Source organism: Homo sapiens, chromosome 8 (assembly GCF_000001405.40).
Source record: "Homo sapiens chromosome 8, GRCh38.p14 Primary Assembly".
Taxonomy (NCBI): domain Eukaryota; kingdom Metazoa; phylum Chordata; class Mammalia; order Primates; family Hominidae; genus Homo; species Homo sapiens.
Genome location: NC_000008.11, coordinates 82,104,488 through 82,248,666, shown reverse-complemented (window position 1 = coordinate 82,248,666; position 144,179 = coordinate 82,104,488). Strand labels below are relative to the sequence as shown.

Below are 144,179 nucleotides of genomic sequence, written 5' to 3'. Positions count from 1 at the left end.
ATAGCAACCTCATATCTCATAAATATACATACACACACACACATCTCACACATACATATGTGTATATATGCATGGAAAAGTATGTGACACACACACACATCTCATACATACATATGTGTGTATATGCATGGAAAAGTATATTTGGTGGGAGGTAATTGGGTTTGTATTTTTCAAAAGTAAAGACAAAAATAAACTGACATACAGTATAAGTGCATATATATGTATACATACATATGTACATATATGTATGTGTGTATACTTATTTTTTCAAAGAATTAACAGCAAGGCTTAAAAACAAGCAAATAAAAACCCAAATGAATAACTCTAATAGAGGCTTGGCTGCAGTAGATATGTTGCTTAGAGATTCTACCTGAGAGGCTTTGAATGTCTGCGACATGTCTTGACATTTGGAAAAACTTGTGGCTTTTCTGTACATGAAATCTGAAAAACATTCCTGGCAGGCAGGTAAATGAGAAAAACTGCTTGCCCCAAACCACCACTTAATGCAGGTGTAATAGTAATTAAAATATTTGAGATTATATTTACTTATTCACATAGTAAACTCTTGCAAACCTAATTTGTTTATGCAAAATGTAAAGTGGTTTAGCAATGAAAACTAACTGTGAGAGTTGTTATAGAAGTAAAAATATTTGATAAAGCCAAAGAGAGTAATGATTATAAGCCATATAATAGTAGTCCCTTGGTCAAATTACATGTTGCATTAGTGTTCACACATTTGAGTTTTTGAGAAGCCCTCAATATATGTTCCTTAATGTCAAAATATATTCCATTACCGACCTGCCTGAAAAAGAAGGCCACAGGTTTTGAGGCACAAGTTTTTGAGAATTTTACTTCTTCCACCATTCACCAGACATATGACCTTTATTAAATTACTTAACTTTCTTCATTTTCAACTTTCACATTTGTAAAAGAGTTAAGTCATGTATTTTTAGAATTGTATTATTATTAAATGAGGTAATATCTACAAAGGACGCAGCAATCCATACTGTTATTCCACCATCCCTATTCACACCACTTCCTACTGGGTACCCCAGTCTCTTGCAAAATTGCCTTCTTTTCTTGATTGTACTGCAATCAGAAATTTGGGTTTGGTGTATACTGCTCAGGTGATGGGTGCACCAAAATCTCACAAATCATCACTAAAGAACTTACTCATGTAACCAAATACCACCTGCTCCCCCAAAAACCTATGTAAATAAAAATTTTTTAAAAAGAAATTTATTTCTTCTAATGAAATTTCAAAATGTGTCCAGAACTATATTAGAGCTCTTACTCTATTTGCTTATGTGTATTGTTTCACATCATTCTAGATATGAATTAACCAAATCTAAATAAGCTTTTTCAAGCAATTAGATTACCATGTAATGGAAAAAGAAAAATAAGTCTCAGGTAAAAGTATTAGTATATTACATAAGAAAAAGTATTCAAAATTTGCTTCTAAGTACAGTAGAGCTAAAATTATAGTCTGATAGTCTCAGAAATGAGATCTTTTTGGTGAAGGATTATTGAGAAAATTAATATTTTGGATAACTATATTAGGGTCACAAAAGATGCATGATGTTTACACTCTGTTATAGTTTTAGATTAGAAAGGTAGAATCAAATAATTTATCATAATAATTTGAAATTCACTTCCCTGTGTAAAAGAGGCACAAAGACAGAACACTGAATAGTTTTACTTACCCTGAATGCCCAAGAAAATTTATCAGATGTGCCCAAGTTTAAGCAATGAGTGTAAAACTAGAATAGTATTTATGTCTTTGTAAAATAAGTAGAAATCTAATTTTGTTTTTTCACAGAATTTTTTTTGGAAAACTAATGCGAAGAATAAATAAAAATTGTCTTTGCATGTGAATGTCCGTTTATTTCTTCTTTACTTTTGAATAAGCTGTCAGCTGGAATTCTTTCAAAATAAATAGCAAATGGACCCCCAATACTAAGATAATAAGATAACTATCAAGCTTTCTAGGCAAATATATAATGCCATTTTTCTATAATAGAAGAGAGCTAAATAGCAACAGAATTAGATTTCTCTAGCAATATATGTCACTCAAATCCATTACTAATTTTGTACCTTACCCAGCACATAGGGGTGTAGTTAAGATTAGAGCCCACTGGATAATTTAAAATTCATAAAGTTTCTTGAGCTTCTCGGAGTAAAGGTGCTATATAAATATTAAGTAGCAATAATATGATAATGATGAAATTATTATTCTAATCTTCACCTTGCACATGGTGTAAGTAATTCTCAGCCACTTTATCACTTGCTATATGCACACACACACACACACAGCCAGGGAGGTATTTGGGGTTTGGAATTCCCTTTGAAATCTATGGGAGCTCCACAATCAATTCAGCTCGGCAGGGGAATGAAGGGTGTAAGGAAGAAGGAGAAATTGCACCATAACATTGAATAGAATAAAAGATGTATAAAGGAAAAACACAGTTCAATGATTTCAAAGTTAAGAAAAATGAGGCAAGATGGCTATTTTCGACTAAAAGTGATGTAATTCTAAATATTATTTTAAAGGAAAAAATAAGCTTAAAAAGAAGATATTAAAATTTAAAAACAAAAGCAATCGTGTACTGTCTTACATGAATTATTTTAAATAAGATCCAAATGTGTTCATTTGTTTCTTGCAAGATTCCAAATCTTATTTTGAACTTCAGAATATCTCTTCTGTATCACATTTTAAAATCCTCTTTGTGTCTGCTAAAATTGGTTGCTGTAATAGTCTTGAAAAGAAGGTAATTGATTGTATTTAAAGCAACAGTCTTCTGCATTACTGAGAAGTACATGAGCACCTGTGGCCAGGAAAATCATAAAAATGGATGCCTTCAGAAAAGATGTAAAAACGTGTTCTTCTTTATAATTAGAATAGTGAACAACACAATATGATCATGTTTAATATTGAAAACATGGGGCAAGATGCAGGGAAAGGTATATTTAAGAACTGCTATTGATACAGTTTAAAAGCTGTCTCTTCCCTAAATTTGTCCTCAGACCAGTACTTAGCCCAGAGATGGAAACCATATTTATAGAAACAATCTTCTTCAGATTCTTTAAGATAAGAGGGCACAAACCAATACCTACAATTTATAGTTTACTCAGCCAGCCTGTAACCATGGAAACAGATTGACCATTTACACAGAGCTAACCCTTGCGAATTTAACCCTGTCTCTTTGCCTTCAAAACTGCTAACAATGTAATCTGATTACTTTGTCTACGAATGCATTATCATTCAAACAACACCCAGCCAATCAAAAATGTATATTAAAAAGTTCTTGCTATATTAGAGTATAAAAAGGCTTAAGACATGTCTAACACAAAAGTTTAACAAAATCCTCCCATAATCTTTTTTGTTATTGGAATAAGAAAAAGATGCTGCATCAATAAGGCTCTTATGTGCCACCTGCCCATATTGTTTGTCACTTATATTCCACACTTTATTGTCCTATGTATCCTCAAACTTACAAACTCTGAATGTCATGCATATGTCCACTATGATATTGATATTTTAGTCTGTTTTGTGCCACTATAACAGAATACCCGAGACAGGGTAATTTATAAACACCACAAACTGATTTCTCATTTAATTTACTTCTCATTCTGGATGCTGAGAAGTTTAAGACTGAGGGACCAGGATCTTGTCAGGGCCTTCTTGCTGCATCATCTCATGGCAGAAGGCAGAAGGGCAAGAGAGGGTGAGAGAGGGAGCAAGGAGCCAAACTCATCTTTCAATAAAAAATCCACTCCTGCATTAATAAACTCATTCTCACAATAACAGCATTCATTCATTCATGGGAACACAGCCCTCTTCACCTTAACATTTCTGAAATGTCCAGTCTCCTAACACGTCAATATTGGGGATAAAGTTTCCAACACATGAACTTTGGTGGACACATCCAAATCATAACATTCTTCCCCTAGCTCCCCAAAGGTATGTCCTTCTCATATGCAAAATACATGCATTTCGTCCCAATAACCCTAAAGGCTTCATTCATTCCACCTTCAGTTCGAAAGTCCAAAGTCCAAAGTCTCATTTAAATCTGGGTCTCATTTAAATATGGGTGAAATTCAAGTCATGATTCATCCTGGGGCAAATTTCCCTCCAGCTGCATGCTTATAAAATTAGACAAGTTATCTGCTTTCAAATACAATGGTAGAACAGACATAGAATAAACACTCACATCCCAAAAGGGTGCAATTTAAAAAGAGAAAAAAGCAATTGGTCTCAAGTAAATCCAAAACCCAACAGGGAAAACAACATCAAATATTAAAAGCTGGAGAACAATCTTCCTTGACTTCATGTCCTATCTCCTGGACATACTAGGGTGTAAGTTCGGTCCCCAAGGCCCCAGAGAACCCTGCTCCTATGGCTTGCTGGGCTGAGCCCATGCCACAGCTCTCATGGGGTGGAGTATTGTGCCTGCAGCTCTCCCAGCCTGGTGTTGCACACTGGTATCTCTACAACTCTAGGGCTTACGTGGCAGCACCAACCCCACAGTTATCCTGGGCATTGCCATAGTGGGGACTCTCTACAGTAGCTCTGTTCTTAGGACAAGGATTCATGGGAATCCTGTCAGGGATGACTGCTTTTGCCCTCTGATGCAGCAGCATAGGCTATATCTCTGCCTGCTTGAGGCATGCCTGCGGTGGCCAAAGATCGCTGCACTGGAATGCAGGAAGCAGAATCCCAAGGCAGCCTTGACAGCAATCTCATAGAGGGTACCCTGAGCCCCTGAGCCTGTTCCCTAAAGCCATTCTTCTCTCCTAAATCTCTGGGCCTGTGATGGGAGGAGTACCCTCGAAGATTTCCCAGAGGTCTTCAGGATCATTCTCCCATTATCTTGACAAATAGTACCTGGTTTCCTTCTATCCATGCTAATCCATTTATTAAAGTATTACTTGGCAACACCCTTACACACTTTTTCATTCCTTACATTGTCAGGCTGCACATTTTTCAAATTTTTACACTGTTTCCCTTTTAATTACAAACTCTATGTCCAAATCATTTATCTCATCTCTCATTTGATTGCATGAAGTTAAAAGAAGCCATGCACCACCTCCTTCAACAATTTGCTTAAAATGTTTTATGCTAGATGTCCTAGTTTACCACTCCTAAATTCTGCCTTCCATGAAGCTCCTGAGCCTGGATATGATTCAGTCAAATTATTGGCTACTTTGTAACAAGGATGGCCTTTACTCCTGTGTTCAATAAAACATTCTCATTTCAATCTGAAACTTCATCAGAATAGTCTTTACTGTCCATACTTCTACAGACATTCTGATAGTGACCACTTCAGTAATCTCTAAGAACACCCATACATTCCCTATAGTTCTCCTCTTCTGAGCTTTCACCAGAATTGCTCTTAATGCTCTTTTAAAGCAATACAAGCTTTTTCTATTCTGCTCCTCCAAATAATTCCAGCCTCTGCCTATTACCCAGTTCTGAAGCTGCTCCCACATTTTCAGGTACTTGTTATAGTAACACCCCATGCTCCAGGACCCTTTTTCTGTCTTAGTCCATTTTGTGCTGCTCTAACAGTACACCTGACGCAAGGTGATTTATAATGAACAGAAATTTATTGGTCATGGTTCTAAAGATTGTAAAGTCTAAGATCGTTGAGGGGCCAGTATGTGGTGATGGCCTTCTTCCTGCTTCATCCAATGGCAAAAGGTGGGCAGGCACAAAAGCACAAGGAACAGCAAGAGGGGCACAAACTCATCTTTTTCTAAGGAACTCACTTCTGTGATAATGAACTCACTCACTCCTGTGACAGTGGCATTGATTCATTAATCAGATATTTAATGATTTAATGATTAACAGCATTAATCCAGGTGTTTAGGTTGACACCTCAACATCTCTTAAAGATCTCACCTCCCAGTACCTCCACACCGGGGATCAACTTTCCAACACATGAACTTGGAGGGGCGATGACTTCACATCATTTTCAATCTCCAGGTAAATAAATAAAGAACAATGACTATGGCCAATTCTTTGAGAAATGAAATACATCATAAGTATTTGGTCTTAAACAGTAACAATTATCTATTTTTATTTAATATTATCATTATAAATAACTGTAAGAATTACTGTTATTACTTTGGTATATCTTATAGGTTAAAATTAAATCACACATATATTATTGTTATTGAAAATTCTAACAGCCTCAGCAGAAAGACATCATCATTGTCATCTGAACAGAAGGAGCTGAGGCCAAGAGAGTTTAAATATCATGTTCAAAGTAAAAGTAAATAATGAAATAAGAAAAATATAAATAAAGTTATTTTTGACAGAGTTAGGATTCAAAGTGTGATCTTTTGACTCTAACTAAACCTGGTCCTTCACTCTGTACCTACAATTACTCCATTTTCAGCTAACATCCTAAGACTGACTAAACTTTACTAATCAACCATATTTATCAAAAATCACAATTGCTCTGTATATCTAATTTTCATCATAAACCATTTATTCTTTTTCTATGGCTTCTTGGTGATTATGACTTTTTAAATTATGACATAAGCTATGTAATCAAGTATCAAATATTGTAAAATAATAGTAATAAATGTTATCAAACTAACAACTTTGTCCCTTTTTGTTACAAATATTCTACTGAGAGAAAAAATATATATTTAAGAAAAATCCTTGAATCTTTCTGCCCATGCAGGCATAATTGACACAATGGAAAAATTAATTTTGTAATACTTCCATGAACTGTAAGAGGCGTGATTTTATTTTCACTACTTTAAAAGTTATAAAACATAGAAAGATAAATGAAGAATAATATTGTTTCAGTTTTTATTGGAAGAGATTAAAAATTAAATTGTACTCCATTTCTATTTTTCTGTTTGTAATGAAGATGGAATTCAGGACAGTATTGCCTGGGGCATTTAACAAATACAGCAAAAATAAAACCTCTTTAGTATTCCCTTTTCTATAAATTTCTATAGGCAATGAATCAAAATTCTGAATTATCTTGGCATATTTCCCATAAAATTGGTCACCTTTTATGTTTCTCATCTGTTTGTATGCTATTATTGAATGGCAGAGACCATAAATTATTCAATATATATACAATCTTAGCACAGGGCATGGCACTTATTTGACATTCAATGAATAAATGTATGAACATTATAACTTGGTAATACATTATAGGTGTTAGCCAAGGCCAAAGATGCTCTTGAGGTAGGAGTTACCTTGACGTTTATAATCGATGATATATTTACATCATATATATGCATATGTTTAATGTGAAAAAAAATCCTTTGAAATAATTCATATAAATAAAATTGTATTGGAATACTGTTTTTCAGGCACTTTTTTTTATAAAGAAGTAAAGTAGAGAAATGTAAAGAATTTCGAAACCTTAAGGCATAACACTGCAAGTTACTTACAACTCTGATTTATATGAAGCCAGTGGTAAACTGATCCCACATGTGAAATGAGTCAAACTCTTTCTAAACATTAGAGTGTGTTAAAGGAAAGGGAAGCTTTACTAAATAGTTTATCCTGCTCTACAAGATTTAATTTTTCACACTGAGAAAAACTGATTCCCTCCAAGAAAGTGACTGACTTGTCCAGGCTCAGTATATTATCAGATGTGTTTGGGTTGGACTTAAGCCTATAAACATGGCTTAAGAATTTAACTCTACAGAAATTGCATCATATGTCTACTTGTATTTCCAGGCCCTCCTTATAGAAACCCTTTTAAAAAAAATCAACTTCTATTGCCTTATGTGTAAAGCTAAAACATATCTTTTTAAAAATCTTAAATAATTTGAATCATTTTAATTAGTTAAGAATAGACTTTATGAATTTTTATGTTTTAATATTGTATTTGTTTTCTATGGCTTCATAACAGATTACCATACACTTGGCACTTTAAACCCAATTTATTATTTCACTGCTGTGTAATTCAGAAGTTTGGATAGTCTTCTTAACTAGGTTCCCCACTTAGAGCCTCACGAGGCCAAAATCAAGGTGTAGGCTATGCTGGGAAAGAATCCACTTTCAGGCTCAGTCTAGTGTTAGCAGAATCCAATCCCATGTGGTTGAAGGACCAAGGTTCCAGTTTCTTTGCTGACTGTCAACCAATGCACCCTCTCAGTTTTTAGAGGGTGCCCTTCGACCCTTGGACTTGCCCCCTCCATCTCCAAAGCCAGTAAAGGAGCATTGATCCCTTCTCCAGGCATTGATCCCTTCTCCAGGCATTGATTCACTCAGGTGGAAAAACTTCTCTGCCTTTAAAGGTTTCATGTGATTAAATTAGGCCCAATAGGAAATATTCCCTTTTGCCACATAAAATTACATAATCATGGAAGTAACACCAGAGAATAAGGTCATGGGAGACATTTTAAAGTTCTTCTCACCACCAATATGCATTAAAATGCTAGTATTTAAAAGTGTAAGCAATAAAAAACCACTGTATTCATGTTAGTTTCAAATAACAATAAATTTAGTTTAAAAATAAAGCCCCAATGAATACAAGAAGCTATTAATAACAATTTTGGTTACTTGTAAAAGTTCAACATACAGCATATGACATACAGATGGTAATGGTTTCATATTAGAAGTATTTGAGGCATTAATCAAGATAGCTAATAACCTAAATAAATGACCTAAATTTTAAGTAGTAACATAAGGGAAAAAATATCGTAGGTAAAAACAGAAAAAGAAAATGGTTTTACCATATACGTTTTAAAACTTCTTTAAAAATATCAACTATGTTTAACAGTAATCATACTAAGGCAAATTAGTATTGAGATATAATTTATATGTAAGAAAATCTCAATAGATTATGTTTGAACTTTCTATAAAAGATGTCAGCATCAAAGTCTTTTCACCCATTTCTCTTATTATTCTCAAAAAATATCAATAAAATTTTAAAACAAATGCAGGCTGGTGCGGTGGCTTACGCCTGTAATCCCAGCACTTTGGGAGGCCGAGGCGGGTGGATCCCTTGAGGTCAAGAGTTCGAGACCAGCCTGGACAACAAGGTGAAACAAATTCCAGCTACTCAGGAGACTGGGACAGCAGAATCACTTGAACTTGGGAGGCAGAGGTTGCAGTGAGCCAAGATTGCGCCACTGCACTCTAGCCTGGGCAAGACAGCAAGACTCCATCTCAAAATAAATAAATAAATAAAATGCAAATAAAATAATTTAATTATGCAACAGATATTACCTGCAAATAAAATGTGTAATTTTCTACCACATGGAATGAAGTATGATATAAATCAAGTAGAACACCAATTCTCACATATATCAGCCAAGATGTTTGCCAAGATGTGTTATTCTCATGCATTATGACTAAACATAATTTACATAAATCTTAAGAAAACTCTAACAACGCCTCTTTTCTCCAAACAATGTGGCAAAAACTGTTGACAGGCCAGTGACTAAATCAGGGAAAATTCCAATCAGTCCTTGGGGAAAGTGGAGCAAGGGAAGATAAAACTCCAACATGCTGTTTTTCATTTTCTGTGACTCAACCTTCAATCATCAGAAATAGCAAGGACTTAAGGAGTAAAAGGGAGAGGAAAAGCCACAGTCACCACATAGTTGTTGACCAGAGTCAGTTCAGCAGAGATAAACAAGCAGAAAATCAATAGCCCAAAATGCTGGCAGCTGTGCTATAAAGTCAAGAGGCATCTCTGCTTGGATGCTAGTCCTTTACATTTTCTTTATTTTCTTGATGATTTGTGTTATTTCAGTCTCTGCTATAATATAACCAACTCATAGCTACCCTCCCTGACCAACTTATCACAATCAATACTCCTCATACACATGTACAAACATCTCATCACCTTTCATCCCTCTAATTGCTGTTTTTCATATAGCGCTAATTATATCCAAAATCATGTTTACCACCTTTTCTACTAGAAAGTTCCAATGTGAAAGGAGGAAATTTTCCTATATTTTTTAGTACTATATACTTAACATTTGGAATAATGCTCAGAATTTATTGGCATTCAATATATACTTAACCAGTGAATAAATGGATGAATGACAGAATCAGGAAGAGAAAAGAACAGAGACAGGAAGAGCCAGAGACAGAGAGACAGAGAAACAGAGTGAGACAGAGTGAGACAGAAGTAATACATATATTCTCACAGGCTGTGCTGAACATTTGACTTTCTTATGGGGAGGGATCCAAAAGGACTATAACTTTGGGGCAAATTTACATTTCTGTTATCAAAAATTTGAGGCTAAAAATAAAAAAAATTTAAAGATTTTTTGTATGCAAGGTATACAGTCATTTGTAATATTAGTCAATATGCTGTTTGGGAGTTATACAAAATCAAACTGTAAAGAAAGCACATGAAATTTAAGTCAAGAAAAGTGAAAAGTGGGTATTTTACAGATTACCTTAGAGATTAAATTTAAAAAGATGCATATATAGAATAACAGCAATAATAGTAAACAGGCAAGACAGAAGAAAGTGATGGGATCTTTAAAATAAAAATACAACATAAAAATAAGTTATATTAATAATGATATATTTAATAGTTGATACATATTAAATAATTAGGAAATATACATTATTATATAAAATTATAATAGATAATATCTATATTATGAATTGGAAGAACACAGTTGGAACACTCAAACCCAATTTCAAAACTTACTACAAAGCTACAGTAATCAAGGCAGTGTGGTACTGACATAAGACTAAAGGTTTAGACTAAATGTTCAGATCACTGGAATATAAATCGAAGCCTGGAAATAAATTCTTATATTTAGGGTCAACTGATTTTTTTTCTTTTTTTGAGACGGAGTCTCACTCTGATGCTCAAGCTGGAGTGCAGTGGCACAATCTCGACTCACTGCAACCTCCACCTCCCGAGGTTCAAGCAATTCTCTTGCCTCAGCCTCTTGAGTAGCTGGGATTACAGGCATGCACCACCACACTTGGCTCATTTTCAGTATTTTTAGTAGAAACAGGGTTTCACCATGTTGGCCACACTGGTCTCGAACTCCTGAGCTCAAGTGATCTGCTCACCTTGGCCTCCCAAAGTGCTGGGATTACAGGCATGAGCCACCACGCCCAGCCATCAATTGATTTTTGACAAGGATTTTTGTCAATTGATTTTTGAAAACCTGAATGTCTATCACCTTATGGATCGATGAATAAAATGAGGTTTATTCATACAATAGACTATTATTTGGCAATAAAAAGGAATTAAGTGGTGATATATACTATAAGGTAGATGAGCCACAAAACCATTACACTAAGTGAGAGAAGCCAGACATAGAAGACCAGATATTGTATGCTTTTATATACATAAAATGTCCTGAATAGGAAAAACTAGAGAAACATATTTATTCCATCTATTTATTGGAAGGAAAAAGGTCAGCCAGATGGGATTAAGAAACAAAATCGATTTTTTAAGCAGTATTTTAAAACTGCATCTGAAAGAAAATAGCTCAGAAACATTGTAACAGATTACTTACAATGGTACATTACAGAGAAACAAAAAGCAGAGCTCATGATATCAATGCCATACAGTGATGAACTCATGGAAGGAAGCATTAAGAAAACAAGACTCTCTTTCTTATATGTGAAATGTTTCAAATATATTAAGAAATCATATAGTGTAGTGTGAACAGCTGTGTGCCCTCTACTCAACTTCTGAAAAATCTTAATTTTATGCCACATTGCTTCAACTTTTCCTTCATTTCTTCTCTGCTTCCTTCTTTTCTTCCTTTTTTCCTTTCTTCTTTCTTTTTATATTGTTTGGTATTAAACTCTGTGTTCTCTCTGATTCTTGTTCTCTGTCTCTCTTGTTTACCTTTCTAGTTACCTTCACTCTAGAGAAAACTTTGTGCACAAGATCATATTGCAACAGTGTTCATAGCCATGTTATTTATAAAAGGAAAAAAATTATAAACAATCTACGTTTCTATCAATACAAAAATAAGTTGAGGAATAGTCTTCCAACTCAATATGTTATAGAAGTTATTAATAAAAATGAATGAACTAAGGCTACTTACATCTATCATCTTAAGTACATATGTATATGATATAAAGTGAAAAGAAAAACAGATTAAATATTCAAAAAACTGCAAAATATTATATAATGTTCATAAATTCATAAACATATAATATAGAAACAAATAAAATATGAAGTCATGTGATATTTGTTGATATGCAGAATATTTAAATTTTAATGTAGTCAATTCATCCGTTGGTTGTTTTATGGGTTTTTTTAATTATCCTCGTCACATACTAAATCATGAATATGACAGCTAATATTTCCTTCTAAAACTTTTGAAAATTTTGCTTTTTACATTAAGATCTTTTAATCATCTAGAATTTATCTTTGTGTATGCTGTAATTGGAATCTAAATTTTTTATAGTCAATTGTCCTAAAACCACTTATTGCCTCCTTTCTTTACTGTTGTACAATATTAAATTTGTCATATATCAAGTTTCCATATATTCACAGCCTATTTTTTCACACTGATTTATTTTTATTTCTCTCCACTCTAATGCTACCCAGTTTTAAATTCATAGATCTACGATAGACTTATATGTGATAAGGTAAGTCCTCCAATTCTGCAAAAATGTCTTAGCTCACCTTGGCTCTTAGATCTTACGATTTCTAAAGATGGCATATTCTTAATTTTTTTCGTATTTTATTTTCTATTCTTAAATATTATTCTACAATGTTCTCCAGGTGCATATTGCCATCTTTTATGTTTATTCTTAGATACCTATTCATACTTTACTTGGGAGTATGTAAAGCCATTGTAAAAGTGCCAGGCAAACACTAAGCACTCAGAAGCTGTTAACTACTATTATTCAGGTGTTTTGTTAAAATAATATTCTCTATTAGTTTTTAAAATAATATTCTCTATTAGTTTTTAATGTTTTGTAGAGATGCTCTTGAGCCTTTGCATGTTTTTATATCAAAGACAACTTGCTTAATTTTCTTATTTGTTCCAGTGACGTTTTGTGGATTTTCTTGGATTTGCTTCTAGTTTTAATACATATTTTATCACTTGATGAATCTGCCCTTCAATTTCTAGTTTCCTAAGAGATATATCTTAATAACTGTTAAATTTTTCAAATATTTTATCTGCATATTTGTTTTTAATATATTGATATTATTCCACCCCTAGTTGGGTTTCCCAGGATTTAGATTCTGAGATAGAAATTAACACATAGGAAGTTGACCAAGGGTCAATTCTTGGAATAATTACCCACAGAAGGAAAGAAAAAGAAGTAAGATGAGCACAAGGAGAAACTGGATTACAATCTCAAGGGAAGCCTCAGCCAATACCACAAGGAGTTCAAAAGCTGAAATGATATGGTCTATTAAACATTTTCTGAGTTGGTGGGAGGCAGTCAGGCCCTTAAACTTCCATATGAAAATCACTGGATGCAAGTTATGTAAAACAGGGGGCTTGAACTTGGACAAGGGGTCTCTCTTCATTCAGTCATTTCTCGAAAATGACAGATAGCTGAGGGCTATTGCTAGCAGTATTCCCAGGCACTAGGAAACTAGTTCTTGAATCTAGAAAGAGTATCCATTGGCATAAGACAGTATCAATGAAATATACACCACAACAATAGATTTTGTAATGTTCCACTTCCTCACATTATTGCAGTAAACCAACTTTTATCACAAAACAACATAATTTTTATATACATTGATTAATTCAGTTTGCTAACATTTAATAATTTTTATCAACTGCTGAGTTCTGCTTGCTAATATTTTCTTTCGTATCTTTACACTTAAGTCCATAAAGCACATTGGTTTATACTTTTTATTCATTTACTCACAGAAGATTGATTGAGTGGTTACTATGCAGGATACACTCTTGGAGTGTTTAGGATATACGGCTTACGAATATAATTCCTTTGTTTTGTTTCATAGAAGCTAGGTATGAATTTTCCTCTTCAAACATCCACCACATACTTACTTTAAAGTTTTTATCAGATTATAGTAGAAAATGGTCTTAATCTAGGAAAATTGTTGCTTTTGTCTCTTTTAACATGTAATTAAGTAGGCTTTAAATTTTTAACCTAAGGTTCACATTGAATAAATAATTTTGTTGGTCTTAATAATATTGCATATGCTCTGTCTATATTTCTCTCCCACTCTGTCTCTCTATGTGTCACTCTCCTATGTCTAGCTCTTTTCTGGATGCCTCTAGCTAACCCTAACTCTCAAGAATATATCTTTACTCCCAATATATCAGAAGATATGGCAGATTCAGACCCAGAACCCACAGCAGATACCTTGACTGGGCTCTTGGAGATCAACATAACTCTAAAATGAACTGGGAGGAGGTTTTATTCAGCCATGTCTTGTGAGCAGGGTACCACACCTAAATCTCTGTTTTCAACCAATGAAATATTTTATTTGAAAACCCAATATTTATAAACCACTTCTAATGCTCTTTACTTACAGGAGTTAAACTCCTGGCTTCCACCATGCATTTATTAACTCAGAGCTCAGCTCTGCTCACACCATTCAAATTCTGATCTGTGAATACATGTACCTTATATTTAAATATTCCTATACAACTGCATTTGTTTTTATTTGTTCTTATTTTTCTGCTATTGGCATTTAGATTTAAATTTATCTAAACATTTGTTTCACCATTTTGTCCTAAAATATCTGTGAGGTGCATTAAATGATAAATAGTATAATACTGTCTTGACCATCACTACAACAAATAATAGCATCTGTAAACAAAATTACTTAGACAGAGAATATTTATCATTTTTATGTGTTGGGAACATTTCAAATACTCTTTTCTATCTACCTTGAAATACATAATACATTCCTGCTAATCATAATCACTGTACACTGCTGTTGAACATTAGAAAATTATTTTCTATTTAACTGTATGTTTCTAAGCACTAATCAACCTCTCATCGCTCCTTCCACCTACATACCTTCTCAGCGTTTGGTATCTATCAGTCTATTATCTACCTCCACGAGATCAAGTATTTTAGCTCCCACATAGGGGTGAGAGCATGCAGTCTTTGTCCTTTTGTGCCTGGCTTATTTCACTAACATAGTGACCTCCAGTTATACCCACATTGCCACAAATGATATGACTTCATTCCTTTTATGGCTGAGTGTATTCCATTGTGTATACATACAACATTTTATTTACTCATTCCTCCACTGATGGACACATAGGTTGACACCATACCTTTGCTACTGTGAATATTGCTGTGATAAACATGTAACTATAGGTATCTGTAAACTGAAAGTATCTGAGATAGGTCTCAAACAACTTAGAAAGTTTATTTTACCAAGGTTAAGAACATGCCTGTGGGTTGGCATGGTGGCTCATCCCTGTGATCCCAGCAGTTTTGGAGGCTGAGCACTTCGGGTGGATCACTTGAGGTCAGGAGTTCAAGACCAGCCTGGCCAACATGGTGAAACCTTGTCTCTACTAAAAATACAAAAAAATTAGCTAGTGGTGGTGGCACTTGCCTATAATCCCAGCTAATTGAGAGGCTGAGGCAGGAAAATTGCTTAAACCCAGGGGGTGGAAGTTGCAGTGAGCTGAGATCACGCTACTGCACTTCAGCCTGGGCGACAGAGTGCCCATACTCCATCAAAAAAAAAAAAAAAAAAAAAAAACCAGAAACATGCCTGTGACACAGCCTCAAGAAGTCCTGATGACATGTGCCCAAGGTGGTCAGGGTACAGCTGGGTTTTATACATTTTAGGGAGACATGAGACATCAGTCAACACATGTAAGATGTATATTTGTTTGGTCCAGAAAGGTGAGACAACTTGAAGCAGGGGCTTCCAGGTCATATGTAGATTTAAAGATTTTCTAGTTGGCAATTGGTTGAGAGAGGTATTATCAATAGAAAGAATGTCTGGGTTAAGATAAGGGGATGTGGAGATCAAGGTTTTATCATGCAAAGGAAGCCTCCAGGTAGCAGGCTTCAGAGAGAATAGATTATAAATGTCTCTTATCAGATTTTAAACATCTGTTCTATCAGTAATTCCAAAAGGGAGGAGAATATAATGAGACATCTCTGGGTCTCCCTTCCCATCATGGCCTGAACTAGTTTTTCAGGTTAATGTTGGAATGCCCTTGCTGAGAAGAGGGGTCCACTCAGATGGTTGGGGGAGGCTTAGAATTTTATTTTTGGTTTACAGTATCCCATTGATATGCCAACTTCTTCTTTCTCTTATAAATACACAGTAGTGGGATTGCTGAATCATACTGTAGTTCTATTTTTAGTTTTTGGACAAATCTCTCCACTGTTTTTCATAGTAGTTGTACTAATTTATATTCCCACCAACAGTGTATTAAAGTTCCCTTTCTCTGCATCCTTGTCAGCATCTATTTTTTAACTTTCTAATTATAATCAATCTAGCCACAACATCTGATTGTGGTTTGGATTTGCATTTCCCTGATGATTAGTGGTGTTGAGCATTTTTTATATACATGTTGGCTATGTGTATATCTTCTTTTGAGAAATGTCTATACATGTTCTTTGACCACTTCTTAATGGGATCATTTAATTTTTTATTGTTGAGTAGTTTTATTTATTTGTATATTCTGGATATTAGTCCTTTATAGGATAATTACTTTGCAAGCATTTTCTCTAATTCTACAGGTTGTCTCTTCATTCTGTTGATTGTTTCATTTTCTGTATAGAAGCTTTTTAGTTTAATTAGTTCCATTTGACTATTTTCACTTTTTGTGCCTGTGCTTTTGAGGTATTAGCAATAAAATCTATGTCTAGATGTCCTGTAATGTTTTCCCTAAGTGTCCTTTGAATAGCTTTATAGTTTTAGGTCTTACTTTTAAATCTTCAATCCATCTTGGTTGATTTTTGTACATGTTAAGAGACAGAGATCCAATTTCATTTTCTGCATATAAATATCAAAGTTTTTCAGCACCATTTATTGAAGAGGGTATCCTTTCCCAATGTATGTTCTTGGTGCCTTTATTGAAAACCAGTTGGCTGTTAAGTATGTGGATTTATTTCTGGGTTTTCTGTTCTCTTCCATTGGTCTATGTGTCTGTTTTTACACCAATTATATGCTGTTTGGGTTAGTATTGTATTGTAATATATTTTGAAGTCAGGTAGTGTGATAGTTTTATTCTTCTTGCTAAGATTTGCTTTGGCTATGTGAATTCCTTTTTTGGTTCCATACAAATTTTAGAATTTTTTTCTAATTCTGTAGGGAAAAATGATGTTGATATTTTGATAGGGATTGCATTAATTCCATAGATTGCTTTAGACAATGGATGTCTTTCCATTTGTTTGTGCCCTCAATTTTTTAAATAAGTGATTTGTAGTTTTCCTTGTAGAGGTCTTTTACATCCTTGGCTAAATTTATTCCTAGGTGTTCTTATTTTCAATGTAGCTATTCAAAATGAAATTGTCTTTTTCCTTCTCCTTCTTCTCCTTCTCCTTCTTCTTCTTCTTCTCCTTCTTCTTTTTTTAGATATAGGGTCTTGCTCTGCCACTCAGGCTAGAATGCAGTAGTGCAATCTGCAGCCTCAAACTTCTAGGCTCAAGCAATCCTCCCTCCTCAGCCTACTTAGTAGCTGGGACTACAGGTGCATACCACAACACCTGAGTCCTTTTTGATTTCTTACTAGATAGTTCATTCTAGATGTATAGAAGTGCTACTAATTTATGTATGTTTATTATTTATATGACAACTTTACTGAATCTACTTCTTATCTAAGAGTTTTTCATGGAATCTTTAGATTTTTCTAGATACAAGTTTGTATCATCTGAAATTTGACTTCCTCTTCTCCAATTTGAATACCTTTTATTTATTTCTCTTTCTTGATTGCTGTATTAGTCTGTTTCCACACTGCTGATAAAGAGATACCCAAGACTGGTCAATTTACAAAAGAAACAGGTTTAATGGACTTACAGTACCACGTGGCTGGGGAGGCCTCACAATCATGGCAGAAGGCAAAGAGAAGCAAGTCATGTCTTACATGGATGGCAGCAGGCAAAGAGAGAGTTTGTGCAGGGAAACTCCCCCTTATAGAACCATCAGATCTCATGAGACTTATTCACTATCATGAGAACGGCATGGGAAAGACCTGTCCCCATGATTCAATTACCTCACACTGGGTCCCTCCAACAACATGTGGGAATTCAAAATAAGATTTGGATGGAGACACAGCCAAACAATATCATTCCACCCCTGGCCCCTCCCACATCTCATGTCCTCACATTTCAAAACGAATCATGCCTTCCCAACAGTGCCCCCAAACTTTAACTCATTTCAGCATTAACTCAAAAGTCCACAGTCGAAAGTCTTATCTGAGACAAGGCAAGTCCCTTCTGCCTATGAGCCAGTAAAATCCAAAGCAAGTTAGTTACTTCCTAGATACAATGGGAGTATGGGTATTGGGTAATGCAGCTATTTCAAATGGGAGAAATTGGCCAAAACAAAGGGTCTACAGGCTCCATGCAAGTCGAAAACCCAGCAGGGCAGCCAAATATTAAAGCTTCAAAATGATCTCCTTTAACTCCATGTCTCACATCCAGGTCACACTGATGCCAGAGGTGGGTTCCCATGGTCTTGAGCAGCCCCATCCCTGTGGCTTTGCAGGGTAAAGCCTCCCTCCTGGCTGGCATTGAGTGTCTGCAGCTTTTCAAGGCAAACAGTGCAAGCTGTTGGTGGATCTATCATTCTGGGGTCTGGAGGACAGTGGCCTGCTTATCACAGAACCACTAGGGACTCTATGTGGGGGTTCCAACCCCACATTTCCCTTCTGCACCACCTTAGCAAAGGTTCTCCATGAGGGCCCCACCCCTGCAGCAAACTTTTGCCTGGACATGCAAGTGTTTCCATACATCTTCTGAAATCTAGGTGGAGGTTCCCAAACCCCAATTCTTGACTTCTCTGCACTCGCATGCTCAACACCACATGGAAGCTGCCAAGGCATGGGGCTTGTAAACTCTAAAGCCACAGGTGAGCTATACCTTGGCCCCTTTTAGCCATGTCTGGAGCGGCTGGTATGCAGGGCACCAAGTCCCTAGGCTACACACAGCTTGGAGACCCCAGGCTTGGCCCACAAAACCACTTTTCCCTCCTAAGCCTCTGGGCCTGTGATGGGAGGGGATGCCATGAAGACCTCTAACAGGTGCTGGAGACATTTTCCCCATTGTCTTGGGGATTAACATTCAGCTCCTTGTTACTTATGCAAATTTCTGCAGCTAGCTTGAATGTCTCCTCAGAAAATGGGATTTTATTTTCTATCACATTGTCAGGCTGCAAATTTTCCAAACTTTTATGCTCTGCTTCCCTTTTAAAACTGAATGCCTTTAACAGCACCCAAGTCACCTCTTGAATGCTTTGCTGCTTAAAAATTTCTTCCACCAGATACCCTAAATCATCACTCTCAAGTTCACAGTTCCACAAATCTCTAGGGCAGGTGCAAAATGCCACCAGTCTCTTTGGTAAAACATAACAAGAATCAACTCTGCTCCAGTTCCCACCAAGTTCCTCATCTCCATCTGAGAACACTTTAGCCTGAATTTAATTGTCTATATAATTATCTGCATTTTTGTCAAAGCCATTCAACAAGTCTCTAGGGAGTTCCAAACTTTCCCATGTTTTTCTGTCTTGTAAGACTTCCAAACTGTTCCAGCCTCTGCCTTTGACCCAGTTCATTTACAGGTGACTAGACATTTTTCTCTTGCTATTTTTAGAATTATATATTTGTCTTTCACTTTTGACATTTTGATTACAAGGTACTGTGGAGAAGATCTTTTTGCATTATATCTGGGGATTTTGAGCCTCATATATTGATGTCTAAATCTTTTGTTAGACTTTGAAAGTTTCATTTACTATTTTGTTAAATAGGTTATCTAACCCTTTTGTTTTATCTTTGCCTTCTGAGACTTCAAAATTTTAAATATTTGGTAATTTTATGGTGTCCCCATATGTCATGTAGGTTTTGAACACTGTTATTTATTCTGATTTTTTAAGTTTTGTCTGATTGGGTTATTTCTAAAGACCTGTCTTCAAGTTTTGAGATTTATTCTGCTTGATCTAGTTTATTGATGAAGCTTTCAAATGTATTTTGCATTTCATTCAATAAATTTTTCAGTTCCAGAATTTGTTTGGTTGTTTGTTTGTTTTAATGATCTTTATATTTTTGGTAAATTTCTCACTCATATCCTATATTGTTTTTTCTAAATTGTTCATACTGCTTACCAGTAGTCTCTTGTATCTCACTTGAGATTCTTTCAAATCAACATTTTGAATTCTTTTTCTGGGCTTTCATAAATCTGTCTTTTACTGGAATTGTTGTTAGAGAATTATTGTTGTCCTTCGGAAATGTCATGTTTCCTTGCTTTTTCATATTTCCTGCATCCTTACATTGTTTTTTGCATATCTTGTATAACATGTGCTTCTTCCTGTTCTTTTAATTTGTTTTTGTAAGGGAGGACGTTTCCCTGAAGATGTATCTATGGTGTTGGTTGGGTAGGGCACTTTGGCTTTGATTCCGGGTGTGTGCAATAGTGTAGTCATTATATGATTTATTGAGCTATAAATAGCATCAGTGGTATCTGTGCTTTCCTAAGTGGGTTAGGATGTGGTTTTTAGTGGAGGATGTGGTGACATTTTCCTGAGAACTAAGGTACCAGCTGGACTAGTCTTCAGGCCCTAGTGGTAGCAGTGATGGTCTGAGGTGCCTGTTCTTAGGCCCCAGGGTGATGTATGCTGAGCCCAGTGACAGCTGATCTAAGTGGACCAATTCTTGGTGCTTTCTTATTTGCCAGTAGCAGTGATGGTACACTGGGTGGGTGGGTGGGTTCTTGGGCCCCTGGGTAAGCAGTGTGGCAGAGGTGATGGCAGTTGCAGTGGCAGGATGAGTCTCTGGATCTCAAGCAGTATGTGCTGGTGTTTACAGTGGCTGCAATGGACTGGACAGGCCAGTCTCCAGGCCAATAGGTGGCATGTGCACATAGGTGCCAGCTGTGGTAGTAGCAGCAGAGTGGTTAGGCTCAACCTCAGGATCCCAGGAGTGCTCACATGCCAGTTGTAGTGGGCTACCTGGGCAATCTCCAGGTTCTAGACTATGTGCTTTGGCATGGTGAAGACAAAGCCAGGCTGGGGAGGCTTGCCTTTAAAGCACCCTGATGGTGTATGCAGGTTCCAGTTTTGTTAGGCAAGGGAGGTGTGATTTCCAGACACCTGGCAGAAAGCTCAGGCTCAGGTGGAGGATGGCAGTGGCCCTGCCACTGGGTAGGGCAGGGCTGATTTCAGTGGCACCAGCTTATTCTCCCCAAACCTGAAGTAGCCAGCACCTTGCTTGTGCCTTAGCCCCAGCACTGCTGTGTTCTTAAGCACTTTTTGTATAGTACCTCATTTAAGCCTCAAAACAACTCTATGCCATATATATTATTATTCTATCATTTTTAAGATAAAAAAGAAGCAAGAAACAGTGCAGTTAAGTAATATCTTTAAAGGACACGTAACTAGTAATTCCTGAAGCAAGGCATTACACCTTATTCAGAGCTTAGGCTCTTCATCATTAGATGCCCAGGAGACATTTGGCTAAAGATATCTAATCAGCAAATTTCCATGTTCTGGAAATGAAGACAGAGTTATATTACTGGTGATAATTACCCCACAGAAATGAATGATGTTACATAAGGTGTACAGCACAGTAAGCTGAGGTTAAACTCTCAAGGATACCAGATTTAAGTAGAGGTTAGCAAAAGAGAAAACCAGCAAAGGAGATGAGTAATCAGCCCAGAGATAGGACACCAAGCTTTTACGACTTCCAATAATCCAAAGTATCCAGAATTTAATACAAAATATTTTGTTTTGGGTTAGGGAGTACCATGATCTGAATGTCCTCCAAAATTCATGTGCTGAAACTTAATCACCAATGTGATCATATTAAGAGTGGGGCCTTAAAGAGGTTATTAAGTGATCTTTAAAAAGAGCTTGAGGAAACTAGCTAGCCTTCTTTTGCCCTTCAACCTCTTCCTCCATGTGTGAGGGTTCTTTCCCTTCCGAGAAGCAGTGTTCAAGACACTATCTTGGAAGTGGAGATTGGGCCTTTTTCAGACACTGAACCTGCTGGCATCTTGATATTGAACATCCTAGTTTCTAGAACTGTAAGAAATAAATTTCTATTGCTTATAAATGACCTAGTCTTTTATATTTTGTTGTAGCAGCATGAACACACCAAGACAAAAATATTATATGTTATTTTTAAAATTTTCTATTAGAATAAACAGATATTCTTTCTATGTTACTAAAATTCTATGACAATAAAATAGTATTGATTAAAGAAACCAAATATATCTAGTAAAGTTTAGAAAGTGGTGTTTTTCAAGTATCATTAGAATTAATTAAATTGGCCAAGATTTTTACTTCACATACAAAACAAATGTAAATGAATTAAATATCTTGAGATTCAAAAGTTCATCCAAAGCAAAAAAAAAAAAATCTTATACTAATTTTCCTAGTATGCTATGACCCATATATTTAGCTTCTAGCTAATTATATTAGAACAATATTTAATGACAAACTTAACTGATCTGAATCAACACTTAGTTTTGATTCTTAATGTGACACTATTTACATTCTTTCAAAAAATATATTTAAGTTAGAGTCTCAAACACTGGTCACATTATTTTTTTTTTTTTTTTTTTTTTTTTTTTTTTGAGACGGAGTCTCGCTCTGTTGCCCAGGCTGGAGTGCAGTGGCGGGATCTCGGCTCACTGCAAGCTCCGCCTCCCGGGTTCACGCCATTCTCCTGCCTCAGCCTCCCAAGTAGCTGGGACTACAGGCGCCCGCCACTACGCCCGGCTAATTTTTTGTATTTTTAGTAGAGACGGGGTTTCACCGTTTTAGCCGGGATGGTCTCGATCTCCTGACCTCGTGATCCGCCCGCCTCGGCCTCCCAAACATTATTTTTTATATATTGATTATAGATGGAAGACAGTATAACTTCCTTCAGAGCACTTACCAGCATTTGTGATTAAACAATTATACTTGGTTTTGAATTGATTGATACCTATCCTCTCTACTAATCAGTTAGGTCTATGAGTGCAAAGTATGAATCTGTTTTTACTCATCTTTGTATGCTCAGGCATACATAGCCCAGTGCCTGGCTCATATTAAGAACTCAATTACTATTTTCAAATAAATGAATCATTATAGACAGAGAATTTCGGTTTTTTATTTTGCGTTTTTGACACAGGGTCTCATTCTCTTGCCCAGGCTAAAGAGCAGTGGCATGATCTCAGCTCACTGCAACCTCGACCTCCTGGGTTCAAGTGACCTCAGCCTCTCAAGTAGTTGGGAGTACAGCCAAACACCACCACGACAGGAGAGTTTATTTTATTTTATTTTTTGTAGAGAAAAGGTCTCTCCATGTTGCTCAGGCTGGTGTTGAACTCCTGGGCTCAAGCAATCTGCCTGCCTTGGCCTTCAGAAGTGCTGGGATTACAGGTATGAGCCACTGTGCCCAGCCTAAATAGATAATTCTTAATGGTGATTTTTTTCAAACTATTTTACTGGGAAAAATTTAGCTGCAGCTGAACAAGGCACCTGTTTTCCCCCTCCCAGCACAGTTAGTTCAGATAAACTCCAAAATAAAGTGTAAAGAAACAAACATCAGAAGCACATTGATGGGGGGAAATTCCTGATTTGTCTCTAAAATGTTAAAATAATCAAGTAAAAATTTAAAAATGCATGTATTTGTCTGGTTGTTCAAACAATGCAATTCCTAGCAATTGGCTTGAGCAAATCACTAAAATGGCTGAACCAGTCAGTCATTTTGACATCGCAGCCATATACAGGAGTCTTGAGCTTCTGAACTTATTGCTGGCTTCTGACTAAAACTGGTGATTTATATTCAGAAATAAATTAAACCTCTTCCCTTCTTCCCACCCAGACCTGCTCATTCTCCTCTTCGCTCAGTAAAAACTTTTTCTTCCAGTCACTCAAGTCAGAATCCAAAAATATTCTCTTTTTTGTTCCACATTTAATTAGTTACTAAATCCTGTCAGTCACAACTTTTCAATGTCCCTATCAAATGTCAACTTGCTCATATTCCCTCTACCCTAGTTTATGCCATCATCTCTTCTCACCTAGACTAGTCAACAGATAACCTGTTCTGGCTACCTGTTCTCTTTAATTCTTGTTTCAGAGAATAATCTTTAGCTAAAAATTTAGAAACCTGGTTTCTGTAATTTGCTGTGCTATCAACTGGTATGAGTCTCTTTAATCACGCATTACATAGTAGGACTGGGTGCTCTCAAACGTGCTTTAAACTAATATTATTTTCTCCAGTTTAATCCTCCCTTCACATTTCCTCCAATTACATTCTCAAAACATAGATCAAATGTCAATTTCCCCCACAAATCCTTTCACAGGCCTTGATGTTGACAGAAAAAGGGTCCAAATTACTTGGAATGGTATTTAACACTAAACCATAACTCCTGAACCCAACCTACCTTTCCATCATTTTCTACCATTTTTTCCTTCTAAGCACTTTCAGTCCAGTAATCTCTGATTTGTTACTTACCCATATTTGCCCTACACTTTCCTACTTCCATAGGTAGAAACTCTCCCATATAATACCACCTTTCTGTATCTTACTGGTTCTCAAGAGCTATGGCATATGCCATTTCCTCCAGAATTCTTGATTCCTAGCTGCAGTTAGAATCTTCCTCCCTTTCATATCCATCAAGATTTGCTTAAATTTTTAATTATCTTTTACTTTAGTCTAGTCTTACTTTTACACATCATATCAGCTAAATCTTTATCTTAGAGCAGGGAAAATATCTAATTTATTTTCTATTTCTCACAACACATTACAATGAAAATAATCATCATGAGAAACACAGAAATAAATATTGCAACTTCTAATTTATTTACTTCCTCCTCCTTTCTCTTTTCTTTTTCCCCAAATTCCCTATTATCATTAATTTTAATTTTTTTTTTCTTTTTGAGACGGAGTCTAGCTCTTTCGCCCAGGCTGGACTGCAGTGGCGCTATCTCGGCTCACTGCAAGCTCCGCCTCCCGGGTTCACGCCATTCTCCCGCCTCAGCCTCCGGAATAGGTGGGACTACAGGCGCCCGCCACCGCGCCCAGCTATTTTTTTTTTTTTTGTATTTTTAGTAGAGACGGGGTTCCACCATGTTAGCCAGGATGGTCTCGATCTCCTGACCTCGTGATCCGCTCACCTCGGCCTCCCAAAGTGCTGGGATTACAGGCGTGAGCCACCGCGCCGGGCCTAATTTTTTAAATTATATTTTTAAAAATGAAAATTACTTGTGTAGTGCTTAAACTTCTCAGCATACTGTCATGCACAAAGTGCTGAAATTGTAAGTAATGAAGTCATTGATGTATTTTTACATAGTGAATTCATACATGCAACCATCAACCATAGCAAGAAATCAAATATTTTTGCATCCCAGAATTGTACTTTACATAACTTCCTAGGTATGATTCCCTGTTCCAAGTATCCCCTCCAACATAATTTAGACAACTACAGGTTACTTTTCTGTTAAATTTTATATAAATGAACTTACCTTCTGTGTAAACTCTTGTTTCTGTCTTCTTTTATTTAAAATCATATTAGTGAGATTCCTTCATGTTATTATGAATAGTAGTCATTCAATAATTTTCATATATATACATATGAAATATATACATACACAAATGCATGTATATTTGTGTGTGGGTGTGCACATAAGCACATATATATGTGTATATTTTGGTGCATTCATTTCTCTTTGGAAAATACCTAAGAGTGTAATTGTTAGGTGATAAGGCAAGTTGTTCAACTTTAGTAAACACTGTCAGATAGTTTTCAAAAGTGGTTGTACCAATTTACCAGCAGTAAACTAGGCTTCCACTTGATTTACAGTCTTGCCCAAAGTCTGTAGTGTCAGTCTTTTAAGTTTTAGATATTTTGCTTGATGGCAAAGGTTTTATATGTTTATTGGAAGTGTGCTGGTCTCCCTTGTGAAGCTCCTGTTGCTGTTTTATTGATTTTTAGATATTTTTTTAGATATTTCTGACACAAGTTCTTTGTCACTTATATGTAGTAAAAGTACTTTATTTTACTCTATGACTTGGTAAACAGAAATTATCAATTTCAATATAGTCTAGTTTATTAAACTTTTATTCTATGGATAATGCTTTTAATAGCCTGTTTGAGAAATCTTTGCAAACTTCCAGTATCATGAATATATTCACCTATCATCTAGACTTGTTGTTTTACATTTCATGTCTAGATATACAATTCACCTTTAATGATATTTTGAGTGAGATAAAAGTCAAGATTTGTTTCTTATCTAAATAGATAGTCGACCAACCCAACATTATGTCTTGAAAAGAACAAATTAAATTTTTTCTACTGATATTCTGCTGCATTGTCTTTGTCAGTATGCTTCCGTATTCTCTAGTTTATTCCACTAGTTAGTAATGGGAATGCTACAATATTGTGTATATTTTACCGTGGTGTTACAAAATATTTTGATACCTTGTTTTTGCTCTTTAAGAGTTTTTATTATACTTAGTCTAAAAGTCTTTGGTCCATACAAAATTTAAAAATCAGCTTTCAGTTTTCATGCATGCACATAAAAATGGTCCAGTATTAATTGAGATTGCATTGCATCTATAGATCTATCAGAGAATAATGGGCACTTTATAATATTAACTCTTTACAAAATAGGTAAAACTTTTAAATATATGAATTAAAGATAATAACATAAATGAACACAGCAGAAAGAAACAATAAAGAAGAATGAATTTGAGACCAAAATAAAGAGAAATGGTGTTGAGAAAAAATCAAAACATTATTATCAAAAGAACAAGAAGTTGTATCATGTGTATTTTCCATATGTCATCAGATACAATTCAGCATTCAGTTGGTTCTTTATTATGATAAACAGATAACTAGAAGAAATCTGAAGATTAAAAACTGCTATAGGGCAACAAAATTATTCATAACAATAAAGTATAATAATGTATACTAATTATAATTTAAAATGCTGTCTGTTTAAAGACAAGGCACCTAAAATGCTTACATATTAAAATGTGTTAGAAATTTTTTTAAGGAAGATTTGTTTCAGGATTGTTGACTGGCCAAGAAGATAATTTGAAATTATATAACATGTGGACCATATTTTTTATATTTGCTGATAATATAAAAAAAGTATTTTGCTTTAAGTTATCGTCCCAAGCAAAATGGCAGAAGTCCAACACCTAAATCAGTTAAAATTAAAAAGGTTTAATGCAACAAAGATTTTATGGGTACATTCTTATTATCACTATTTATGTTTTTTCTGCATCCTTTTCTCATGTAAAGCCTTCCAACTGGAACAATTGTGATAAAAGTTAGAAATTAATAATATCTGTAATAACTCCGTTCATCCTGAAGCATAAGGCATAATTAAAATACATCTCAACCCCAAGCTCTATGAAGTGAATTATCACATTAATGAAATGCCTAAGTAGTCCAAAAAGAGAACAAAGCATTCCAACAGAGCATTAATATGTATAGAATAAATATTAGTGAGGATATATTTTCTTCTAATGAAGTAGCTTTTTGGTATCATTAATATGTCAAGGAAGAAGACATTTTCGTTTCAATAATCAGTCATAGTATTTTGCAGATATTCCTTATATTGGAAGAGTAATGCTTATAAAATGATAAAACTAAAAATACTCCAAAACTGGAAGGAGAGTTATATTTTCTACTTACACACATATATATCTTTAAAAAATATATATGGCAAGAATAAATACGAATAAATACAGCAATAGAACACAGAAATCTACATTATTTTTTAGTGGAAGAGAGCTCTTAAAAATCTCTTATGGAACTTACCATATGGGAACCTGAGGAAAGAAAAAAACTCCATCTGAATATTCACTCATTATTAAGCAATCCATTGTTTATTCTCTGACTTCTTATTGTTTAGTTCACTGCTTTTTCAGAAAGTAGCCTGATATTGAAGCTTTGTGAAATACTATAAGATATACAATATATATGTCATGCATATATTTAGGAGTACCTAGAAGTAAAACTTAGACAAAAGCAGTTACATATATACATATACACGTTTCTTGTTAAAAATGCAAAATATAAATCAATTCAAAAACAAATAAAGATATACACGCAAACTTATGACAAACATATTAAGAAAGAAGGAACTGAACAAGAGACCAGTAATTCATTCTCTTTCATTACTGGATGAATGTCTCCAGGATGGAAAGGAGGTGACTTGATCAATTTCTAGGATGTAGAACAGCTGTAAAGAGTAGCAAGATTATAGCTCCCACCCTTACAATAAAAAATAGCCAAACAATCTGAAAATTAATTATTTTTCAAGCCCAGTGAAGAACTGAAGGCACAGACCAATAAACGTGCAAAAATTAGTGGAATGACTTGTACCTTCAGGGAGACAGAAGACATGAGCATTTGCTTTTCTGAAATAGATGCAGCTAGACACGAGTAAAGAGTTTAGCTTCAAGGGTTGACAAATTGGTGAAGGTCAAGTGTGGGCTGACAGAATATTATGAATAAACAGAGGAAGCCCACACACTCTTGCATTTTTTTTCCCTCAGAACCCACCTTGGTCAGTCATACAAAAGGAGAGAGGGAGCACTAAGAAAGTGAACGTTCTGGAGGAGACCTGAGGAGAGAAATAGCAGCTGCTATGGATGAAGCACACAACTTGCATGGATCCTGATATGGTTAGACTTTGTGTCCGCACCCAAATATCATCTTGAATTGTAATCCCCAGGTGTTTACAAAGAGACCTGGCAGGAGGTGATTGGATTATGGCAGTGGTTTCTCCCATGCTGTTCTCATGATAGTGAATTGTCACAAGATCTGATGGTTTTATAAATGGTAGTTTTTCCTGTGCTGACACACACTCTCTACATGCCTTTGCTTCTCCTTCACCTTCTGCTATGATTGTAAGTTTCCTGAGGCTTCCCCAGGAATGCAGAACTGAGTCCATTAAATCTCTTTTCTTTATAAATTACACAGTCTCAAGCAGTTCTTTATAACAGCTTGAGAAGGAATGAATACAGACCTTTTTCCCCTAATTCTACCATGGTAAAAACATCTTAATTTTGGGGGAAGGGGAGAGAGGCATAAACACTGTCATCTTAAGACACTAATTAAGATTCACTGCAGCTGAGAAAAATGAAAGAGGAAAAATAAATTTTAAAGCAGAAAGGAGGAGCAGAAAGACAGACAACATCCAGATCTACAGTCAGGGAATGATAGGAGAATGGAATGGAATGCCTAAGACTAAGGCTTAATGTGAACAACAGAGAAACCTCCCACCTGCTGCCCACCACTGCCAAGCTGGCAATTCTTGAGTAAAACCTAACAATGGATTCTTCTGGTAGAGGACTAGCCGAGGAACAACTCATGCAAAGAATTTTTTCTCTGAAGTACAGAGGAAAGGAGCAACCTAATGTTGTAGGTGGAACAGACATTGTTCCAACTTAATTACAAGGTATTCCTACACCAGCCCCACCTAAAATACATTTTATTACTACGGAGATGTGAAGGTCATGGTACACTGATGGTAACTATAGCAACAGCAAACTTCAACCCAAACCCACATCCCAACTAGATTAGCTCAAAGTCTCGAACTAAAGGCCTATATGATCTACAAGGTGTATTTACTTCCAGGCATAAAAATCACTTACTGCAGTCTCTGTTGTCCTACACAAAGAGTACAGCAGACTTTAACAAAATTGAGTCATACCAAAAAAGCAAGAAGAAACATATGCTCAAGAGACAAAGAAATAATCACAACCATAATCAGATATGACATAGAACTCACAACTGAAAGATAATTTAAAGTAACAATGATTATTATGTTAAAGGAGATATACATGTATGCGTAAATATATAAATAATTGTGTTTATAGTATATGCTTATATATACTATATAAATAAATATAATGAAATAATTATGATTACTATGTGAAGGAAATATATATGTAGAAAGATATAGATATACATTCATATATTTATATATATTTATACTATATATATTTATACTCTCTATATACCCTTATATACAGGTATGGATATGATCCCTATCTTTTATACATATATATAGTATAAAGATATATATCCTTATAATATAGGGATATATATGATTCCTATCATATATATCCCTACATATATGAATGTGTATCTATATCTTTATACATATACATCTCCTTTACATAATAATCATTATTTTATTATGATTATTAAAAGATAGTGATGTTACAATGCAAAATTACACAGGTAATTTAAATAAGGAAAAGTTACAATGCAAATTTACACAGGTAACTTCAACACAGATATGTAAACTATAAAAAAAGACCAAATCAAAATTTTAGAAATAAAAAAACACAAAACAGATTAAAAATGCCCTTTTCAGTACAGTACACACAACACAATTGAGGGAAAAAAATCATTAAAATTGAACTCAGGCCAACAGGTTACTCCAACTAAAACACAAAGGGAAAAAAAAAAGAGTGAAAAAAGTTAGAACAAAGCACCCAAGAGCTGAATAATGATCTATTATATATGTAATTGAAATCCCAGATGAAATGAAGTAGAATAAGGAGAAATACTGGAAAAAATAATGGCCTGTAGCTTCCATAAGTTAATGATAGACACTAACCCACAGAAATTCAGAGATCACCAAAGATAATATCCAAAATAAATAAGTAACCACACATGCAGGCATGTCATATTCAAACTTCTTAAAATGAAAAACAAAAAAAGAAATCTTGAAGGAAGCAAGAGAAAAAAAGATGTATTATATACAGAGGAAAAACATAATAATTACGACAATTTTTCATCAGAAATGATGTAGGCCCTGAAGAAATTGCAGTAACATCTTTAAAGTGCTGAAAGAAGACCTGCTAACCCAGAAGACATATCCAGTAAAAATATCGTTCACAATAAAGAAAAAACAAAACTTTCTCAGAATACAACAAAAACTAGGTAAATTTATTTCTAGCAAACCTCCTCTAAGAAATGTTTAGTTCATAGAACCACTTTTATTTCACCTCAACTCTACCTCCCATTTTAAAATTTACACTTTCTCATAGCTGCCTATTTATTATTTTCTTCATGTTGAAAATCTTGGCCGGGCACAGAGGCTCACACCTGTAATCCCAGCATTTTGGGAGGCTGAGGCGGGTGGATCACCTGAGGTCAGGAGTTCAAGACCAGCCTGCCCAACATGGCGAAACCCCGTCTCTACTAAAATACAAAAAATATTAGCCGGGCATGATGGTGGGCACCTATAATCCCAGCTACTCAGGAGGCTGAGGCAGAAGAATCGCTTGAATATGGGAGGCAAAGGTTGCAGTGAGCCAAGATCGCGCCATTGCACTCCAGTCTGGGCGACAAGAGTGAAACTCTGTCCCAAAAAAAAACAAACAAAAAAAAAAAAACAAAAGAAAAGAAAACAAAATCGCTTGACTTCACTTCTTAGGTACAGGAGATTTTTAAAAATCTCCTTCTTTCCTGAAAAGTTCATTACTTGTGCTCTATGTGTCATGACATACATCTTGATAATGTTTTCAGTGATACTTACCAAACGCTATATTGGTGTAATAATTGACTGACAAAGAAATATTCATGTATGAATTCCTCTTACTTAGTATTTATTGAGGAAAGGGCAACACCTTACGACACTGCCACTTCCTTTAATTAGCTGGAAAGTGGTTAAGAAAGCATTTGGATAGATTTTTGAGAAAAGGGCATCTAAAGGAAGATCTTATAGTTCATTAAATAGACCTTATGTTTGCCTGAAAATTATTTTTAAGAATTTTAATAAGGACTCTGAAAAAGTAAATATTTTTGATGAAAACTATGTACTTCAACCACTTTTAAAATTCAATTTCTAATGATTGCAGATAATATATATGTTCAGGGGGTTAACTGTCTTCTGAAAATATGCATATTTTTATTCTTTCACTTCACTATTTCATCTTGACAATGCATATATAATTCTAGCACATATCCTACAGTACATTATTGATTATTCTACATTCACTCTGGATCCTGCTTCTAGGATGCTTTCTTACATCTCGTATCCTGGAGGCCCTTCATAAGAAACATTTTTGTTGTCTAACCAACATATCTACAAAAGCCAATCTTCTTTCCTCAATATTTCACTTCTCAGGCCAATCTGCAGCTTGTCACCATCCTCCAGTGAAACTAATTTTGCTGAAGGCATTAAGCACTTTAATGATGCAAAATCTTGTATGGCATCTTAAAATCTTCATTGTATTAAATTGTATTTAAAGTAATGTAAGTTGTATTAAAGTACATTTTTAGCAGCATTCAAAATAATTTACTATTATTATTTTTACCTTTCATATTATCTCAAGTTCCTGCCACATTTAGTTCCCTGGCCACATTTTCTGCCTTTTTAAAATTGTCAACTCCATTTATCCCTGACTGCTACATATTAGAGTCCTCAGGTTTAGATTCTGGATTCTGTTACGGTTTCTATCTACACTGACTCCTAAAATGATGATTTCATCCAATCTATTACTCAAATGTTAAATATTATCTTTATACCAATGGCTGATAACTTACAACTTCAGTGAGGTATCTTTTTTGCATCCATTCTCAAACTGTCCATTTGATATTTTTCACTCAGCATTAAACAGTCACATAGGTAAATCAAACTTAATAATGACTTAATAATAGATTAATCATCTCTCCTTACCTAGACATCTGCAGTTCACTCAGTTTCTCTTATTTCAACAAAAAAGCATCAAGCCAGAAACTTGGAATCATTCATGAATTAGCTCCTATCTTCACGTGTCCTGGAGACTTTTCCTCCAAAATATGGCTTCACCCCCTTCCTTATCAATACCCAAGTTTAAACCACTCATACTTCTAATTGACCTTTGAGTAAGGACCAAAATATTTGTCAGCTTCCAATAACTACCAACGTCATCTTCCAATAACTACCAATGTCATCTCATGTCCCGCTCACAGTTTTCTCACTGCATTCTAAAAATGCTGGCACCATTTCAATCTCTTAATTCATCAAGTATGTTCTGAGCTCAGGATTTTGGCATATGCATTTTCTTTACCTAAAAAATGATTCCTCTATACTCTACATCCATCTAATTTCTACCTATTTTCTTGGTCTCGGAGAAATTGCACTTAAATATCATTTAATCGAAGTGATGTTCCTTATCCCCAAATGTATATTAGGTCCCCTAACTGACCTCTTTTAAAATTCCATTTTTAAAAATTTTAACTAATACTATAATATATAATGATGTATTTATTATTTGCGTTATTTATTCTAGTAGTCAAGCAAAGCAATATTCAGGAAAAGGCAACAGAATTTTAAGATGGAGAAAACAGAAAAAAAAAGTAAGAGTTTTCACTTTGAATGATAACAGGAAGCTATAAAACTGAGATTGGTAGGAAAAGATTAACCAAAGTTTTCATGAAGAATTCTGTAAATGCAGATAAAGTGAGTTTGTTTGTTTCTACAATACCATATACCCAAATACTTCACCTGCAGAATCAAAAGAAATACATAACTGGGAAATGGTTTAGAGTGTTTAAATAGTAACTTAATGAGTAACTTCAGAAATATTGTAACTTTGACATTAGCATCAAAATGCCCTCTTCTTTTCAAAAGATCCCACATACTTCCTTTAGAGACAAGACACAGGCTTGAATGAATCATTAATCTCACACAATATAGAAATAGTGATCTTGATCTCTTTTTTTAAAGTAGTAAATTTCTAGCAGATCTTTGCCTTGCTTTGCTTTCCTTTACTGTATTTACTACATATTTTAATTATCTGATAATTATAGCATATGTAGTGAAAGAGAGTAAAATGCTTGTGGTTTGCAAAACAAAAAAGACTAAACCAAAACTTGGAAAAATATAAAATCTTAAAAATTTCTACTTGTGTTATGATAATTATCTCCATGAAGTACAAAGAAACAAAAGAAAGACAACTAATATTCTATTGAAACACAAGTAACTCATACATTTTAAATACAAAGGCATGAGATAGAGTAGCCAAAAAACATCCAAAATAACGAGTCAAGATATTTTAACATGCATATATGTTAGAAAAAATATTCCCAGTGTTTTCAAAATTATTGGATGAAAACAATTGTATTGTCTTTCAGATAACTAAGAAATTGTTATAAGAAAGGCATGTTTTGGAGAAGTCTACTCTATTGTCCTAAAATATACATGTAGCCTTTCCTATATATCTAAACTTTCTTGAACCAGTTTAATTGTTATGGATTTAACATCTTGGTTTTCAGAAACACAAAGTCACAATTAGAACAAGAATTATTCAGGAAATTAAGACAGAAATATGCAAGAATAAACAAGTTCCCACCTTCTGTCATAGTTCAATAGATTATTAAATTATGTTTTAAAACATTGTTCTAACAGCTTTATAGCTTTATAGACCAAATATTGCTAAATGCAGTATTGTAAGAATTTGTAAGTAAGGATAGGTAGAGAACAGAAAAATGTCATGTTTATATTCAGACACTAGGAACCAACCAGGGACATTCAGGAGGAAGGTGGCAGTTCTCACAGTGCAACTGAGTTAACATTTTGCCTAAACAGCATTTCAGAGGCCTTTCTCACTTAATAAACTACCAAATTAGTGAAATAAGACACTATAACTGACTTGAGTATATACCTAAATATCCTAATAGTTTTTGTTTTTGTTGTATTTCCAGAGTTACCTGTGTTTGGGATAATATTGCATATTGAGGACTCCAAATTTCCTTGTCCTCCATTGACAGAAACAACTTCTGTCCTCTGATTTTTACCTGGGTGCTCACTAAGTCATCATCAACAGATCATACATGTGCATGAGTTTTTTCATGCCACTGCCTTGGCTGATATTTTACTATCTACCTTTTTGAAAATAAATGGGTGTGACTTAAGAACCACAGAGAACAAGCTGGATATTCCAAATTAATTCTTTAGCATTCTTGATTTTATATCTGAAATTTAACTGTTAAAACTTCGTCTATCGTAACTACTGTGTAACTTCTTCAATGGAGAAGTATTGCTTTAATTGATCATTACGTATATATACCTTCATGTGAATAGAAATTCAACTAAATATCTTGTTAACAAGTAGAGGAAATACAATAAAGATTATGGGTCCCAAGGGTTGGATAAAGGAGGGATCATTGAAGGATGAGAAGGTATCTAAGTTAAATTTTAGCTACTTCACCACTGATAAGGTTTGAATGTGTTTCCCTGCCCAAATATTGTTCGCTTTTTGTTTGTTTCGGCTTTTGTTGGGGCGGAGGGGGGAGGCACAGTGTTTGTTTGTTTGAGACAGAGTCACTCTGTCATCCCGGCTGGAGTGCAGTGGCTCTATCTCAGCTCACTGCAATCTCCACCTCCAGGGTTGAAGCAATTCTCGTGCTTCAGCTTCCCAAGTAGCTGGGACTACAGGCACCTGCCACCATACTCAGCTAATTCTTTTGTATTTTTTAGTAGAGACGTGGTTTTGCCATGTTGGCCAGGCTGTTCTTGAATTCCTGGCCCCAAGTGATCCACCCACCTCAGCCTTCGAAACTGCTGAGATTACAGGCATGAACCTGTTCCTGCCCAAATCTTATGTTGAAGTGTAATCCGCAATGTTGGCGATAAGTCCTGTGGGGAGGTAATTAGTTGATGGGGGCAGTTTCTCATGAATATTTTAGCACCATCTCCCTGGTGCTGTCCTCTCAACAGAGTGAACTCTCATGAAATCTTGTTTAAAAGTGTGTGCACCCTCTCTCACTCTCCTGCTCTTGCTTTCACCATGGTAATGTGCCATCTCTCTTGCATTCGCCATAATTGTATGTTTCCTGAGGGCTCCCCAGAAGACAATGACACTATGCTTCTTGTATAGTCTGACGAATGGTGAGACAATTAAACCTCTTGTCTTTATAAATTACCCAGTCTCTTACAGCAATGCAAGAACAGCCTAACACAACAACTTTGTGACTGAACTCATTCTCAAATACTCAGCAAAGACAACCAGAGAGAGAGAGAAAGAAAAGATTCTATATTTGATTTTTTAATTTTGTTTTTATTTGCAGTAGGAGTAACTGAGAGATATTTTCTTGATAGGCTAGAAATTTTTCCCATTCTCTTCAAGTAGCCAAAAGATCAAAGAAACTTCAAAGCAAAGAGGAAAAAATAAAAGGGTTGTTGAAAATCACAGCAACATTAGAACAGGAAGTACTGCTTCCAGGGACTTGTGGATACCTAAGGCTATCTTTTGCTGAGCCAAAATTAAGAATTAGTCGCAATTCAAAATTCAATTTTCAGGTAACTGAGATTGAAAAAGACCTGTGACTTCACATTCTGCAATGTGATCAGTCATTTCTAGCAACATGACCAGTGTTCACAAATTGAATCAACTCCAACTAGGTATGAAAACTGAGTTCAATAATTTAACACAAAAAGCCTCACACTTTCTTTTATTCCACGGATTGTTGAAACATTTTGGGGGGAATTTTAAAGGTCAAATTCATCTCTTTTCCTCCTAAATTGATACTAGAGCCTTGCTATGCAAAGTGCATTGCATAGAACAGTAGCTTCAGCATCACCTGGCACTTGTCATAAATGCAGAACACCAGGTTCTACTCCAGGCCTGCTAAATCAGAATGTGCATTTTAACACTAATGTGCATAAGATTTGTATGAATTAAAGTTTGAGACACAATGATCTAAAATTTGCTACTTTTGCAAATAAAACAAGTCTATGAGTACTTGTCTTAGTGAACACAGCTCCCCTGAGTATTTGAACATGGCATGCTAGAATAATTGAATATGATCTTAATGATATGTTTAGATAAGCAGTAAAAATTGTGCTCCTGTTGATTCACAATTTGAGTGAAATTACCAAAAGTAATCCAACTTTCTCTTTGGAAAAGATTGAATATTAATTGCCCGCCTTTCCCCATCTTTTCTCTCTATCTTAACTCCCTTCTAACAATTACTGAAATGTTAACACTCAATTCCAATCCAGCCAACGCTGAGGGAAGTAGTTACATGTTAAATTCTTACCAACACATAAAATATTTTGTGATTATAAATAGCATTACAAAAGGCTTAGCTAATATCACTGATATTCAAAAGATTAAGTCTATATAAGGTAGAATTTTGAATATGAGATCTGTCTACATTTGAATATACTATTGGCAGCTTACATTTCCACATTAAACTCCTCCCACAACACAAATTAAACATAACCAAAGCTAAAAGCAACACAGTTTTCTTGACACTAATAATTCCTTTTTCACCTGTGTTCTCTTTCTTGATTAATGGTATCCCCACCCTCACAATTTATTCTGGGTAATAATGAAGTCATTTCCAATTCTTTCTATTATCCACATCTAATCTGTAAGTTCTACTTCAAAAATGGACACACAACTCCTTCTTTTCCATTCCTTCTTCCAATACCCTAGTTCAGGTCCAATCACATTTCAAATGAACCATGGTAATTGCCTACTGACTGGGTCTTATACCTGTGATCTCTACCTTTTCCCAAATTAACTCCATGATATCAACCATTAGTAAACAAAAACAGGTTAGGTCTTGCTATTCATGCCTTCAAAAAATTTTTACCATATTCTATTACTGAAAGGATAAAGTTTACAATGCTTACTTTACCCACTGTTTAAGGCCTTTCATCATTAATGCAGCCAGATTCATCTATTGCAATGGTTTCCATTTACTCTGCTTTTCAGCCACTTCGAAATTCTCCACACTTTTCAATTTTCAAATATATATTTCAATCAGGTACCTCTGTGACTTAAGTTATCCGGTTCCCTCATACTGGACTTGTCTTTCTTCCTTTCTTCTCTATCTGCTTATTCATTTAATTTGCCTTTTTTTTTTTAAGGAAGAAGTTCATGACTATATTCTTAGCCCTTATTTGTTTTGCTTTTTTTTCTTTGTTTTTTCTTCACCTATGTTCCTTCGTTTAAATTAAAGTTAATTAGTTTTGGATAATTTCACCCAGGAAACTGTAAGGTCTCTGAGAAAAGAGTTTCTAGATAAATATCTCTCAAAGCCAAATAAGACCTAACACAATCGTACCTGTTCAAAAGTATTCATTGAATTGAATTGAATATTCACTTTGCTATAATGAAGAGAAAATTTAAATGCTGTCATGAGTCAAAGCATATTATTATACGGTATGGTAGGATAATCACAACTATTGTTATGATTTTTGAAAATGATCTAGGAGATGAATATCTATGGTTAATCTTCTAAATTGAATCTGACACAGGTTATGCACATTTTTTTATTATTATCGTCTGTTGCACAGGGACAGTTTAGTGTGATAAGAAATACGGGAAAGATATTAAAAATATTCAAATGTGACCTCTACTGGCAAAGTAATAATGACTTCTTTTAATGAGAGATTGTCAGATATACCATAATTTATTTTTCTAATCCACAAAAGCCCCAGGAATTACATATCAGCAATAGAAGAAAATTGCTATTAGAATATAAGCCACATAAAGTCATTTTTGATCACTAATGTATTCTAAGCATCTAGTACAGTGCCAGACATAGAGTAGGCACTCAGTAAAGATGCGTTATCTAAATGAAGTACTGAATAGATAAGTGAATTAGAAGTCATTTTTATTCATATTGAGACAATTGAATCAGAAAGATAGAATCAATTTCAAAATCTTAATGAAGATATCTATGAAGTAATAATATATGCATGAAATTAAAGAAAAATGACAGAATAAATAGCAGGAAGATTTGTATTGGACTGCCTTCTAATATGTTTATATATTGTTCACTTGTATGAAATCACAAAACAAAATTGATTTGTATTAGAGAGATGTACAGGACATCCTAGCCTCGGAGGATCAACTGAATGAACTCAGAGGTCCCAGAGATTATATGTGACTCCTTAATTTTTCAACAATGATGCTAGTTATGGTGCCAATACAGATTTACTTAGAATAATCATCTGAAGTCAAATAGTCACCACCTACTCTTCCACAAAATTGCCAATGTTAAGTAAAAACTTGTGGGCAAAAAAAAAAAAAGTTGTTTTAGTCAATTAAGTCTTTCAACTTCAAGCCAATCAAACTGTAAATCAAGGTATCAAGGTTCGAGACCAGCCTGGCCAATATGGTGGAACCCCATCTATACTAAAAATATAAAAATTAGCCAGGTGTGGTGGCATGCACCTGTAGTCCCAGCTACTTGGGGGGTGAGGCAGAAGAATCACTTGAACCCGTGGGGCGGAGGTTGCAGTGAGCCCAGATTGCGCCACTGCACTCCAGCCTGGGTGACAGAGCAAGACTCCGTCTCAAAAACAAAACAAACAAACAAACAAAAAAATCAAGATGTATTTTTGTTCTTATTTTATGTTTTATTTTAGTTTGTTTCTTATATGTGTTAATATAGAATTTATGGGTTTCTTTTCTGATGATTGAAGTAATGATTATATTTTTATGTGTTTATGAATAAAACAAGAAAGTTGAATTTGATTTTTTAAAATTCAGACTGTATGTTATTGGTATATAAGGAATCTACTGATTTTTATACCTACTTTAACTATTATGCAATGTGCCCTAAAAATAATAGAAATAATAAAGAACAGCAGCACCAGCACTCACACTGTGTTAGCTTCATGCTTAGTACTCGACGTGTGTAATCTGTTTTGATCCTATCAACATGAAGGATAGACACAAGTAGCATCCCACTTTAATCTATACAAAGTGAGACTTGGTGAAGTTAAGCTATTGTCCAAGAGTAAACAATTGTGCAAGGCACTAAATGGCTCCATTACATGTCAGAGCCCAAAGACATACTCATCTCTCTGTATGCTGCATGTCTTTTAGTTTTTCTGGCAATTCTATTGCCCAGAGAGACATAAGTAACTGTCTATAATAATGAAAATGTTGCCTCTGTTTTAGAATATATGTAGCTATTAATTTGTTCTTAATGAACTAGCTAACCAATCAAATTAAGATTAAACACAAAATGCGATGCAGATTGTGAGTCTGAGATATATGCTATAGATAGTTTCATTGTGTCAAAGCAAAAATTCTAGTTTCTTACTTTGAGCCAGAAATGATTATTACATTCAATGAAATTTCACATAGGGATAGTTAAATATATTTCCATTTAGAGTTGTTAATGTGAAGGACTTGATTAATAGATTTCTTAGTATTGATCCATTCTTGCATTCATGAAGTAAATCCCCCTGGCCATGATGGATTAAGTACTTTACAGCTGGATATCATTTGCTGATAATTTACTTGCTATTTTGGCATTTGTATTCACAATTAAGATTGATATTTTCTTTATATGCTCTCTCTGTTAAGTTTGTTATTAGCATTACTGGGTAGCTTTTCTTTTTCCTCTGTGTTCTGGAAACAGTTACATAGGCTGAAAATTGCTCCTTAGCTATTTAAAAGAAAATCTATAAAATAACCTGCATTTACTCTCTTTGGGAAGAAGGCAGCATTCACGTTTAACTTTCTCAGGTTTTTCATAATGACTCTAGTCTACTTTAATAAGTTCTTGATGATTCATTAATTTTCCCCAAATTCTTAAATTAATAAGATTTTAATAAAATGCACTTATTTTCATATTTCTTTTACACACTTTTTTCTTTTGTGACTGCCTAAAATATATCAAATCTTTCCCACAGTGCGATAATCTCCACAAATGATCTCACTTTCTAAAACCAAACAAATAAATATGATCACTAAGTTTATTCACATCTGTATCACTGTGGTGCAGATAATATATTTCACCTTTCGTAATCAAACTAAACACACTATTTTTGTGTTCAGAAGTTGTAACCCAGCTAGGGTTTAGAAGCATGATAACCCAGGCAAGGCATGGAGACCCCATCTTACTAGAAGAAAGAAAAGCAGGGTCGAATGGTCTAGAGGCAGCATAACTGCAGGCAGCTTCTACGTCACTGAGATGAAGCAGCTTCTCTGGGACAATTCTGTTTGGCTGTATGACTATAACCCTCCCAAAGATTCTGTAAGATCTATCCCTTACTAAATCCTTTTCTACCTATACAGGCTAGAGTATCTTCTGCTTTATGTAACCAAGAACCTTACTCATATAACACTTTCTTATTCATTTAGAAATTTTAATTTACTAATTTAGAAATTTTCATTTCTAATTTCTATATTTTTTCACATCACAATTAATTGCATATTTCACATTTGAAGGGTCAATATGTGGAAAAGCAATATAGCATGCTTGTTGTGGTAGGCCCTTCTAAGATATCTACATCCTAATCTTTAGAACCTGTGAATATGTTAACACGGCAAGAGGAAATCCGATAGAATTGCAGATAGAATTTACGTTGCTTATCAATTGACTTTAAAGTAGGGAAATGATATCAGATTATCTATGTGTACCCAATGTAATTAGAAGAGTCCTTATAAGGAGATGAGACAGGCAGAACACTATCAAAACAATGTTATGTGAAGAAGACTGGTCATTGCTGGCTTTAAAGACAGAAACGGGACCAGATGCCAAGGAATGCATAGGCCACTAGAAACCAGAAAAGGAAAGGAAATGAATTGTCCCAGAGAGCCTCTGAGAGAAAGACAGCATTGCCAACACCTTGATTTTAGCTCAATGAGGCACATTTTAGACTTCTGACCTCCTGAACAATAAAAGTAAACAACATCTGTGTTGAAATCAAGTTTGTGGTTTGAGGAATGAACTTTGTAGTCAGAGAGAACAATGATCAAATTACAACTTCACTCTCTGTAAACTGTGTAGCCTTACAAAAGTATAATTTCTCCAAGGTTTTGATTCCTCATCTACAAAGTAGCATAATAGTAACTGCCCCATGGCGGCTGTTGGGGACCAGCCTCAACACCACCCGTAGGGTACCCGAAGTCCAGTGGCGACAAAGGAATGAGAAGAGACAGGTTTAGAGTTCATAAAGGTGGGGCCAGGGGGCCAGAACAAATCAGAGGCTGCAAATGCCCAGCGTTCTGGTCTCTACACTATTTATTGAGTACAATCACTTAGATCTAAGAAGCAGACGTTCAGGGCGAAAGAGTGAAAGGGAGGCAGTGCATCATAGGCGTACTCTATAGCAATAGCGGTTTAAATGAATCTCCTTTGTGCTCAAACAGCTTATCTTTAACTTATCGGAGAGTAGCTAGTGGGAGCGGGCTTAACTAGGAGCCTGCATGTCTGGCCACATTTCAGTGCTTCAAAAGAGTGTCTTTCTCCTTGAACACAGTGTTTATGGATAAGAGAACAAGTCTCACTGAGAGCATGGGAACATAATGGCAGTAAGAAGGCCTTCCTCCTCAGGCCTCTTGTGGCTTTCCACAACTTATTGTCCCATATTTTTATGGCCAGTTTATACAGGAACCCCACAAGCCCTTTTCCCAACAAGGGTGGATGTGAGGACTAATTTGCATGATCCATGGTATGTAGTTGGCAAATATTTGACGTAATATTCATGGAAAAATATTTACAAAAAATTAATCCCCCATTTATCTATTTTACAATCATAATTTTCCTTGTGTATCGTTTTCATTCTCTTTCTCTGGCTTGGTTTAATTTTATTTTTAATTTGCCTGATACTGAATTCTCAAACTACTGATTAGTTAATTTGCCTTTAATTTTATGTGCTAATTAATGAAAACTTAATGGTGTTCTCATTGTTTTTAATGATGTTTTTAAATGTTGTAATTTCTATTTTGACTCAAAAGTTATTTGGGAACAGTTTATATAGTTCTTAACTTAATAAAATAATGGTTGTAATTTGTTGTTGTTGTATTACATCTGCACTGCAATCAAATAATACGATATTTCCCATATAATTTTGCTTTCTCTATTTATAGAATTTGCTTGAGATACTGGTGAATGAGCATGCAATCATGTTTCCCCAATAACTAAAACTTATAGTAGATTATTTATAATTCTGAAAATCTACATGTAATTTTTTCTGATTATTCTAATAAAGGCTGAATTGTTGATATATTAAAATTGTCTTTTTGCTTATATATTCTCATGTTCCCAAAACTTTCGTTTATAAATTTTCATTCTGCACTATTTACTATATAAGGAATACAATTTTATTATTCAAGGACTGTTTCTTTTTTCTATTAAAATTTACTTGTTTGCCCTTCCAGGACTTTTACTTTGTCTTAAATAAGTATTGATTTTTTTTTCAAATTTGTGTTTGCCATTTCAACATTTGTCCATTAAAGTATATTTACTGTTGTTGTTATTTTATGTATGTTTCCTGTAAACATCACATATTAGGATGTAGCTACTTTTACTCAAGCTGAGAGTCCTTTTTTATCAACATAGTTCATACTTTAAGCATTTACTCTTTTTGCAAAATTTTTTAATATTTTGAAAGGTATATAATCTCATTAAACAAACATAAATATATTTATCCTGCTGTAATTATACATTCAAAGATCACAATGGTGTTATTTTTATTATTGGTTACTTTTAAGAAGTTTTAAAAATATTATTTTATTACTCTGGTTAATTTGAATTGAGGCCAGTGTATCAATGTGACCTAGATAATTCTGAAGACCATCAATGTTAACACAATTTCATCATTTGTAAAAAAAAAAAAAAAAAAAAAAAAAACTCGGTCCATGAAATACAAGACTGTTAAACCACTAAATCACTTCACTACATTGTTGAGAAAATTCAAAGTAATCTCTTTATCAGATACAATTGGCCCAACTGGACAAACATCTTGTTTCAAGTTTTCAAAGTAATCTGTACATTACTTGATATGGTTTGGGTGTGTCCCCACCCAAATCTCAACTTGAATTGTATCTCCCAAATTCCCATGTGTTCTGGGAGGGACCCAGTGGGAGGTAATTGAATCATGGGGGCCAGTCTTTTTCGTGCTATTCTTGTGACAGTGAATAAGTTTCACGAGATCTGATGGGTTTATCAGGGGTTTCCACTTTTGCTTCTTCCTCATTTTCTCTTGCCACTGCCATGTAAGAAGTGCCTTTCACCTCCTGCCATGATTCTGAGACCTCCTCAGCCATGTAGAACTGTAAGTCCAATTAAACCTCTTTTTCTTCCCAGTCTCGGATATGTCTTTATCAGCAGCAAGAAAACAGACTAATACAGTGTAATTTTTGTATTTTCGAGCACTTGTTCTATTTCTAAGAAAATTTATTTGGACAAAAAATTATCTCAAGTTTCATAAACATCCCCTCTGACTTCTGGCAGTTAATGTTACAGAGAATTTTGAGGCTAGAGTACTTCTTTTATAGATAATGTGTTGTTTTTTCTTCTTCCTTTTGTCTGTATCATTGAAGATCTTCTTTTTCCTTATGTGCCTAGCTGACTTTTTTTTTTTAATAGAAGTTGTGTTACTAAACATTTTACCTGGAGGTAAAATTATTTTGTTTTGTTTACCTTAGGTCAAAATATTTACTACACCCTAGTAAACTCAAATTTTTTTTCAACACACACACACAAACAGATCAATTATAATTTCGTTCTTAAACTATTTCATATTTTTGGAAAAATTCAGCTTTCTGGATGAATATATTCTTTTAGTCACATAAAGAAAATAAAGATAGGTAGATATAGAAATAATCAGTATAGTTATACTTTCCATTTTTTTCTTCTTCTTTGTTTCTATGGCAATATTAAACAAGCAGTTAGTCTTATGGGAAAACTATCCTATGTTATTAATTTTTTTTACAATTGTAAATTTAATTTTGTGTGTATTTTAAACTGTTGCACAGCCATCAAGTAAAGCATTCTTTTCAGTTTCTGCTTCATTATAATGACACTCTAGGCTCGTTGATCTCTGGTCCAGCCCAGCACAGACCCACAAATAGCTTAGGACTAGTAACAAGTAACCATGGAAACAAAACTCCACACATGCTTGCACAGAATGGAAGAGGTTATATCACTATGGAACATAATTTAAAGGAAATTTTCTGATTGTTTCATGAGTTTAGATTATCTGGAAAAGCAATGCATTTCTCAAGTCAATAGGTTATTCGTCAAGTTCGGGAACTGTGCTATCAGGGAAAATGATGAACTTCCTTAATATAATATTCCCAAGATTTTACAAAGATGAAATAGGGCACACTAACCCAATTGAAAGTACTGTTTTGCAAGGAGCAAATAAAGGCCTTTTTACTTGCCATTGAGCTGGAGAAGATAATCTTGAGAAAAGGACAGCCATCATAAAATGAAGAAGTCTTTAAACTCCATTATCAGATTGAGTCATTAAGATGTATTTGCTGCTCCTTTTCAAAAGGAACTGGTGACTAATGGAAACCCATAGAGTATACTTCTAGGTGTAGAATTTAGAAATACTATATTGCTTAGCTTTTTGTGTACATGATAAATATATCAAAATTGTATCTGTAAAATTAAGTCAACTGAATATAACAAGAAGTAAGATGTTCCCTGCAAACTGTTTCCTTTTTTTAAATACTTTTTTAAATTTAATTTAATTTTAAGTTCTGGGATACATCTGCAGGACATGCAGGTTTGTTACACAGATAAATGCATGCCATGGTGGTTTGCTGCACCTATCAATGCATCACCTAGGCATTAAGCCCCACATGCATTAGCTATTGATCCTGATGATCTCTCCCTCCAAACCACCGACAGGCCTGTCCCTGTGTCCATGTGTTCTCATTGTTCACCTCCCACTTATAAGACAGAACATGCAGTGTTTGGTTTTCTGTTCCTGTGTTAGTTTGCTGAGGATAATGGCTTCCATCTCCATCCATGTCCCTGCAAAGGACATGGTCTTTTCTTTTTATGGCTGCATAGTATTCTATGGTATATACATACCACATTTTCTTTATTCAGTCTATCATTGATGGCTATTTGGGTTGATTTCATGTCTTTGCTATTGTGAATAGTGCTTCAATGAACATACACACGCATGTATCTTCATAATAGAATGATTTATATTCCTTTGGGTATATACCCAATAATGGGATTGCTGAGTCAAATGGTATTTCTGGTTCTAGGTCTTTGAGGAATCGCCACACTGTCTTCCACAATGGTTGAACTAATTTACACTCCCACCAACAGTGTAAAAGTGTTTCTCTTTCTCACAGCCTCGCCAGCATCTGTTGTTTCTTGACTTTTTAATAATCAGCATTCTAACTGGCATGAAATGGTATCTCATTGTGGTTTTGATTTGCATTTCTCTAATGATCAGTGATGTTGAGCTTTTTTCATATGTTTGTTAGCCACATAAATGTTTTCTTTTGAAGTGTCTGTTCCTGTCCTTTGCCCAATTTTTAATGGGGTTTTATTTTCTTGTAAATTTGTTTAAGTTCCTTGTAGATTGTGGATATCACTCCTTTGTCCTAAATAGCAAAAATTTTCTCCCATTCTGTAGGTTTTCTGTTCACTCAGATGGTAGTTTCTTTTGCTGTGCAGAAGCTCTTTCGTTTAATTAGATCTATTTTGTCAATGTTTGCTTTTGTTGCAATGCTTTTGACATTTTCATCATGAAATAATTGCCCATGCCTATGTCCTGAATGGTACTGTCTAGATTTTCTTCTAGGATTTTTATAGTTTTGGGTTTTACATTTAAGTCTTTAATCCATCTTGAGTTAATATTTATATGGGGTATAAGGAAGGGGTCCAGTTTCAATTTTCTGCATATGGCTAGCCAGTTTTCCCAGCACCATTTATTAAATAGAGAATCCTTTCCCCATTGTTTGTTTTCATCAGGTTTGTTGAAGATCAAATGGTTGTAGATGTGCAGTCTTATTTCTGAGATCTTGATTCTGTTCCATTGGTCTGTGTGTCTGTTCTTATGCCAACACCATGCTGTTTTGCTTACTGTAGCCGTGTAGAATAGTTTGAAGTCAGGTAGCATGATGCCTCCAGCTTTGTTCTTTTCTCTTAGCATTGTCTTGTTTATGTGAACTCTTTTTTGGTTTCTTAAAAGGGTTATGAAAATCAAAGCTAAGGAAGGCAGTGCTTAAGGAATAGTATTGGTATTGTATAGATTTATAGATATCTCTTTATCTAGACCTTCTTTTCATTCAATTTTTTTAAAGTTTAAGAAAGAATGTGCTCTATCTCTTTTCTCCTCAAAATTTTCCTCTAAATTCCTCTCCTTTTGGTTCTTTTGGTCATATTTGGCCTATCATATTCCTCAAACATTGACATGTTTTAGATGTTATGATCACCTTTAACAACAGAAGCTGCTATAAAAAAAACTGCTTCTCAGTCACTACACTGTAAAATATCTTAGATCACAAGTTTTAGATATGTATCTGACAATAATGCAACAGTCAAGTGCAGAAATAAAGGGGTCCTGGCAGGGCCTCCATGAGAACAAGATACTTCACCTATGACAACCAAGGATAATCCCAGAGCTCCTCAACTTCCCTTTTACCATGTAGATTCTCTTAGCAATTGCTTAGACAGGGTTGGCTGTGAGATATGACTACAGGGGCATCTAATTCCTTGTTAGATATTCTGAACACCACATATCAATAACTGAGGTACCAGGAGAAACTTCTGTTACTGAAAGCCAAAGGTGAATAAACAAATATTTTTGGAACACTTGCTATATATCTAACACTGTACTGAGGGATATAAAAGAATACAATTATTATCCTCAAGGATGTTAAAGTGTAGTTGGTATACCCCCATACAAAAGTGAAGAGTAAATGAGACTATGCAAAGAGGAAAAATGATATAAGAATTCAGAACAGAGGAAGATTAGCGTGGATAGAAAAAAACAGAGAACATTTAGGAAGGAGGTAGGGTTTGAAATATGGACTAATAAGATTTCAAGACCTAAAGCAGACTTCTCCTCTTAGTATTCAAAATAAGACATGATTTTAAAAGAATGATTATTAAACAGTAACATCATTAAAAGATAATATAAATTCAATATGAGCAGCTTATGATATTTTACAGATTAAGAAATTTGGGACTTCACTGAAAAAGAAACAGATGTTAAAACAATTATTTTTGTTATGTTGGATGTTTTCTAAATGCTTGCCTAACAATTAAATACTTTAATATGTGGTGCCCAGATTTGTTTTCAAAAGCAGGACAATGAGAACAAGAATGTAAACATGCTGGGAAGAGTATAATTATACATTGCACTTTTTTGCTGATGCTATTTTTATGACTCTTAAAATAGAAGGCCAGTTACATTTTTAATGCATCTTTTGGTTTTAACCCAAAATGCAGAGCTGTTAATTTAAACATTTTTGGTTACCTTACAGCTCTTGCAATAAATCAAAGAAACCTAAATTCAATACAATTGTCTTGGCACAACATAGTAGCAGTAGATTTCATAACAGTTTTAATGGAGTTCTTATTGAATTTCAGAATACTTTACACCATTTTAGCTAATTCTTAAGAAGACTTTAGGAAATAAATCATTTCCTTTAGTATAAATATAATTTCTGAAATTTTCTTTATTAAAAAATAAATTTAAAATTGGCAATAAGTCAGTCATAATTGCCTCTTAAATTTAGTCATCATTTTTCTTCATTCTTACCAAGTTATAACTTCCATTTATCTGAATTACTAGTTCCCATCATCACATCTATCAGAGACAGAAATTAACAGAATATTGGCATTGGGGAAGAAGAATTGGTATAATTATTTGTTAGTTCAGCATGTTTCCATTCCAGATGTGAATAAAATATAATTTTAGATTTAGATACGGATACAGATACATACCAATGCCTGTGTCTTTTACAGATTGTATTTTTGAGTTTGGTTTTAGAAGGATGTGTTTGATATAACATATTTCGGGCCAAACATTGGTATCTCTTAGAGCCTCTTTTTCTTCTTTGTCTTCTATGCTATACTTCTTAGAATAGGTAGAGGAACAAACCAGATAATACAAGTGGAGGAGCTCTGAGGTGGTGCTCTATTAAGGAAATAGTAAATCTTTCCCTTCTTATTTCTCTCATTGTACTGTCTTACATCCAGGAAATTCCTCTACTTTTATTTAAAAGGATGGCGAACTTTAAATTTCCAGTTTCAGAAACTCTAAATCTTGATTCTCATCCGTTAGACACATTATTCCTGTGCTTTGACTACTTTGCTACTAGGTGATGGAAGAGTGGTATAAACACCATCAAGCAACACATACATGTTGCTTTTTGAATACATATATACGTGTACACGATATATGTACATATTTATATTAATGTATGAGAATACAGTAATAATTAAATAATTAATAAATAAATATTCAAATTAAAACATGACAAATAAGATTGCAACTGATCCAGAAGCTTAAAAAAATATTTTGGGGTCTAAAATAAAACTAGTATCAGATATGCTGACCTATTCTTCCTCCTGATAAGAAAGCTTCAAATGCTTGTTGCCTTCTTGAAAATAACTTCCTTTTGAAAGGCTTCTATTCACAACTATGTTTGATATTCATTGATAAACTCCCTTGAATGCTTAAACTACTCTGAATTTACCTGTGTATATCTATGTTGATTTATGAATCATCTCAAGTTTGGGAGCTTAAATTTTAATAACTATACAGAACCTAAGATTATGGTAATTTCTAACTAAAATCTGAAAAAACAAAAATATTTTCAAAGATGCTCTATTAACTATCATGGAAAAATTACTTTAATTATGGAAACTTTTAAATAAAAAATTATTTCTACTTCCAGCCATGACAGAACCTGTCTTGGTACTCTACCTGTCTTCTGCTATGGTTTTAATATGTCCCCCAAAAGTTCATGTGTTAGAAATTTAATTCCCAATGCAACAGTGTTGGGAGGTACAGCCCAGTTGAAGGTGAATGGGTCATAAGGCAGAGCACTTATAAATGGATTAATGTCATCATCTTCAGAATGGGTTATTTCAAGAGTGAGCTGTTATAAAGTGAGTCCAACCCTGGTGCCTTTCTCTCTGTCTAATGTGCTCCCTTGCCCTTTTTCCACGTCATGACCTAGTAAGAAGGCCCTCACCAGATGCTGGCCCCTTAACTTTGGCCTTCCCAGCCTCTAGAGCTATAAGAAATATTTTTTAAATTACCTAGCCTGCATTATTCTGTTATAGCAACATACAATGAACTGAAGCAGAAAATTGGTACTGGGAGTAGAGTTGTTGCTACAATAAATACCTAAAAATGAGGAAGCAGCTTTGGAAGTGGGTTGGAAGCTGGAAGAATTGGGAGAAGCAAATTAGAAAACACCTGTATTGCTATGAATGGAGCATTCTGATGAGGGCTCAGAACAAAGGAAACCCTGAATCTTTTTAGGTATTACTTAAGTGGCTATAACCAGAATATCTGTAGAAACATGGACAGTAAAGGACATTCTGAAGAGGTTTCAGAGGGAAATAAACAATAAGATATTAGAAAGTGGAGTAAAGGCCATTCTTATTATTAAAAAAAAGACCTTAGCTAAACTGTGTCTGGGCCCAATGGTTTGTGGAATGCAGAATTTAAGAGCAATAAACTAGAATATCTGGTGAAAGAAATATCTAAGTAGCAAAGCAATCAGGCTGCTGCATTGTTATGTTTGACCACATACAATGAGATGTGAGAGGCAAGAAATGACTTAAAGACAAAAATTATAATTAAAAGAGAAACAGAATGGAAAGATTTAGAAAATTCACAGCCCAGTGCATAAAGACCAAAAAAAAATATTTGGGACAGAATACTAATGATGTGGCCAAGTAATTAGTGGAATAGAATAAACTGTAGAGCTACCAGTATTCCAGGCCAACATGAGAGCTGAAACATGGGCTGAAGTGCTCAAGGCCTTAGTGGTCAAACCCCCACACCAGTGCTCAAGATGTATGACATGGAGTCAAATAAGATTCTTTTCCAGATTTAAGACTTAATGTTGTTTTCCTTGCTGAATTTTGGGCTTCCCTAGGATATGTAATTCCTTTCTTCTTGCCTATTTCTCCTTTGTGGAAGGAGTATGCCTGTCCTGTGCCTGTCCTACCATTGAATTTATTTATTTGTTTATTTATTTATTTATTTTTTTTGAGACGGAGTCTCGCTCTGTCGCCCAGGCTGGAGTGCAGTGGCCTGATCTTGGCTCACCGCAAGCTCCGCCTCCCGGGTTCATGCCATTCTCCTGCCTCAGCCTCCCGAGTAGCTGGGACTGCAGGTGCCCGCCACCATGCCTGGCTAATTTTTTTGTATTTTTAGTAGAGACAGGGTTTCACCATGTTAGCCAGGACCTACCATTGAATTTTTGAAGTAAATAATTTGTTCAACTTCACAGGCTCACAGCTGAAAGAAATTTGCCTCAAGGTGAAATCAGTCATGCTCTCACCCATGTTAGATGAGACTTTGGTCTTTGGACTTTTGAGTTAATGCTGGAATGCATCAAGGCTTTGGTGGCCATTAGGATACAACAAATGTATTTTGCATTGTGAGAAGGACATGAATTTGGGTGCTCGAGTGGAAAGCCATGGTTTGAACTGTTCCCCAAAAATTCATGTGTAAAAACTTAATCCCCAATACAACATTGTGGGGATGTCTGGCCTAATAGGAGATGATTGGGTTATGAGGGCAGAACCTTCATAAATGGATTAATGTTGTTACTGTGAAGCAGGTTATTTATAGTGGCAGTGGGTCATTAGAAAGCAAATCTGGACCCTGGTGCCCTTTCTGTCTCACGTGCTCACTTGCACTTCAACCACGTTATGATGCAGCAAGGAAGCCCTCATCACATGTGGCTCTACAACCTTGGACTTCCTAGCATCTAGTATTGTAAGAAAGACATTTCTTTTTATTATAAATTACTCATTCTGTATCATTCTGTTATAGCAACACAAAATAGACCAAGACATCTTTTTACAAAGAAACTGAAAAATAATGCAAAAAAAAAAAAAAACCACAACGCTTTTCAGGTATTAGAAAGCGCTGTGATCCTTGGTTAAAAAAAAATAAAGGAATAAAATTTTAATATCACTTAAGCTGTTTATAGGAAAGCATTTACCAGACCCAGTTCAGGAACGGGGACCTAAGCAAAATATAGCAGGCTTGCTGACTTTGGATACAAAGATGGGAATTTGGGGAGATTGAGGCATCTTAATTTTAGCTGCTTGTCCTGACGAGCTTAGCTATCAGAAAATGTCTCAAGAGAAAACGTGTAATGTTTGGATTACTGCTCTGTGCTTCCCTTTTGTGTCAGTCTGCCCTCTTCCACCAAAAATAAGCAGATGTCCCTTGGGGAATAAAGGTGAAGCGAAAAGCAATGTGCAATATGTTGAGGCCAAACTCTGTTTCTGTACTCTTTGGAAACTTGGCCTCTCACATTTGCCATAATTTTTATTTTTCTAGTAACATATAATTTAAAAAAATATATAGTTATTCTCCTAAATGTACAAGTAAAATTTGACAACAAAAATTCTGAGTCATCAGCTTATCCTCAAATATATTATATTTCCAAATGTTTGCTTTCCTAAACATAAAGGAATGCATGCAAATGTATTCTGTCTCTATATATTTGTAGAGACAAAGATATCTGTATTATTTTTCTTTGATTATTAGCTACCAAAAGTAAGCTATAATCATGCAAACTCCAAGTTTGCTTTGTCCATAGAAATATAATACAAACTATATGCATAATTTTAAATATTTTTGTAACGAAGTTTTAAAGAGCAAAAAAGAAACAGGTGAAATTAATTTTAATAATATATTTTGTAAAATATTTTTATTTTGGTATGCAATCAACATAAAAAATTACTGATGAAATACTGTGAATAATATACCTGTCATACTCAGTGTAATACATAATAATATTTCACATAGTTTTATGGTTAAAGAGAAATGTCACCACACCAAAACAGTAAAGATTTATTAATAGAAATAGGTTTACAACAGTTTGGTTTTTAAACTTAAATTAAAAGTAAGTAAAATTAAAATTAATTTATCCACTGGTCTAGCCATATCTTAAATGCTCAATAGCTTCATGTAGTTAGTAGCTAACATCCTGGACAACACAGTTCTAACCCTCCTTGATGATGAAACTTAGTGGTTTTCAATGGAGGTTGCATATTACTGCTGGAAATGTGTTGGTCCAAGATATATTTTTGATCAGGAAAATATCTCCCTCAACATGGAGACACTGTTGAGAACCAATGAATTATGCAGTTATATCTCAAACTTTAAAAAAATCAAGAGAATATATAAACTAACTTGAGTAATTATGAACCATGTTGTTGGTCTTAAAATCAATTCTCTTGTCACCCTGCCAACTAACAGTACTTTCAGAGCATTTCAATCTAAAATCTCATTTTCTTATTTAAAACACTTACAATGTAAACACTTTTGCTTTCTTACTCTCACAATACAAGTTAGTAAATTTTATCAAGACCCCAGAACATTGGTCGTTTTATTTACTTTGGTCATCAGCCTCCTAACATCTACATTTCTATCCCTGTTTGAACCAGACACTGTACTCCATCACTTTCAAGTACTCTTCAGCCATTACTCACAATCACTTTTATTTTGTCCTTCTACTACACTGGATCCATAAATCACCATTAAGAAATCACTCCTTTGCTTTCCCTGCTTTTACATACAGGATGTTAAGCACTGAAAAACAAACAAACAACAACAACAAAAATACCTCTGTCCCAAACCAAATCTTCTCTGTCCAACGTCAGTCAACAATCTTTCTATTTGTTCCCAACTGCAAACGCCATCAGCCTCTCCACTCTAAGGTCTCCTATAGTTCAATATTTTCTTCTAATTCTCCAGTCCATCCTCATGCTTATGTACACCTCTATGCTCTTCCTTGATAGACAAAAATGTATCTTCATAAACTACAGCAAATGGAGTGACCAAGCAGAAATTTCTTCAACTTTGTACCTCCACTCACAAATGAATTTGTCCATACACATCACCTTACCTCCTACTTTTGTATCTCAGTAAAAGAAGTGCCTAGGTGTCTGTCCAAAGTAAACTTTGAACAACAGTAAAGCTCTGAACCTCTTCAGAGACCTTTATCTTTTCTTTAATTTTCTTATATATGTTTTATAATCTTTTACCCCGTGTTAAAAAATAAAAGAAATAAGAACCTCCCAACATATATTACCCTGTGTATATTATCCTATCTTTCTCCTTTTCTTCACTATTGCCCCCCTGCAAAATAGCCTACCCATACTGTGTGCCTTTCTTTGTCTCTCCTTGATTCCTGGCTTCTATCCCCATAATTCCACTGAATCTGCTCTCAATGGAGTCAAAGGATACTGATTTTGATCAGTATCAGAATATTCCCAAATATTCTGGCCATTCATTTGTATTCTTTATTACTAGAACTTTTTCTCTGATTTCATTTTAAGAAGTTAAGAATTTTAGTAAAATATGTATTTCTAACTTACATTCTCTTAATTTATAATATGAAAAGTGAACATGGTGGTTTTCTTCTGAAAATCATTCAGCCTGTTGAATTGGAAAAAAACAATTTATCAAGCCAGGTGAACTGATTTGCTTTACACAGGAGCTTACACTCTGGGAAATAAAGCCTCTATTCTTCAAATGTGTCCTGAGAGAAAGTTATGTAAAAATCTTAATAGCAACATAATCAGATTATTACCACACAATTGCACCATAAAGAATACCAGTCATGGATATAATCATAGAAAAATGCCAGACAATTGCAACATTAAAGCGCATAAATCACAGATACAATCACACAAATGACTACAATCAGTAGTAAAACTTAAGCAATTACAACTTTTTAAGGAATTATTATATGGAAAAATTATTTAAATAGCAATACTGTGTTTTTAACTTTTAAATAAATTCAAAAGAATGTCTCTGGTATCTGAGTGCTTCACCAGTAGAAAGGCACTTCTATGATAACCTCCAATTTCTTTCAAATGTCCCGGCCACTTAACTTTAATGTGTCTGAATGTCAAATCGCAAATGTAAAGAAAAGTCAGTTCAAAAATATAAGAAATAATGTACATTGGTGTGAGAAAATCGTAACATCATCCTATAAAAAAAAAAGTTTCTGAATACTACAAAAAGATGGCTTCAAAATTGCAAGCCATCTGAATAATCAGTTTTATAAAAAGTGACTGTTACAAATAGATATGACAGATTAATAACTTCATAGAAAGCAAAAATATGAGTTAAGAGAAAAATTAAATGATCAGAAACTTGGAGAAAAAATATGCAAATAACCCTATCTACTCACATGTGCAATAATGTCTCACTTGTACTTTTTTCTGTTTTTTTATTTTTTGTTTGTTTTATGCCTTTTATTTTCATTCCTTTGACAGAAGTCAATAACAAACCTAAATGTGTTTAATTCAAGTCTCCCTACATTTGAATAAATAGAAAATTCTGTTTCAATTAAATTACCCAATGCAAAATTGCCACAAGCACTTTCTGAGCTAGATAGTCTCTTGGTGTTAGAGCCCTTTGTCTTCCTAAAATTCCCAAAACCCACTTCCATGCTTTCGCCAGGCAGGCAATGAATTGATTAATGCTTCCATTATTTCTGCTTCTGGCCTCTACATCAGCGTTGTGGCTAAATACACCAACAATACTTAGATCTTCACAGTTAGAGAAAGTTTAGAAGATATGAGAAGCAGTATCGGCTTAGAGATAGTGGGACGCTGGAGAACACTACCTCAGAATACAAGTTGGCCCAAACTTGCCAAAAACTTATCTACCACACAGAAAGCCTGGAAAATAGCCTATTTGGTTTTTAAATAGCAAATATATGATTTTAAAAATTTTAAAAAAATCATTTTAATTCATTAAGATATCTAACAAAGTATTCAAAATACCCTACTGGCAGAGTAACTTACCCTAAAAATACCAGGAAAGTAGAGCTGTATGTGAATATTACAGGGCAGTGAAACTGAGAGGTGACAACATGCTAGCAGCCCTCGCTGGCTCTCGGCACCTCCTCAGGCCAAGGCGTCCACTCTTGCCGTGCTTGAGGAGCCCTTCAGCCCGCCGCTGCACTGTGGGAGCGCCTCTCTGTGCTAGCCGAGGCGGGAGTCTGCCCCCTCTGCTTGCTGGGAGGTGTGGAGGGAGAGGCGCCGGCGGGAACCGGGGCTGCACGGGGCGCTCGCAGGCCAGCGCAAGTTCTGGGTGGGCGCGGGCTGGGCGGCCCCACACTCGGAGCGGCCGGCGGGTGCCGCCAGCCCCAGGGAGTTAGAGGCTTAGCACCCGGGCCAGCAGCTGCGGAGTGTGCGCTGGGTGCCCCAGCACTGCCTGCCCGCCCGCGCTGTGCTCAAATTCTCGTGGGGCCTCAGCCACCCTGTGGGGCAAGGCTCATGACCTGCAGCCCGCCATGCCCGAGCCCCTCCACATCCTGGGCTGCCGAGTGGCCCGAGCCTCCCCGACTGGTGCCACCCCCTTCTCCGCAGTGTCCAGCCTCATCCACTGCCCAAGGGCTGAGGAGTGTGAGCACACGGCGCAAGACTGGCAGGCAGCTCTGCCTGCCTCCCCGGTGCAGGATCCACTAGGGTAAGCCAGTTGGGCTCCTGAGTTGGCTGGGGACTTGGAGAACTTTTATGTCTAGCTAGAGGATTGTAAATGCACCAATCAGCACTCTGTGTCTAGCTCAAGGTTTGTAAATGCACCAATCAGTGTTCTGTGTCTAGCTAATCTAGTGGAGACTTGGAGAACTTTTATGTCTAGCTAGAGGATTGTAAATGCACCAATCAGCACTCTGTGTCTAGCTCGGGGTTTGTGGATGCACCAATCAGCACTCTGTATCTAGCTAATCTGGTGGGGACTTGGAGAACTTTAATGTCTAGCTAGAGGATTGTAAATGCACCAATCAGCACTCTGTGTCTGGCTCAAGGTTTGTAAACACACCAATCAGCACCCTGTCAAAATGGACCAATCAGCAGGATGTGGGTGGGGTTAGATAAGGGAATAAAGGCAGGCTGCCCCAGCCAGCAGCAGCAACAACCCACTTGGGTCCCCTTGCACATTGTGGAAGCTTTATTGTTTCACTCTTTGCAATAAATCTTGCTGCTGCTCACTCTTTGGGTCCGCAATACCTTTATCAGCTGTAACACTCACTGCGAAGTTCTGCAGCTTCAGTTCTGAGGCCAGTGAAACCACAAACCCACAGGGAGGAATGAACAGCTCCTGATGGGAGGAACAAACAACTCCAAATGTGCCGCCTTAAGAGCTGTAACACTCACCACGAAGGTCTGCAGCTTCACTCCTGAAGCCAGCGAGACCACAAACCCACCAGAAGGAAGAAACTCCGAACACGTCTGAACGTCAGAAGGAACAAACTCCGGACACACCACCTTTAAGAACTGTAACACCGCGAGTGTCCACGGCTTCATTCTTGAAATCAGTAAGACCAAGAACCCACAAATTTGGGACACAAAAGCATAAAAATAACTGTTATATGTCACAAGTGGAAGACCACTGAGACAGAGGATCACCAGGAAACAGAGTAAGCGACCAGAAAGAACCATGGAAGTTTGTCAAATACAGACACGGCTGAAGTCAAGACATACCATGCTGTCAATCCTGCATCAAGCTGTAAGCTAAAAATGTGTATTCTCTCCTCTTTCTCGTATTTCCTGCTCCTACTTATAAAGCATGAAGAAATTCTGTGGAACAATTCCACCTTTAATTAAACAAAAGAAAGATGACAAGTAAATATAAGGAGTGATCCTGAAGTGGAGCCTGGACTGGGGGAAAAAGGTAGCTAGAAGAGATATTATTACTACAATTGAAGAAATTTAAATGTGGACTATATGTTAGATCACATAGGAGTTGCCCCTTATCCATGGGGATTGAGTTCCAACACCCCCAGTAGATGCCTGAAACTTCAGATAGTACTGAACCCTATCTGAACTCTTAGGTGTTTTCAATCAGATAACTGAGATGGCTACTAGATGCCTAACAGGCAGGTAGTGTGTACAGTAAGGATACTCTGGACAAAGGAATTATCCACACCCCAGAGTGAGATGGCTTAAGATTTTATCACACTACTCAAAACAGCATGCAATTTAAATCTTATAAATTGTTTCCGTCTGGAAGTGTTCATTTAATATTTCTGGATCACAGTTGACTATGAGTAACCGAAACCACAGAAAATGAAACCATGCATAACGGAAGGCTATTGTAGTATTGTATCAATGTTGTTTCCCGATTTCTATAATTATACTGTAATATAAAGTATATAGTGTATACACCATTGTACTACATAAGTTTTTGGCATTAATCTCCCTACTTTAAGTTTGAAATTATATCAAAATAAAAGATGGCTGAATAAAACAATCTTAACAAATTTTTAAAACTTAGAATTATATCAAGTATCTTATCAGACTAACAGAATAAAAATAGAAATCAATTTCAAAAGGAACATTGAAAACTGTAAAAATAAGTGAAAAATTAAATAACATGCTTCAGAATGACCATTGAGTCAATGAATAGTTTTAAAAAGTCTCAGGTTTCTTTCTCCAATGCTCACTCCCCCACTTCTGCTTTCCTGCGTCTATAACCTATACTTGCTGAACTTCCTTTCTACTCTTCTGAACTCAAAATTTGCCTTGATTCCCCTGTTTCCTCTAAACCTGTTCACCCTTTTAAGCTCCATCTAAATAATGAGGGCACTCTCTTAAACACTCCCCATGGACCCTGGACAAAAATCAAACGTAAGAAGCATAGCTAAAGAGTTGTCCAAGTTAACAGTGTTCACCACTGATTTAATTAATCTGGCTAACAAATTATCCCAAACATTTTCTAAGACCGATAATGGAAAGGCAAAGAAAATAATGAATCTACAACTGCAACAACGTTCTACCCCTCATAATGAAATATGGCCATCTAATGCCATAGAATCAAATATTAGAGTAGGACACTCCTGCAAAATTTTAACAATTTTAACAATTTATTAATAATTAATCTTTATTAACAGACTACAGAGAATAACTGCTAAATATATTATTAATGTATTCTTGATTTTTAAATATCTATTAAGGATTCTATTGGGACAATCGAGGAACTTGAATATAAACTATATGATAAAAATTATATTTTCAATGTTGCATTTCCTGAGTGTGATAATTTTATTATACTAATATAGGATAGTACCCTAGTTTTTTGAAGGTACATGCTAAAGTATTTGAGAAAGTCAAAGCAAATGTGAAAAATTTGTTACCCTTTGGTGAACACACTATTCTTAACAACTCACATAGATTTAAATTTTTTTGAATAAAATTTTAAAAAATCAGAAAACTAGGTAGTAATATAAATAGAATTGTACTTTAACAGTTTAGTTTTTAAAGTTCTTTAGAAATGATACTATTTCTAACATTTAGGTTTTTTCTGGTTTTATTCTTTGGCTTTTAAATTTTATTTCTGTATTAATTGGTAAATTTAAGTATATTTCCTGTTTTGCAAAAGTGATTTTAAAGTTTTGGCATCTCAACTCAAAAGTGATTTTTAAGTAAGCCTTGGAAAAACCCCATAGCTATTTTTGAGTTCTTTAAAAACATTCATGTTAAAAATATTGAGATTTTGTTACCTCACTAACAATTGAACCAAAATGCTTTCAGCTTAGCATATGTTAAAACATTTATGAGAAATAGTCTTTGACAAAAATGTAAAAATATCACTTTTAAGCATCAGCAAACCTCTCTGTCTTTCGCTTACCTTACATGACTCACTTAATGGATAATTTTTTCATGCCCCCTGTTTCCTGCTGATTAGAAGTTGCTATTAGCACGATGCACATGAAAAAAATCACAAGTATTTCACAGAAACCTACAGAGAAATGTTTTTCCCACTTTGCAGAACATTGCCAAAAATATCTATCTGAACCACAGGCACCTGGAATGGATATCGGAGCACATCGTAAAGTTTTAAATGAAAGTTTTTTTTTTAGTTTATCATGAGAAACTGCACACTTGTGAGGTGGCGGATTGAGGCATCCAGCTACCAAGACCATCTAAGCAAAAAGAATACCCAGTTTGATTTGTGAACCTTTGTCCTAGGAAAGTTTATATAAAAATATAGAACTTGGTTTCTGTTATACAAAGACTGTAATTGAGGTGATATGAGGACAAAAAGTTTTGGAGCTTTTGTATAATCAAGAAAAGGATTCTTAGCCATTGCTTGGCACGATGAAATCTGACCTAAGATATTATAAAAACCCAGCTGAAAAGAGAGACAACCAATAGAAATAACCAGAGTCAACATTAAAAAGTGCAATGTAAGAGGCATAAGAAGTTCAAAGGAATTAACAAGCCAACTTGAATAAATGAGTCTATTTCTTCTGAGTAGTTCAGAATTAACACCTTTTAATGACCTATTTAGATAAACCTAAATAATTTAGTAGATGATTGCATATAGTTTGCCAAAGTGTCACGCGAATTGAGTTTTGTCTCATGTCTGTGTGCTTCCTTATTCCTATTCTCCCTGCCATGAAACATTGCTCTTCTAACTGGCTTCTGCTCCTTCTTTAATGCTCAGATCATTACTCTGATATGAGAAGCCTCTGAATAGTCTCTTGTGCCCACACAAATGATCTTAAATGAGAATGCATTCCTTTTTCACAGTGTTGAGGAATTATCTATCTAGTTGCCTGTTTGGCACAACACTTCCTTGAGTAAAAGGGTCTGTTCCTAGCATAACACTATACTTTTTTTGCCCATGTTTCTCTTATACGGATCCCAGGATAGTGCTGACTTATGTAACCAATGCCTAACAGATGTTTTAATTAAGTAGCTATTAAAAATTTTTTTTCTATATTTTCACTCCTCTACTCTGGCACAAATTAAGAAGAAACAGGGGAAAGGGAAGCAATTAGGACTAAAAGTTAATACAATCAACAAAGGCCCAAATTGCAACATAGTCTTTAACCCCAACCTATTACTTACAGATTACTTTTCTGACTGTCTCTTAGAATGAGCTTCTCCTTGGAAGTCTCCTTGATACTCATGTGAATAGGCTCTACAGGTTCTCCAATCATAATCACACACAGGTGACTTTGTGTGACTATCATTTAGATTCAAATTCTACTACTACCAGATGACATTATTAAATATTTATTATTATTACCTTCACAGTTCATAAAGTACTATTATTATAAGATTGGTATTTATATTTCTCCTTTCATGATAAAAAATCTGGAAAATAGATTTGAAAAATTTTAGCAATAGAGAAAATGGTATTTAAAAACCTCTAAATGGGCATTCATTCATTCATTTATTCATTCAACAAAAAGAATGTTGATGACAACTTTTTGTGTGGTATTGTGTTAGACCTTGGGAGGTTTCTAGAAGGGAATCATGTTTTGATCAATGAAGTGGCTTAGAATGGTGAAGCCATGTATTGACTAGCTAATACTGCATCCTAGAGAAAGGCATAATATATAGAAAACATGTACTGAAATATGAAGTAGCTAAGGTTCCCTTGCCAAGGGCCCTCTTTGGCCTCATTGAGTTAGCTTTTGGAAATCAATTAATTGTTCCTTTGTAATTGTGATTTCCACTCTGTCCACATGGATGTTGCCTCCAATCCAGGGTTGGGTTAAACCTTTTTTTTTTTTTTTTTTTTTGTCTTTCTTGTAGTAGATTCAACTTCATAGAAATGTTCATGGTGTATGGGAAGTGATACAGCCATTTGTGCACTCAAAACAAGATATAAATTTAAAATACAGTCACCTACAGGAATGCTTTTCAAACTAAGTACAAATCCTTTCTGTAAGTGAAATAATATCCATGCATTCCAGATTCCAGTTGGGCATTCTAAACCTGTTGGTTCAGCACTTTCAACCCCCAAAATTCTAGATCTCATGAAAGCTGGGCCTTATGCCTTGGATTTATAGAAATTTCTGTGATGATATTTTTATGGAATTTTCTATCTCCTCAATGCCCCTTTCCAAGGAAACTGCTTCTAATCATGGTTTCAAACATTTTTTTCAGCCCTCTTAGCAATATAAAGAGCATTCACGACTTAACAAATTCTATTTACTACATGGGGGAGAGCTAAAGGAGAGTCTTATGTTACAGAAACAACACAATCTCCAGTGGAAGCAAAGGCATGACCGTTGGGTCTTTCCATGACAGAAATGCTGTACTGACCCTCTTTCACACAATCTTAGCTTCTCTTCTGCTCCTCTGTCCTTCCTTTTCATCTTTCATCCATCCTTAGCAGACTGTTCTATAGCACAAAAGTATCTTGCTCATTATACAGAATAATTAAGCATTCTTTTCTCTTAGCTGCTGAATGTTCCTAAACACATTGTACTGTAAAAAGCAGCTAGCAACATCCCCCCATCTCCTATTACTTAAGAAAGTTCAATGTATAAACAGTATTGGTCATTTTAGTTGCACTGGGAGTGAGCACTGAGACTCTGCCCATGCTTCTCCAACCCCTCCCCACTCAGTGTTTAAATGAATTTCACAGAACTTCTTGGAGCACTAGTTAATAGCTTCCTCAAAAGTTGTCCTTCTACCACCAAGGCATTACATTAGCAAATCTGAAAGCCATCATTACATGACAATGATTCCATTTGATGGTAAAAAGTTTAGGCAGTAACATAGTTTATTAAAAATTAATTAAAGTTTATGACCCACTCAATCACACTAACAGCAAAAACAAAAAACCTGTAGCTCTTTACTGAAACATACTGTGATTTAGATTAAATCTCTGATTTGAAACAAGAAGAAAAATCAAAATTTAGAGAAATATCCATTTAAAGATGTCTTTATGCGTATATTGAATGTTTATAAATTATTATTAAATATAACTTAAAGCTGAATGTATTGTATATCTTTTATGATTTCTGGGAATCTGATCTCAATACTGCAATGTATTTCCGGTTTTTTGTTTGTTTCCTTGCTTATTCATTGATTATGACACTTATTTTTTCTTCTTATAATAAACCTGGAAATTTAAAACTTTATGATAGTCATCTGTACCCCAAAAATGTAAAAATTAATATTGGCTGAATACTTGTAATGTATATCCAAATTATCTCTATTATAGAGACAAGAAGAAAAAAGAGGCCCAGAAAGATTAAGTAACTTGGTGTAAACCATAACCCTAGAAAGTTTCAGAGCTGGGATTTGAATCCAGTTTAAGTTCTAGGCACATAATCACGACACTGGGAAATAATAGTTCAGAGACTTGCGCTGCTAGTAACTTTCACTCCATTCTTTACAGATGGGAAACTTTGTTTTGTCTCTTCTATGGTTTAATAGAAGAAAAAAAATTCTTTAAGTATTTAGAAATTATTTGATTCAATCAACCTTCAAGCACCCAGAGTCTGCAAAATCTGTAATTACACTGGTGGATAGTAAAGCAAACTAATACTGTGGGCTTTTCTATTTTATACATATAATCACTTTTAATTTTATATTTACATTAACCTAATGAAGTATTATCCTATCCTCATTTTAGCAATAAGAAAACTAAGTATTATTCAAAATCACAAAGCTGTAAAATTGGAAGATAGGATTGTGACACTTACTGCACAGTGCATACAAATATCAAAACATTAAATAGTATATCTTAAATACATACAATTTTATTTACCCATTATATATCAATAAAAGTAAAAAAAAAATGAAAGCAGCAAGTATGGACCTCCCTTGAACCTGTACTTTGCTCCAGTAGTCTACACCCAAGTCTATACACAAGAAATAGATTCTATTGTTTTTGGAGAAGAGAAATTAATAATACAAATAAAGTTGCAGAAGGCCACAGATAGGTATAACACATATCTAAGTGATGAAAAACAGTATAGCTTAATCAGAAAAGGTATGCCATAAAAATTTTGAAAAAAATTACAGGTCTTTCATAGTTTAAAAGAAAAACAAAATAAAAACAAAATCATCTGTGTAGATTTACTGATAAGAAAACAAATTTTCCTATACCAGGAAAGATGCCAACAAGCAAGATGCAGTGTGTAGAAAGCAGGCATATGTGATTCTAATAAAAGAAAGAATTAAGTTTTAATGATTAGTTTGAGGAAGGAGACAAAAGGACAGATAGAGCTGAAAATGAAATACAATTAATACTCAAAAGACCACTGGCTGAACTTGTTCTATATTAAAATTTCAATGTTCTAAAATAAATATATTCTGTATTTTTATGAAATGCACAGTAGTTAAGTATGTAAGCCCAGTTACCAGGTTTTTGTTTGTTTGCTTGCTTGCTTGTTTTGGCAAATATTATTGAAGTTTATATAAGTGTACAGATTGATAAAGTGAACATACCTATGTAACCAGCATCCAAATCAAAAACTAAAACACATGAACAATTTTAGAAGCTTTCTCGTGTATCTTCTGATCCCTTCAATTCCCCAATGGTAAGCACTGTTTTAATTGCTTCTAGCTCACTGGCTTAGTATTTGAATTAGACATAAGTGGAATCATGCAGTATTTATTATTTCGTGTCTGTTTTTAATTTTTCAATATTATTTTATTGTGTTTAAGGTACATATTCTTGGTTTTGAGAGTAGCTTTTGCTCTTTTATTCTCTTTGCTGTATGGTATTTTATAAGTATTCCACAATTTATCTGTTCTCTTGTAAACAAAAATTTAGGTTGATCCTCTTTTTCATCGTTGTTTCTTGCTGTTAGCAACAGGGCCACTGGAAATAATTTTGTGCATTTACCGTAGGGACTATATGTAATCATTTCTATTGGGTATAATATTGGACAGTGTAATTACTGGTGCCTAAGTTATACATATATTCAGCTTGTTTATATTTATATGTTTATAGCTACCATCAAACAATTTTCCAAAGTAGTTACAATAATTTATTTTGCCACCAGCACTGTACGAGTCCTAGTTGCTTCACGTTATTTCCAATACTTGCTATATCTGTCTTATTCATTTTATTCTGGGGATTTATGTAATGGTATCTCATTGCAGCTTTAATTTTGAGTGAACTTATGATTACTGAAGATGAGCACATTTAATATGCTTTTTTGATCATTTGGAGATCCTCTATGGAAGTGCTCCTTTGCCATTTTTTCTATTGGGTTTTCTGTCTTTTGTGATTGACTTATAAAGATTCTTTATAGATTCTGAATATGAGATTTTTTTCCAGATATATGTATTGCTAATTACTTCCTCTACTATGTAGCTAGTCTGTTTAGTCTCTTAACGTTAAGAGAGTAAAATCCTGTTGAATAGGAATGTTTAATTTTAAGGAAGTCTAGTTTATTCTTTTTCACTTTATGTTCTGTTTAATAAATCTGCCAACTCCAAGGTCATAAAGATATCCTCCTATTTTTTTCCAAAAACTTTATTATTATACCTTTTACATGAGCAATTAATCTGGAATTGAATTTTGTGCATGGTGTTCAGTAGGTATCAAGTACAATTTTTCCGTGTGGATATTGATTCAGCACTTTTTCTATTGTACTGCAATGTCACCTTAATCATAAATCAGGTTAGTATATTCCTGCAATATGTTTTTTTAAAATTCTCTATTCTATTGGTCTTATTGTTCTATTTGTCAAACATTATGCCAACATCACCATTTTATTTTGCATCTCACACCATACTTCTGGGTCATTTTCACTTCTTTCTGAAGAATATTCTTTTTAAAAAGTTCTTTCAGCAAGGTTTTGATCATGGAAGATTCTTTGTTCTTGTCCGAAAATGTTAATTTTGTCTTCATTCTAAAAGATAGCTTAGATACCTAAATTTGCAGTTATCGTTTCTGTTTAGTTATAGTGATAGTACCGTCACTTTGAATATCCCATCATAGTCTGGCTTCTTTCAATGCTATCAGTTTAATTGCTGTTTTTTTTTTCAGTAAACAATGTATTTTTCTTCTAGCCAGCTTTCTGACCTTCTCTTTCTCTTATATTCTGTTTTACTTCTATTTGAATCCGTAGATGTTAATTTTTATTTTACTTATTGTATTAGTCTGTTTTCACACTACCATAAAGACATACCTGAGACTGAGTAATTTAGGAGGGAAAGAGGTTTAATTGACTCACAGTTTTATATGGCTGGGGATGCCTCAGGAAACTTACAGTCATGGAGGAAGGTGAAGAAGAAGCAAGTACCTTTCTCACAATACAGTAGGAAAGAGAGCGCCTGCAAAAGAGGAACTGTCCAACACATAAAACCGTCAGATTTCATGAGAACTCACTGACTACTACGAGAACAGGATGGGGGAAACTGCCCCCATGATCCAATCACCTCCCACCAGGTCCCTCCCTCAACAACTGGGTATTACAATTTAAGATAATATTTAGGTGGGGACACAAAGTCAAACCATATCACTTATCCTGCTTCTGTTTCCTAAATCAGAAGACTCAAATGATATTTCGACTTTCTCAGATATTATCTTTTGAATAGCCACTTTTATTTTCTGTCTTCATAAAATTTTTGTGAACTGAATGTTGGATTTCTTAGTTTATCTTATATATGCCTTAGGTTTTCAGTGTGTTTACCTCAATATTTCTCTTTCTGAGTAATATCTTCAAACATACAATTCTAATTAGCTAATCATCTTATCAATGTGTAATATTAAGGAAAATATATTTTTTAAAATTTCAGATCTATTTGATTTTTTTCCAAACTATCTGATTTTTAGTCATAGTATCTTGCTCACTTCTCATTTTTTATCCATCATTTTCTTATACTTTTTATCATTTAAAAAATATTTATTTAGTCCCTTTTCTCCAATATTTCTATTATGTAACAAGATCAGAAGACTTGTGCTACTTTGTTTGTATCTACTGACTCTTGCTTATATGGGATTGTTTCTTTGTGTTGTGTCTTGTATTTTGGATTCAATCAGTCTTGAGTGGGGCTTTATCTTTTGTGCTTTCAATAGCATGGGTTGAAAATGAATCTTCAGTAAGTTTTTTTTTATTTCCTTTGAAAGTCTCCCTATGGGTATTATGAAATGTGAACATTTTTATGTTAATTCCTTATCTGGATGTTGCTAGAGCACATAGGTAGAGTAAATTCAAATTCCAAACCTATATTTATCACAGGAAAAAAATCTATTTGTAGAACTGGCCCAAAAGTCAATCTTTTAGTCATCTCTCTCTCCAGAGGTTGGGCCTTTTTTAGTACACCACTTTACTAACAGGTAGCTAGTTGAGAGTTCTGGCTTTCTTAAGTAAACTAAACTGGGCCTCGGTTATAATTCTCTTTTCTGTTTCTTTATGGGTCTTAGACCCAACCTCCTAGTTACCTAGGCTGGCTAGCACAAGCCAGCCTCAGCATCAACTTACATATTTTCTTCTCAAGTTATTTTCTTTTTTTTTTTCTTTTGGTACTTAGGCTGTCCCTTCTGTCCTAGTAAATTCAGTCCCAGTTTTATTTAAATGTTTGGGCACTTCATTTCATATATATTACACATTATATTTTGTCTATCATTCTGTTTTTTTGGTTAGATTTTCAGGTAATTGGCTGGGTATGGTGGCTCATGCCTGTAATCTCAGTACTTTGGGAGGCTGAGGCAGGCGAATCACTTGAGCCCAGGAGTTCAAGACCAGCCTGGGCAACACAGGGAGACCTGGTCTCAACAAAAAATACAAAAATTAGCCGGCTGTGGTGGCACACGCCTATTGTCTTGGCTACTTGGGAGGCTGAGGCAGGAGGATCACTTGAGCCCAAGAGGTCAAGGCTGCAGTGAGCTGAGATTGTGCCACTACACTCCAGCCTGTGCAACAAAGTAAGACCCTGTCTCAAAAAAAAAAAAAAAAAAGTCTTCAGGTAGTCTAGTTTGCAATATTGCTGGAAACATATCTTTTCTACATCCAAACTTTACATATTATTAACATTACTGTATGTTTTATTTTTATAAAAATCTTTGTCATTAAAAAAATAAGATATTGTATAGCTAGCATTTATAGCTTAATCCTTCTTATAAGGGTTAATATGTAAGTCTTATAACAAAGTTCAGAAAAAGTGTTGAGCCTGATTTTTATACATAATCTTCTTTGAATTTCTAAAGGCAAGAAAACTCTATCTATATATTTTCAGGTATTCCACAGTGACCAGGTAGCACATTTTAAATATCCATAGAGAATTGCCTAGCTCATGTTACTATCTCACCAAGAATATGTCAATCATAAAAGGGAGTCAAATGATGAGCACTATTTTACCCACCATCATGGTACTGCTTTGTGCTTCCAAACAGATTTATACAGCTAAGGGCAAACTATGCATGAAATAGTACAATGAGTGTGTATAAATGTGATTCAGTGAAGGAGACCAGCTGTACACATGAGGAGACAAAATCCCCAGTAGATTTCATTTTGCAAAGTTTCTTTGACCACTTACTGTAACCAAATCCTGCCTGTAAAAATCATTTTATGTGGGTTCCAATGATTTCTTCAGTATTTATTGTATATCTACTGTTCTCTGGTCACTAATGATATAAAGATGAATTAACACTACAGTGTCTGGCTTTAATGTTTCTAGTCTCAGAGGAAGAGAAGATCCACATTCAGAAAAATGCATTTCATTACAGAATATACAATATTAGGGGATAAACCTTGACAAGCATTGGACATTAATCAGAGGGAGGATATAAAACATGGGTTGGTTGCTGGGAGAGAGGTGAACAAGAGAAGGTTTTGTGAAGGAAATGGCACTGTCCTGAGTCTTCAGGGATAATTGTATATATTTGCATGGCTGGAAAGGGACTTCAGATAGAAGCAACAATGTGGGAAGAGCTCTTTGAAACTAGGAACTGTGAATCTGAATGATCTTTGTATTTTGTTCTTGATAATGGTGATGAATTTTTCTTTTCTTTTCTTTTTTTTTTTTTTTTTTTTTTTTGAGACGGAGTCTCATGATCTTGGCTCACTGCAAGCTCCAACTCCCAGGTTCACGCCAGTCTCCCGCCTCAGCCTCCCGAGTAGCTGGGAGTACAGGCACGTGCCACCACACCCGGCTAATTTTGTTTTTGTATTTTTAGTAGAGACGGGGTTTCACCGTGCTAGCCAGGATGGTCTCAATCTCCTGACCTCGTGATCCGCCCTCCTTGGCCTCCCAAAGTGCTGGGATTACAGACATGAGCCACCGTGCCCGGCCTGATGATGAATTTTTAACTCCCCAGAGTGCCTGCTTTGTTGATAGCAGCAAATATTTCCAGGCAGTCTGAAAAGCAATTTGAGATATCCATGAATGTTTGTGAATGTGTAAAATAAATAGATGATATTAATGCCTTAATAAGGTTTCTACTCAAATCAGCAATAACAATATCACAATTATAAAGAAATACCAATTATATATCAAAATTTTGAATGTCAAATAGAATCCTATTATTAGTATAGGGATGGTAAAAATAAATTTGACTGAGATTATAATAAACTATCTAATAAATTATAAAAACCTTAGGAAGATTTATAAACAAGAGATGAATAAGAAACCAAACAACACAGATTGAATGAAAAATGAAAAGAATGAAACAAACTGAATAATGGGAGTTGGGATGATAGAGAAAACAGCATGAGCATTGCAGGGCAGAATCACAAAAGAGAGGCTCAAATGGAAAACACATTCATTTGTTTTATCAAAAAGAATTTTTGCTATCACAAAAAGTTCTTAGAACTGTTGAGAACCAATAAGATGAAGTGAGGGGTGCTAAGTAAAGAATGAAGTAAATAAAAATATACAAAGATCAAACCAAAGCAAGTTGCAAGTAGATATTTTAAAAATAGGAATGTATTTAATAGAAATACACCCAATATGCAAATAGTATGTCTTTCTGTAAATTATGGAAATAGATCTTAATTTGACTAATCAAAAATACTTCATCAACATTATTAAAAGATAAATTGGATCTTATCTTTTGAAACAAATAATGAATCAGATAGCTAATATAGGTAAATAGAATAAAAGTAAGATTATAATGGACTAGTGTTAATTGGTGAACTCTTCTTGGAGAAAGTGAGATTAGAAATAAATTTGGTATAGTTTGTATCATAGATGGATGAATAAAGTTAGGGAGAATGCAAGAATGTAAAAAACAAAACCTGAAACTACGACATTGTATACAGAAAAGGACGCTGTAAGTAATAAATGTCAATATATTCACCAGACTAAATTATAAAGGTATTGCTACAAAGGAGTATACATAGAGGAGGAAAAAATGTCACTGGGCTTTTAACGCTATCCTAAGTGATGGATGGTATGTAAAGCAGAGAGAACAATGCAGACTTTAGACCCCCAAGCAAAAGGGTAAAACCATAAGGAGAAAAGTAGGAGAGGAAGAAGAATGTGTTCAAAAAGAAAACATAAATATCAATTTGAATTACATAATAAAGAATATGGTTTTCAGAGACATGCGTTGTACCGAGAAATGAGTACATACACGTTAACTGTTGCAGCCTCAATTAAATGTCTATGTTATAACATTTTCAATATAGTATACCTCACGACAATTAAACCAAGTTTTAAAAACAACAACAACAAAGAATTGTGTGACACAGAGTTGGCTAGAAAAAAATTTAAAATATCAAAAATATTAATATGCTTTCTCTTTTACTTTTCTGTGTACTTGACTTTCACTTTGTTGGCCTGAGGCATCCTCTATCTACAGGGAAAACAAGATTTCTTACAGAAGAAATGAAAAGAGAAAGAATATATTAGTATTCAATTTCTGCAAGGCAGAATTATTTAGCAAGATTATGATAGTCTTGCAGATCAGCTTATTGTGTTAAGATGTTTTTCCCCAAGTATCTTTGTGGTCACTTTGCCTTTTTTAACATATGAAAGCCCAAAGCTGGAGTTTCCAGATCTTAGTGTTCTCCAAAAGGGTTGCTAACTCTTTCACCTAGAGCTTGAAAGCATAGGGCTTGCTGCATAGTGGAAGGAAGATACCATAAAGAAACCAAACAAAAGGGCTATCCATTTTCTAGCCTGAGGATTGGCAAGAAAAAGAGAGTAAGAGAGTGATATGTATGTCCCTAATTTTCCCTCTCCATGCTTTGCCCTTAAGAGGTCCCTAGCAACCAGGCAGACAAGGGAGATGATCACCTACCAAAGGACACCACAAAGACACAATAGGGTTCCCAGTGTTGATGTATTCCCTCTGTATTCCCAGTATTCCCTCTGATGTCAAAAACCATGTAAGCCGCTTCCATTGACTGGTACATCTGCAGGTTATCTTAAAAGGGGAGGGGGAGGCAAGCAGAAGACTAGATCACTACATGAAGGAACTGATTCTAACACTGCATTTAAAACAAAATTAAAATAGGTTTAGCACTTGGTTATACTTCCTCCCATCAGAAAATCCAAATTAGCTTAAACACAAAATAAATATATTATATTTCTCTTTATACATCTGAGTACAGTGTGAGCTAAATTTTAGGACCCAGTTTCAATTGTAATTAAAACTACAAATGATCACCAAATCCGAAATGTTTGATTAAAAAAAAAAAAAAAACATGAGAGTATCATTTGTCAAATCAATAACTTTCTAAGGATTAGCTTAATGCAAGACACTTTATTACATTAAAATGTTAATGATTTTTAAATTGTGATTATATGTACGTTGTATTTTCCTCTGAGAACTCTAAGGTATTTGCATACTTTAACTCATCATTGCTTCAATTTAAAATAGAAAAAGAAGCTGGCACTCAATTAGTCAGAGAAATAATTTAATTGTACTGCCAGGTGGTAGTTAAAATATGAAAAACAATTCTTTGAATGGCTAGGCAGTGTTTGATACTTTCAGCAGCTCATGTTTTTCTTGATATTCTTGAACATAATTTTTTGAAATAATTTGAAAATGGGAATAGTCAATTAAATAATACGTAAAATATTTCATTTGTGTAGCATTTTCACTGCTGCCCTTTAAAGGCAACTATCACAACTGATTTTTTTTTTTTTTTATTTTTTTTTTTGAGACGGAGTTTTGCTCTTGTCACCCAGGCTGGAGTGCAATGGTACAATATTGGCTCACTGCAACCTCCACTTCCCAGGTTTAATCGATTCTCCTGCTCCGGCCTCCCAAGTAGCTGGGATTACTTGTTCGTGCCACCAGGCCAGGCTAATTTTTGTACTTTTAGTAGAGACAGAGTTTCACCATTTTGGCCAGGCTGGTCTCAAACTCCTCACCTCAGGTGATCCGCCCGCCTTGGCCTCCCAAAGTGCTGAGATTACAGGCATGAGCCATGGCACCTGGCCACAACTGATTAATTTTTTAAATTTTTATGTTGGTGGTTTATTTTTCCTTTCTAAGTCTTCTAGGAATGTCAAATTGAAAATAGGAGTTAAGTTCATTTACACACCTTAGTGTATATAAGAATTTTTGTCAAAGTGCAGTCCAGAGCTCATCTCATCTGCAAGGTTCTCCTGGCCATTCTGAAGTTGGTACTTTATTATAAATAATCTATGTATAATGGTAAATATTATACTGCTGTTTAAAGTTCATTTACATTTAATAGTTCTAAAATCAACATTACATATTCAGTTTTTCAGCTAAATTGGGACTATTTTATCATTCATTTTTTTGAAATGTCTGTGTTTACAGGAAAATGTGATGCCTGAGGCATGAGTGGGGGCTATGTTAGAAAGTCTGTGGTCCCCGTGGTATGGTTTATGAATTGAAATAATGAAGGATTCACTTATCCAGGACAGTTCTTAATGTATTTGTTATTTCAAGGTTTGATTTGAATGGTGGTAGAAGGTAATTACTATATTTTACTCTGTCTTTTGGCACATGTAGGTAATTTGAAGCTATGTGCTGAAAGAGCAAATATACATCGGCACAGGAAAATGTTCAAGAATTGCATACACAGGTCTCTTTACAGTATTTGGCACATCTATTTGAATGTTCTCATAACTTTGGTAAACACATAATGTTTTGTAAAGCACCAAAACAATCCTGTGCATTTGCCCTAGTCCCAGCACAGTCACTCTGCTGGGCACATGCGGAGAGGGAAAGTATAGTCTGTGCCAGCTCAGGCCCTTGCTGAACTTGACCTCCTGACCCAAGCTGTGAGGTGTATGCAAGTCTATGAACAGCTTTGCAGTCTATCAGATTCCATGCCCACTAATGAAAATCTTATTTTATTTTCCCCTTGAATTCCTGGCTACCCAGCATGGACATGGCTTTTCAGCCTTTCTTGGGAATAAAAACCAGATTAAGAAAAAGAGATGCCCCCCTTCAAATAATTTGAGCAAAGAATAAAACATACTTAGATCCTTGAATCTAACATATTTTCAACAATATTTCAGAAAGGGCAGAGGCTTTAACTATTTTGTGAGCTAATAGGAAACTTTATGTATAAGGCCGCACTACATGCTATTCAATTTCAGAGACAGAAAAAAGATTTTTATCTATAGTTTCCCCTAGTTCCCCTGTGACCTTTCGATCTGAATCTTGTGATCTCTACTAAACTGTGAGCTATCTTGGGCAAATATTTCCTTATTCATCTTTAAATTCTCAGCCTCAGGCTTAGTGCTGGCACCTGTCACTCAATAAATAGTTTATGAATTAATGTAATAATTTCATATTTTTATAGCCGTATCTTTATTCCTGGGAGTCTGTGATAAAACAAAAGATTGTTACCATAGCACTTCCAAAAGTCATTGATCTGTACTCTTTCTTCTATTTTACTACTTTTGTCTATCATAACTTATAATAAATAAGATGAACTGATGAGCACATGGACTGATGTCATGATTATTCTCTATCTAGTCTCTCATTGGAGATGAAACAAAATAGCCTTCTGAAAATCACCAAAGACAGAAAACCCTTGAGTGGTCAATGTAGCCAAAGATCATTACAACATCTATTTAAAATTTAAAAATAAACAACTGCCTGTAATGATAAAGACTTAACAGTAACAATTGTACTTATAAAGATAAAAACTAATTTAGAAAAAAAAAGACATCAGTAAGGCTAATAATATACTATTAGTCGGGATCATAATGTGAGTAATTTGAAAATGAATGTGAGAGGGTTTTTAAAATACATTTGTCTTTCAGGCTTATAATTAAACAACAATAACAACAACAAAAACTATGTAACACCTACCTTCAAAATAGAAAATGTAATGGCTTTCTTAAAATTTTGCAGGGGTAGGAGGGATAGGAAGAAATTACTTTATGGGGGAAAAACCACATTATCCAGTAGGTTACATTAATAATTTAATAGCTTGCCACAGGTCAGAGTTTTAAATATTGGCCTCCCTTCTTACTCCAGAAATGCTGTGACATAAGCAGAACTAAAGAAATGGAACAATTTTGCTGCAGAAATTTGAAAATGATAACGCAGAGCTTTCTGGTCTAACTGATGGTTTGCTTATCTATCTGACTATAGTAGATGTGAAGGGAGGAAACAAACCATTAGCTATATTTTTGTTTAATTACTAATATTAAATTATTTGAAAATTTAATAAATTATTAATTTATTAATATTTAATTACTTGTAAATATGTGTATCCTATCTAAACACACATGTTTAAAATTATATATATCTTTAAAACTATGCCGTATATCTCAGGTTTTTTTGAACACAGAGAGCAATATTCGTAAAAAGTTATTTATAAGATTAGAAAATAAATAATGAAAATAAAGTGATCCAGTTTAACCAAATAACTAAAATCTATTATATTTTACAAAGAGTTTACTGCACTTATTTATTTTATGGAACATGTAGAAATGAATACTAGAACATGTAATAAAAATTATAAAAGAAATAGAAAATGAGTTTTATTGGTTATGATATTTAGAAAAATACAGTGAACATACTATTTTAGTTGAGAATATTGACTTTGGTATAGATAGGTCATATTCAAATTTTTCATCCCAATGCTTTTGTACAGATTATCACAAATCTTCATATGTTTCCAATCATAGTGTAATGTTCCTAGTAGCATATTAATTGCTCAAGGACAGAAGCATTCTGTATCTTGTTCAGTGTTGTATTTTCAGCTGTTAAAGCAGGGTTGTGCCTGTATATAGTAGATGCTTAAAACACATTTGTTGAACAAAAGACTATTTGAGACCATTAGCTTTGGTGGAAAGGAGTGTAAAATGATTCCTTTTCTAAAGACACCAATGCCAATAAAGTTAAGATAAAGTGTTAGAGTCATTTGACCTAATAGAGCTTTTTGTTTGTTGTTGTTGTTGTTGTTGTTGTTGTTGTTGTTTGTTTTTGAGATGATGTCTCGCTCTGTCGCCCAGGCTGGAGTGCGGTGGTGCGATCTCGGCTCACTGCAAGCTCTGCCTCCCAGTTCAGGCCATTCCCCTGCCTCAGCCTCCTGAGTAGCTGGGACTACAGGCGCCTGCCACTAAGCCTGGCTAATTTTTTTGTATTTTTTTAGTAAAGACGGGGTTTCACCATGTTAGCCAGGATAGTCTCAATCTCCTGACCTCGTGATCCACCCACCTTGCCTCCCAAAGTGCTGGGATTACAGGCGTGAGCCACCGCGCCTGGCCCCGAATAGAGTTTTAAACCAAGACCAATAAGAATTCTGAAATGAGAATAATAACAAGAGCAACATCATCATCACAAAAACAATTATTATGGGAAACATTTATAGGGTTTAATATATATGCCACACATTTTCTTGGCCATTTTTAATGCCTATTCTATTTTAGCCTTATAGAAAAATGTATTTGCTTCATATAGGGGGCAATTATAACTCTAAGAGGTTAATAAACTTACCCAAGGTCACTAGGTAGGCAAATAATCACATCCAGATATGTCTCAAAAGTTTTGCTCTTTCTTCTCTGTCATATTTTCTCAATTTTGTTACATTAATCACCAACATCACTTATATGATTGCATAGTAGGCATATTGATGGAAGATTATGCAACTCTAACCATTGTTAAGCTTTTTAAAATTTACAATTTTCAATATAAAAATTTCTGAACATATAAAAATGTAACAAAACCAACATCAAACTTCAACACCAATCAACATTTTTTGTATCATTATTTCACCTATTCTTCACAGTTTTTATATTTGTTGATCTGTTTTAAAACAAATCCCAAACATTATGTCATTTCTTCTCTGAAAGTTGCAGTAAATAAAAATAAATAAATGAGTACCCTTTGTTATGTAACCACAATGGCGCTTTCACACAGAACAAAATTGAAAATAGCCCCTTACTATCATTTAATGCTAGTCCATTTTCAAAATCCCATTTTGTCATGAAAAGGTCATTATATAGTTGAGTTATTTGAATCAGGAACTAAACAAAATCCACTCACTGTATATGACTGTTATATCTCTCAAGTCCTTTTTATTAAACAGACCCACTCTCCTGTTTTAAATTTTTTTTCTGCAAGAAACCTATTGGAACTGAACCAATTGCACTAGAAAATGTCCTGTATTCTGCACATGTTAATTACCTTTAGCCCTCACATATTGTACTGATGAGAAGTTGGATGTAAAAGCTTATATACATTCATGTTTAATTTATTTGTGGGGGAAAGAATACTTTATGGCTGGTGTTGTACACTTCATATCACATCATACTATAGGAACATCAAGTCTGGCTGTTTCACTCTTAGGGATCTAAAAGTGACCAGTGGGCTGATCAGACAGAGAAATAGAGAAATAAAATATTTTGGACACAATGTTTGGTTACAAAGGCAGTATTAATAATTCATTACTCTGAAAATGGAAAATCGGTTATCAAAGAGAAAAATATATTAAACATTTACATTGTCTCTCTAATATGAAACATATTTAAGGATACTCAGATAGGCCAAATGAATGATGAAGAGTTACTTTACAAAACCACTAGGAACAGTTAACTGGTGAGAAGTAGTAGGATAGCAGTAGGGATGTTTAGAAGTCCAAATCCTCTCATAAATGTTTTTAATATTTTATATTCAACAAGCTCATGAATTATCACACATTCATTCTCTCACATTTTATAGGCCTTTGAAAACAATAATTTACTTGGAATTCGGAAAAATTTTAGCACAAAATGTCTAATATGAAATATGTAATTATACTGCTTTGTATATCACTTCTGAAGTTGCATCCTAGATATATATTTCTACATATTCAACTATATATACATGTATCCATATTCGAATGATTGTACATAAATTTTCAATCTTATTTTAAGCATGTGTCAACAAACATCACTGTAGTAAAGCTACATATGCAAAAAGATTAGCTTCCAAAATTAGATTCAAGAGATGGTAGGATGTGACCTCTTTGTATCACAATTACTCCTTTATTCTTCCATCTCCAATCTTCTGTCTTTTGTCAAAAATTAGATGTGGCATGTTTTTCTCCCTACATATAAATATGTCATTCTGTTGCATGCTATTCCTATAGAGTAATAATGATATCCAGAGGCAAGATAAGATTCTCCTCAAATAAAAATAATTACTAATGAATATATTTCTAACCTAAATATCTATGACAAGATACTCATGCCTCAGGATAATTTAATTTTGTATAAAAATTACTCCTCTAAGTCGAATCCCTGAATAGATTGGTAACTAGTTCTGAAATTGAGGCAGTAATAATAGCCTACCAACCAAAGAAACCCCAGGACCAGATGGATTCACAGCCGAATTCTACCAAAGATACAAAGAGAAGCTGGTACCATTCCTTCTGAAGCTATTCCAAACAATAGAAAAAGAGGGAATTCTCCATAACTCATTTTATGAGGCCAGCATCATCCTGCTACCAAAACCTGGCAGAGACACAACAAAGAAAATTTCAGGCCCATATCCCTAATGAATACTGATGCGAAAATCCTCAATAAAATACTGGCAAACCGAATCTAGCAGCACATCAAAAAGCTTATCACCACGATCAAGTTGGCTTCATCCCTGGGATGCAAGGCTGGTTCAACATATGCAAATCAATAAACATTATCCATCACATAAACAGAACCAGTGACAAAAACCACATGATTATCTCAATAGATGCAGAAAAGGCCTTTGATAAAATTCAACATCCCTTCATGCTAAAAACACTCAATAAACTATGTATTGATGGAACATATCTCAAAATAATAAGAGCTATGACAAACTCTAGCCAATATCATACTGAATGGGCAAAAGCTACAAGGATTCCATTCGAAAACTGGCTCAAGAAAAGGATGCCCTCTGTCACCACTCCTATTCAACATAGTATTGGAAGTTCTGGCCAGGGCAATCAGGCAGGAGAAAGAAACACAGGGTATTCAAATAAGAGGAGAGGAAGTCAAATTGTCTCTGTTTGCAGATGACATGATTGTATATTTAGAAAACCCCATCGTCTCAGCCCAAAAACTCCTTAAGCTGATAAGCAACTTCAGCAAAGTCTCAGGATATAAAATCAACGTGTGAAAATCACAAGCATTCCTATACACCAATAACAAACAGAAGCCAAACCATGAGTGAACTCTCATCCACAATTGCTACAAAGAGAATAAAATACATAGGAATACAATTTACAAGAGACGTGAAGGACCTCTTCAAGGAGAGCTACAAACCACTGCTCAAGGAAATAAGAAAGAACACAAACAAATGGAAAAATATTCCATGCTCATTGATAGGAAGAATCAATATTGTGAAAATGGCCATACTGCCCAAAGTAATTTATAGATTAAATGCTATCCTCATCAAGCCACCACTGAGTTTCATCACAGAATTAGAAAAAACTACTTTAAATTTCACATGGAACCAAAAAAGAGCCTATATAGTGAAGACAATCCTAAGCAAAAAAGAACAAAGCTGGAGGCATCATGCTACCTGACTTCAAACTATACTACAAAGCTACAGTAACAAAAAGGGCATGGTACTGGTACCAAAACAGATAGACAGACCAAGGGAACAGAACAGAACCCTACGAAATAACACCATACATCTACAACCCTCTGATCTTTGACAAACCTGACAAAAACAAGCAATGGGGAAAAGATTTCCTATTTAATAAATGGTATTGGGAAAACTGGCTAGCCATATGCAGAAAACTGAAACTGGGCCCCTTCCTTACACTTTATACAAAAATTAACTCAAGATGGATTAAAGACTTAAACATAAGACCTAAAACCATTAAAAAACCCTAGAAAAAAACCTAGGCAATATCATTCAGGACATAGGCATGGGTAAAGCCTTCATGATTAAACCACCAAAAGCAATGGCAACAAAAGCCAAAATTGACAAATGGGATCTAATTAAACTAAAGAGCTTCTGCACAGCAAAAGAAACTATCATCAGAGTGAACAAGCAACCTACAGAATGGGAGAAAAGTTTTGCAATCTATCCATCTGACTAAAGTCTAGTATACAGAATCTACAAGAAACTTAAACAAATGTACAAGAAAAAAGTAATAAACATGAAAAAAGTGGGCAAAGGATATGAACAGACACTTCTCAAAAGAAGACATATATGCAGCCAACAAACATGAAAAAAAGCTCATCATCACTGGTCATTAGAGAAATGCAAATCAGAAACACAATGAGATACCATATCATGCCAGTTAGAATGGCAATCATTAAAAAGTCAGGAAACAACAGATGCTGGAAAGGATGTGGAGAAATAGGAACACTTTTGTACTGTTGGTGGGAGTGTAAATTAGTTCAACCATTGTGGAAGACAGTGTGGCGATTCCTCAGGGATCTAGAACCAGAAATACCATTTGACTGAGCAATTCCATTACTGAGTATATACCCAAAAGATTAGAAATTATTCTACTATAAAGACACATGCACAAGTATGTTTATTGCAGCAGTATTTACAATAGCATAGACTTGGAACCAACCCAAATGCCCATCAATGATAGACTGGATAAAGAAAATGTGGCACATATATACCATGGAATACTATGCAGCCATAAAAAAGAATGAGCTAATGTCCTTTGCAGGGGCATGGATGAAGCTGGAAACCCATCATTCTCACAAAACTAACACAGGTACAGAAAACCAAACACCACATGTTCTCACTCATAAATGGGAGCTGAACAATCAGAATACATGGACACAGGGAGGGGAACATCACACACTGGGTCTGTCAGGGATTATAGAGCAAGGGGAGGGATAGCATTAGGAGAAATAACTAATGCATGTGGGGCTTACAACCTAGATGATGGGTTGATGGGTGCAGCAAACCACCATGGCACATGTATACCTATGTAACAAACCTGCACATTCTGCACATGTATCCCAGAACTTAAAGTATAATTTAAAAAATTACTCTTCTAGGAAATATATATTAGCAACTTCTGCTTTGTACAATCCCTTATAGAACAGGCTTATTATTATTTTATTCCCCTATGAAATTTAGCAGCTACAGAATATATCTAAATCCCACCAGAAAAAGTGACATCTATACTTTAACAAGACTTTGTTTATATTCATAATCAATTCCTGAGGTCTCCAATTTCTTACTTAGTTTATTAGCTTTGTTTTTATGCAGAAATATTGTGGGCTTTTTAAGGCAGAAACTGTTTCTAACTCATCACAGATCTCTAGAGATTGGCACTGAGGAAGAACACAACAAAGATTTATTTGTTGAATGCATTTTTAAAATAGAAGAAGTTCTTACCTGCTTGCAAAGATTGAAATTAAGTATTAACATGCTTGACTTTTAGAATAAAATATTTAAGCCAATGATCATTTGATTCAGTCATTGTACAAGGCCAGTCTATTCAGCAAAAACAGAGCTTCTCATTCAACAGAGTTATCTGTTCTTATAAAAACAGTTTTCAAAGGAATTAAATATGTTATGTTTATAGTATCTGGATGAAATATTTGGGCACTGAAACTTTTACAAAGATGAGATGTTCACAAGTATCCTTGCTTTACTTTGCCAACACAGAATCCAGTAGCTGTTGCTATAGTTTTAAAAATTTATATTTTTATTTTATTGTTCATTCTTACCTATCAAGTAAGAAATAGATTGATCGTTATTCAATGGCAAAGGTCTAAAAATTATCTTCCTTTACTTTTCTTACGTAAATCATTGTGATTCTCTTGATTGATATATATTTGTTCTTAATCAAATGATACTGGAATCATGAAAAATTTTTAATTATTGGAATTCACTTATATGTTATTAATAGTAGATAAACCCTCCAAAGCTAGAAGTAAAAACACAAGTGTCAAAAGTAAATAGAAAATACAAAGAAAGAATTGTAACAGTGTATCCAAGCTTTCTTTTCATGTTTTTCTCCGATGAACCTCATGCTAATAGAATAATTAAGGATTACTCAGTTCAAATCTCTCCCTAAACTAAAAAATGTGCATTTACAGAAAGGAGCATAAAAGAAATTTCCCTTTCCATTTGCTACTTTCTCCTTCTGTGTCACTCTCTAGATTCTCTCCTACAAATAATTCATCTATACCTCTAGCTTTTATAATTCCTTGCACTGAAAGTCAAATAAGGCATAGAGGGACTCTACATTTTCAGACAATACAAGACCCATATGCTCAGAAAACTGGATAACATTTTGCAAAGACTGTATATTTAGTATTTTTGTGATTACATTTTCTGATATATTCACTGCGTATTATTACTATATATTAGGTTTTCTATTTTAATCTTATATCAAACCCTTTACCTAAATAGATTTATGACATTAAAAGCAGAAACTAGAAATTTTGCCAAACATATTTTATCATGTGTTATTTAACTCTATCTGATAAATTCAGTCACATACATAGATGTCAGAGTAAATAAATATTTCAAGAGAGATAGTTTAAGAATTATATTTTAATTATTCTTACATACATACACACATAAATTTTATGTGCTGTATTTACTTATCATTTATAAAAATGGTTAAAACTGCATGTCATTCTATTCTCTTTTGCATGTAAGCTTATATTTAACCACATTTTAGAGTTTGTTTGAGATTATTTAGAACCATTGTTTCTGACTCAGTAGAATAAGTAAAACTTAGCCAAAATTAAAACATGTTTACTAACTTTTCTGTGTTCTGCAATCACAAAAGTAAGGTTCCCCCAGCTTGGCTACTTTATCTTTCTATTAATATTTTTTGTGACTATATTTATCCTTTTAAACTCGACTGTATTAACTTTACATTCATTTCTCTCTCATATCCTGATCACCATGGGATTGACTGTCAAGAAGGTAATGAAACAAATTTACTGTTCTTGAATAACATTATTTAGGCAGTCAATCTACATATAATGTCTTATTCACCATTATAAAATCTGGACCAGGTGATATACAGAGCAAGGAAATGAGGCTATGAAGGAGAAAAAGAAAGTGTACCCAAATGCCCCCAAGAACTTTAAAGAACCTCAATCTCTTTCTGACATAATCTTATCCCCCCCTTCACAATTTATTTTATTTTATAGTCCAGTGGAAATATTCTCTGCTTTAAAATTTTTCCTCTTCCCTTCCATCTCTTGTGCATGTAGTGAAGACATCTTTAATCTCCAGATTTGACTCTGTCCCTGCTTTCTGAAAATATTTTAGTGGTTCTTTTTCACCACATGGACAAGATGAGCTACGTTCACATGACCCTCTATTTTACATGACACTGACTAATATGCCACTTTTTCTTCATTTATTAATTCATTCAATAAATATTTTAAATGCCTACAGAGGGAGAAAATATAGCAGAGTGATTTAGAACATAGGCTCAGGAGACATACAGTCTACATTTTGTAAAGAGTTAATCTGATTAATAGCTGAGTAAGCTTGAATATGCTCCCTAAGCCTTCTAAGCCTAAGTTTCTATTGATGAAATGAAATGGGAATGGGACCAATGTTATAGGCACCTATGGGGACTGAATGAGACAATCAATGTACTATATGTAGAGTAATGCTGACTACTGTGATTATACAATAAATGCAGATGATCGTGGAGGTAACAGGTTTGATTTCAAGTGGATCACTGTGAATAAGAGCCTAAAAGGGGGCAAAAATAAATAGCAAGGATGGAATTAACTTAGGCACATGTTGTGATAGATCTGGCAAGAGATGCTGTTAGTTTGGAGTAGAGTGGTAATGGAGAGAAATGAACATATTCAAGAAACGATTTGGACTTAGCATATGTAGAACTTGGTGATAGATTCGTTTTATAGGATGAGGGAGAGGAGATGTCAAGAATCATTTACAAATTTTTTATTTGTGTGATGAGATGAAGGTAGATTAAGTTTAAAGAGGATCTAGGGCAAGGGCCAGGAAGCAGAGTAGAAGATCCTGCAATTGATTTTCCACGGGTTGAATGTGATGTGTCTTTCAGTCACCCTAAGAAATGTCAAATAAGCAACTGGATATACTGGAAAGTGTAGCTGAGGAAAAATCATCAGAAGTGAAACTTCAAATCTCATGAATCCTGACATGCAATTTATTCCCCGACAACACTGGTCTTTAAAATGTCTCATAAGTTTTTTGTTGTTGTTGTTTGTTTTGTTTTGTTTTTGAGACAGAGTTTCACTCTTGTCACCCAGGCTGGAATGCAATAGCATGATATCAGCTCACTGCAACCTCCACCTCCCGAGTTCAAGTGATTCTCCTGCCTCAGCCTCACAAGGAGCTGGGTTACAGGTGCCTGCCACCACGCCCAGCTATTTTTTGTATTTTTAGTAGAGATGAGGTTTCACCATATTGGCCAGGCTGGTCTCGAACTCCTGACCTCAAGTGATCCACCCGCCTCAGCCTCACAAAGTGCTAGGACTACAGGCTTGAGCCACCACACCTGGCCTCATAAGTTTTTGTTTATACTTATATATTTTATCTTGATATTCCTTCATTTTGGAATGTCCTTCTCCCATCTTCTTTACCTGGCTACCAGGCTTACATCTTTCAGGCACAGCTGAGATTATGTTTTCTGCAGAGAGCTATGTCATAACCAGGCTAGTGAATCAACAAACTTGTTTTTCATTCCTCCTAGTTAGTTCATTGTTTTTCTTGAGGTTAAATGTGGCCCTGTAACTTAAGTTGTGGCCAGTAAACTGTGTACCACTTTCAGACCTGGCCCATAAAGAAGACTTCTACTCCCTTTTGCTCCCAGCCTGTTTGATGCAGAATCCAGCAGGCCCTAGGAGATTCTAGAGCCATAGGATGTAAGTCTCTGAAACAGCAAGTGAAAGGGGCCCTGCCAAACACATCAAATATATAGAAATGCATGAGCAAGAAAAAGTTCTACCATTTTAAACCACTGATGTTTTAGAATTCTTACAGCAATTATCTTGCCCTGAAATCTTCCTACTTTTTCATGATTATGTTAAGTGCCCCTCTGTGTTCACAAAGCCCTCTGGCATATCTGTATCATTATACTTTCCCACATGTGGTTCCATATTGGTTTATTTGCCTGTGTCTCACAAACTATAGATTTTATGTGGGCAAAGTCCATGTCTCTCTCTTCTTTGTATCCCTAGTTCCTAACATGGCCCCAGAAACCATGAGTTGGCCCTTGGTGAACATTTTTAGAATGATAAAGCGAATGAATGATTCCATTCATTCATCCAAAATTTTCGTGATGTTTCCCCTGAGACCACGTGGATGTCATAATACAAATTAAAACCTATGCAGTATGAGGGTTTCAATTCCTTACTCATTTATTGATTCCTTATTTGTATCTGTCTTCCTTACTCTGTCTCCTAATTTTCACAAATACTCTTGAGTTGTAGAAAAATTGAATTCTCTTCCAATAAATAGTTATTAAATAAATTTTTATATGTTAAAATTTTCTTTTATAACTCTTTCTTATTAAATACCTTCATTTCAGTGCTGCCTTTTTTCCACATTAATATGTATTCTTTCTTCCTTTCTATTTCAGCTAAATAAATGAGGCTTTATGTCTTTATTTTAGGTAAAACTTATCTGCTTTTAGAGCTTCAAAACTATTCCAATTAATTTTTTCAAAAAATGAACAACAAATACTTGGGTCCTACATATTGGAAACAAAAAGTACATTCTATTTTTCCTTAGCCCTGATGCCTTGCTGTTTTTTAAATTCAGCTTGGCATCTTAAAGTGCTGGGAAATAATTACAGAGATCAGAGACAGCTACCCCTCTCCTTGGCTAGGGAACAAAACATGTCAAATCACCATATGCTACCCCTACACTTCAATGCAACCTTCTGAAAACTCATAAATTTCCAACTTCAGCGTTTCTTAGCAACCACTCTAATATTTTCAGCCACAAATTGGAAGCGGGCCCCAGTGAAAGAACACAAGAAGAATTCATGGAAAGAATCTTAAAAACTACTGTGTTGTGCTCAGACAAAAAGGAAGAGTAGGCAAGCTTCCTCAAGGGATATCTGCATGTGGCAGGTGGATTCTGGTCTTCGTAATTAATGAGAGTTGTACTGTATAGCAGATGCTTGAAATATCAACAATTTCAAAGTGAAGCTTAATGCTAAACTGTCCTCATTCATATTTTTTGACATATTTATTGTTTTAGCACATTTTAAGATTATAAATGACTTAAACATTTAGATAAAAAAGAAAAACCTGGCCCCTAGATCTAACTAATATTTTTTCAGAGATGAAACGATATAATCATTTAATAGTTGTTTATCCATTTACTCATATCGGCAATAGGGTGTAAAGATGTCCAAATTTTATGAATCAGAAATTTAGACTGGCACAAGGAAGAACAGATATGCATGTTCCAGCTCTTAATTTTGCCATGCAGATTTTTCCAGCATATAGTCATGAATTCTTCCTAAAGATACTCAGTAAACCAGTGAAAATTTTGACATGAAGAAACATGGGTCTAACAATTAGCATTTGGAAATCAAAGAAGTAGGCAAAGAACATAACAACCAAAAATTAGAATTGCATGTCGAATCACCATATGCTGCCCCTACACTTCAATGGAACCTTTTAGGTCTGAATCCTAACCCACTACCTATTACTGTACTCAAGGTACTTAAACTCTTTCAGCTCTAAGATGGAGACGAATACCTTGCTGGACTGTCATAACAATTAAGTGAAACTACATGTGAAGTTCTAAACTACTATTACTTAATGACTATTATAATTACTATATTAACAACTTGTATCAGTCCTCCTAGTTATCTAACTCTTCTTTGAAAAAAAAAATGGTGCAAAAATCTATTACTCCTGGAAGTCAATGACTCTGCATTTCTGATAATGCCAGCATGGAATTCTTCCAGCAGCAGCAGAACTTGTCAGGGCATGTGTTAACCATTTATTCTTCCACATCCCCTAACAGCAGACTACTTTCTGCTGCTATTAATTGTATTCTAATATATCAAATATCTTTGGCTCATCTATTTTCCCTTTTTTTTCTCCAGAGATTCTCAGGCCACTGTAGTAATCAAACTAACCAAGTGGGTGAATAATGAACCAAAATGTCACATATCCAGCAGGAAAATGTATACAAAGTAATCTCTTCTCCTTATCCTCTGCCAAAATCCTGCTCCACTATGGACTGAATGTGCTCCCAAAGCAACACGGTAATGCCTCTATCTCTAAGTGCTTTGCCTCTGGCTCCTTTTTTCATGCCTGCAATTTTTCTATGAGAACCATCTTCCAATAGATGTTAACTTTTCTACTTATTATTACCCAGAAACCAAGAGTTTATCCTTTCAGGAACAAGGGAATACTTTTCTAGACTTCTAATACAGTTTATATTTAGTTTGAAGCTTTTCTCTGAGAACTTTATAACTCAACTGAATATATTCTGTTAGTGACTAACACCAAAGATTTAGGATATAATATTTTTTAACTTTAATATCTTTTCACACGAATTTCATTTGATCCTTCAAAGCGCCCTGCAAATTAGACTAAACAGGTACTATTTGCACTCAGAGAAAGTGAGGCTAAAATGACTTACCCAAGGCTATGAAGAATGTTAAAGGTCTGACTTGGAGCTGTCTATCAGTCCAGTGTCCTTTCTAAAATATAATCATAAATTTTCTTAGCAAAATAGTATCTCATCTATAAAGGACAGAGAAGTTTCACAGCATGCCTGTAATGTTTCACATATTGAGAGTTTTGTTTTGTATATAGGTTCTAATAGTTTGACTTTCTTTGTAATCTCAAGTTGTGTGTAAAAATAGTGAACTGAGTGCACCAGACAAATGCTGATTTTAGTTGTTGTCATAAGAACTATATACTGTTTAAAATAATTGTGATGAATAACATGACCTTATATTTATACATTTTAATAATTTTTTTAGAATACTTTTACAATCATTATTATATCATTTGAAAAATCACTACAATATTGTGAGGAAGGTGAAACAATGATCACTCCCATGGGAAACGTTTCTTCCATAAATCTATGTTAAAGGAATAATCGGAAACGAGTGAACTCTTCATTTTTTATCAGGAGGTTGACTATTATACTGGACCTATTTCTTCTTGAGGTCGAGTCTTGTGACTTGGTGTTAAAGATTCTTGTAAAGATTCTACTACCTCATGCTCCATTTTAGCTTAAACATTGTCATCACCTAAATCAGGCATTTAGCACTGATTTTACTTCATGACGGTGTGCAAGCCATTGAACCAAGAGAAATGTGTAGGTCTGGCTTCTGTAACCTAGGAACTTACATTTTAACTAGAATACATTGAGGCAGGCATATGAGTGAAACACACACACACACACACACACACACACGAATAAAATGTATTTAAAACAATGAAAATTTGAGATTACAGATAACAAATGATTCTATTTAGGGCTAAAGATAAATACAGCAGTCCTCCGCACTCACATTTTCTGAGGTTTCACTTACCCATGGTCAACCATAATTGAAAATATTAAATGAAAAGTTGCATAAATAAACAATTCATAACTTTTAAATTGTGTGCTGTTCTGTGTAATGCAATGAAATCTCACACTATCCCATTGTTAAGGCTTTTTCACTCCCGTAGTTCGGTGAGCAGGAGGAAGTAGCACCCAACGGCTTCTTCTCTACCGTTGTTTGGGGAGTTGGAGGGAGTGTTACAGCTCTTTTAACTCCCACCACCCGCTGCTCAGCAAGCAGGAGCACTACACCTCTTTTGCTCCCGCAATTTCGGGGAGTTCCAGGTTCCTGTCCTGTAACCAGAAGGAATAAGGTATGTGGATACCAGAGAATGAGTAAGGCAGAGTAGAATTTTACTGAGCAACACAAAGAAAGTTCTCAGCACTGTGAGGGGATGTGAAAATGAATAGCCATCTATGAGGTTGAGTCTAGGGTTCTTACACACTTAGAATGGGGAAGTGCATGCTGATTGGTCCATGGGTGGTCTTGGAACAAGCACCATTTGATTGGTTGAAAAGCATCATTCAGAAGGAACCAATAAAGAGAGAGGGGGTAAGAAGGGGATACAAGTTCTTACTCTGGTCATGAATTTTATTCGGAACTGTCAGCTCGGGTTTGGTTGGTTGAAAAGCATCATTCAGAAGGAACCAATAAAGAGAGAGGGGGTAAGAAGGGGATATAAGTTCTTACTGTGGTCATGAATTTTATTCGGAACTGTCAGCTCGGGTTTTCAGGCTATAAGCTCTTCTTGGCTTGAAGGTCAGATTTCATCTGAGACCTGTCTCTGTCTGCCTAGGAATTTTCTGTCTGCCTAGGAATTTTTCTGTCTCCTGTCGCTATCACCACTCTGTCCTGCCTGGGACATGAGTCTTCCCTTTACCCAGCATATCCTCACTGTCTACACTACCCACCTATTAGTCACTTAGTAGCAGTTTAGGTTATCAGATCAACTGTAGTGGTATTGCAGAGCTTGTGTTCAAATAACCCTTATTTTACTTTATAGTAGCCTCAAAGCACAAGAGTAGTGATGCTGCATATTGTTATAATTATTCTATTTTATTATTTGTTATTGTTGCTAATCTCTTACTGTGTCTAATTTATAAAGTAAACTCTATCACAAGTATATAATGCATAGAAAAAAACATAATATATATAAGATTCAGTACTAGTTGTGGTTTCAAGCATCCAACAGGGGTCTAGGAACATATTCCCTGCAGATAAGGGTACTGTATTTTCATGTGGAATCCTGAAAAGTTAGAAGCCCAATGGCCTATAAATCACCAACAATAGTTAACATACAAAAGTTGAGGGTAAGCTGTGTTCAGACCTTGCAAAGTGCAGTTGTCAGACCTCTAAATAATTTGGGAAGAGTTTGAAAGGGGAAAAAGTAGGGACTATTTAAATAAATACTTAAATAAAAATAGAGAAGCTAAAGGAAGGAAAAAGTAGAGGAAACTAGAGTAAGAATAAGCTGCTGGGATAATTCTAAAAAAATGAAAAAGGATCTTGGCAGATTCTCTCTCTCCAGAAAAAATAGCAATTCGAGATGAAAATTATTAAAAAATAATGTAACATCTGGAAATTGTCCTAGAAACACCAGAAAAAAATGCATAAAAATTCATTCAAGAAAAACTATTTAATTTTTTTAAGAACAAGTAGAGTCTGTGGAATTCTAGCCAAGATTCTTTAATTACCAACCTCCGTTTCCCAACTTCACATTACAAGAGCTCTACCCCAGGCACGTGCAGTCAAGAAGACAGGGATCTCTCTGTCTCAGGAAGAGCAGGCTGCTAGCATTTCTCCTCCTACCTCCACAAGCTCTATTCTAGGAAGGTATGTGGTGAAGAAGACCTGGGACTTTCTTCCCCTATTTCACCCCCGCTCATAGTGTGGAAGTCCTATTTCAAGTAAAGAAGGCGGATGATACTGGGGCCCAGCACACTGGTAGCATGGAGGTTCTGTACCAAGCAGGGCAAGCTAAGACAATCAAGAGCTGCCCCTTACACACTCTAGTGCCAACTAGTAAGTAGACTAGGGATGTCACTCTGGGAGAAACAGATTTCTGCCCCCAACTGTGGTGCAGTCGCACAATGGTTCTGCCCAGGTAGAAAGGCAGGTAATAAGGATGAGGAGTTCTTCAGCTCTGCCTGAGGGGACTGGCTTTATTTGTAACAGTGGATGGAGATCTCTATGCATGGGAGTGTTGCCAGAAACAATAGCTATCTTTGTGGAAAGCAATTACAAGGAGGCAGTAACTCTGAAACAAGTAAAGTTGCAGAGAAACCAGAAGTTCAATAAAAAGAACCAAGAAAAGAGATAGCCAAGAAGGGTTGCTCTGTGATTATCATCAGCTCTAAGGGTGGAAAGGCTTTCTCCTTGCACTATGCTGCATCCACTCAGGAAGCAAGCAGAACAGAATGTGAGTCAGGCTTAAAAACATTTCCCAAACCACAGATAGACCCATCAGCATAGGATGGAAGTCTAAATGGCACCAGGAACTAACAAGGTTAAATTATACCAGGCTCTTCTGATCCTAGAAAACAGCAATAAATACCAAAAGGAGGGTAGTTAAAGAAATTCATCACACTTTATGTTCTGGAAATGGCTTGCTGCAAAGAAGTACCCTTTCTCATGTGACTTAGATAGGACTCACGGATGGCCCTCTTGTGTACCTACAAGACCAGATACAAACATTCTAAATTCTTATTCTTTGCCTCATATATATTTGCTGAACTGTTTGTCCCCATAATCAATCAGAACCAAATACTTGTAAGCAAACTTTAGATTTCTCTCCTTCCTACAGATCTCTGAATTTTACTCTCAGCCTCAGCCGGCATGCAACCTTTCCTAAATTTCTCCTCTTGAAAATAAACTGACATCAGGATAAAACATTCTCTGATCTGTTATCCCATCATGCCTCCCTTTCTTCTTACATCTGAACATCCTGTTCTTTCTAGCCTTGTTTACTCCTCTCTACAAAAGAATAACTCTTTTCACATAATCCTTAAGATGTTTGCTATGGTTGTTTTATTCTCTGTATTGCAATAGTCCCTTCTTCCCCTTTGCAATAATCCGTCAAAAAAGTCTCTCCTTACCTAAATTTGGATTTTTAAAAATTAAAAAAAAAATGACAGTGCTTAAACATAACTTCTGACCAGATACCGAGTGAACAAAGATCTTCTCTGATCTAGGAAATATACCTGGGAAGTCAAGATTTAAAATAATATCACAGTCATCTGAGAGTCTGGAAGACTATGCTTCCCAGAAGAAATCAGGGAGAAAAACCTCCAAGCTGAAGACAGGACAAAATAAAATGAAATAAAATAAAATATCTGAACTGATATAATAGACTTTATGCTACACATGTATTTAAAAGAGTAATAGGTAAAATTCTAACCAACTGGGGGTCGTAAACACAATTTTAATCAATAAACAGGCTGTCAAACCAGAGGCTTCTCCCAGAGAGCCAGGATAAAAGATAAGCAAAAAGGAAAAAATTAACAATTCTAGCAGATACATCAGAGGCTGTACATGGCAGAGGAAAAAGGCTTTACAGAATTTATTAAAATAAGTCCCTAGATAAATGACTATGCAAAAAACAAAAACAACACTCCTAAGAAAGTCAGTATACAATGTTATACCAATATATTATCTAAAATGTATAGTTATCAACAAAACATTAGGAAATATGCAAGGAAATAGGAAAATATGACCCATCCCACTTGGGGGAAAAGCAGCAGGCATTAAAAATTGCCTTTACAGAAAATTAGGTGGTAGGCTTAGGAGACAAAAATTTCAAATTGTCTATCATAAATATGTCCAAAGAACTAAAGGAAACCATGTTTAAAGAATTTAAAAGATATTTAAAGACAACACGTTATCAAATACAGAATGCTAATGAAGAGATATAAATTATTGAAAATAAAAGAAAATTCTGGAGTTGAAAAGTACAAGTGAAATGAAAACTTCACTAGCGGGGCTGAAAAGCAGATGTGAACTGGTGGAAGGAAGCATAAATAAATTTGAAGAGAGATACATGGAGATGATGAAATCTGAAGGAAAGAGAAGAAAATAAAGAAAAATGAACACACTCTGAGAGAAATAAGGAACACTATTAAATACACCAATGTAGTAATGGGAATACAAAACAACAGGAAAAAAAATTTGAAGAAATAATGGCTGAAAACTTTCCAAATTATTGGAAATATTATAGTACACATTAAAGAAACTCAATGAACTTCAAGTAGGATAAATTCAAAGAAATCTAGAGAGAGACACCTTATAATTGAAATGTTGAAAGACAAAGAGAAAGAGAAAATCTTGGAAGCCGCAAGAGAAAAATTACTTATGTACAAGGGAACTGTAGTAAGATTAACTTTGGACTTCTTATCAAAAACAATAGATACCAAAGGCAGTTGGATGACATATTCAAAGTGCAGAAAAAAAATGGCTGTCAAGAATCTTACATTCAGCAAAATATCTTTCAAAAATGAAGGTGAGAAAAAGATATTCCCAAATAATCAACAACTGAGAGAATTGGTTGCTAACAGACCTTCCTTACAGGAAATACTAAATGTAGTTCCTCAGGCTGAAAGCACTCAGCAACAGATAGTAATTCAGATCTAGATGTATTAAGAAAAAGAGTATCAGTAAAGGTAATTATGTAAGTAATTATAAAGGACACTATAACTGCATATTTCTTCACCTTTGTCCCCTTGACTAATTTAAGAATTAATTGCAAAAATCAATGTGTATAAAATTGAAAAGGTTTTTAAAAATATAACTAGCAGAATAATACTCCTTCCAAAATGTCCACATCTTGATCCCTAGAACCTGAGAATACCTTACTTTACATGGATAAAGAGATTTTGCAAGTGTGATTAAAATAAAAAATCTTCAGACAAGATTATCCTGGATTACTCAGATCTAAGATGAATCTTGAAATGTAGAGACCATTTCTTGAGTTGAAATCATTTAGACATCAGTGTGATGATGGAAGAAAAGTCATAGGGATGCAATGTAAAAAGAACTTGATCTGCCAAGACTGGCTTCAAAGATGGAGTAAGAGAACCATCAGCAGGTGTGGACATCCCCTAGAAGCTGGAAAATGGAAAGGAACTTCTTCTCCCCTAAAGCCTACAGAAAGGAACACAGCCCTTGATCTTTCCCAATGAGACTCCATCTCAGATGTGTTACCTAAAGAACTGTAAGATAAAAATTGTTTTAAGCTACTAAATTTGTGATAAAGTTATGGCAACAATGTACAACTATTAAAAGCAAAGAGATCCAGTCAGAATATGCAAATATATAGAAGTAAAAGATTAATAGTTGCATAGGGCTTGAGTAAGTGTGGAATAATGAGTGCTAATGGAGTTTCTTTTAGGGGACACAAAAATATTTTAAAATCAGATTGGGGTAATTTTTACACAGCCCTGTGACAAACTCAAAATCACTGAATTGTACAATTTAAATGGGTGAATTGGATAGTATGTGAATAATACATCAACAAAGCTATTTCTGAAAGAATATGATACTGCTTTGAGAATTGGGCATGTTTCTTTTGACTAAAAGAGAGAGATCACCTGTTTCTAAATGAAATAAAAAAATGTTATTTATCGGAAAAAATGGGGCATTTTACTGAAATAAGTAATGGGATGTATAACTATGACTTAGTGAAGGAAAGAAGGACAAAACCTCTGGAATTTTGATGAGGAAGATTAGAGATATTTTCCAGGTGCTACTCCAGCCTTTTCAGGCTCTGTGCCCTTGCATTTTCATAAGATAATATGCATTGGGCCAAGTGGTCAAGGAGATTTTCCTCTGGAAGTAGAATCATTTGACTTTGATTTTTTTTAAAACCACTTCCCCACTAAACTAGGAATACAGGGAGGCTTCTTCCCTTAAAGAGTATCTACAACAAACCTACACTAACATCATATTTAATGGTGAGAAACTCAAAGATTCCCTACTAAAATAAAGGCAAGAAAGTCCCCTGTCACCACTGCTCTTCAGCATCACTGACAATTCTAGCTAATAAAATAAGACAAAAAAATAAACAAAAGGTATACAGATGGGTAAGTATAAAATGAAACCGTCTTTATTCACAGGTGACATGATTATCTATGTAGAAAAGCCAAAAGAATCGACAAAAAAAAATCTCCAGGAACTAATTGCTTAATTATAGCAAGTTGTTTAGAATACAAGGTTAATATACAAAAGTCAAATGCTTTCTTATATACCAGCAATGAACAAGTAAAATTTGAAATTACAAACACAATATTATTTGCATTAGCACCCCAAAAATAAATACTTAGGTGTAAATCTAACAAAATATGTACAAGATCTGTGTAAGGAAAACTACAAAATTCTCATAAAAGAAACCAAAGAAGAATTCAATAAATGGAGAGATGTCCCATATTAATGAACAGGAAAGATCAATATTGTCAAGATGCTTGTTTTTCCCAACTTGATCTATAGATCTGATGTAGTTCCAGTCCAAACCTCAGCAAGTTACTTTGTGGATATTGACCAGTTAATTCTGAAGTTTACATAGAGAAGTAAAAGAGGCAGGATATCCAACACTGTATTGAAGAACAAAGTTGGAAGACTTACATTACCTTTCTTCAAAACTTACTATGAAGCAACAATAATAAAGACAGTGTGGGCCGGGCGCAGTGGCTCACGCCTGTAATCCCAGCACTTTGGGAGGCCGAGGTGGGCAGATCATGAGGTCAGGAGATCGAGACCATCTTGGCTAACATGGTGAAACCCCGTCTCTACTAAATATACAAAAACTTAGCCGGGCATGGTGGTGGGCGCCTGTAGTCCCAGCTACTTGGGAGGCTGAGGCAGGACAATGGTGTGAACCCGGGAGGTGGAGCTTGCAGTGAGCCAAGATCATGCCACTGCACTCCAGCCTGGGCGATGAGCGAGACTCCATCTCAAAAAATAAATAAATAAATAAATTAAATTAAAAAGACAATGTGGCATTAGTGAAAAAATAAACAGATCAATGGAACAGAATAGAGAGAGCCCGGTGACAGATCCACATAAATAAAGTCAACCAATCTTAGAGACAGAGAAGGAAAGGCAATACAATAGAAAAAAAGATAGTTTTTCAACAAATAGTGCTGAAATAACTGGACATCATATTCAAAAAATAAATCTAGGCCCAGATTTTAAACACTTCCTTAAAATTAATTCAATATAGATCCCAGACCTAAATGTGAAACACAAAACCATAAAACTCCTAGAAAAATAGCACAGGAAAACTATAGATGACATTGTACTTAGCAATGACTTTTAGAAATAATAACATCGAAGGCACAATCCATGAAAGAAAGAATTAATAAACTCTATGAAAGACACTGTCAAGAGAATGAAAAGACAAATCACAGATTGGAAGAAAATATTTGCAAAAGACGTCATATAAAGAATTGCTATTAAAATACAAAACAAATTCTTATAATTCAGCAATAAGATAACAAACAAGCAGTTTTAAAATTGAGCCAAAGACCTTAACAGACACTTCATCAAAGAAGATATATAGATGGCAAATAAATATGAAAAGATGTTCTACTTCATATGTCACGAGAGAAATACAAATACAAATTACAGCAACAATGAGATAACACTACACATCTCTTAGAATGGCCAAAATTCAGCATACTGACAATATCAAATGCTGAGAAGGATGGGGAGCAATAGGAACTACCATTCATTGCTGGTGGGAATGCAAAATGGTAAAGCCACTTCAGAAAACAGTTTGGCAATTTCTCAAAAAATAAATAAATAAATAAAATAAACAAACACACTGTTATTATACAATTCAGAAATCACGTTCCTTGTTTTTTTCTCCCAAAATGAATATATATGTACACACAAAAGCCTGCATATGGATTTGTATAACAGCTTTATTCATAATTGCTAAGATTTGATAGGAACCAAGATGTTCTTCAGTAAGTGAATGGATAAACTAAGGTATATTCAGATAATGGACTATTATTCAGCACTAGAAAAAAAAATTAACTATCAAGCCATGAAAAGGTATGGAGGAAACCTAAATTCATGTTACTAATTGAAAGAAACTAGTCTGTAAAGGCTACTTACTATATGGTTTCAAGTATATCACATTTTGGAAAAGGCAAAAATGTCTAAAAATATATCAGTAGCTGTTAGGACTTAGAGGGGAAGACAGATGAATAGGCAGAACACAGAGGATTTTTAGGGCAATGGAAATACCCTGTATAATACTATACTGGTAGATACTTGTCTTATACTTTGGTCCAGATCCATAGAATGTACAATACCAAGAGTGACCCCCTAATGCAAACTATGGTCTTGGAATCTGGGTGGTAATTATGTGTCAATGTAGGTTCATAAATTGTAACAAATGTACCACTCTGGTGGAGATATTGATAATGAGGGAGGCTATGCCTCTGTGAAGGCAAAGAGTATATGAGAAATTCTGTACTGTGCACTATTCTGCTATAAACATAAAACTAATCTGAAAAATTAAGTCTGTTAAAGAATTTCACCATAAAACCACTTTTCTTAATGTTAAATTTTTCTAACAATCATTTACCAAATCTTATTTAGAAAATAGCTTTAGCTGGACACGGTGGCTGATGCCTGTAATCCCGGCACTTTGGGAGACTGAGGAGGGCAGATCACAAGGTCAAGAGATCAAGACCATCCTGGTCAACATGGTGAAACCCAGTCTCTACTAAAAATACAAAAATTAGCTGGGCTTGATGGCACGCACCTGTAGTCCCAGCTACCCAGGAAGCTGAGGCAGGAAAATCACTTGAACCCAGGAAGTGAAGGTTACAGTGAGAAGAGATGGCACCACTGCACTCTAGCCCAGTGACAGACCCAGAATCTATCTCAAAAAAAAAAAAAAAAAAAATTGCTTTAACTTGTTCACCAATAAGCATGTAATCAATTTGTTTGCCTGTGGCCAGCCAAATTTATTCTATAATAGTTTTTCTTTGCTCTGGATCCGTGGCTTTTGGGGAATAAAATCTTCTTTAGTTTTTGAAAGTTCAGGTATTTTACTTCTCTCAAGTGTAAAAGATTTTATTAACAACAGGACAGGTTTCTCTCAGCATGAGTGCCTATTATTTGTTTTCTTTTAACAGGAATTCCTGCAAAAAGTAATAAACTAAAAGAAAACCTAAAGGGTATAAATGTAAAATTAAGTCCTTTTACTCTCTCCAGTTGAACTACCTAGAGAAAACCATTTTAAATCACAATTTCAGAAGATTTTAAAAATTCAACTCTACCTAAAGACATCATAAAATGGCTCATTATTCCATCATCCAGGTAACTACCATTATTATTTTAAATGAATTCAAAAATATATGTACCTGACCATAAAATTACACTAAAAGCAATTTTAGTATTATTTTATCTATTTCATGATTTTCCTCCCAGAGAGCTCCAGTTCTGTATTCCAATAGTACCAAAAATCTGCATCCCAAGGTTTTGTGTCACATTCCCTAAAACAATTTATATGAACATGACAAATATGTCATTTGTATATTCCATATTTTCTCAGTTGGTTATTTGCTTTTGAAACTAAATCCTTACATATCAGTATTTGCAGATTTACTGCGTTCATTTTTCTTATTCTTTTGTTATTATTTTATTCATATTAAATAATAATAAAAAGTGAATATTAATGTACTCCCTTCTCAGCTTTAAAATATTCATGAGTACTCAAACCTTGAAGTTCTCTATGCACTTATCCTGGACGGCATAGCCTACATTCAACCCAGAAGTAAATGTTATCTTGAATTTTTTATTTTATCATTCCTTTACACATAATTATGTTTTGCAAGATAATATTTATGATTAGTATTATTTTAATTGTATTGAAACTGAATACTATTAAATGGTTTTTCTTGCAACTTACTGTTTTCATTGTGTTTGTGAAATTCACCCTTGTGATTGTGTGAAATACTAACTTATTCATTCTCACAACTGTTTTGTATTCTATCTTACAAATATAACACAATTTATCCAGCTGACTTTGGACTTTTTGGTTGTGTCTAGTTTTATCCTGTCCTGGAAAATGTTGCTATTAATATTTTTATACATATATTTTCATTCACATGTTACAATGACTTTCTCTAGGACATATCAAAGGAGTAGAAGTGTTATTTTAGAAGGAAATTGCTTAGCTATACAAGGTAATGCCACGGCAAGTACAGATAGGAGCATTAGCTTACATCCTGACCAATACTTGGAATTAGCCGACTTAAAATTTTGCTAAGCTGATAGGTTTAAAATGATAATCTTATTGATTTTAATTAGTAGTTTCCTGTTTACAAATTAGGTGGGGTGTCTTATGTTTATTAGCCATTCATTTCCTCTTTCAAATGTGTTTCTTGCCAATTTTTCCAAGTGATTATTTGTCTTTTGTTAATAGTTTTCAGAAATATTTTTGTTTAAAATAGAAATGTCTTATTTATTTTATGTGTTTAAGTGATCTACTTGAGGCTTAGCTTTTCACTTTACTATAACTGTTTATGATGAAGCTGTAACCTCAATTTTAAAGTAAAGATGTTTATAAAGCCTTTTATTTCTCGTTCATACTTTTCGTTCTTTAAAAAAAAAAAAAAAATGTACTTTTGGCCGGGCACAGTGCACTGCTCACGCATGTAATCACAGCACTTTGAAAGGCCGAGGCGGGTGGATCACAAGGTCAGGAGATCGAGACCATCCTGGCTAACAAGGTGAAATGCCGTCTCTACTAAAAATACAAAAAATTAGCCAGGCGTGGTGGCGGGCGCCTGTAGTCCCAGCTACTCCGGAGGCTCAGGCTAGAGAATGGCACAAACCTGGGAGGCACAGCTTGCAGTGAGCTGAGCTCGCCACTGCACTCCAGTCTGGGCGACAGAGCGAGACTCCGTTTCAAAAAAAAGAAAATGTACTTTTAATTGCAAGATTTACCTACATTTACTTCACAAATATTACAAGTTTTGCTCTTCACATTTAATTTTTAATCTATCTTAAATTTTGATATAGTATTAAATAATACCTTTATTGGACAATCTATGTTTCCTTTACATTTATTATTAAAATTTTTATTTAAATTGCCGTGAATTAATGGATTATTCCGGATTGAATTATCATGAACTGGCTATCTTTCTTGAATTGTTTAGCTATTCTGTTGCATTTTTTATCAACTTCTATAAATTTTTCCATTAAGATCTTGTACTTCCTTTTGTATTTATTTCTTGGAAACCCTTTTTAGTGTCAGTTTTTAAATTTTGTTTCTAATTGCTATTTTCTATGTAGAGAAATACATTTTATTTTTGCATATTCTTATATTTAGAAACTTTGCCTGTCTCTTTAATTATAATAATCATTTCAAGAACTCATTGGGGCTCTCTGTGTATACAGAGAGTCTTATTAATACATTTGTAGTTTTGATGCTTTCATTCATAATTTATAATTTATATGGTTTGTTATACAGTTCAGATTTCTGTTACAACACTGAACAGGGGTGATACAATGGCCTTCCTTATCCAGTTTCTATTTAAAGTGTATTCTTTAACGTTTCTCTATTTTCCATTAGGTGAGCTAAAATGCTGTTTTATAAAAATGTCTGTATTATTTGATAATAATAGAAGGCCCGCATTTAATTTATTTTAGTTTAACAAATAGCTCCTGCTATGGACTAAATGGGTCTCCCCAAAATTCATATGTTGAAGTCTTAATTCCCAGTGTAATGGTGTATTAGTTCTCATACTGCTCTAAAGAACTGCCTGAGACTAGGTAATTTATACAGGAAAGAGGTTTAATTGACTCACAGTTCTGCATGTCTGGGGAGGCCCCCGGAAACTTACAATCATGGCAGAAGGTGAAGGGAAAGCAAGGCATATCTTACATTCCAGCCAGAGAGAGAGAGAGAGAGCAAAGAGGAAAGTGCCACTTTTAAACCGTCAGTTCTCGTGAGAACTCACTCACTAGGAGGAGGACAGCATGGGGGAAAACCACCCCCTCCACCTGGTCTTTGACATGTGGGGATTATGAGAATTATAATTAAAGATGAGCTTTGGGTGGGGACACAAAGCCTAACCATATCAGATAGTATTTGGAAATGGGGCCTTTGGAAGATAATTAGATTTGAAGGAGGTTATGCAGGTGTAGACCCAGTAGTGGGATTGATATTCTTATAATAAGATGAAGACAGCCAAGCTCTCTCTCTCTCTCACTGCTATGTGAGGATACAGAGAGAAGGCACCTTTCTGAACAACTGATGATTACTGAGCATCTAGAGCATCTGTGAACTTCCTATTTATGGACTTCGTTTATGAAAGAAACATAAATATTATCATATTTAAGACAATAATCTTGAGTTTGCCGTCATGTAGAGCTAAATGTAAATCTAAGTAAATATGCATGTTATTAGATTTTTTTAAAAAGCTGACTTCTATTTTTAGCTTGCCAGAATTTTATCATTCTTGTTAAATTGTACAAAATATTTTTACAGATGTTTTTCTCTTTTATTTCTTTAATTTAGTGAGTCATTTTATAACTATACTATTTACTAATCTCAATCTGTTGCTTTTTATTTCTGCTTACTCTTCATAGCAAAATTTTCTCCTGTTTCTGTGATATTCTTTTGTGAATTAATTTTTTCTGGAACTTATCCATGGGAATTATTTTAGTCCTGCACTAAGTTGCAATATTCCAGAAATGATCTTCATTTGCCTCTCCCAAGAGCGTAAGTGAACTAAAAAAATCAGAGCTACTTTAGAATAAAGTCCTAAGTTTGGAGTTTTCAGCATATATGTTATTGAAATTCAGTTTCATTGCCACATTAGAAACAGTTTACATTTCAATCTAAACAGATTGAAGGAGGAAATGTTTCCCCACTCTGCCTACAGCCAAAGGCCATAAACAGCACATTTTATTGGCAGGGTAGAATTTTTTTATTTGCTTATTTATATATGTATGTTTGTTTAGTTTACCCATTTTACTAAGTTGACTAATCTTCAGAGATTTTCAATCTTATGATTTTCTGTGTTTGAGCCCTAGGTTTTGTCTCCTGTTCCTTGCAGAGTAAAGACCCACTTGAAGTGAGCCTCTGAGCTGACCAGAAACCCAGAGGCTTCTGTGCTCACTGATTTTTCAGGATTTGTTGTGTTCTCTTTTTGGTCTTACAGAATTTTCCACATTTGTTTGCCTTCTCCTCTGATACACTTGTAAAACATGCTTTCAATATTTATTCAATACTTGTGCTTACCCACTATGTATTAATTTCCTTGTTGGTTTAAAGTCTGTTTTACCAGAGACTAGGATTGCAACCCCTACTTTTTTTTTGTTTTCCATTTGCTTGGTAGATCTTCCTCCATCCCTTTATTTTTAGCCTATGTGTGTCTCTGCACGTGGGATGGGTCTCCTGAATACAGCACACTGATGAGTCTTAATTCTTTATCCAATTTGCCAGTCTGTGTCTTTTAATTGGGACATTTAGTCCATTTACATTTAAGATTAACATTGTTATGTGTGAAATTTGATCCTGTCATTATGATGTTAGCTGGTTATTTTGCTCATTAATTCATTAATTGATGCAGTTTCTTTCTAGGATCGATTGTCTTTACAATTTGCTATGTTTTTGCAGTGGCTGGTACCAGTTGTTCCTTTCCATGTTTAGTGCTTCCTTCAGGAGCTCTTATAAGGCAGGCCTGGTGGTGACAAAATCTCTTAGCATTTGCTTGTATGTAAAGGATTTTATTTCTCCTTTACTTATGAAGCTTAGTTTGGCTGGATAAGAAATTCTGGGTTGAAAATTCTTTTCCTTAAGAATGTTGAATATCGACCCCCACTCTCTTCTGGCTTGTAGGGTTTCTGCCGAGAGATCCGCTGTTAGTCTGATGGGCTTCCGTTTGTGGATAAACTGACCTTTCTCTCTGTCTGCCCTTAACACTTTTTCCTTCATTTCAACTTTGGCGAATCTGACAATTATGTGTCTTGGAGTTGCTCTGCTTGAGGAGTATCTTTGTGGTATTCACAGTATTTCCCGAATTTGAATGTTGGCCTGCCTTGCTAGATTGGGGACTTAGACTCCCACACAATAATAATGGGAGACGTTAACACCCCACTGTCAACATTAGACAGATCAACAAGAGAGAAAGTTAACAAGGATATCCAGGAATTGAACTCAGCTCTGCACCAAGCAGACCTGATAGACATCTACAGAACTCTCCACCACAAATCAACAGAATCTACGTTCTTCTCAGCATCACATTGCACATATTCCAAAATTGACCACATAGTTGCAAGTAAAGCACTCCTCACCAAATGTAAAAGAAGAGAAATTATAACAAACTGTCTCTCAGACCACAGTGCAATCAAACCAGAACTCAGGACTAAGAAACTCACTCAAAACCACACTACTGCATGGAAACTGAACAACCTGCTCTTGAATGACTACTGGGTACATAACAAAATGAAGGCAGAAATAAAGATGTTCTTTGAAACCAGTGAGAACAAAGACACAATGTACCAGAATCTCTGGGACACATTTAAAGCAGTGTGTAGAGGGAAATTTATAGCACTAAATGCCCACAAGAGAAAGCAGGAAGATCTAAAATTGACACCCTAACATTACAATTAAAAGAACTGGAGAAGCAAGAGCAAACACATTCAAAAGCTAGCAGAAGGCAATAAATAACTAAGATCAGAGCAGAACTGAAGGAGATAGAGACAAAAAAACTCCTCAAAAAAATCAATGAATCCAGGAGCTGGTTTTTTGAAAAGATCAACAAAATTGATAGACCACTAGCAAGACAAATAAAGAAGAAAAGAGAGAAGAATCAAATAGATGCAATAAAAAATGATAAATGGGATGTCACCACCAATCCCACAGAAATACAAACTACTATCAGAGAATACTATAAACGCCTCTATGCAAATAAACTAGAAAATCTAGAAGAAATGGATAAATTTCTCGATACTTACACCCTCCCAAGACTAAAGCAAGAAGAAGTTGAATCCCTGAATAGACCAATAACAGGATCTGAAATTGAGGCAATAATTAATAGCCTAACAACCAAAAAAAAGTCCAGGACCAGACAGATTCACAGCCGAATTCTACCAAAGGTACAAAGAGGAGTTGGAACCATTCCTTCTGAAACTATTCCAATCAATAGAAAAAGAGGGAATCCTCCCTAACTCATTTTATGAGGCCAGCATCATCCTGATACCAAAGCCAAGCAGAGACATACAAAAAAGGAGAATTTTAGACCAATATCCCTGATTAACATTGATGCAAAACTCCTCAATAAAATACTGGCAAACTGAATCCAGCAGCACATCCAAAAGCTTATCCACCATGATCAAGTGGGCTTCATCGCTGGGATGCAAGGCTGGTTCAACATACTCGAATCAATAAATGTAATCCATCATATAAACAGAACCAAAGACAAAAACCACATGATTATCTCAATAGATGCAGAAAAGGCCTTTGACAAAATTCAACAGCGCTTAATGTTAAAAATTCTCAATAAACTAGGTATGGATGGGACATATCTCAAAATAATAAGAGCTGTTTATGACAAACCCACAGCCAATATCATACTGAATGGGCAAAAACTGGAAGCATTCCTTTTGAAAACTGGCACAAGACAAGAATGCCCTCTCTAACCACTCCTATTCAACATAGTGTTGGAAGTTCTGGCCAGGGCAAATCAGGCAGGAGAAAGAAATAAAGGTATTCAATTAGGAAAAGAGGAAGTCAAATTTTCCCTGTTTGCAGATGACATGATTGTATATTTAGAAAACCTCATCGTCTCAGCCCAAAATCTCCTTAAGCTGATAAGCAACTTCAGCAGTCTCAAGATACAAAATCAAGTGTAAAAATCACAAGCATTCCTATACACCAATAACAGATAAACAGAGAGCCAAATCATGAGTGAACTCCCATTCACAATTGCTACAAAGAGAATAAAATACCTAGGAATCCAACTTACAAGGGATGTGAAGGACTTCTTCAAGGAGAACTACAAACCACTGCTCAACAAAATAAAAGAGGACACAAGCAAATGGAAGGGCATTCCATGCTCATGGATAGGAAGAATCAATATCATGAAAGTGACCATACTGCCAAAGGTAATTTATAGATTCAGTGCCATCCCCATCAAGCTACCAATGGCTTTCTTCATAGAATTGGAAAAAACTACTTTAAAGTTCATATGGAACCAAAAAAGAGCCTGCATTGCCAACAGAATCCTGGCAGTAACCAAAATAGCATGGTACTGCTACCAAAACAGAGATATAGACTAATGGAACAGAACAGAGCCCTCAGAAATAATACCACACATCTACAACCATCTGATCTTTGACAAACCTGATGGAAACAAGAAATGAGGAAAGCATTCCCTATTTGATAAATGGTGCTGGGAAAACTGGCTAGCCATATGTAGAAAGCTGAAACTGGATCCCTTCCTTACACCTTATACAAAAATTAATTCAAGATGGATTAAAGACTTACATGTCAGACCTAAAACCATAAAAACCCTAGAAGAAAACCTAGGCATTACCATTCAGGACATAGGCATGGGAAAGGACTTTGTGACTAAGACACCAAAAGCAATGACAACAAAAGTCAAAATTGACAAATGGGATCTAATTAAAATAAGAGCTTCTGCACAGCAAAAGAAACTACCACCAGAGTGAACAGGCATCCCACAGAATGGGAGAAAATTTTTGCAATCTACCCATCTGACAAAGGGCTAATATCCAAAATCTACAAAGCACTTAAACAAATTTACAAGAAAAAAATCAAACAACCCCATCAAAAAGTGTGCAAAGTATATGAACAGACACTTTTCAAAAGAAGACATTTATGCAGCCAACAGACACATGAAAAAATGCTCATCAGCACTGGCCATTGGAGAAATGTAAATCAAAACCGCAATGGGATACCGTCTCACACCACTTAGAATGGCGATCATTAAAAAGTCAGGAAACAACAGGTGCTGGAAAGGATTTGGAGAAATAGGAACACTTTTACACTGTTGGTGGGACTGTAAACTAGTTCAACCATTGTGGAAGACAGTGTGGCGATTCCTCAAGGATCTAGAACTAGAAATACCATTTGACCCAGCCATCCCATTACTGGGTATATACCCAAAGTATTATAAATCATTCTACTATAAAGACACATGCACACATATGTTTATTGTGACACTACTCACAATAGCAAATACTTGGAACCAACCCAAATGTCCATCAATGATAGACTGGATTAAGAAAATGTAGCACATATACACCATGGAATACTATGCAGCCATAAAAATATGAGTTCATGTCCTTTGTAGGGACATGGATGAACCTGGAAACCATCATTCTGAGCAAACTATCGCAAAGACAGAAAACCAAACACTGCATGTTCTGACTCAGAGGTGGGAATTGAACAATGAGAATACTTGGACACAGGGTGGGGAACATTACACAATGGGGCCTGCCGTAGGGTGGGGGGAAGGGGGAGGGATAGCATTAGGAGATATACCTAATGTAAATGACGAGTTAACGGGTGCAGCACACCAACATGGCACATGTATACATATGTAACAAACCTGCACATTGTGCACATGTACCCTAGAACTTAAAGTATAATAATAAAAATAAATAAATACAATAAATAAATAAATAAATAAAATGAAAAAATTGTCAGGCATGGTGGTGCATGCCTGTAATCCCAGCTACTAGAAGGCTGAACTGGAGAATGGCTTGAACCCGGGAGGTGGAGGTTGCAGTGAGCTGAGATCACACCACTGCACTCCAGCCTGGGAGACAGAGCAGGACTCCATCTCAAAAAAAAAAAAAAAAAAAAAAAAGAAACGTGTCCTGCCAAAACTTGCATGTTGTGAGAGGCAGCACAGATTTCTATTCTGTACAGACAATGCCCACAGCCATCAGCAGCAGCACTACCCCAATTGCTGTAATGCTTATTTTACCCCAGCATTGGCCTCAAACAATAGGACCAGTTATTTCTCCTAACCAAGGCTTCTTAGCACAGACTTTTTCATGTCTATTGTTATGTAATAGTAATCATTTCACAGTTGGAAAATGAAGATTTTCTGTTGAGTGTCCATGCTAGTTTTTCTATGGTGATACTAATACAGAAGTTGGTAGTGCAGCTCCCACTAAACCAAAAATATAAACCTATTCTGTTGTTGCTGCTTTTAAATTAATTTGGTTATATTGTCACTTGTTCATTCTGTATACTTTAATGTTGAAATTAGATGTTTTTCCTCATTCATCCAATGTAGCCACTTTCTAATTTTTATTCTAGTACAAGTTTTTGATTCATCCATCAATCATCAACTGAAGGAGGTAGAAAAAGAAGCAAGAGACATTTAACTTGTGATTTACTAATTTTATCTATAATTTGCTTCCAACATTTTTTCATGGTTAAAGTGATCAGAAGATGTGGATATTATTAGATTCCACATTTAAAAATAAATTGGTACACTGTATAAATGCTTTTTTACAGACTGCTACATAGTTGAACCAGGAGCATCTCTGTACTTCAGAAGAGTTCCTTATTTTAGCTTTATTAATTCAAGAGTTCCATGTTGGATACCAGCATTCACACATTTAAAAAATAGAAATTTATACATGTGATGCTATAACACCTCCCAGATTTCCACCTATAAGCATACAGAGGCAGTATCCTCAAAAACACCAAAATTATGTCTTTTGTGGAACACGTTGTACTATATCACTAGTTAAGCATCACATTTATTTTGCAATAGATTTAAAGTACAAACCTAGTTCATTCCAGGCATTTCCCTCTATCATCACTAGGTAGACATACAAGATTTGTGTCTGATCTCCAGTTTTCTAAGAACGTGCACTAACTTCTTTTCTTTTCCTAAAATCATTCTGGGGAAAGACAAAATCTTTTATAAAAAAGAAATTATTTCCTTCTCAATCTAAACCTCAATAGAAACTTCACATGTATTGCCTTAGAAACGATGAGGAGATTCCTTTCGATCTGTTCCAATAGAAGAACCATATTTTCTGTCCTGCCTCCTCAGTGTTTGGGTTTCCATTTTATCACTTCCCACTTCTAGGAATCCACAAATCACAATGAGTCTGTTGGTTGCCTGGTTTACTCTTTAGCACCACATCAGTTAGTTATTAATTCAGTCTCAGTGATGTTCATCGAGCGTCAGTGGTGGTAGAGTGTGTTCAGTGTATATCTATGGATTACTCTGTATTGGGTACAGAAGTACCTCTCAAACAATTCAGTTTCGTTTTTTATTAGAGTGCCATAGTTTCTCTCTCTACTCGGCATTTTATGCCCAAACCCTTGTGTATATATATGTGTGTGTGTGTGTTATGTGTATATATATATATATACACACACACACACAATTTAGATAAATATGTGTATATATACACATAGGTACATGACTACAAATATGTTTACATATAGCCAGAAATACATCCTAAATTACTTAATTACTTAATTCAATTACTTAAATTCCTTAATTCAACTCTGCTTAAATTACATGTATATAAACCTCCCTCTATCACATCTTAGGCAAGAGATTATTCAATATCTTCTTAAACATCCCTAAGGTTGTAAAATTGATTATCATTTAAAATTCTGTCTGCTGTAATTGTATAGAGTTATTCCCACAAAAAATCTACTCTTTCTACATATAGTATTCACCCAATGGACTTTTGTTTTCCCTTCCAGAACCATACACAATATATTTAATCCAAAGACAATTAATGACATAAGGTTTTCATGGCAACTTTATTATGTGCATTTTTTATTTCCAAAGAAATTAAGGACAAATTGAAAGACAAATATTTGAACAAAAATTGCCCAGTCACTAAGCCAAGGTTCCCAGATTTATAATTGTCACATCAATCATGATATGGGAATAAATTTGTGAAAAACGTATGATAGTAACAATGGAGTTATTTCTAGTACCAAAAATTGACAGCAGGAATCCATTACATAAAAAGTAGGAAAAGCACTCCAGCAGCTTCCTGAAAAATGCCTAAAAAAATCAAGTAAGGCAAATCCTTAAAAAGAAGAAAAATGTGAAAATAAAAGACACTAATGGTAAGAAGTAACATATAAAGACAGGTGTGACTTTCCAGTTTTGCTTTGAAAAAGCATTTAAAAGTTACATAACTCTTTAGATAACAAGAATTCTAAAGAAGAGCTGAATTGGAAGCTGTGACAGATGTTACTACAAAATCAATTCAAAAATTATTCTTTTTCCAAAAATAGTAAGTAGTAGGAAAGAGATTATCATGTTTTCTTATACCACCTGGGGATACATATCTCAGTGACATTCAAAAACAGGGAGGAAGAGTAGGCATAATAATTAAAACATGAACATTACATCCATGATAGCAATAGGAAATAGGGAGAGAAATTGTAAATAAGAGTCTGTGACTTTTCCTATTGTTTTTTTTAACTCTTAACTCTTGATTATTCAAAACACTTAATTATGCCTCCAAATTTGAATTTTAGTATACTAAAAATAATCAACAAACAAAAGATGATCAGTGGTGGTTTTCTGTAAAGAATAAAATTTAGAGGCTCAGAATTAATATATATTTGGCTGGGCAACAGTATAGTTGATTTAAAAAAACTCACATTTATATAATTATTCTTCTAACAACTCAGTGCTTGGTTAGGTGGTCAGATTATATTGCTTTCTTTTTCTTCATTTCTGAGCTGTCCCCTAAACCACCATCCTGGACCAGGAAAGCTGGCTTTGTCCCAAATAACAATCTAAATGTAGGCTGTCTACCAAGAGTCCCAGACATATACACAACAAGTCCAAGAACAATACTGTTTCTAACTATTCAGATCATTTAATTTGAATAAGATTGTTTGGGCATCTATGTGTTAGGCAATTAATTTTTCTAGGGATAAGAAAATCAATAAATATACATATATGACCATAAACACATGTGCACATGCACACATATACACACCCCAGCTCTATCACTTATTGTTTGAAATATCTTGCTAGAAATCCCTAAAACTAATTTTCTTTTCGGTAAAGTGGAGATAGTCAAAATTCCTAATGAGTTGTTGAAAAAGCGTATGAAACAATACATGAACACATTGCCTAGCCCATAAGATATACAGTCAGCCCTTCATATCTATGAATTCTGTATCTGCAGATTCTACCCACTGCTGATCAAAAATATTTGAAAGTATTTGAAAAAGAAAAAAATACAATACAACAATAAAAATAATACAAATAGAAAAACAATATACTATAAAAACTATTTATATAATATTTACATTGTATTAGATATTTTAAGTAATCTAGAAATTATTTAAATTATGCAGAATGATGTGCATTGGTTATAAATAAATACTATGTAACATCATTTTGTATAAGAGAATTGAGCATCTGCAAATTTTGATATCCATAGGTGTCTTGGAACAAATGCCCCATGGATACTGAGGGATGACTGTATTCAATAAACATGTTAATATGTATAGACTATTATTAAGTAGAGTTGTTTAAATAAATAAAAATTTTCTAGAACTTTATTTTAGAGCTCATGTATTTCAACAGCTTCTTCAGAGTGTTCAGATAAACTGGGTACCTGAGGCAATGAATCATTGACAATACAAAAAATATAACTCAGAATTCTTTATTCCAAGATCTTTTTATTTAAGTTTTCATTTAGTTCCTTGTAACCTTTTAGCCTGAACTTTACCTCCTACCTCTTCTTCATATATATATGCACCCTGGAGAAAGAAGAGGTAGGAGGTAAGGTTTAGGCTAAAAAGTTACATATATATATAAATAGATTATCTACAACTTCAGCTACAATGATAACTTGGGCAAGCTTTATAAGAATTCCTAGCAGAAGCTGAACAGAATTCAGGTCCTGACTCCTAATTAACTGTTTTTTTGGAGATAGTATAGATGCTAAAAAATGAACAAACTAACAAATGAACTAATGAACTAATATATGTATATTCCTGTGTTAATCCTTTTTGCATTGCTATAAAGGAATACACAAGGCTGGGCAATTTATAAAGAAAATAGGTTTATTTGGCTCACAGTTCTGAAGGCTGTACAAGCATGGCTTCAGCATCTGCTTGGCTTCTGGTAAGGGAATTCCATATGAATATAGAATAGCTCATCCTGCCCAACTGAAACTACCATAACAGTGAGAACTATGTTGTAATGTGAATAGAATTTATTTGATGATTTCTAAAAACAAATTGACTTTTGTTTTCCAGTTATTATCAGAAAAAGAAGGACATGAAATATCACTGACTACTAGTAACTTTTACTTAATACATGAGATTCATGAAGGAAATGTATCTTTTCCAGGCTGAAAATTTCACTATCACTACCAATATGGGTAAAATTATCACACCTTCCCTTAGGTGTGAATATGCCTAGATAATATTCTAGAGTTACCATATATTATTGTAAGATATACACTGTAAAGGAAAAAGCATCATGCCAAAAAGATCATGGCATTCAGGCAGCCCAGAAGTCAGGACTGGTGGAGCCACCCTGAAATCCTCAGTCGCCTTTAACACACACACAAGATGGTTTCATCTCAGAAACAAATTCCACACTTCCCTTTCCTCTCCATTTCATGGCCAGTGCTGTTCCTCAAATGTTTATCATGCCCTGGATCGAGTATTAACTGTGTCACTCTTTTTCAGTCTTCCCTTACTGTAGGTAATCCTTTATCACATCACGTTATCATTGTTATTCATGTTGTCACTGTCATCTTTGGTGAAACTCCAAATGAAACCACTCTGCTCCCACATGGCCCACTCCTTTACTTTCCAGCCACTCAGTCTTTCTTATTGCTTCTCAAACAAATCATATATTCTTTTTTTTTTCTTTTTTTAAAAGACAGGGTCTCAATCTGTTGCCCAGGCTGGAGTGCACTGACATGATCTTAGTTCATTGCAACTCTGCTTCCTGGGCTCAAGGGATCCTCCCACCTCAGCTTCCCAAGTAGCTGGGACCACAGGCATGTGCCACCAAGTCCAGCTATTTTTTGTATTTTTTGTACAGATGAGGTTTCACCATGTTGCCTGGGATGGTCTCAAACTCCTGAGCTCAAGCATCCACCCACTTCAGCCTCCCAAAGTGCTGGGATTACAGGTGTGAGCTACCATACCCGGCAAATCATATATTCTTTAACTTTATTTGTGTTTTGTTTCCTCCGAATGAAATAATTTTACTTCTGTTCATGATGAACATTTTTCTGTCTGTGGTCTTCTTAATAAGAAAAAAAAACCATCCTACTTCCCTGCTCGTTTAATAGCAGTTGAATTGTATCTGTCTTCTTCACCAGACGAAAGATTCTCAAAGAACTCTTGTTCAACTTTACATCCTCCTCTATATCCAACACCATGATATAGTATCCTAACATAATATGCATTCAAGGAATACTTGTTGAATAAATCATTAGGCTGAATAATGTCCTATAATTTTTGTACTAGAAAATAATGTCGTTTGTATGTGAACTAAATACTTGAGTATTAGGTATGTTTTTTTCTAGACGAGTTCAAGTATTTTCTCTCCTCTTCAGAATGTGATCTAACTGAGAAACTGTGTGAAGAGTGACTTTACAATAGCGAAAAGTAGGAAAAGAGGAAGACAATCACTCATACTTGAGTTAGACATAAACACAGATTCTTAGATCTAAAGACTATTTGAAATAAAACCAATGTGTAATTTTTAAATTAATTCCATACTTTTTTGAGTATCCAGAGTAGAAATTAGCTTCTTAAAAAGAAAAAGAAATTCATTATCTATCACAAACCAAACAACTAGCTAGAAATATACAACTTCAGGAAAGTATGACTTTCACTCCTGAGTGCTACTTGATAAATTCTGTCTAAGATCTTATGCATCATTTATCTTTATTTTGGTCTCCACTGATTCATTCATTCACCCAGTAAACATACTGTGTTTCTATCTGTTTATAAAAGCTTAGGCTCAAACCTGAGGTTTGCATCCCTCTTCCCACACTCTCACTGGGAATCAAGGAGCCATAATTCCAATATATGAGAATTATGAAATCAAGGAGCCATAATTCTAAAACGTGAAGTGTTTATCAGAGAGAGTAGGTCAGGTGTGGGAGGAAGAGAGGGTACTAGTCACTTCACTGAGATTTTAGAATAAGGATGTGAGTAGTGAGATACAAAGCCCAGGAGTTGAGAGAATGCTAAAAATAATCCACTTCATAACACTTGTAGGCTTATTCTCAATCTATAAAATATGAATTAATTAACTCTGAATTGAAGCCTCCACTAACACCACCTTAGAGGAAAAAACAGCCAGAGTCATAAAAGTGGCACCAAGGAAAGTGGGGCATTTTCTATACTATAGGCAAGAACTGACTTTTTAGCCACCAGAACTGTTCAAAGAATAGAGGACATCCCTGAAGAAAAATATCACATGAAGAGGACTCCACAAAGAATTTAGAAAACCCAACCCAAAATTTCTGCATTCCAATTTATTCATTCATTTATTCAACATTTATTCATAATTACTGTATTCACCACAAGGGACATAGAAATACACAATAGACATAACCTTTGCCCTCATAAAGCTTATAATACAGTAATAGAAATATTAATTGATCAGTTAACCAAAAACAGACATAATTCTATTTTTGTTCATTGAACACATAATCATATTTAGTGGAATGCAATCAATCATCTGGTGGGCCAAAACATAGAAAGTAAACTGACTTAAATAAGGAGAACTTTTTATTTATTTAATGAAGTTAATGCCTACTATATGTCAGACATAACAATGGATTCAGTGGGGAGAGTAAAAAGCATGTACAAGACAGAGTCCCCTATCCTGCACATAGTATATGGCTTAATAGGAAAAACTGGCATAGATATCAACACACACACCTATAGTATGATGTGATAGCAAGGACATATAATAGAGCCCTTTGCACATTATCTCTACTGTATGTACACATAGAAAAAGCAATCAGAATACAGAGAAAAAAATTTTTTTTTAATTTCAATAGTTTTGGGAAAACAGATGGTTTTTTGTTACATAGATAAGTTCTATAGTGGTAATTTCTGAGATTTTGGTGCCCTCATCACCCAAGCAGTGTACACTGCCCAATGTGTAAACTTTTATCTCTCATCCTCCCCCACTACTTCCCCCCAAATCCCCAAAGTCCATTATATCATTCTTATGTCTTTGCATCCTCATAGTTTAGCTCCCACTTATAAGTGAGAACAAGGAATATTTGGTTTGCCAGTCCTGAGTTACTTCACCTAGAATAATGGTCTCCAATCCCATCCAACTTGCTGCAAATGCCATTATTTCGTTCCTTTTTATGACTGAATAGTATTCCATGGTGTATATATATCACATTTGTTATATGCACTCATTGATTGATGGGCACTTGGGCTGGTTTCATGTTTTTGCAATTGCAAATGTTGTAACTATAAACATGTGCGTGCAAGTGTCTTTTTCATATAATTAATTCCTTTTCTCTGGGTAGATACCCAGTAGTGGGATTGCTGGATCAAATGGTAGTTCTACTTTTAGTTCTTTAAGGAATTTCCACACTGTTTTCCATAGTGGTTGTATCAGTTTCATTCCTACAAGCAGAGTAAAAGTGTTTGGTTTTTACCACATCCACACCAACATCTATTTTTTTTTTATTTTTAAATTATGGCCATTCTTGCAGGAGTGAGATAGTATCACATTACAGCTTTAATTTTCATTTCCCTAATAATTAGTGATGTTGAGTATTTTTTCATATGTCTGCTGACCATTTGTATATCTTCTTTTGAGAATTATCTATTCATGTCCTTTGCCCGCTTTTTGATGGGGTTATTTGTTTTTTTCTTGCTGATTTGTTTGAGTTCCTTGCAGTTTCTGAATATTAGTTCTTTGTGGGATGCATACTTTGCAAATATTTTCTCACATTCTGTGGGTTGTCTGTTTACTCTGCTGATTATTTCTTTTGCTGTGCAGAAGTTTTTTAGTTTAGTTACATCCCATCTATTTATTTTTGTTTTTGTTGCATTTGCTTTTGGGTTCTTGGTCATGAAGTCTTTGCCTATGCCAACAACTAGAAGAGTTCTACTGATGTTATCTTCTAGAATTTTTATGCTTTCAGGTCTTATATTTAAGTCTTTGATCCATCTTGAGTTGAATTTTGTATAAGGTGAGAAATGAGGATCCAGTTTCATTCTTCTACATGTGGCTTTTCAATTATCCCAGCATCATTTGTTGAATAGGGTGTCCTTTCCCCCCCTTTATATTTTTGTCTGCTTTGTCAAAGATCAGTTGGCTGTAAGTATTTGGCTTTATTTCTGAGTTCTCAATTCTGTTCCATTGGTCTATGTGCCTATTTTTATACCAGTATTATGCTGTTTTGGTAACCATGGCCCATAGCCTTGTAGTATAGTTTGAAGTTGGGTAATGTGATGCCTCCAGATTTGTTCTATTTGCTTAGTCTTGCTTTGGCTATGCAGGGTCTATTTTGATTCCATATGTACTTTAGGATTGTTTTTTTCTAGTTTTGTGAAGAGGGATGATGGTACTTTGATGGGAATTGCATTGAATCTGTAGATTACTTTTGACAATATGGGCATTATTACAATATTGATTCTACCCATCCATAAGCATGGGATGGGTAGAATCAATATTGATTTCATATTTCCATTTGTGTTTCCGTTTGTTTGTGTCATCAATAATTTCTTTCAGCAGTATTTTGTAGTTTTCTTTGTAGAGATCTTTTACCTCCTCGGTTTGGTATATATCCAAGTTTTTTTGTTCGTTTGTTTGTTTTCAGCTGTTGTAAAAGGGATAGAGTTCTTGATTTTATTCTCAGCTTGGTTGTTTTTGGTGTTGAAGTTTCAAGATTTAGAACTTCTTTTAGCATTTCTTGCAGTTTTGCCTTGGTATAGCAGTGCTACTGATTTGTGTACACAGAATTTGTATCCCAAAACATTACTGAATTCATTTATCACATCTGGGAGCTTTTTGCATGAGTCTTTAGGGTTTTCTAGGGATATGATCATATCATTGGTGAACAGTGACAGTTTGACTTCCTCCTTACTGATTGGATGCCCTTGATTTCTTTCTCTTGTCTGATTACTCTGGCTAGGACTTCCAGTATTATGTTGAATAGAAGTGGTGAAAGTGGGCATCTTTGTCTTATTCCAATTCTCACAGGGAATGCTTTCAACTTTTCCCTGTTCAGTATAAGTTTGGCTGTGGGTTTGTCATAGATGGCTTTTATTGCTTTGAGGTTATGTTCTTTCTATTTCAATTTTCCTGAGAGTTTTAATCATAAGGGGTTGCTGGATTTTTGTCAAATGCTTTTTCTGCATCTATTGAGACAATCTGATAATTCTGGTTTTTAATTCTGTTTATGTGATGTATCACATTTATTGACTTGTATATGTTAAACCATCTCTGCATCACGGTTATGAATCCCACTTACTCACGGTTTATTATCTTTTTGATATGTTGGATTTGATTAGCTAGTATTTTGCTGAGGATTTCTGCATTTATGTTCATCAGGGATATTGGTCTATAGTTTTCTTTTTTTTGTTACATCCTTTCCTGGTTTTGGTATTAGGGTAATACTGTCTTCATAGTATGATTTAGGGAGAACTCCCTCTTTTTCTATCTTTTGGAATAGTTTCACTAAGTTTGGTATGAATTCTTCTTTGAATTTCTGATAAAATTCAGCTGTGAACTTGTCTGGTCCTGGACTTTTTTTTCTTGGCAATTTTATTACTATTTCAATCTTGCTACTTGTTATTGGTCTGTTCAGAGTTTCCATTTCTTCCTGATTTAATCTGGAAGGGTTGTATTTTTTCCAGTAATTTATCCATCTCCTCTAGATTTTCTAGTTTGTGTATGTAAAGGTGTTTGTAGTAGCCTTCAATGATCTTTTCTGTTTTCGTAGTATTGGTTGTAATAACTCCCATTTCATTTCTAATTGAGCTTATTTGGACCTTCTCTCTTCTTTTCTTGGTTAATCTCACTAATGGTCTATCAATTCCATTCATTTTTTCAAAGAACCAGCTTTTCATTTCATTTATCTTTTTGTATTTTGTATTCAATTTCATGTAGTTCTGCTCTGATCTTTGTTATTTGTTTTCTTCTGCTGGGTTTGGGTTTGATTTCTTCTTGTTTCTCTAGTTCCTTGGGGTGTGACCTTAGATCGTCTATTTGCACTCTTTCAGACTTTTTGATGTAGGCATTTAATGCTATGAGCTTTCCTCTTAACACCACTTTTGTTGTATCCCAGAGGTTTTGGTAAGTTGTGTCACTGTTATCATTCACCTCAAATATTTTTTTAATTTCCATGTTGATCTTGTTGACCCAAAAATCAAGAGCAGATTATATAATTTCCATGTATTTGTATAGTTTTAAGGATTCCTTTTAAAGTTATTATTCAATTTTATTCCACTGTGGTCTGAGAGGATATATAATATAATTTTGATTTTCTTAAACTTATTGAGACTTGTTTTGTAACCTATCATATGGTCTATCTTGGAGAATGTTCCATGTGCTGAATAAAAATATGTATACACTGAAGTTGTTGGGTAAAATATTCTGTAAATATCTGTTGAGTCCTGACCTTGTGATCGGCCTGCCTCAGCCTCCCAAAGTGCTGGGATTATAGGTGTGAGCCACTGCGCCTGGCCTCTCTGTCTTTTTTTTTTTTTTTAACTGTTGTTGCTTTAAAGTCTGTTTTGTCTGATGTGAGAATAGTTATTCCTGCTTGCATTTGGTTTTCATTTGCATGGAATATCTTTTTTCACCCCTTTACCTTAAGTTTATGTAAGTCCTTATGTGTTAGGTGAGTCCCTTGAAAACAGCAGATACTTGGTTAGTGAGTTTTTATTCATTCTGCTATTCTGTATCTTTTAACTGGAGCATTTAGGCCATTTACATTTAACGTTAGTATTGAGATGTGAAATATTGTTCTATTCATCATGTTAGTTGTTGCCTCAATACCTTGTTTTTTTCCTCCATTGTGTAACTGTTTCATAGGCCCTGTGAGATTTATGCCTTAAGGAGGTTCTATTTTGGTATATTTCAAAGTTTCATTTCAAGATTTACAACTTCTTTTAGCATTTCTTGGAGTGTTGGCTTGGTAGTGGCAAATTTTCTCAGCATTTGTTTGTCTGAAAAAGATTTTTTCTCTCCTTCATTTATGAAGCTTAGTTTTGCTGGATACAAAATTCTTGACTGACAATTATTTTACTTCAGGAAGCCAAAGATGGGACCCCAATCCCTTCAGGCTTATAAGGTTTCTGGTGAAAATCTTCTGTTAATCTGATAGGTTTCCCTTTATCAGTTATCTGATGCTTTTGTCTCACAGCTCAAGATATTTTCCTTTGTCTTGACTTAAGACAACATGATGACTATGTGCCTAGGTTATAATCTTTTTGCAATGAATTTCCAACATCTTCTTTGAGCTTCTTGTGTTGGGATTTTTAGATCTCTAACAAGGCCAGGGAAGTTTTCCTCAATTACTCTCTCAAATAAGTTTGCTAAACTTTTAGATTTCTCTTTTTCCTCAGGAACATCAAATATGCTTAGGTTTGGCCATTGAATATAATCGCAAATTTTTTGGAAGCTTTGTTCATTTTTTTAAATTCCCTTTTCTTTGTCTTGGCCTGATTGGGTTTATTTGAAAACCTTGTTTTGAAGCTTGGAATTTCTTTCTTCTACTTGTTGTAGTCTATTGCTGAAACTTTCCACTGCATTTTGTATTTATCTAAGTGTATCTTTCATTTCCAGAAGTTGTTTTTTCTTTATGATATCGATTTCTTTGGATAATGTTTCATCCATATCCTGTAATTTTTAAAAATTTCTTTAACTTGTTTTTCACTTTACTCTGGTATCTCCTTGAGTACCTTAATAATTGACCCTTTGGATTCATTTTCTGGCAGTTCAGAGATTTCTTCTTATTTAGATTCATTGCTGGGGAGCTGGTGTAATCTTTTGGGGGTGTTATAGAACCTATTTGGTCATAGTACCAGAATTACTATTCTGGTTTCTTCTTATTTGGGCACACCATTTCATTGGAGAAGTCTGAAACTCAAGGACTGCTGTTCAGATTCTCTTGTCCCACAGGGTGATCCTTTGATGTGGTGCTGTCCCCCTTCCCCTACAATGGGGATTCTTGAGAGCTGGACTGCAGTGATTGTTATTGCTCTTCTGGGTCTAGCCACCCAGCAGGGTTACCAGGCTCTGGGCTGGTGTTGAGGAATGTCTGCAAGGATTCCCATAATGTGATCCATCTTCAGGTCTCCCAGCCACTGATACCAGCACCTTCTCTGATGGAGGTGGCAGGGAAGTGAAGTAGACTCTGTGAGAATCCTTGGTTGTAGGTATGTTTAGTGGTCTGGCTTTCTTGAATGCTGGTTATGATAGCAGTGAAGTTGTCATGTGGACATGCTCAGGACCTCTGGTTAGCCAGGATGTTGCAGACAGTAGAATTAGGTGTTGTCTTCTCCTTCTTGAGATCAGGGTCATTCTGTCATGAAGTGTCACAATGGCCTGAGTTGCTTGGCCTCCAACCAGGAGGTGGCACTTTCAAGAGAGCACCAGCTGTGGTAGTAGTCAGGAGCTCTAGGCTTGCCCTAAGACGGCCAAGGTAAGTATTTTGGTTTCTCAGGCAATGGGCAGGGCCTTAAAGCTCCCAAGGGTGCCTATGCTTTGTGTTTGGCTACCAGGGCGTCAGGGAAATACCATCAGATGGGGGCAGGATTAGGCAAGGCTTGGCACAGACTCTCCTTGGGTGGGGCACTTTCTGTGGCTACTATGGGGTGGGGGGTTGCTTCTCAGGCCAATGGGGTTATGTTCCAGAGGAGATCTTGGCTGTCTCTGCTCTGATCATATAGTTTGCCAGGGAAGTCAGGGATAACCATTTTTGAGAGGCCTCACCCAGTTCCCATGCAGGTAGTGAGGCCAGTCTTGTTCTGGCAGTGCTCCACTCAGACCTTGCCCCAGGCTGTGAGATACCCTGCTGAGAAAGCAAGCACAGCTTTTGGACCTTGCCTCTCCCTGTTTGGCCACTACTGTACTCCTGCGCTCATTCATATCCACAGCAGCTCTGGCTAGTCCCCCAGACTCCACTCAAGGAAATTTGTGCCAAGTGGGAGCCACTACCAATTCCAGTTGGGAGCTTCCTTCACCTGGCAACCCCTCCCCAGTTCTGCTGGCTGCCTTCCCTGAGGGCCCCTGTGAGATATAGTCAGGGACAGCTTCCCTGGGTTTGAGCTGGAGACTGAGAGTGTGTCCAAAGCACTTCCTACTGGTGCTTATACTTTTATATTTAGTGTGACTCCCTAAATCTGTTTAGTCTCTAGGTAAGGTTAAATCCGTCTCCCATAATCCGGACTTTTAGATTCCCCGGTAGGGCTGTGTGTTCAGAGGTAGATTCTCCCCCCTCACACTGTGGGGACTTGCCTGTTTCATGGAATTTGCAGTGATGTGTCATTTCTTTCAAAATATCTTGCATTTTTTGGTGTTCCTGGTACATTCCTGCAGTTGTTCTTGGAGCAAAGATCATGGTGTGAGTCTCCACATGCTGTTCTGTCTGTCCATGTGAGGACTGCACATTACTCCTGTCTCCTATCTACCATCTTCCCCCAATCTCTCCAAGAATTTGTTATTCTTTTATGCTATTATTTTGAAATGTTTAAATTTACTATAAGAAGGATCTAATACTAGCTCAGACACCGGCCAAAATTTCTGGACTGCATGTTCGTCTTATTCTTCCCTTTGCTCATCACTGTAACCTCAGTAAGTTCTTCCCATTAATCCAGTTATAATACAAGTATAAAACCATATCTCAAACCAGATAATATTCCTCCTGAGACCAAACCCTAATTCTTAGCCTTGCCAGTAAATTAACCTCCACTAATTTGGTCATCCCTTTTATATAAGTTGTGTCAGTACCAAGTACTAGCACCTTTACATACTAAACCATGGTCCCATAAACCTGCCCTCTCCTGCTATAGTTAGCTTATTGAAAATGCATGTTGAGTTCATTCATTAAACAAATTATTGTACAGTGTTACAATGAGTTAAACTTGGGAAGTGATACAAAGAGGATCAAAATAAAGCCCTCATCTTCAACAATTTTATATTCTATTGCAATGAATATCCAAAAGGCATTAATTTTAGTAGGCCACTTAAATCACATATCATTTATAAAAATACAGCAACAGAAAAGAGTACCTTACTCAAATTGGAAGATGGGAAACCTTCATCAGTGTAATGTCCATAAGCCCTAGTTGCCCTGAATAGTCCTTGTTTACACTTGTTGTCCTGATATATTTTTTAATAGTCTTAATTCACTTTAAACATGTCCTCACTCAGATGATAAATGATGTTCATCAGAAGGTTATATCTTAGTTAATGCTGTTAAGAAAAATGGAGTAAAACCAAATGAAAAAGTAAGAAAAGGGCATTCTAAACAGAGAGTATATCATCATGTGCAAATCATGAAGGTAAAAGTATGAAATGAGTAATTGCAAAAAAAAATCAATATAACTGAAATATGGCATTCAAAGATTGGCAATAATGTGAAGCTGGCAAGTAAAAAAGGAACTACATAAGCCTAATCCTTTAAGTAATAGGGAATGACTGAAGGCTTTCAAGTAGTCAGATGGAGAGAAGAAACATGACACTACATGCACTTGGAAAAAATCTACTGTTGGACAAAAGGTGGAGGAGTGAAATAAGGAATTTGAAGCAACATGATGCTGAATAACCATTAAAACATAGGCTTTTGAATCAGACCTATCCAGGCTCAAGTCACACTCTAATTTAAATCCTGACATTACCTCTTGCAATGCTATTGCAAAACTTGCAAAGCTTCCATTGCAGCTTTGTTGCAAGCACAGACACTAGATTTGGACTGCTGAATCTGATACCTAGTTCACATACTTACTCTCTATGACTTTGGGAAGCTATTTATCCTCACTATGCCTCAGCTTCATTATGCACATAATAAAGAAAATAATTCTCCTTACTTCATAGAGTTTTAATTAAGGTTAAATATGTTAATATAGATATTTTCCTTAGAATGGTACTTGAACCATGGTAAGCACCTTCTGCTCACTTATGTCTTGCTTGAGATTTATTCAAGATGAAATAGATATTTCTTGAAATTTTTCATAATTATTATGAGTTAAATGTTGGCTGACATAACATTTGTAGAAAATTTAAGACATTGCTTAGTACTGAAAAGGAAAGGAAAGAAAAAGAAAAATTAGTGACTTCCAATTCCCAAAACAAGCTCTGCTCTATCCATAACAAAAGAATGGAGCAGCAAAGATACTTCTTTACATGTCACAAGCTTTTTTCCATTTTATTAGCTCAAAATAAACAGTCTTAAAAAATGACAAGAGGAGATCTTTATTGGAATGATATCTTCACAATTATATTAAAGACAAATATCTCCAGCTGTTAACGATAATAGTAACAGCAACAATAGTAGATGATAGAACATCCTTACTATATGTATTTATTTCATTACTAGTGCATTATGACTGTAAGAATTAAAGAAAGAGGAGAGAAACACGAAGGATGGCTTTTCAGTCAACAGGGACAAGTTTATTTTAAACAAACCTGAGAGGGGTGGCTGGACGAGTTAGGTCAGAGCCACACTCTCATACAGACTGAGTTCCTAAGGATTCAGGGTGGGAATGTTTATCAGAGGCTTGGACTGCTTCTGTGTCTCTTTGTTGTGCTTATCTGGAAGGGAGAGTTGTGTGTCTGTTCCCATACATCTTTCTGCAGCCTGCTTTTAGCTTTCCTATGTTAGTGCACCTGAAGGGAAAGGAATGTGCTTATTAAGGCCCACTGTTTTAGTGGGGCCCATTATATGAGGGTGAAGTTTGGCAGTTACCCAAGAGACTTTCCCCCAACCTCCTTCTGTGCCCAAGCTGTCTTATCTGTGTTCTACTGTCTGCTCTTTCTGGCTGCTTGAGTTAGAAGAGAAGAAATTTCCTTGAAATGCATGAGGCTAGAAAGGGAGCTGTACTGTAACTTAAAATGGCGGTGTTTGTCTGAGATGATGGTGCTCCTTTTCTATCAATCACCTTTTCAGATTTGCTTTAAATTTTACAAATTCTTTAATACTGGGTTACTTTCTTCAGTTCATCCCTATCCCTTGGAGCAATTTAAGTTATAAAAATATACATTTTAATATTTAAAGTAGTAGCTGGAAAAAAATATATATTAAATGCACATATACATGTATATTAGACATTATTGGTACTCCACACCTAGCAGGTATCCAAGGGGTTCCCTAGAGCAGCTCTACTTTAATCTATAGCTGTGGCAGACAGTTCTTGGACATACTGTAGACTTCCCTGCCCTAGCTCCTAGGGCATCTTACTCCAAAGGCACAGTCCATAAGTATAGTAGATAAACATTAGAAGCAACTTCAGTCAGTCAGAGATGGGTCTCAGTGAATGGATGTATGCCCCAGACTCACATTCTTTAGTGGGACAATTCTGAGATTCCTTCTACATAGTTTCCCAATAGATCCACAGCAGGACTGTTACCACCTAGAGTAACAATCTGCTCAATAACCCATTTTGCTCAATAACCCATTTTAATTAGCTTTTCATCCATCCTGTCTCATTCTCCCTACTCCTTCACTCCAGCATTCTGGGATCAACCCCCAAGTAATCTGTTCCTAATATGAATCTAAGGATTTGCTTTTGGGATAATCCAAACTATGACAAGAATCCCATTACATTAAAATTTTTAATCTGATCACCTTCAAAATTCAAAAGCATTTTAAATAAATTGGGTGGATAATCACATCAGTTGGCCTCCCTACCTGTCCTCATCTGTTTTCAGATTCATGACTTCCTTTACTTAGAACCACAATCATGTTGTTAATATAAAGAAAATTACATGCATCTTACTATTTCCAGCACCATATCTTTTTTCATCATTACAAAAAAAGAATCTTTTAATTTTGAATAGAAAACATCTATTCAAATATTCTATTGTAGAAAAGAACTTAATATTAACTATTTTGTAATAATTTTCAAGTTTCAGAGGAAATGCATCTCAACAAAAAAATTTTTTAATGTTGGACATATGGTCTCTTATTTTCATGGCCCTTAATCCCAGTCAATACAGCTCACACAATATATTGCTCAAGATTTATTCAACAAAACAGATATTTCTTGAAAAATATGAAAAATATTGTTCACTTTCTTTTTCTGTCAGACTGTTGACACAGTAGTGAATTGTTTATAAAATGAATGCTGTATCTTCCTTTCAGCTGACAGGTCTCTGTAGTTTTCTGTTTATTAGTTTTGTTTGTTGTGATTTAAAATGCAGGATCTATTTTTCCCCAGTGTTGTTGTCTTTATTTTTTTTCCTTAGTGAGCTAGAAGAAGATACACAGAACGTTTGCATTTACAAGTAACTATAGAGATGTCCTTCAAACCCACTTTGAATTTCCATTAAGCTCTCCTTGCACTCCTCAAATCTTAGAAATGTAAAATAATGTAATGCACAACTTAAGCCTTTTTTAGCTCTTTGTGTTAAAGTTATACAATATAGAAATTTATTTCCAGGGTCAGCGAAGTCATGTTATTGAAATCTCTTTAAACTGTTGGCATTACAATGAGAACAAGACTAATAGTATATTCAAAGCCATTATCTTTAAAAAGGGACATATTTTGTCATTCATCTTTCCACCCATTCATCCATCCATTCGTCAAACTTGTATTAAGTATCTATTAAGCCAGGCACTGAGCTAGGTGCCAGAAATAAATATCTCAGCCCCAACCTTGAATAACCTCAATCTAGTTGGATAAAGAAACATGTAAAAAATAGTTGACTTCTAATGTGACGGGTGTTTTAATAGAGGTGTTTTCTAGAGATGAAGGGGATATGGGAGCATGGAGACCCTAATTCTCTCCAGAAAATTTCACTGAGGAAGTCATATTTGAGGTGAGCCTTGAAGGACAGGTTATGCAGACAGGAAGGGAAGGTGAACATTTCAGGCACTTGCAAAGGCAACAATAAATAATATGCTTTAAAAAATTTTCATAAACAAGCTTGGTTTGTGACATGGTAAATCTTAATACCCCCAGGATATTGAGGCAAACTTATCCAGTAAAATAGCTGAGCAAAGTAGAAGTCCAGCCCCTCATAGCTGGTTGGTTTGGGGGCCAGGAATGGAGGAATCCTTGCCCATGTGCCTCCAGGAAAACGAATCCCCCACCACCCCATTCTCACCTGTGGGCTTTACTCTGTGCTTGTGCCAATCAGGGTAATTGTACTGAGGGCTTGAAGTGCATGTGCTCTGACGTAGTAGGGGGTTCATATTTAAAAATCTAGTTTAGAAAATAGATTTGGGCAGGATAGACAGAGGTGGAAGGTATTCATGCTTTTTAGTGGTAGCTGAATGTTGTGGATAAGGTTTCCCAAAAATGGGATATAGAATGAGAATAAACTTACTGAGCTTAAGAAGATCTAGCAATAGAAATGATTTAGACAAAGTAAAGAAAGAACCAAAATTGGTTCAAAAACAGATATTTCTAAAAAAAAGTCAAATGTGACAAATACCAAAGTGATAAAGTAAGAAGAAAACTGTAAGATTTCCAACTTGTAAATTAATATAATATTTTATTTATGGCCATTGATAAGTTGTGTAAAAATATTCATACTTCCCAGATGAAAATGGAAAATTCTAAAAGTCAGTAACATTAACCATGAAGTATTTCCAATGCCAGTATGGACATGATATGTCATAATAAAGTTAGAGTTCCTGTATATTGAGATGATAACCTAGCATGTTTTGAATAGCACAATTGAAATTCAAAAGATGAATTGGCTGCTGTTCTATACCTACACATTCTGCTTTTTCTAAACAGAACACATTTACTCTGTATTTCTATTTTTTCTAATTTGATATATGTAGTCTGAGAGCTGTCTGCAAGCACTTAGTGATACATGACTTAAGACTTCAAAGTAGCAAGGTTGTCCTACTCTCAAAGCTAATAATCATCTAGCATCCCATTAACTAGAATTAATTTTGTCTGAACAGGGAAGCAGATATATGGTGAATAACAAGCCCCTTTGCCTAGGTTGTGTGTGTGTGCACATATACATAGACATATATGTATATTAAAATAATATATTTTAGAATATATTACAGATTATAGATATATGCTAAAAGATAATTATGTAAACTTCAAGCTACCTTTATGTTTCAGGTGTATTATATTAAGCAGTATTCCCTTTAAAAAGACCATATAAATAAGAATAATATTTGTTTACCCACAGGAAAAGAACAAAGAACCTCAGAATATCTGACTGAAATAATGATTTCTGTTAATAAAACATCTTACTATACATGGGATTATAAAAATCAGGAATGTGTCCTCAAAGAAAAGTCTTATCCCTAGTAGAATAAAAAATAATCCGAGGCAGGCAGATCTATTGAGGTCAGGAGTTTGAAACCAACATGGTGAAACCCTTTCTCTACTAAAAATACAAAAATTAGAGAGGCGTGGTGGTGCATGCCTGTAATCCCAGCTATTCGGGAGGCTACACGTTACATGCAACAACTATTTTCAATTATGTTTATTTAAAAACATTTACAATCAGTATAGCTTTCTATTTTATTGCCCGTGGTTTAGGAGGCTTCAATCAACATTTGATATTGATAATGATAATGACCATACTAACAATATAAACCAAATACTCCATGTTACTTTGATCACACAATTATTTCTCTATCAATGTTTTGTTATTATCTAAGAAAAATAGTAATTAGATTTCCTTAAGCCCTTGGCATGAGATATACTCTATGCTTAATTTCAGTCCTGTGTTAACTGAATTAGTAGTTTCAGCAGTTGTACTCTCAAGGTAACCTTGGTAAAGTATTCAGTTAAAGGGAGTACAGCTATTAAACCGTATAGCTGGTTCTAAACTAGGCCTCTTTAAGGCCAAAGTTTGTGCTCTTAATCACTATGCTGAAATCAGCAAACTCAAAAGATTGTTAACCAACACATCTATGTGTTAACAAAAAATGCATACTCTCACTTTGAATATTTGATGGCAAGAGGGAAACGTATTTGCCCTTTATTGTCCCTACCTGCCTCAACCACTCTTGATGGATTTTGAAATACAAAATAAACAATTTCAGTCCAAGCGCAGTGGCTTATGCCTGTAATCCCAACATTTTGGGAGGCTGAGGTGTGTGGATCACCTGAGGTCAGGAGTTCTAGACCAGCCTGGCCAACATGATGAAACTCCGTCTCCACTAAAAATACAAAAAATTACCCTGGAGTGATGGTAGGAACCTGTAATCCCAGATACTCAGGAGCCTGAGGCAGGAGAATCTCTTGAAACCGGGAGGCAGAGTTTGCAGTGAGCCGAGATCGCACCACTGCACTCCAGCCTGGGGGACAGAGTGAGACTTTGTCTCAATAAATAAAGTAATTAATTAATTCATACCAGAGAAAAGAATGAGAGGTGTATCAGAGAATGGAATAAATTTCAGAAAATGTTTCAAAGATGAAGGTATATGCAGGTAGATTTTCAGATGAAAGAGCAGGAATACAACAAAACCAAAGGCCAGAATATGTCATAAAAATATTGCTGAGTAGGCTGAACATATTCTCTTGAAAATTGCCCAAGGAGGATTTGGGCTCAAAGTCAACTGGTAGAACAAAGGGCCAAAGTGAAAAATAAGACTGAAAACAAGAAGATTCATTAAAAATATTTACATACAATAAATTTACCAGTTAGTAACTTAATTTCTTCTCCAGAACCAAAGCAAAAACAGGCAGACATTTCCCCAGCTATGACACTTGATAGCATGCACTAAGATTATGAAATAATATGTTTGGAGAGAGCCAAAGTATGACACTAAAGTAAGCACTCTCCACATAGTCTTATTATTTTATTTGTGTGGCCCACAGTTTACCAGACAACTATCTATCTATTCCTCCAGATCTATCAGTCAATATGCCCCATTCCATCCCATACCTTGCTTCAAGTTAAATTTCTCAATTGCCCAAGGAAACAGATCTACATAAAAAGAGTCAAAGGAAATCACACTTTCATAATAGCTGTCTTAAATATGTACAGATAATTAAGAATCACTATATATAATATTAGAAGCATCAAAGTTAAAATTTAAAATAAACATAGTAAAAGTGATCATTGGAAAAAAATACGACTCCAAGAACAGAAAACAGCCTTTAAAAATCTTTAGACAGGGAGAGGGATAGCATTAGGAGAAATACATAGTGTAAATGATGAGTTAATGGGTACAGCAAACCAACACAGCACATGTAAACCTATGTAACAAATCTGCACATTGTGCACGTGTACCCTAGAATTTAAAGTACAATAAAAAAAAGAAAAAAGAAGCTTTAGTTATATAATCAATGATTTTAAGAATATATCATAAAATAGTAAAATAATAACAGAATGATATTTATTTAAACATAAACAAGAAAAAGCTCTTAGAAAAAAATTCTCCAAAAAGGAATAAAATTAAACTACAAAATAGAGTAGAAGAAAGTTCCTAAAATATTTTAAAAATGCAGAAAGAGAAAATATGAAAGAAAGAATAAACAAAACAGAAGAATCTTCTAAGAAATCCAACATGTGAGAGTAGAAGGGAACAAAGAAAAATGAAAGGGGAGTGGATGCATCAGGCAGAATTCCTGATTTTACCCCAAGACTGTGAATATGATGAGATATGATGAGATTTCACTCCCGTGACTATATTACATTCCTCGGCAAAAGGGATTTTGCAGATGTGATCAGTTAACTTCAAGTTAATCAAAAAGGATATTGTCTAGATGAGCTCAATCTAACGGTACAAGGCTTTTAAAAGCAAAGGATCTCCTCTGGCTAATAACTGAAAAGGAAGTGAGAGATTTTAAGCATTAAGGGGATTCAACCTGTCATCTCTGGCTTTTAAGATGGAATGCGGCAGTGTGCCAAGGAACACAGGTAGCTTTTAGAAGCTGAGAGTGGTACCTGGATGATAGCCATCGAAGAAATGAGGACCTCAGTTCTGCAGTCACAAGGAACTGAATTCTGCCAACAACCTGAAAGAGCAAGGAAACAGATTCTCCCCTACAGCCCCCAGAAAGGCATAGCCCTACTAACTAAATTGTGATTTCAGCTTTGTGAGGCCCTAATTGTAGAACCCACTGGAACCCACCTGAACTTCTGACCTAAGGAACTGTAAAGTAATAAATGGGCATTGCTTCAAGTCATCAGATATTTGGTAATTTGTTACATAGCAATAGAAAGCTAACAGAAGGGAAATGATGATGGATGATGATAATGATTATAGTAATAGAGAATTCCACAGATCTGAGCAGGCCATGAGTTTTCAAATCAAAATGACCCAAGCGGGGAATAGAAGCTACTTACAGAAAAATTAAGACTGAATGGATATCAGAGGCTGTAGACCACCAGTGACTAAGTGTCCAGTTTTTTAATACAGACATTCTAATTTGAATCCTGACATGGCCACTTAGTAGCTTTGTGATCTTGGGTATGTTACTTAACCTGTCAGTGCCCAAGTTTCTTTTTTGTAGAATAGGTATAACAATATTACTGCATAGTGCTGTTGTAAGAATTCAATGATTACATACATATAGATATGATGTAGGTACAAATATAAATACAAATATAGCTTTGGTGCTAATAATTTCTGGCACAAATTAACCACTTGATATGTTTAAGCTCTTATTTTCAGATATTTCATCAACAACACTAGATACTCAAAGGTAATGAAATAATGTCTTCAAGTTTCTCAAGGGAAAACATATTTCAAAATTAGAATTTCAAGTACTGTAAAACTATTAAGCAGATTTAAAACCAAGATATTTTTAGACATGTTTATATAATATACCTGCTATAGGAAATTTTTTTGAATCTATAATACTACAAGAATATGAGGAAAGGAAAGATGACTTGAGATCCAGGCAATGAACCAAACTTGGGTGGTAATAAAGGAAAATATCTGAATGATTGTTCTTCTCTAAAAATAATTACCTGTCTATATTGTAGCAAGGAGGCAATATTAGTTAAAATAATGTATACTATGTATATTGTTTAGAACTTTTCATTTCTATCTATATCCAACCCATGGTAAACTTAGTAATGGTTTCAGGATAAAATATCAAAATTACCAGCTTGATAACATGAAGGTAAAGTGGAAAGTAGAGGGAAAAAAGTGGAGACTGCAGCTGGAATAATAAATGTATTATTTAAAGTTTAAAATGCAACCAACAGAAGAAAATAATTACAATAAAAATAAAATAAGGGCCCAGCGCAGTGCCTCACGCCTGTAATCCCAGCACTTTGGGAGGCCGAGGCAGGTGGATCACCCGAGGTCGGGAGTTCAATATCAGCCTGGCCAACATGGTGAAACCCTGTCTGTACTAAAAATACAAAAAAAAAAAAAATTGGCCAGGCCTGGTGGCGTGGGCCTGTAATCCCAGCTACTTGGGAGGCTGAGGCAGAAGAATCACTTAAGCCCAGGAGGTGGAGGTGGCAGTAAGCTGAGATCACGCCATTGCACTCTATCCTGGGCAAAAAAAGCCAAACTCTGTCTCAAAAATAATAATAATAATAAATAAAATAATAAATAAAAAATAAAATAAGAAGAGTAGGAGGAGAACAAGAGATGTAAGTGAACTACTCCCAAACACTCCTATTTTTCTCCTGATGCTTTGGGTAGCTGCTGCACTGCCTGAGCCAGCCTCTCCATTACTTCACTAGAGCCCACTCAGCCTCTTTTCAAGAAGGACATTACTCTCAATTCCCCCTTCTCCCTTCTGCATAATCATTTTTCTTCCTTTCCTGGATCCTTCCCATTGATGTACACACATAAGTTCTTACACCCTAACAAAACAAATGAAAACAAAAACTTTTCTTGACTATATATCCTACTTCAGTCAACTACACCCCATTTTTCCAATCCCCTTAGAGCAAAACTCCTCAAAACTGACTGGATTCATTGTCTTGGACTCCTTTCCCTGTACTCTCTCTTGACCATACTCCAATCTAGCTTTTCCCCCAACCTCTACATTTAGACTCTCAGAATAATGCCTGAAAATAACAGCTACAATAAAAGTGACATTTTATGATAAGCAATCAAAAGATAATTTTTTAAATTGGTAAAGCAAAAAATAGAGATGTAACCATATTAGTTACTTAAGAATATCAGAAGGAGAGCAATAATTCAAAAAGATTTTCCCTGAACAATGGGTCAAGGGTTAGGAGAGAAGAGCCTAGTAATTTTACGTTTCACCACAAGTTCTTCTGATCTCATTGACTGATTAATATGTGTACATATGATCTGAGAAAATAATTTTAATTTATAACAGCGTTCACTTTCTGCTGTTAGCTACAGAAGTTTCAGATTGCCACACAGGAAACTAAGAGTTATCTTTTTAAAAAGTCATCTGTCTTTATGATACCTAAAAGTAGAAACTTCTATTATAGTTGGATACTTTTACTCAGGAAAATGCTATTACTAATTATCTGAGGACCTAAAATGACAGACCAACATAAAATGACAATAGAGGGCTGATACAAAATGACAGCCTCAGGATTTTAATCTCATGCTGTTCCAAGTGACATTTATAATCAGTACATTTTTAAAATCATTATCTGTTATAATGCAAAAATGTAACTATGTAATAACAATAATTACAACAACATTAGCCACTGGATAACATGTGGATAGGACCTGGATCAGAAAATGTTCTGAACTGGCCGGGTGCAGTGGCTCATGCCTATAATCCCAGCACTTTGGGAGGCCAAGGTGGGCAGATCACCTGAGATCAGGAGTTCGAGACAAGCCTGACCAACATAGTGAAACCCCCTCTCTACTAAAAATACAAAAATTAACCGGGCATGGTGGTATGCACCTGTTATCCCAGCTACTTCAGAGGATGGGGCAGGAGAATCACTTGAACCTGGGAGGCAGAGGTTGCAGTGAGCCGAGATCACACCATTGCACTCCAGCCTGGGCAACAAAGTGAGACTGTCTCAAAAAAAAAAAAAAAAAAAAAAAAAGAAGAAGAAGAAGGAAAGAAAAGAAAAGAAAGAAAGAAATGTCTAAACAAGATATTGCACAGGCTATGAGGAGGAGAGCAAGTGAGGACCCCATAGTGTCCTTCTTGGTCAGCTAAAGCACAGAAAAAGATGGCATAAATCAAATGCATGACCCAGGAATAGGGAGATTCCCATTTCACCTGAATCAAACACACACATGCATACACAAATACACACCACACACACACACCACACACACACACACCACACACACATCACACACACCACATACACATACACCACACACACACACAGCACACACCACACACACCACACACACACACCACACACACACACACCACATACACCACACACACACACGCACCACACACACCACACACACACCACACACACACCACACACACCACACACACACACCACACACACCACACACACACACAACATGCCTCCTGTAAATTTTTCACATGGGAAGATCTCATGTCTTTTCAAGATGAGTAATAATCAAAAAAGATTCAGCACAGGATCTATGCAAAGAATTACTAGTACATAGAAGAAAAGAAACAGACTTTTTTAATTAAGAAAGTTTTCCTGTGGATCAGTTAAAAATTTAGGCAAAGGATTTTCCCAATCACTCAAAAAGACAAACTTATAAGTTCCGATATTTAAAACAGCTCATATTGTAGTTCTATTTTTAATGTTTTTAAGAATCTTCATACTGTTGTTCATAATAGCTATACTAATTTATATTTCCACCAACAGTGTGCAATAGTTTCTTTTTCTCTATGCCCTCACCAACATTTGTTATCTCTTGTGTTTTTGATAATAGCCATCCTAACAGACATAGGGTAATATCTCATTGTAATTTTGATTTGTATTTCCCTGATAATTAGTGAAGCTGAGAACCTTTTCATAACCTGTTGGCCGTTTTTATGTTTTCTTTTTAAAAAAATAGAGTCTATTCAGGTCCTTCACCCATTTTTCAATAAGATTATTTGTTGGGGGTTTTTGGTCATGTTTCTTATATATTTGGAATATTAAACACATTATCAGATACATGGTTTGCGAGTATTTTCTCCCAATGTGTAGGCTATCTTTTTATTTTGTTGATTATTTCCTTTAGTATGCCGAAGCGTTTTAGTTTGATGCAGTCCTGCTTGTTTATTTTTGCTTTTGTAGCCTGAGCTTTTGGTGTGATATCAAATGATTATTGCCAACTGCTTTGGTTTTAATGTTTCCCTCCAAAATAGATACACTGTAACTTAAACTACCAGCATTTCGATCATAACAATTTAACAAGTCTCCAGGAAGTTCCAGATTTTCCCTTACATTCTTGTCTTCTGGGCTCTCCAGACTGTTCCAACCTCTGCTGGTTATCCAGTTCCAAAGCTGCTTCCACATTTTCAGCTGTTTTTATAGCAATGCCCCACTCTTGGTACTAATTTTCTATATTAGTTCATTCTCACATTACTATAAAGAAATGCCTGAGACTGGATAACTTAGAAAGACAAGAGGTTTAATTGGCTCACGGTTCCACAGGCTGTACAGGAAGCATGGCTTGGGAGGCCTCAGGAAACTCCTACTCATAGCAGAAGGAAAAAGCTTGAGTAGGCATCTTCACAAGCCTGGTGAAGGAGGAAGAGAGAGAAAGGGAAAATGCTACACACTTTTAACCAACCAGATTTTCTGAGAACTCTGTCACAAGAACAGCACCAAAGGGATGGTTCTAAACCATTCATGAAGGATTCGCTCCTATGATCCAGTCACCTCCCACCAGGCCCCACCTCCAACATTGGGGATTACAATTCGACATGAGATTTGTAATCAGACACAGATCCAAACCATATCACCCTCATAAATAGAATTATAGTCCCTTATAATACTATAATCTCAATAGTCTTACAGTCCTTTATAAAAAAGCTTGAGGGAGTAAGTTCATCCCATTTGCCATTCTATCCTTTGCCATGTGAGGACGCAGCATGTGGGCTTTTACTAGAGACCAAATCTGCCAGACCCTGATCTTAGACTTCCCAGCCTTTAGAACTGTGAGACTTACATTTATATTATTTGTAAATTAATTACTCTGTGGTATTTCATTATAGGAGCAGGAATGGACTAAATACCTAAATTAGTACCAAGAAGTGGGATACTTCTGTAACAAATACCTAAAAATGTCTAAGTGGCTTTAGAACTGAGTAATGGGGTGGATAGTAAAGGGTTATTCTGGTGAGGGCTCAGAAGAAGAGATTCAGGCTGTAGAAAGGGCCCCAATCTTCTTAGAGATTACTTAAATAGCCATGATTATAATGTTAGTAGAAATATAAACAGTAAAGGGCATTCTGATGAGGTCTTAAGTGAAAATGAGGAATATCGTATTGGAAACTGGAGGAAAAGCCAACTTTATGATAAAGTGGCAGAGGACTTAGCTGAATATTGCCCATGTCCTAGGGCTTTGTGGAAGGCAGAGCTTGTGAGCAGCTACCTAGGATATTTGGCAGAAGAAATCTCTAAGCAAAATTTTGAGGGTGTGCCATTGCTTCTCTTGGCTTCTTATAATAAAATGCAAAAAGAGAGAAATGAATTCACAACAAAATTTATAGTCAAAAGGCAAACAGAACTTAGAGACTGGAAATTTTTTAGCCTAGTCAGTCCGTGATGAATGAAAAGGCATGTTCAGGAGAGAAAACCAAGGGTATGCCGAGTGAACGTTTCATAAGGAGATTAGTATGGACAGAAGGAAGGCAGATGCTCTTCAGCAAGACAATAGAAGAATGACCCCAAAAGCATTTTGGAGATTATTGAGGCTTCTATAACCATCACTGACTGAGAGTGTCAAGACCTAAGAGGCAGAACTATATCAAAAGAGGGGCCTTGGACACCAGCAAGACCTCAGCACTTGCTGTCCTACACTGCCTCAAGTATCTGCTCTCTGAATTCTGGCACAGACTCCTCAGCTGTCCTACCTGTGGCTCCAGCAGGCCCAGATACAGCTCCAGCCACTCTTCCAGAGGTCGCAAGCAGTAAACCTTCGCAGTGTCCATGTGATGCTAACTCTGCAGACACACAATGTGGACAAGCTGTGAAGGCATGGCTACTTGTACCTAAATTTCTAAGGATACGCCAGAGAGCCTCAAGATCCACAGAGAGAACTGCCACAAAGGTGAAGCCACCACAGAGAGCCCTCACTAAAACAATATCTATTATAGCCATGGAGCAGGACTACCCCTGCAACCTCAGAACTATAGAGCTACCAGCATGCCACCCTTGGAGAGCTGCAGGCACAAGACTCCAATCCCTCAGAACTGCCATATGGGCTGCGCCCAGCAAAGCCAAGGAAGTGGGGCTGCCTGAAGCCTTGGTGGCCCAAGCCCCACTAGAGTGTGTCTGGAAAGCAGGACATGGACTCAAAAATTATTTCTCAAGCCTCAAGATTAATATTGTTTGCCCTGTTGGGTTTTAGACTTACTTAGGACCTATTACCTCTTTTTTCTTTTGTGCTGTTCTCTTTGAAATAGAAATGTCTGTCCTGTGCCTGTCCAACCATTGCATTTTGGATGTACATAACTTATTTGATTTCACAGATTTACAGTAGAAGAGCAATTTCCTCAAGATGAAACACATCTTTGGGACTTATGTATATCTGATTTAGATGATATTTAGAAGAGATTCTGGATACTAGACTTTTGAATTGGTACTAAAAAAAGTTAAAACTTTTGGAGCTATGGGGATAGAATGAATGTATTTTGTATGTAAGAAGGACATAACTTTTGGGAGGCCAAGGGTGGAATGCTGTGGTTTGAATCTATGTGTCCTTCCAAAACTCATATGTTGAAACTTAGACCCCAAGGTGATGGTGTTAAGAGGGAGGGCCTTTAGGAAGTGATTAGGGCATCAGTACTCTCTCAGGAATGAGATTAGTGCCTTTATATAAGAGGTTTCAGAAATCTACCCAGCCTTTCCATCTCCTCCACCATGTGAAGACACAGTGTTCATTGCCTTTTGCCCTTTGCCCTTTTCCACCATGCAAGGATTCCCCAAGTAGATTACATCAATGGGACAAGCCCTCAGTAGACACCAAATCAGCTGGCACATCATCCTGGACTTCCCAGCCTCCAGAGCTTTGAGAAATCTGGATATTTTGTTATGGCAGCCCAAACTGACAAAGACACTGAGACTGATATTAAGGAGCTTTTCTCCTGTGTTTTCTTCTAGAAGTTTTACAGTTTCAGGTCTTATTTTTAGGTCTTTAATCCATTTTCAGTTAATTTTTGTGTATGGTGTAAGATAAGGGCCCCATTGTATTCTTTTGCATGTGGATATCTAGTTTTCCCAACACCATTTAGTGAGGAAACTATTCCTTTTCCCATGTGTCTTCTTGGTGGCCTTGTTGAAAATTAGTTACCCTTGCTTAGATTTATTTATTTCTTGGCTCTTTATTCTGTTCTATTGGTCTGTGTGTCTGTTTTCATGTCAGTACTGTATTCTGATTACTATAGCTTTGCCCTATTGAAACCAACCCAATAGTCTCATAGATAGTTTTTTTTTGCATAAACATAGAAATTGACTCTTCTAGTCTTAAAGCTTGAAACTTACATTCATTTTATCTGACTTCCTTTCTCAGGAAAGGACCCCCAGGCCTCTCAAAATACCAAATAACTGAAACTCACCAGATCATCACATCCAGACAATGAGAAGCCCTGCCCCTCATTCATCATGATTGATTCCTTGCCCTTTCCCAGTTCCTGTTTCCCTATACATAGTTAAATTTCTTCCCTGCCATAGAAACCCCATCTCTACTAAGAATACAAAAATTAGTCAGGCGTGGTGGCGCGTGCCTGTAATCCCAGCTACTTGGGAGGCTGAGGCAGGAGAATTGCTTGAATCCAGGAGGGGGAGGTTGCAGTGAGCCAAGATCGCACCACTGCACTCCAGCCTGGGCAACAGAGCAAGACTCCATCTCAGAAACAACAACAACAACAACAACAACAACAAAGAAAGAAATCCCTAATTTTAGTCAGTCAGGGAGATGGATTTGAGGCTGATCTCCTATCTCCTTAGCTGCAGCACCCAATTACAGTTTTCTTCCTTGGCAATAATCATTGTCTCAGGGATTGGCTTTTTGTGGGGTGAGCAGCAGGAGCTAGGCCAAACCTCTGGTGTTTCAGTAACAATATAATTTGAAATCAAGATGTATGATGCCTCCAACTTCATTTTTCTCTCTCAAGATTGTTTTGGCTATTCAAGGGCTTTTTTGGTTTAGTGCAAATTTTAGGATTTTTTTTTCTATTTCTGTGAAAAATATGATTGGAATTTTGATAGGAATTGTGTTGAATGTGTGTGTTGCTTTGGTTGTATGGACATTTTAACAACATTCATTCTATCAATCTATAAACATACCTTTTTATTTATTTGTGCCCACCAATCTCACTACTGGGTATATTCCCAAAAGAAATTAAAACAGCACCTTCTAGAAATATCTGCATTTCCATGTTTATCGCAGCACTAGTCACAATAGCCAAGGTATGGAATCAAACTAAGAGTTCCTCAGTGGATGAATAGACAAATAAATGGGTATAATGGAATATTGTTCAGTCTTATAAAAGTAAAGCCTGTCCTTTAAAACAACATATGTAAATCTGGCTAGGGACAGGGAGGGAAGGAGGTCAAAGAGTATACATTTGCAGCTATGTAGGATACATAAATCTAAAGAGCTAATGTACAGCATGAGGACAATCGTTGATAACAATTTATCGTATATAGAAAAATTGCTAAGAGTTTATTTTAGGAGCTGTTACCACACATATATACACAAAGGTAACTATGGAAGGTGATGAGTAGAATAATATGCTTGACTACAGTGTTCATTTCACTAGTGTATGTACAGCAAAATTTCATGTTGTACACCTTAATGTATACAATTTAAAAGGAGAGAGAAGACAAAAGAGTTCAAAGCAAAAGAGGTTCAGCAAAAAATGGTAAGATAACAACAACGACAAAAAAAGATAAAAGATGGCAGGAACTAAGAGTTAGCCTTGACACTAAAGTTAAAATTGAGCATGTGTAGGGTTTTTTCCTTATTCTTATCCTAGAAATAGAGAACTCAGGGCAAGGCTCCTGATCCCTGAGACAGATTCTGTAAGATGTTTTTCACTCCCTCATTCACTTGGTATAAAAGACATAAGAAATAAAATCAGAGTCCTTATTTTGTAATCCTGTCACAAAAGGGCTGAGCTAGCAATTTACACAAGCCAGTATTTTTCTTGTCTGCAAAACTGCTTATGAGAACATTTCCACCTTGTACAGACAGCTTTGGATGATATGTTGTTCACCACTGGGTTATTTTAACCTTGACTTCAATTTGGGAGACAGGAATCATGAGGGGTGAGCTAAGCTTCCAATGCCCTTTCCAGCCAATTTTGTTGGTTCTTAGTTTTGTAAAAATACTACTGTGTGTACTAGATCAAGTGGGACAATAAGCAGAAGCTGAAGAGACACAGCTCACTGTATGACATTCCCCTCACAGGTTTTCTCCTACCTGTCTGCTGGAGTGCTCACTTTGAGAGGCCTGGGCCCCCAAGTTGTCCCAGGCAACAAGAGAAAAAGCAGAATGTCCTGCTTCTACACCTTGTGGTCTAGGAAAAAAAAAAGAAATAATAATTCACCCATGTACTTCACCCAACTGCCTCACAGCCTTCCTTACTCAGACAGTGCTGAACTTGATCAGTAATATTTGGGGATTTCAGTTTGTGGTGTAGAATATTTCTAAATCCCAAAGGAAACCAAACATAAAATGCAGCAATCCTTTTCTATTTTTTTCTAGGGAAAAGGTATTAAAACTGAAACATTAATATCAAAAGCAAAGAACTTCCAAATGTAAACACATTATCCTAAATATGTAAAGATTCCTATTTAAATAAAACACCAGTTTTAAGGACCTTTGTGGAAATTACCTTCTTTTCATAGCAGTACTTCTGTGTCTCCCCCAAATCCTTGAAAACACTCACATGGAAGTGTAATTCCTCAAATATTTTTGATATAATACTGACGGTCTTAATCCAGAATGTTAGTACTCCCAGAATGCCCCCATTCTTATCTGCCCCTATACTGCTATGGTCAGCAAAAATGGGAAAAATAATTATAAAATTAAGTGCAAAGTATATAAATTTGTTTGGATTGTTTAGTAATAGTAAAAAAAGGCAGGTAAAATAAGATATAAAAAAGATACAAATCAATGAAATGAATTCCACTAGACATAGTATGAACCCATACAGATATTATTAAGAACACTAGGCTTTTTTTCAATTACATTCTTTTTTGGTTGATACCAAGCAATAACATAATAATCTCAGCAAATTTTAACAAAAAGTGAGAAATAAAAATTATTTTCAAGATTCCAAAAGCAATATATCAATGAAGTTCAAAATTTAAAGGTTAAGAATGGATATCATAGATATTAGTCTAACATAATATATTGGAATATGCACATCAGGGATGCATGTTCTAGATCTTACTCTGAATTTATTCCACGAACTTTCTCTATAGACTAGTTTTGAATGCATGTGTAATTTAGGTAACAGAAAAATAAAAATTAGAAATAATATTTGATGATATAATTTATATATACAGGTTTTATATTTTTATAAGGTATATTTCTGATATTTATATAAACTAAGAAAAAATCTTAGTTCTGTCTACACAAGAATAGGCAACTAATAGCTTCCTGAGGGGCAGAGGAGTATTACACAGATTAGCCAATCCTCAAGCCCAACAACTGCTTATTTAGTTGCGGTTTTGAAAAGTGGGAGAAGAATTTATTAATTCATGTACCCTCTAGGGAAAAAAATATCTGATAACCACAGACAAGACAAGAAATGTTAATTTTTCTGCCCTGAGCATATAACCAGTACAAAAATATGTTGCCTGTTTGATATTTAAATACCATTTAAATGTTTCTGTGCATCTGAAATTTATGTTCAAAACTAATACAACAATGTTAAATGATGAAGTAGTAAGATATAACTTATATTTTATGATTCAAAAAATAGTGTCCCCAGAATAAAATTCTGACATATTTTAGTACATGGAAACTTTGGGCATAGGATTATCTTAAAGGAAAAAAATAAAAACAAAACTGATCGGGAGTTAAAAATTTAAAAGGCTCTTCATTGGGTCAACTATTTATTTGATACTAGATAAATTGCCTAATACAATATAACATAGCACATCAATAATAGGATAGAAGCTAGATAAATTATTTCCTTTTCTTTCCCTAAGAAGAAATATTAAGGTTTCTATATATCTGGCAGATAGATCTGTGTTCCATATGTTTAAATATTAAGCACATATACCAGTGTAATTTCTAGGCCATAATATGAAGTGGACCTAATTTGCATTTATTTCTAGGTTTTCTATATACCCTCCCTTTTCCTTTGGCAAATTCATTCCAGGAATACCTTTAAGTACCAGTGTGAAATCAATAAATTCTTCAAAAGAAATGCCCATGTTTTGTCGTCTCTATTCAGGGAATAAAAATATGCTGAACTGAGCAATCATGGTAGAATGCAAAGAGCATGGGCTTCAACTTCGATGTTTTTTTAAGTCTTACTAGCTATGCAGACTTAAGCAAGGTGTGTGAATTCTCTGAACCATAATTTCCTAGTATGTTCCAGGGATCATAATACCATGCTTTTAGAATTACAGGAAAGATTAGGGAAAAAAGTACTTAACACTGAGGCCAGCACATAGTAGGTGACAGCTGCCAATGAAATGTAGTGACAGAGCCTTTTGAGATTTATATATATATATATATATTATACTTTAAGTTCTAGGGTACATGTGCACAACGTGCAGATTTGTTACATATGTATACGTGTGCCATGTTGGTGTGCTGCACCCATTAACTCGTCATAGGTGGGAATTGAACTATGAGAACACTTGGACACAGGAAGAGTCTTTTGAGATTAATCATTGTGATGGTTAATTTTAATTATCTGTCAATTTGACTGGGCCATGTAATACCCAGATAAACATTATTTCAGGGTGTGTCTATGAGGGTGTCTCTAGAAGGTATTTGTTGAATTGGTGGCCTGAGTAAAACCAATAGCCCTCCCCATTGTTGGTAGGTATCATCTATTAAGGACCTGAATAAAACAAAGGACAGCTGAAGGAGATATTTGCTTCTTATTTTCTGCTTTATTGCATGAGCTGAACATCTCATCCCATTCTCTTCTGCCCTCACCCTGTCCTATTTTTACCACAGGCTCCCCTGTTTCTCAGGCCTCCAGACTGAAGCTGAATTATACCACCAGCTCTCCTCAGTCTCCAGTTTGCAGACAACAGATCATGGGACTTCTCAGCCTCCATAATCACAGGAGTCAATTCCTCATAATAAATCTGTCTGCCCCCTGCTGTGTGTGTGTGTGTGTGTGTGTGTGTGTGGTGTGTGTGTGCTCTGTGTGTGTGTGTGTGTTTCAGGTGCGTCTGATCCCAATACCTATGCTTTTAACCACTATAAATGGAGAAACATTACAACAGGAAACCAAGAGTTGAGAAAGAATTGTAGTGAGGAGGTGGATAAATGGGGATGTTTCCCTACCTTGAACTCAAACCAGTTAGATAGTTGCTACTTGGGAAGCTAATCCACTTATATTAAATATATATAATATAGATGACTATAACAGTTTTGTCAAAAGAGCAAAACTGGGTTATATACACCTTTGACAAAAATTAGCATGAGTGTAGTTACTTCCTGAATACATCTTTCTTTTCATTTAGTTGCTTGGTAAGCAGATACTGCCCCAGCTTATGTGTTCTCCAAACCACAGATACACATATCTGGATTTCCAGGAGGTTTCATGAAGTGCCTCTTAATAGATATGAGATGAGAAAAACACCCACCCCAATACACACACACACACACACACACACACACAGCCCACTAGCACCTTGGGGAAGAGGAAGAACATAAAGCCTACCATGTATGAAGAAATCTATCTCCCACTGCCTAGCCTCTCCAACTTTAATCCCTTTATTGCTTTTGGATGGGTGAGGATGTGTGAGGAAACAAGTGGACAACACTAGTTTGGGGCTATTTCATTTGTAAGTCATGTCTCAGTATTCTGTCTCACTTTCTCATGTGTAGGAGTAAATAGAATCTGTCTTCTTGGGAATTTGCCTAAACTCAAGATTACAAGAGGTCTGTGTTAACATTTCTTGAACCCAAATGTGGCACATATATACCATGGAATACTATGCAGCCATAAAAAAGGGTGAGTTCATGTCCTTTGCAGGGACATGGATGAAGCTGGAAACCATCATTCTCAGCAAACTAACACAGGAACAGAAAACCAAACACCGCATGTTCTCACTCATAAGTGGGAGCTTAACAAAGAGAACACATGGACACAGGGAGGGGAATATCACACATCAGGGCCTGTCAGGCGGTGAGGGGTTAGGGGAAGGATAGCATTAGGTTAAATACCTAATACAGATGACAGGTTGATAGGTGCAGCAAACCACCATGGCGTGTGTATACCTATGTAACAAACCTGCACATTCTACACATGTATCCCAGAACTTAAAGTATATTTAAAACAAAACAAAACAAAACAAAAAAATAACATGAAATTGGATCTCACCAAAGAAAAAAAAAAGAAATGCAAAGTCAAGGGCCCCATTCAAGACCTACTGAATCAAAAATTAAAAGTGGAGCCCATTAATCTCTGTTTTAAGAAGCCCTCCAGGAGATTCTGAAACAAGCTAAAGTTTGTCACTATTTTACAGCATATAATAGATTTTTAATTGCATTATTCAAAATCCTTTACTCTTTCTCTATCCATATAAAATAAATTAACATTCTGTAAAAAAAAAAAAAAACTTCCTTGATCCCTTTAAAAAAATAGAAACTTTGAACTCTTTCATTCAAGAATAAATCCATCTTCTTGTCTCTATCTTCTTCATAAACTTCAATTTTTTATTGCTGATTATACAACAGTGGATCTGTGATGAGGGTAATGACTTCCATTGTAAAGCTATGCAAATGAATTCTAAGCATGTTGTCAGATGATGAAAGGAAAAATGATGACAATTTTATTCTACTTGTTCTAGAGTAAACACTGGTAAACTAATTACATGATACACCTTCAATGAATATCTGTGAATGGAGGAAGAGTCTCTGATTACTGGTTTTGTCTTTATTTCTATTTGATAAATTACATTTAATTGTACTGTAATTAGGAAACACCTTTAGCATTAGAGAAAAATAAGCCATGTAATAAGGTACAATTTCTGAAAACAGCATAAATTCTAATGACTGTAAATAAAGAGACACCCACCACATGATAACTTTGAATTAATCATAACAGTTTGGTTTATATATTTTTTAAAAGATTGCTTTGCATAATATGGAACTTTATTCATAGCATCGTCTGGAATTATTTTTGAAAAAGAAATTAATCAGTCTTAAATGTAGATGCATTTTATAATAGATTAAATCTACCACTCAATGAAACCTTGGAAATATCAAAAATTATCTACCAGATTCTTTTCTGTAATTGAAAGAACTACAAATTAAATCAAGTGTTTAGTTAATTACAATAAAGCAGTAAATTTCAAAGTATCTCTCAGTTGACATATAGCCAGGAATTGCTTATGTCTGAATCTTCAACCCCCTCACAATGCCCCACTGCCTTCCTGCATTTTATACCCAAGACAGCAGGGTGAGATACTTGAAAACCACCTTCAGCAAGGTCCATTTGCCCAAGGATATTTCAGTATCTCTTTTTGGTCAAAATTCAAAAAATATCACAGTGATTGCTACTCATAGCTTGTTTCCATATCCTGTTGTTTAAAATGCCAATAAAGAGCAGACATGACTTTTGGCAGTAATCTTGGTGACTCCAGATCTTGCAAAGCTGTTAGATTAGGAGCAAAGAAACATAGGAGGGAAGAGCATCTTGATGCCTTCCTCCAAACTACTCATCATATACTTTTTCCACCCCTTATCTATTGAAAAGTGAAGAAAAAATTTTTCTCTATGCCACTGTAACCTTTGGAGACCAATGACAAACTTCCAGAGTATGTCAGAGATCATATCTTCTTTGGAAAATCTTAGCATAAAAATTCCAAGATTATTATCTTTTATCAGCTTCTAGCTATAAATTTCCCTTGCATCCCACCTCTGAAAAGTATCTATATTATATTCATTCCACTCAATTTTATTACTTTATGATTAAAGTGTCTCTACTGAAATGGTATTTAAAATCTCTTTGCCACCACTCTGGAACACTTGCCTCATCTACTGAAGGCTTTTTGCCTCATGGTCTCAATCTCCACTCCAATTTATGCTTGCTTTGGACGATTTCAAGTTGGCATTGATAACTCAAACCCCAGACCAGTCTTGTTATTGCCAAGATTTCCATTTTGCCTCATTATTCCTGGAGAAAGAAGATGATCTGATATGGTAGTCATTCCTATTCAGACAAGACACTGACATAAACATTTCCAGCTACTGAAAAAAGCCAAAGAGGAGAATAAGAAGAGTAAAGACAAAAGGCAGATTTAAGTGTCCTTGTCTCCCACTCATTTGGTGTTGAGCTCCTCTACCAAAAGACCTTTTGGAAAAAAAAAAAAAGAAATAAAAACGAGATCCCTTGAGTTGAGGAGAAACATTTATAAAAGGAATTTTTTAACTAATTAATGGAAAATTTGCTCCAAATGAGACGTTAAAACAGAAGATTGAGTTAGCCTCTATTGGTAAATTTGTTTTCCTGCCCTGAAGAAATGAGAAGTCTAGCTCAAGATGAATTCAGAAATTAAAAAATTCAGAAACATTTTTGCATTTGAATTCATCATAATTCCAGTCTACCAATTAGAGTTCATGGTTCATTAGTTTAGTCATCCTTTTGCTAATATGCTGAACCAAATTTCCCCTATTGTCCTTTAGTTACACCTCTGCCAACATCCTAAGCCAGGATGCATCCATCCTTCTGCCTCCCCTGTGCAAGCTGCGGAGCTGATGGGAAATTTTACACAACTGAGAAGATTAAAACCATTATAAGCTAAACTGGGTCCTCAGCCCTTCCCTGGGATTCTGTTATGTTTCGCTTGTTCACTCATCTTCTGCCATTTCTCTCTCTCCCAAGAAATTATCTCACTACCTATTTTCTCTACATATTTCACAGAGAATATAAAATTCAGAAGACAACCCTCTCAACTTTGCACCACCACAGCTGTGGGCCTACCTGAAATAGCTCCCTATTTTCCATCTTTCTTTCCATTACAATGAATGAGGCAGCCTTATTCCTTAAGGAAAAAATATTTCTTCAACCTTAAAGAACCCCCCCCCCCAAATATTGATCTAGCTTCTCCTTTTCCTCACAGGCAAACCTCTTTAAGGAGTTTTCTGTGCATAATAGTCATCGTGTCTTTATTCACATTTCTCTCTTAAATCTGCTCTAACCTGAAAATCTGTCCCATAGCACAGGT

General features: G+C 35.3%; 2 long non-coding RNA genes across 3 annotated transcripts; one reads left to right on the top strand and one right to left on the bottom strand.

The window, feature by feature from the left end:
- Nucleotides 1-68,940: 68,940 nt before the first annotated feature.
- LOC105375930 (uncharacterized) lies at nt 68,941-87,898 on the bottom strand. The gene is made up of 4 exons (XR_929113.2): nt 87,574-87,898; nt 86,670-86,730; nt 70,959-71,084; nt 68,941-69,073 (listed from the first exon to the last, which is right to left on the bottom strand). It is a non-coding gene; the product is annotated as an uncharacterized LOC105375930 (long non-coding RNA).
- A 255-nt stretch (nt 87,899-88,153) lies between these two features.
- LINC02839 (long intergenic non-protein coding RNA 2839) lies at nt 88,154-140,100 on the top strand. 2 transcript variants are annotated; one of them, NR_183481.1, is made up of 3 exons: nt 88,154-88,250; nt 96,805-96,909; nt 139,954-140,100. It is a non-coding gene; the product is annotated as a long intergenic non-protein coding RNA 2839 (long non-coding RNA). The 2 variants fall into 2 exon arrangements; NR_183479.1 differs by having other exon boundaries at nt 96,726-96,909.
- Nucleotides 140,101-144,179: the final 4,079 nt, after the last annotated feature.